At 40.6% G+C, this 128730-nt stretch overlaps 3 protein-coding genes across 6 annotated transcripts in view; 1 reads left to right on the forward strand and 2 right to left on the reverse strand.

Annotated features, from left to right (window-relative positions):
• SORT1 (sortilin 1) overlaps positions 1-40220 on the reverse strand; it is a 76024-nt gene extending 35804 nt beyond the window's left edge. The window contains exons 1-3 of one of the 3 annotated variants that reach the window (XM_042462756.1): positions 40017-40220; positions 5883-5942; positions 369-442 (exon numbers count right to left, since the gene is read on the reverse strand). In XM_042462756.1, the coding sequence (XP_042318690.1) occupies positions 369-442; positions 5883-5942; positions 40017-40202 (320 nt within the window). In that variant the 5' untranslated portion in view covers positions 40203-40220. Of the gene's footprint in view, positions 1-368; positions 443-1788; positions 1830-5882; positions 5943-40016 lie in introns of those variants that run through there. The other 2 variants (XM_042462754.1, XM_042462755.1) reach the window with 2 other exon arrangements.
• A 7854-nt stretch (positions 40221-48074) lies between these two features.
• PSMA5 (proteasome 20S subunit alpha 5) lies at positions 48075-71025 on the reverse strand. Of its 2 annotated transcripts, XM_042462773.1 has the most exons (9): positions 70858-71025; positions 63511-63577; positions 58417-58543; positions 57003-57070; positions 55368-55475; positions 55207-55265; positions 51871-51973; positions 50798-50884; positions 48075-48352 (listed from the first exon to the last, which is right to left on the reverse strand). In XM_042462773.1, exons 1-9 carry the CDS (start codon positions 70884-70886, stop codon positions 48275-48277), a joined length of 726 nt encoding a protein of 241 aa, XP_042318707.1. In that variant the 5' UTR covers positions 70887-71025; the 3' UTR covers positions 48075-48274. The 2 variants fall into 2 exon arrangements, with proteins under 2 accessions (XP_042318707.1, XP_042318708.1); XM_042462774.1 differs by lacking the exon at positions 55368-55475.
• Positions 71026-93785: 22760 nt separating this feature from the next.
• On the forward strand, positions 93786-112536 carry SYPL2 (synaptophysin like 2). Its single transcript, XM_042462772.1, has 6 exons — positions 93786-94063; positions 94990-95061; positions 100761-100885; positions 107935-108139; positions 108913-109104; positions 110654-112536. Exons 1-6 carry the CDS (start codon positions 94004-94006, stop codon positions 110780-110782), a joined length of 783 nt encoding a protein of 260 aa, XP_042318706.1. The 5' UTR covers positions 93786-94003; the 3' UTR covers positions 110783-112536.
• The last annotated feature ends 16194 nt before the right edge of the window (positions 112537-128730 follow it).

The following is a 128730-nucleotide window of genomic DNA, read 5'->3' on the forward strand; positions in this document are numbered from 1 at the left end:
ACACATAAAAGGTCATCTGGCATGTCACCATATTCAGTTAGTATGGCTTTTCTCAGCAGTTGCTGCAGAAACACACTACTGACTTTTTAAAGTCAACTTGTAAGAACCCAATACATACTGTATCAGATGGATGCCCTAAGAGTTTCAAATACACACAGGATACATGCTGGTCTTGAGGAATGAGCCCAATGCGGCTCATCACTGACATTTTAAATAGGATTTTTCTTACTAGAACATAAGTCCATTCCTAACTGCTCTATCTAGGCAATCTAAGGCTGCTCCATATGTGGGATTTGGCAGCAAACTCTTGACTTCAAGAAGGGAGGACTGCAATGTGTGCACTAAGTTCACAGTAATAATATCCATACCTTCGGTAGAGTTTAGACTGCCCAACAGTCACAATCAGCAGTGGTACCTGAAATGTTGTCAATACAAGAATAACCTGGAGAGAGGGAGAACAGTTTGTTAGCTCTGATAGACTTGAGAGAACAGCTGGCACTTGCACTATTTTAAGGATAAGAAACTCCCATTTCAATAAGGATAAAATTACATTTGGTAATTCAAGCAAGGGATGTAGTAGCTTAGTGGTTAAGACACCAGTTCTGATAATCAGAAGATTGGAATGTTGGCAGTTCAGGGCCCAGGTGCTGCATGATGGGGTGAGCTCCTGTCACTAGTCCTAGCTTTTGCCAACCTAGCAGTTCAAAAGCATGCAAATGCAAGTAGATAGATAGGTACCACTTTGGTGGGAAGGTAACAGCGTTCAGTGCAATCATGCTGGCCACATGACCACCAGAGCAGTCCTCAGACAACACTGGCTCTTCAGCTTAGAAATGGAGATGAGCACCACCCCCTACAGTCGGTTATGACTAGACATTCATGTCAAGGGGCTATCTTTACCTTTAATACAAGCACAATCAGCACAAAACTGCTTTTTATATTTGCTTCTTGAAAGACAAACAGAATACAGAAAATAAACTGGAAATCATTTTGACTTTGTTTCAAAAATGTTTTATCAAACATTACAGGTTTGTAATGTTTGCTTGATAATCTTTGGAAAATCCTTCTTAGGGCAGTCACATAACATTTAAAATACCTTGATCTGAAGTGTCAAAATGTCCCTGAACCACCAGAGAGAGGATAATTCATTTCCTCCCTGATAGATGTGACTGATCTGATTCAGGTTTCTTAGACAATAACTAAGCTATGTCATGAGATAGAATTCTACTGACTGGTATCATTATTGCAGCCTACAACTGTGCCACAAACTTTTTATATATTAACAATGTGATAAATTTATATATATATATATCGTTACTAGACAACATAAATCTATGTTACTCTTCTCTTGAATTGTTTTACTTGACCACCAGCTAAGAAGCAGGGCCAGCAAGCTTTTAATCAGCAGACATTACTTTAAAGGGTTGAGGCACTGAAGCATTTGTTTAGTTGGTACAAATATTGGATTACAGGAAGTGCATGACAATTCAAGATGTTAGTACTGTACAGAAGATCCTGAACTTGTAATTCAGTCCTTCTTTGAACTCTGTTTGAACTCTGAATTCTGAGACTAAAATGCCCAAGACTGCCCCTTGGTTTTAGAAACTATATGAACAGCTAATTTGCCAGTCAACCCAATGAGGATTGCAACTAAAATTATAATCTGTGATTAAGTAGACATTACCATCAGAAAAGAATCTATATAGGTGATCTAGTAATAAATCTCTGTCCTAACCCATTCTGTATTGGCTGCAATGGTTATGTGCACAAATAATTTAATTATGGTACCTTCATCCTAGAGAGGAGTCTCAGGACAGTGTAAGTAAAATCTACATAAAATAACACAATTTAGAATAAACAAATATTGTTATTTAAACAAATGAAGTAACACTGAGAGGCTTCAAACTGACAGCCAGCATTACACTGAAATAATTTTTTAAAAAATAAAATATTTTTTAAACATTTGTACAAATAGTAGGATTTTGACATAGTGCCCCCACTCACCAAAAATGCTCATTGTGGTGCCAGGGAAACCTCCCATGAGAACACATTCCAAAGCTGAGCTGCCACTACAGATCATTCTATGAATTTTAAAATGGTATATTTTTATTAATATGTCTGGATGATTTTAATGTGTAATGGTTATCTTAATGCTATGTTTATGAGTTTTAGCCTATACGTTTAAACGGTTTCATATGTTTTGTTATATATTGTATTTTAATCTATGTTGTACCCAACTTCGAGCCTTAGGAAGGAGGAGGGTAAGGAATAATAATAATAATAATGAAGGCTTGGAAATCGAAAAATGTCCCATCAATGGAACAATGGATGTTTAAAGTCTTTGAAGTAGCAGAAATGGATAAGCTGACAAGTTGGATGAAGGACAAAAGCGAAGATTGTATCAGGAAAGAATGGGAATTATTTTATGAATTCCTGAAGAAAAAATGGAATTTTGATTTAATAAAGAACATAATATGAAAAGGGAATAGAATAAGGACAGAAATTACAAACAGACAAGGAGGAAAACTAGATAAGAAAAAAATTCTGAAAGATTACTTAAATTTGGTAAGTTTTTGATTGTATTAACGGAGGTCATAACCTGAAGAAATAAGAATTAACCCAATACATTTAATATGGAGGTTAAGCAAAACAAGAAATAATTTTTATGTTGTATTTTGTAAAGTAAAGGAAAAAGTTGGTATATTCTGTGGAGAAAAACAGTTAGATGAAATTTAAGATAGAACAAAGTAGAAAATAAGCAACATTTTGAAGAAACCATAATGAGCAGGAAGTAAAGTATTTGTTTTTTGTTTTTTAAGAAATAGTGTTAGAGGGACTATTTATGTTGTGTTTCGTCAATGGGGGTGGTTAAATGTTGTTGAAGGTTAATGTAATGTTGATGTTGTATGTAGATGTAATGTAATGTTATTAATGTTAGTAATATGGCAATGTTGTATTACGTGGAAATTGATAAAAAGTAATAAAAATTATATTATTATTATTATTATTATTATTATTATTATTATTATTAAAGGCACACAGAAAAGGGCCTCTTCTGATGATATTGTAACAATGCTTATCCTACTGCTTATCAAGGTCGCTAAAATGAGTACCCAGATTGTTGGGGGCAATTAGCTTACACTTTGTAAACTGCTTAGGGAGTGCTTAAGTGCACCGATAAGCGGTATAGAAATGTACTTGCTATTGTTATTGGTCCTGCAGGCCAGAACGCTTCCTGAGACAACTCTGGAGAGCCAAAGGATGTCTCACTGGCATTCCATCCCCTATTATCATTGGTCCCCGGCCCTTTTTGTCTTTATCTACACAGGAGAAAGGCACATGATGGGTTCACTCTTCCCTTACTGGGACTGGTGAACAGTGAATGAAGCAGCCTGAGATGTAATATTGAGAAGTGTTTCTCCAATCCACAGCTGAATCTTAAGGTGCCTTCACTTCCCTTTCCCACCTCAAGTAGCTCTTTTCTCAACTCTGAGCTTCAGATGAACTGAGCTTCTGGGTGGAGAACAATGGTGGATGGATGTCTTTGCTGGAAGCTTCACAGACAGGGAAAGCTAAAATGACTGAAATACTGTCTAGGAGACAAGCTTCAGCCAGCAAATAAGGAGAGTAGTGTGAAATTGCCCATGCGTGCTCCAAAAACGTACTCATCATTAAGAGACCAATAAATTTATATCAGTCAGAAAGCAAGTTTAAGCGGCAGGGAGTCTCAGAAATACCAACAAGCTTAGGTCGTTTGCAGCAAGCCTTTTAAAGGACATGGGACCTGTGAAAAGCAGCACTTTCTTAATCACGTAGGGGCTGAATAGATGGCCCGAAAAGGGTGGATTGGGGCCTCCCCAGAGCTGCTCACTCCAGAGCCATAGCAAGCACATGCCACGGCCCCAATCTGCCCTGTGGAAAAGATCTGCTCCTATTTGAGCCAGCAAAAAGCTGCCTTAGGTGGCCCCGTTGCAACCCCAGGGCAGCTTCAAGCCGCACCTGGGGTGTGAATCATCAAAACGCCATGCCCCTGGAGCAGCTTGAAGCTACCCCCATCTGAATGTGGGTGGCTTCTAGACAACTTGGGGGCATGCGGCTTCAGAACGTCATGACCCCAAGTTGCCCAGAAGTCAGCTTTTACAGCCGGTCTGTTTCAAACTATTTAATCTACGTACATTTAAATTAACTATTTAATCTACATTTGAAGAGATGTCTTCCATTTTGGTGGTGAGAGTCATACCTTGGTGAGCTGCCTTCCTTCTTGGATCAAGAAGTGAGAAAATAAATATTTACAAGCTCTTGATTTAAAAGCAAAAAACACACTATGTCTTGGACCCCAGAATCAAGGCTTAAGTTAACATATCAGTGAAGAAATGAGCACAGACTGTTCAGATCAGGGCAGCACATCACCACCATACTTATCTCAGTCTTTTTATTTATTTGAGAAAATTGAGTTTTGCAACTGAGAAGGAAGCTATATATTTGAGCATTGCTATGATGAATATGAATTTTATGTTGTTTCAAAATTACTGTACAATGATAAGATACAGAATGATATTGAGAAGGACATGCTAAGAGGGGAGAGATTAAATTTTCATTGTTGGAAGGAAATTTCTGTGCTGTAAATTATTGCTTTGCTTAGTATGATATTCCTGTTTCAGATGAAACTGGTTTTGGTAACTGGTATACCATATAAGCAATGGCAGGGAGATTAACTTAAATTTGCATGGCAGGAAAAGAAACCTAAATGTTAAATATAAAGTGAAGAAAAAGTAAAGAAAGCTAGGGTTAAAGAGGTTAAGAATTCTGGCTACAATACACAGATGGGTTAATGGAAAATACGGTTAAAGGAAATGAAATTTATAGTAGGTTATTTTGTTTTGCCTGATGGAGAAACCAGTGAGGTTCCAAAAACTTTTAAGATGTATTTTGTGCATTTTGGTTGGCCAATAAAGGTACAAAACTTTTGTGGATTTCACTTACCCCTGTCCAAAAAATAAGTTCTCCCTAGGCATTTTCTAGGTTCTCCGTGTGATTCTATGGTATGCTTCTGCCAGGGGTGCACCACAGACTCATACTGGAGGATCTCTAGAGATTCTTAGAGAGGTGCTTTCTTTAAGCATTTCTAAGTCCTCCAGCACAACTCTATTGTAGGCTTCTGCCAAAAGTCATTCATTTCAATAGAGTTTGCTACTATTTGGACTTTGTGTTTCCATGGAAAGTCCACAAACATATCCCATGTGGATATGGGGGACATACAGTACTGCATGGCATACATTCTGAAGCAGTTTTAGTAGTTTTGTGGTATTTGCTTCCAGGAAGTAGATGTCTATACTGATATTTGTCCTAAACTAGAAATGGACAAGCAATGCTGCAATCTTGATTTTATCTCAGAGTCTAAAATGACTTTCTACCAACTCTTTTGCTGCTCATAAACACTTGATTAAATCCTAAAACATTCTGAGCATCTTGCTTCTGAGGAACAGGCATCTCTGTGCAGGATATGAAGAAAGGGGTGGTGAATATTTCTTCCTCTTTGGCACAACCTCAAGTCTGAGGTAATTTTCTCACTTCAAGTCTAGATGAGCAACTGGATGCTTTTTACCAAACTCAGAGGGAGTTACACAACATGTCAACACCTACATGGCTTCACATCATCATCTCTGGCCATGGGATGGATAGTAATAAGTAAAGGAAAAACTTGTATGACTTGCAGTACCTATATCTGGGAAAGTCACTCTTCATTACCAATCAGGCAGCATTGCTATGTGGGAAGATTAAAGTTAAAGTGTCCAGTACTTGAAGGTACTGAGTCAGGCACTGGACAGAACTATTACTTCACACATTGTACTTCTATTCTCTTTAGATATTTTATTACTTACCCCAGTGCTGTCTCCAATCCAGGAGAGGGATACTGAGCCACTGAGGTCATTGAAGACACGCTGTAAAGAGAATTATAAATACAATTCAGATCTTGCTATTGAAACCCATGTAAGAAAGCAAATAATCCCTTCCTTTTGCTTTTAGAGTGATAGAAAATATTACTTGTGAACAAATTCAATATTAGGCACTGTCAGTCGAAACACCATTTGAAAATTATAGCTGTTGAGTTTAAGTGACCAGATAAGACAAACTACAAAGAACTGATCCACTGATTTCTCAATGCCATTTACTTAGATTTCTCTCTCCATGCAGATTTGAATTAAAATACCTCTCATAAAATAAAGGTTTGAATGAAGCTTTTCTAGATCCATAATTGCCCTAGCATTTAATATACTGCCACATGTTTATTCTTTCTTTTTACCGAGTGACTGCAGGAATTTGTTGGATCTGTAGGCTTGGGAAAACTGGGAAAGATTTCAGACACAGTCTGAAACCAGGCAAACAACACACAAGTGGAGTGCTCATTCTATGTCACAAGCATGCACAGGAAACTGCATGGGCTGCAGGCAGGTTGTAATTACCACTGACTGGCCTCATAGCTTTGCATATGCTGTCTCAAATTATTCCTTGCATTTGGAAATATCCAACAGTGTGTTAATAGCACCATTTTAACTTTTTTGTCAATGTACAAGCTTATGTGTTAATCCATTCTCTACTATGTGTATATTCCTGCTAAACCAGAAGCCTAACCAAATTCAAAAACCACACTATAGCATCTAGGTATGCCACCTAGGAACCCAGGAAGGGCAGCTATGAAAGAATTAGATAAGATCTTAAAGAGCACTAAAGTCAGAATCGTCCAAGTCATAGTATTCCCTATAACCATGTATGGATGCAAGAGCTGGACAGTGAAAAAAGTAGGTACGAAGAAAATTAATCCATTTGAGATGTGGTGCTGGAGAAGAATACTGAGGATATCATGGATGGCCAAAAAGACAAACAAATGGGCCCTTGAACACATCACACCAGAATTCCCCCTGAAAGCCAAGATGACAAAACCAAGGCTTTCATACTTTGCCACATCATGAGAAGGCATGCCTCACTTGAAAAGACATTAATGCTAGGAAACATGGAGGGCAGTAGAAAGAAAGGAAGACTGCACGCCAGATGAGCATACTCAATTAGGAAGGTCATGGGCCTACATCCACAGGACTTAAGCAGAGCAATGGAGGATAAGGGGCTTGGAGATGTCTAATCGACAGGGTTGCCATGAGTCGGGGCAGACTCAAGGGCAGCTAACAACAACAAAGCCACCTTGAGTGCCAGGCAAAGGAAAAGGTAGATATAGATGACAATATTACTAGGGTCTTTTTAAATCTTAGAAATTATGACATCAAATCACACTTTGTACTCTTGAACTGATATTGATCAGCAGTATATACTACATATTATTGGTGGCTATGCAAAACTTTTGTGTAAGCTGCCCTGAGCTTTTTGATATAGGGCAGAGTATAAATATTTTAATTAATTAATAAATAAATTTGCACAAATATATCACCAAAAGTAAAGATGCCTATAAAAATAAATTAAGAAAGATCATCTTGAAGCCTGACAAAACAACTACCTGGACAGTATATTAGGAACACAGAAAAAAAAACTAAGATGGGAAACACCTGGAAATGGTTACAGAACGGTGAAAAAAGAAACTGAAAGACTTCTGTCTGTGGCTTACAGGCACTTCAGACAAATAGCACTCAGGCAAATATTTTAAAAATAACTAATAGGAAATGTCATTTCTTCTTTATCAGAAACTGATTAACTGACAAACACCTTTGCACAGGTGTTACTGACATTGCAGCAAAGGAAGACATTTTAGATTCTTTTGGACATACCATATACTGTATACTCGACTATAAGTCAATCTCACGTATAGGGCAAGGGCAGGTTTTGGGGACAAAATGTATGGATTGTGATACGACCCATGGATAAGTTGAGAGTAAAACTTAGCAACATGTAACAAAGGATGTAAAGGATAAAGCAAAGGAAAACAATGTTAAAGATCTTTAAAATTTTTGATAGGTGTAACTGTTTGTGCTCACCCTAAAGACTGGATGGATGAGATATTAGAGGGGACTGATGCTTCTTTTAGGTGCTCTGACAAGAGATTAAGCTCTCACCTTTCACCAGGGCATGGTTGCCTTTTTGATAAGGGTACTTACATTGACCCATGGATAAGTCAGCCTAAGTTTTTTTTAGTCAATTTTTGGACTACAATTTCCAGACTTATACATGAGTATATACAGTAATCATGGTAATAGGTACTGAGCAAGAAAGTATTGTTGAATAACCTGGATGTTGTCTGTGATGTCAGTACTAGATTAATGTGTATTATAAACATATTCTGGTATTATAATTAATGTTCTTACTTTTTAGCTTCTTTCCTCAGTTTGTTATGCTCCTATACACTTTCCTCAAATTTGTCTCTGCTTCTGTTACCTAATTTTAACTGAGTGGTTTAACATTTCTTAGGAAAGCTAAACATATCTCTGAATGAAGTGCAGTTTCAAACAATTCAGGAATACTGCTGTGGCCCTTCCATTCCTTTATTGAGGGAGTGGTCTATACAGAAATAGTTCTTAGCAACCTCACCATTCTGCAAACTAGTTACTAATTACAGCCATGTTTTCATAGCCAAGAAGGGTAATTTAACCCCGTAGCATCTAGCAATCTGTTTCTCAAAACTGCTTTTGACAGTTTTTCTATTTTAGCTCTTTCTTAAATCACTTTTCAAATGAGACGTGTTACAGAATGCAGTTTTTGGTAGTCCTTCCTTGTCCTCTGAGATTAAAATAATATCAGAAAGCCACAGGGAAGTATGATGCATATTTGGACCAGTACAAATGTTATGCTCTAGATATCATTCAACCTAGTTCAAGTTTTGTTTCTGTGTCCTTCCCTGCCACCGCACAGAGAAAATTACATATAGGAATACTGCCTTGAGATAAATAAAAATAAGGAAGAGCTCATCTGTCCCCCAGGCCTGAAATGGAAATGGTGTTGGGAACAAGGAAAAGTTTGAAAATATCATTTGGAGAAGCTTATTGCACACATTATTTTCCCTGACATAGGAGTGGGCTGCTCGGGGCCACGCAAAACTGAGAAAAAACGGATTTTATCGCACAGCAAATCATCCTCAAAATGGCTCTATTCCATCCCCTGGTGCCAAGCCGTCCCCATTCAATGCCGAGGCACGACAAATTTTCAGGTCGGAAGGCTTCCGGCCGACCAAAATGATGCTCCTCAACACTGAATGGGGATGGCTTGGCGCTAGGGGACAGAACGGGGCCATTTTGGGGATGGTTTATTGTGTGATAAAATCCGTTTTTTCTCGGTCGGGCGCATCCCCGAGCGTCCCCTTCCCGTTCGCATAATGGAGAAAATAATGTGTGCGATAAGCTTCGGAAAGAGAAACTGTTTGTAAGAATTGGACAACTGCAGATCTCTACACTAATGGTTTTTTCAATGTTCAGTATCTTTCAGCCATCCTGATAAAATATTTATGTGGTTGAAAGGCAAGCTATAACCTTACTCCCACCTATATGTCTAGGACTTGAGCTATGGCCATAGAGAAATCATTTTTTGAAAACCTACTGTGGTCTGCAGTAGTTAGCACCCTTGTCCTTTCCACTGGGAATTAGCAGTCACATCTTGATTCTTAAGAATGGAACGCTTTATCTTGCTTTGCTGTTATCCAGTTTAGTTCAGCAAACATAGCATTTTAGTACACTGCTTCTTTTCCTTTTTGTGTTGTGTGTTTTGGATACTTTTCTAGTGCTGTACAGATATGCGTGTGTGTGTGCATGTGTTGTATTTTGTGCCTTCAAGTCTTTTCCAACTTATGGTGACCCTAAGACAAACATATCATGGGGTTTTCTTAGCAAGATTTGTTCAGGGGAGGTTTGCTATTGCTTTTTCCTGAGGCTGAGCGAGTATGACTTGCCCAAGGTCACCCAGTGGATTTTATGGCCAATCTGGGAATTGAATCCTGGTCTTCAGAGTCACAATCCAATCTATCTTTCACTTACCCCCGTCCAAAAAAATTGGTTGTCTCTAGACTTTTTTATGGTCATCTGGCAGAGGTTGACGATAGAGCTGCACTGGAAAACCTAGACATGCCTAGAATGGTGTTCTCTGTAGAAATCTCTAGGACCTCCTGCATGACTCCATGGTCAATTTCTGCTGGAAATCATTCCTTCCAATAGGGTTTGCTATTACCTGTGGTTTTCATTTCCATGATAACTCTGGGAATGTACCCCCTGCAGATGTGGGAGCCATACAGTACTACTACATAAAGAATGATGGTACTCATGCCGGCATTTCCTATCTCAGAGAAGCAAGGCCAGTTCTCTGTTTTCTAGTTTATGGCAGTGTCTGAGCTATGATCAGAGCCCAGCTTGCTGACCTATGAAAAGCCTCACCATAGCTTTTGCAGTTGTGTAAGCAGGTTGAAACATAATTTGGGGTCACCTTTAAAATTCTAAGGTGTGGGGGAGCTGTATTTAATGTCTTTGTTTTTGCATTTGTAATTGTTTTCCTTCCTTTGCAATGACACACGTCTCTAAGCAAGAAACAGTGATGCTGGTTTATATCTTGGAATGATAGAACAACAGCTTCTGTTTTGCATTACACAGGTTTCAAGGAGTAAAAACTGTCAGGGAACTCAAACTCATGGAACATACTATGTGAATTTTAATGATTCATTTATCTGTATATGCATACTGTTATCATTTTTTAATTCCAGGCTGCAGATTTGAGTTGAAGAGGAACGGCAGCTTAATTAGATTTCCATTCAAAATTGCCCTCTTCAAACTGCTTTCTCTTTTCTTTCGCTACCTTGGATACAAAAAGCATTAGAAAAGGTGATTTTAAGCTAAAAAGGTATAAGAATGGAAAGGATTATGTACCCTCTTAGCACATCTGTCTACTGCTCAGACTCACAGGCTGCTTCAGTTTTAAAATAAGCAGGGAGAAAAGAATCATGAATGTATCATGTGATTTAAGCCTCATTCGTGTTATGACAGAAGGCTGCTGTTTACTCTAGTAAACAGTAGTCTAGTATCATGTTGGTGAACCTATGGCACGTGTACCGTTTATGGCACACGAAGCCATCTGAGCTGGCATGTGGCAGCCACAGGGGGGAAAGGTGGGGAGGCATGGCTGGCCCATCCCTGATGCATCCTCAAAGGCTGAGAGAGTATTTTTGCATGGGGGGCTGTCGTGTGGCTTTTAAGTCTTTTCCTGGGGTTTTCTTTGCAAGGTTTGCTAGAGGGAGTTTGCTATTGGCATCCTCTGAGTGTTTTTGCAGTGGGGTGGTGGTGGTGGTGGTGTGAACCTTCAAGTAGATTCTGCACCCTATCACTGGGTTTTCTTTCCCCCCGATATATTTTATTAATTTTAATACACTATAAACAACAATCATAACATTTTTTACAATAATCACAGCTTTATTCTTTATAAAATACATTCCCAAATTCCTCCCTTCTTATTTAACATTTCTTACTTTGATTTAGTCTATTATTTGGATACCACTCCCTATATCCCCCAAAGAAACCTAGAACGATTTTCAACATTATTAATACACATACCGTCATGTGACACTTACAATGAATGCAGATAGCACACTCGCTTATCTCCCACGCCACATTCCCACAATTCTTAATAAATTTTAGTTGTAATGCAAAAAAAGAACCAGTTGAGTAACATATGTAGGCTTTACCTCAGTTTCTATTGAAAATCTAATTAATTATTTAGATTCTTCTACTTAAGAGGAAATCCCCTTTTCACCTCAATTTCAACTCTTGTGTTTCATTTCTCACATACTCTGGCTTACTGATCTCTATCTACTCCAATTTGCAGAGGAACACACACTGAAAAAATTAAAAATTACATTGACATATAATATGTCCCTTGTTTTCCTTACAAATTCTAATGACTTATCATAATTTTTATACAATTTCATCCATATTTGAGGTCCAATTAGCCCTTTCCCCCCCATTTTTTCCAATAAATTGTATGACAGATTCCCAGCTTGACCTGCATTTGGAGCTATCTTGATTTTCCATTTTATGTGAAATTAAATCTAGTTCCATCATATGAAATAGCTTTAGTCTCCATTCTTCAATTTCTATTGCTTTATCTGACTTCTAACCTCTCGCAAAAACAAGTCTCACAGGTGTTAACATATAAAATGTGATTTTCCCAAACCTTGTTTCCACATCTCCATCGAACATACATAATATTATTGTCACTGTGTTAAACTTTAGTTTAACTCCCAAGATTTCATTAATTTCCTTCTGCACTTTTTTCCAAAAAGTTTTTGCTTTGTCGCATAGCCACCATAAATGGTAGAAGGTGCCAATGTTTTTTTTACAGTCCCAGCAGATCTTATTGGCCCGTCTTATTTTTTTTTTTTTTTTTTTCGGGTGTTAAATATCACCTGTATAAGATTTTGTAATAACTTTCTCTGACATATTGCTAATTAGAGTATTTCATTCTCATATTCCAGGATTTCTCCCACTGTTCTAATTCAATTTCCCTCCCACAGTCCTGGGCCCATTTGGTCATTGCATCCATCCTTAATTAGTACAGAGGATGAACTAATCACTGGGTTTTCTTGGCAAGTTTCCTCAGAGGGGCTTTGCCACTGGGAGAGTAGGACTGGCCCAAGGTCACCCAGTGGGTTTCCTGTAGCCACGAGGGAATTGAACCCTGGTCTCCAGAGTCATAGGGCAACACACAAACCACTACGCCACCAGGTAGCTTGTCCTCCTTTGTAAGGTGACCAGGAATCCTCCTTTTGCAGGACACATCCTACATTTCAAACTTCTGCCCAAGAGAAATTTCAGAATGTCCTCCATTTTGAGCATTATTGGCCCCATACAGACAGGCCAAAATAAAGCTGCTTCAGGTCACTTTGGAGACATGCTGTTTAAATGATGCATGCATCCTAGGAGTCCAGGAGCCGTGCCAAAGCCACAATCCAGTCCTAAGGACTAGAGTGCAGCTTTGGCGCAGCTTCCGGACTATTAGGACACATGCATCATGTAAACAGCATACCTTCAAAGTGACCCGAAGCAGCTTTATTTTGGCCTGTCTGTATGGGGCCATTAAGAAGGATGAGTTTAAAACTATATTAAAGCTTAAGTTTTATACAAAGTGGTTTGTTTTTTGGTCCTTCATCTTCCATTTTGTGGTGCTTTGTCTTCCCTTTCCATATGTCCTCCTTTTCCAGAATGTCCTCTATTTTGAGCACGACTAAAAAGCCTGAATTTATATTTATATTAAGTATTTTTAACTTAAATTTTATATTATCTGTGTTTTATTTATAGTCCAACATTGTTCTTAGCATCACACATTTTGTGGTGCAGTCCCTTGTCTTTCTTTGTTGTTAGGCAAGCAGATGTCCTCCTTTTCCAGGACACAGCCTACATTTCCTCCTTTTGTCCAGGAGCATAACGAAAATATTAATTTCTATGTATAATAAGTGTTTTAGATTAAGTTTCATATTAAGTTTTTTTTAGTCCTACATGTTCTTGAATGGTGTCTTATCCTTCCTTCTCTGTGGTTAGGACAATATCTGGTCACCCTTTCTTGCCATTGCAAGAAACAGCATGAATAACATGGGAATGTCTACATTTGTTTGTTGTGTGAGACAGTGAATGCAAGAAGCCAGACACTTCATGCCTCATGGCTCTCCAAAGAGGAAGCCCCACAGATAGAAACTGTTGCCTCTAAAAAGCAGTTGTGCTCTTGTGCCAGTTCTCCACTCTCTTTCAAGAGGCATGTGGAGGAATTGTGTGTCTGTGTGTTTTGTGTTGTCTGGCAATGAGGAGTGCAAACCGTGCACAGCACAAAGCTGGAGACATGTGGTGGCCTGGAGCTGAGAGAGTGATCCTTAATTGCCTCTCCCTTGGCTAAATTTAGCTAACTAAGGCCCTGTACAGACTGGCCAAAATAAAGCTGCTTCGTGTCACTTTGGAGGTATGTTGTTTAAATGATGCATGCAACCTAAGAGTCTTGAATCCGTGCCAAAGCCACGATCCAGTCCTAAGGACTGGAGCGCAGCATTGGCGCAACTTCCGGACCCTTAGTACGCATGCATCATTTAAATAGCATACCTCCAAAGTGACTCAAAGCAGCTTTATTTTGGGCTGTCTATATGAGGCCTAAGCTGGGAGCCCAAATGAGCATCATGGCTTCCTCTTGTTGCTAATTCTGACCAATCTAATTTTTTAAAACCTTGATTTTAATGTCTTGCTGGACAAGGCGATTAGTTGTTGTCCTAGCTGCGAAGGAGAACAAGGCACCCCAAAACTTTGGACATTCAAGAAATAGTGTAGGACATGACCAAAGAAGAGCTAGGAACACTTAATATAAATATAAATTCATGCTTCTTAGAGATGCTCCAAATGGAGGACATTCTGAAATTCCTTCTGGGCAGAAGGTTAAAATGTAGTATGTGTCCTGAAAAAGGAGGACATCTGGTCATCTAACCACAAAGAAGGAGAAGGCCCTGCAAAATGTCAGACATGCAGAAAAACATCTAGGTCATGAGAAAAGGAGGATAAGGCATCACAAAATGTTGGATATTCAAGAAAAATGTTGGACTAAAAACACTTACCGTATATATTCATGTACAAGTTGACCTCATGTATAAGTTGAAGGAAGGTTTCAGGGTCAAAATCCTGGATTTTGATATAACCCGTGGATAAGTTGAGGGTAAAACGTAGAGGGCTATAAGGAAGGATGGAAAGGGGGAAATACCACTTCCGTCCCTTCTTCTCTGGACCTCTCCCAACTGATTCCCAGGTGCTGAAGGAGAAGTTTTAACATTGGATTGAGAAAGGAAGCAAGTGGATTTGAATGGAGAGTTGTTTCCATAGGAAGCAAGGTCTTGCAAAAGGGACTGGAGAGATGGATTTAAATAAAGAGTTTTATTTCCATAGGAAGCTAGGTCTTGCAAAAGGGACCAGAAAGAGAAGCAAGTGGATTTAAATGGGGAGTTTTTTCCATGGGAAGCCAGGGCTTGCAAAATGGACCAGAGAAGCAAGTGGGTTTAAATGGGGAGATTTTTCCATAGGAAGCCAGGGTTTGCAAAACGGAGCAGAGAGAGAGGCTTGAAAAACGGACTGGAGGAGGAAGGAACTGGTGTTCAGTGGAGAATGGGGCATTAGGTTTGCTTGCTTTAGGAGCTTTCTTATATAAGTCTACCCAAAATTTTAGGGTCAATTTTGGGGCATAAATTTCTCAACTTATAGTCGAATATATATGGTAATATAAAGCTTAAGCTAGAGACACTTAATATGAATATAAATTCATGCTTCTTAGTCATGTCCAAAAGGGAGCACATTTTGAGATTCCTCCTAGACAGAAAGTAGGATGTACAAATGTAGATTTGAGGCTGAGAGAGTGTGATTTGCTCAAGGTTGCTGGGTGGATTTCTGTGGCTTCATGAGGGATTGAACCCTGATCTTCCAGATAACTAACCCAACACTCAAACCACTACACCACACTTGTGTCTCAAACACAACAAACCTGTCATAGGAGTTTCCATTGACATCCCCTGAAGCTGAGAGAGTGTGACTTGCCCAAAGTCAGCAAGTGAGTTTCTTGCCGGAGCAGGGAATCAAACCCTGTCTCCCTAGTCCAACATTCAAAACAATACACTACACTGACTCTTATTCTGGCCATATAGCAAAGTACAGTAACATCCAAAATCCACAAAATAATACTATTCAGCCACTGGTGTTAGGGCTGCATCTGCACTGCAGAAATAATCCAGTTTGGCACCACTTTAACTGCCAGAACTGAATGCTGTGGGATCCTGAGATTTGTAGGTTGGTGAGATATTAAGCCAGAGAGCTCTCGTGCCACAATAAACTACAATTCCCAAGATCCCCTAGCACTGAGCAACGGCAGTTAAAGCAGTCTTAGACTGGATTATTTCTGCAGGGTGTTTTGGACCTCTGGCTTTAGCTGTGGTCCCACCCCTTGAAGTCCTGCCCCTGGCACCCGGTAACATCTGGTGCGGGAATGCCACTAAGTTTGGGTACTCGGTCTTGAAAAGTGCTTCATAAGTAAGTTTGATGAATAAATGGAAGACGGAGTAATTTTTCATTTGCTTGTGGATTACACCTGAATTTAAATTTGCTCCAGCAGCATCTTATAAACTCCGTGAAGTAAAACAATACAGTAATAAATGTGTAAGAGAAGCAGGTAACCTCCTCTTCTATGGTACTCTTCACTTAATGGACATCTTTTCCTCCCACTGCCTAGATATTTTTGAATAACTTGATCACATCTAATTTTCAGGCACATGTTGTACTAGATAAGACATAGGTATGATCTTTTATATGTGTATTTTTAAAAAAGTATTTACAGGTGCACAAACAAAATGTTACTGTTCTTAGTTTTACATTCCACCAGATGTTACTAGTTGCAATTTTGGGCCATTATTTATTTGGATTCTTAGGAATCAATGAGGTATCACTGGATAATGTGAAATGTTCCATAGTGGTTTCATTCAGATAGTTTGGAAAGTTTTTGGAATTGCTCCCAGAGCTCCTATTAATACTGGAACTATAGTTGTTTTCTTTTTCATTTGGAGACACTAAATCTCAATTTGTAAGACTTGATATTTCATAATCATTTCCTTCTATTTTTTTTATTCTGCTATCCCCAGGGAGTGCCACATCTATAACCTAAACATACTTTTTCTCAATTACTGTTATGTTTTACAGATTATATTGTAATTGTTTATCAATTTGAATCTTAAAATCCCAGAAGATTTTAACTTCATCATTGGTTGCATCTGCACAGCAGAAATAATCCAGGTTGACGTGACTTTAACTGCCATGGCTAAATGCTGTGGAATCCTGGGATTTCAAATTTTGTGAGATATTTAGTCTTTACTGTCAGAGAGCTCAGGTGCCACAACTATAAATCCCAGGAGCCCATAGCATTGCGCCATGGCAGTTACAGTGGTGGTAAACTGCATTATTTCTACAGTGCACATGCAGCCATTGTCAGCCATTTTAAAGATTTATGTTTCCACCAGTTTCATGCAGATGTCTATACTTTTTATACAGATTCAGTGTACCATTGCAACCACGTGTCATGGCGTTTATGTTCAGTCTGTATAAATTTGCTACATGAATAAATAAAGTGATCAACAGTTTGATTTTTTTCTTTACATATTTGCATGTTTATTTAAAAGTTTAAGTTAAATATCTTGAACTACTACTGATTCTCCTTGATATCTTAGCAGTGTTTAACATCACCAGCTACAGCAGCGGTTCTCAACCTGTGGGCCACGACTTCTTTGGGGGTCGAACAACCCTTTCACAGGGGTCACCTAAAATAATCAGAAAACACATACAGTCATCCCTCCATATTTGCAAGGGTTAAGGACAAAGCACCCCTGCGAATATGGAAAAATAGCAAATAACCCCTCCCCCATGAGAGGGCCCTTGTGGGTCCCCTCTGGACCCCTGCCATGCATGGATTGGGTGATCCAGGCATAGCAGGGGGGAGAAAGACCTCCGCAGGTCCCCTTGGACCCCTGCCATGTTTGATTGGCTGATCTAGGCATGTCAGGGGGGAGAAAGACCCCCAAGTCCCCACCGGACCCCTACCATGCTTGGATCACTCGATTCAGGCATGGCAGGGGTCTGGAGGTGCCTATTTAATTAATGATCCATTGTCTGCCAGGAAATCCCCCTCACCTTCAGCCTTGTCATTTAAGGACAGACCAACACAGAGATTAACATGTAAATCACTTTCTCCCAACCAAGGGTCATACAGTATATATACCTCACTCACTTCCATGACAGCATTATGTGAAGATGCCAGCCACAGATGCTGGCGAAACGACAGGAATAAACTTTTCAGTAACTGCACTCTGTTTTGAGTGACAAGAAAGGCAGCATTAAGAGATTTTATGGAGCAGTGGTATCCAGGCTAGAATGTGCCATATACAAGATACACAGACTGATACACTCTCTAAACGTGCAGCATTTGAGATCTCTATTTCCCCATATAGATGACTTGCAACATACCTGAAAATAATTGCACAGAGGCAGTTACAGATAGAAAGGAGTGATGCAATCATATCTTTAGAAAGAAGAATCACATGAAGGATACTTCCTTAAGAAACTCTTCCACCTGCCCAAAAATATAGACTAGATAAAACTGAAACTACTCAATCCAAATTATAAAGGTCATGGAAAAGATGTTATAAACCTTTTCATAGTAAAAGCAACATACACAGCTGACACCACATGTCTCAAGAAGCTTTTTGTTTGCTAGAGTTTCAACTCTATCAAGTACAGTGGGCCCTTGGTATCTGCTGTGGTTTGGTTCCAGGTTTCCCTGTGGATACCATAATTGGTGGATGATCAGGTCCCAATATATACAGTGGTATAGAAAAGGGTATCCCGTATATAAAATGGTGAAATCAACGTTTATTTTGGGGGGGGGGGATTGGGGGAGCTTATTTTCAAGCTGTGAATAGCTGAATCTGTGGGTGCAGAATCTTTGGATATAGAGGGCCAACTGTAATTAACAAGGGTCTAGTGCTTACAGAAACTGGAGTAGATATTTGCCAGGAGGGTGTTATGTTCAAGAAACCAAAGACCATGTAGTTACTAATCATAAAGTCCATAAGCATGCATGTCCAATACTGTATATCAAAGCCATATGCTGGTATATTTGATCTGTGTAGTCCAATAAAGATTTTCAAATAGGTAACCTATTACCTATACCCAACAGTGATGGCATTCCACCACTAATCTGGAAAAACATGTTCCTTCCAGACTTAATTATAGAGGGACAGCAGCAAATCAAACACATCTTGTAGCAATTGCTGAATTTCATAACATATATTATCTTGTTTTTCATCTAGCTTACCAGGTGACTGTATCAACATGTACAATTCTAACAGTGAAAAGAGATTGTTCAATCAATGCCTATTGGCAAAAAGCAAAAGCACCCGAGAAAGCTTCTTCCCTCAGTTTGACAGGCAAGCATTGGTAGCAAAAGATGTGACATTTCTTTAATTATCTTTACAACTGCTGACAGTTCCACTATTACCTACATAAGATATGTGTCAGATGAGATGCACAGTGTCACAAATGTTATTCCAAATAGCTTGTAGACTAATAATATTTCCAATTCCAGACACTTAAATGATCTAGGACACTGGTGTCTCTGGTCTCTCTGTGGATATGCCACATGCTGTGAAGGATCCTGAAACTCAGATCAGAGGTAGAGAAGTATGATCTGCAGGTTACATGGGACTCCCAAACATATTTTTGTGGTCCTTGGTGACTCCAAGTCCTGTTTAAAAAAAAACCACACAATTCAGGACATTTTAATGCCCCAAAACAACCAAAATGGAGATAAAACCACTGCTTGCCCTGGCTTTCCCCTCAATGACTGGGAAATGACAGAAAATGAAACAGGAAGTGACATCAGTGTGATGCAGGTTGACGAGGTAGTAAGAAGAAGGGAAAATGGCCCTGTTTTGGTGCAGTTGCCCATCTTTAAGAACAAGGCATCAGTGGCTGGTTAGATCTCTGCAAAATCAAGCCAGTCACTTTGTGGCCATCACAGCTCTCTAGAGGCCGCCAGAGTGAGCCATCCAATGACTATTGGCAGTGAAGACTGGAAGGCTAGAAGACTGGACATTATCCACTGCCACTAGGGAACAGAAATAATTATTACAGCCTCTCTCGTGGTCAAGGATCATTCTGCTACAGTGCAGCTAAGCATAGTTTCGGAGGAAGCCAGTCTTCAAGTCTCAGAGGGGAAACAAAATGTATTTATCCTCACATGGTGATCCTTTCTAGCAACATATTACATGTACATGATCTAGAAAAAGGGTGAGCAAACTGCAGCCCTCCAAATCCCACCATTCCTCACTATTGGCTAGGGCTAGTGGGAATTGCAAGTCAACAGTATCAGGAAGGCTACACATCCTTCCATTCTTGATATAGGACATTCTGAATGCTGACCATGACAGTCCATAAATTCATATACAGTAGAGTTCTGATTATCTAACATAAACGGGCCAACTTATCTTCGGATATCTGGAGGGGCCAAGAAGTTCTTCCCAATGATGACACGCACCACCATTGATGACAAAACTCCGTCCCCTCCCTCCTTCTTTCTCTCCCCGTCTCCTTCCCTCCCTCCTTCCCTGCTTACCTGCTGACTCCTGCTTCCTCCGTGGCGGCTTCTGCCCTGGCTGGGCTGCAGGGGGCGGAGTCTGCCGAGGTTAGGAGAGGGCCACGGTTCCAAGCCACAAAGGAGAGGACTGGGCCGAGTGCCCAGTCCTCTCATTTGAGGCTTGGATTTCTTCAGCCTGAAGGGAGTCCGCAGACTGCCTTCGGGCTGAAGAAATCCAAGCCGTGCGGAGGGGAAGTCTGGGTGTTCGGTCCAGGCCTCTTCTCGGTGGCTTGGATTTCCTCAGCCCGAAGGGAGTCTGCGGACTCCCTTTGGGCTGAAGGAATCCAAGCCACACCAAGAAGAGGCGTGGGCACTCGGTCCAGGCTTCTCCTCAACAAGGCTTGGATTTCCTCAGCCCAAAAGGAGTCCGCGGACTCCCTTCGGGCTGAAGGAATCCAAGCCGTGTGGAGAAGAGGTCTGGGCACTCAGTCCAGGCCTCTTCTCGGCGGCTTGGATTTCCTCAGCTCGCAAGGAGTCCATGGACTCCCTGCAGGCTTAAGAAATTCAAGCGTCTGAGAAGAGGCTTGAGCCGAGTGCCCAGACCTCTCCTCTGCTCAGCCCAGGCCTCTTCTGAGAGGCTTGATTTTCCTCAGCCCAAAGCGAGTCCATGGATTCCCTTCGGGCTGAGGAAAACCAAGTTGCCATGCCATCATCCGACGTCCCATGCTTTTTCATGAGTGTGCACACATGCTCACGAAGAACCATGAGATGTAAGATAATCTGGAACGTTGGATAACCAAAGGACCGATAATCAAGACTCTACTGTATCCACTTTTCTTGCATCCTTCTACCCACATCTTGGCAAGAAGCTTGTTGGAATCTAAATTATTGACATCTAACATCTAGCCACAAAATGTTAACCTATAGCTGAGTCTGCCACTTTAAATAAACTGAATTATCACAAAGGCATCTGTTAGTATTAACACTTCATCCCTATAAATGGATATTTACATCATCCCAGGTCAACATCGCCCTACCTTTTATTTTTCTGGCATATCCCTGAAATGTCATTTCACAACAATTCCCCAGCCGCAACTGCAATCTCATCAGTATCTTTTTACCTGAACTAGGTGTTTGAATATTTGACAGCTGGGATTTCTATTGATAAATCTGATCAGAGCTTCTTGCCTTTTATTTCTGAGGTGAGAGAACCTCACTTTCAGTGGCCTTCTGAATAAGGACATGCTTCTTAGCATCTTGTCAGTAATAAGAATGAACCAGAAGAAATTCAGTCAAAGGAAACACGGCATTTGGATGTCATTATTCAAATTTAGATACCAATTCCTCACTCTGGAACTGCCACTCCCAATCAAAAGTTATCAAACAATGAGGGATCACTATGTATTCAATTATGTCTTATGCAATAAGGGAGTATTACATCGACTGCAGAGAGGACTATACAAATGACAAATAAAGGAGGCCAACCCAGTTTTTCTCTGATGCAAGAGAAGAGGACGATTAAACACTACTACTGCTAAAAAGTGCCCTGAATGCTTTCCACCAGCAGCACCAAATGCAGCATGCTGCATATCAGCAGTTATCTCAGTAGTGCTCTACCAGACTCTCTTTCCCACACTGGCTTGGGGCTGGGGTGGAAAGGAGGCCTGCAACTACAATTTTTGTCTTCGCCACTGTGGTTCACCACAGGAAAGGCCTTTGAGGGTTGCATGCAACCTGTGGAGTGCCAACATGTTATTTAAAGAGAGAATGGTACATGTCAGCTTGACCTGACTTATGCTATATTGTATGTAACAAAGCTAGTGGCTTGTTCCAGGATCTGGAGATATTAATGATCATACAACAACGTCATTTCAGATTATTTGAAATTACTTCAACTGAAAATTTTCATGATTTAAGTTTTGAGCCCTGTTTTTTTTACACCCAAGTCCACCAAGAAAAACATCTGTCTAAGCAATACTTTAGTTTTCTATTTCTACACCATTACATATTGTTGTTAACTACATATTGTTGTGAACTGCTGTCATGTTGACTTCAACTTATGGCAACCCTATGAATGAGAGACCTTCAAATAACCCTGTCACCAACAACTCAGCTCAGATCTTGCAGACTCAAGGCCATGGCTTCCTTGTGAGTATATCCATCTGTTATGCAGTTTTCTTCTTTTCCTACTGCCTTCTCCCTTACCAAGCATTATTGTCTTATCTAGTAAGTCATGCCTACCCATGATTTGGCCAAAGTAAGACAGTTTCATGGTCTATGCCACAATCTCCTCCTGCTTTTGTTTAGGCAGAAAGAAAGAAGCTTCTCTATCCATCTGCTTCCAATTACGTAGATTTCTATATTGGCCATCAGGTAAAGTCCAGCTGCCTCTTAGATTGCTTTAAGAATATGTTTGTAGTGAACCAATTGTTGGTCTCACAAAATTAAACAGTCACTCTCCCACTTCATTTCTTGACCCTAGGTCAATTTTTTCTACAATTTTTTATTCTGCTCCGTTTCCTACTTTTGATCTCCAATCACCTCTGATTAATAAGAAGTCCTGTGATCATTTCCCCCTAAACTCCAGACAGAATCTTTCAATTCCTTCTGTCTCTCTGTTTAGCTGAAGCATAAACATTGATTATGGTTATATAAATGGCTTTTCCCTGAAGTATTATTGATATTATTTGGTGAGAGTTTGCATTATATCCTTTTACTGCTTTTGCTATCCTCACTATTAATGCCACCCTATCTCTTCTTAGATTGTCACTTCATTTACTGAGTAAAACAGTGTAATTATCTCACTCAAAATGTTTTATTCCTGTCAACTTTACATCACCCATGCATTGCAATTTTATACATTCCATTTCTTGTTTTACTACGTTTAGCTTCCCCTGTTTCTCACATTTCATGTTCCTAAAATATGTGTCGTGCAGCTTTGGACTTTCCTTTCACTTCTGAGCAAATCAACAGTTGAATGAACTTTCAGATTGAGTCCAGCTGTCATAGCACTACTTATAATGTCCTTTGCTGTATTCCAGTAGCTTATTGAGTGTTATCCAGCCTTGAAGTTTCACCTTCTGGCACTATTGCTTGTTTCATTTGGATAGTCTCATAACAGTGTTTTCATGGTAAAAGACATTCAAAAGTGGGCTAACAGCACCTGTTTCTGAGGAATACTAACAAGTTTTACCTATGGTGCTACTGCTGTTGTCTAAGAGATGCCTTACCAGTGCTACCCACTACTGCTGCTACCCAGTGGCTGCTTAACACATTTAGCCTGGCTCCTCAGCAAAAGTTGACATGGGAAATCCTACTAGCAGCACTGCTACTGCCAGCATAGCCTCTTGCCTTGCAGGTGCAGGCAATCCCACTACTGTATAAACATAGCACCATATGTAATAGGAGAACTGGTCATCTGAATCAACACTCTGTAACCCAATTTTCTAATCTAGTTATAAAACAAAGGCCCAAAACACACAGGCCAAAAGATGCAGCTTCTGGCTGCTTTGAAGGTGTGGCATGCAGATGACACATGGCCCCATATCATCCAGAAGCCACTCTGAGGTCATCTAAGGCGTTCCAAAGCTGCCAACAAAAGGAGTGGTAAAAAACTGCTCCTGCCAGTGGCTCATTTGGGAATGTAGCAGCGACCTGCTTTTAGAGCAGGTCGTCTGGTCACCATGGTCCCTGGCCAATCAGGGGTTGATCAGGACTGGAGCTGCCAGGAGCCGCTCCAAGTTGCCAGTCTGCTTCGCCCCATAATTACCTCTTTGCTACTGAGAAACTCAGCAATGCTGGCTTTCATGGAGCTTTTTATGGAGACCTAATGGTATAGTGATTAAATGCCGGCACTGCAGCCACTCACAGCCACAAGGTTTTGAGTTCAACCTGCAGGACTCCAAGGTCCACTCAGCCTTCCATCCTTTCCTAGGTCAGTAAAATGAGTATTCAGCTTGTTGGGGGCAATTGGCTTACACATTGTAAACCGCTTAGGGGATGCTAGTTCACTGATAAGCAGTACAGAAATGTACTTGCTATTGCTATTTCATTCATTATATGTATAGTCATCAACCTATACCCTGATTTAAATTATGTATAGTGTTTGGGAAAGCCGCTGGAACATGGAGATACTGAAAAGTAAAAGGTTCCTGTTGGCACTATTAGCAACCATCTATGAGCTATGGGCACTTCGTTCACAAAATCTCAAGAAGGGTGCTTATAACAGCCAGCTGTTCACCCTCTTTTCCTTTCCCAGTTCCTATCTTTATTCTCCGTGTTAGGTTCCTTAGTTAGATATCAGGAAAAAGCACTACTCCATTGGATTCCACTTTAACTTATACTGTTGTAAAACATACACAAGGCTTATGCACTATTTAAAATGACCTGTACTGTGATTGGTCTCTCATCATCACCTTTGATAGCTACTTTCTGCATGAGAAAAAAGGACACTATGGCCATTGAGCATGTCAGTGTGGTGTAGTGGTTTGAGCTTTGGACTCTGGAGACCAGGGTTCGAAACCCCACTCAGCCATGAAAACCCAATGGGTGACGTTGGGCAAGTCACACTATCTCAAGCTCAGAGGAACACAAAGGCAAACCCTCTCTGCACAAACTTAGCCAAGAAACCCCCATCACAGGGTCATCTTAGGATCACCATAAGTCAGAAAGAACTTGAAGCATGCAAAAATAACAATGCACATTAAGATTCTTAAATTTGAGTGATATTCCATTTCAAATTTGTAGCCAGAAGCTTGTAAGAACTGGTTTATTTTATGTCCTATATGAATATCCTAAGTGAATGTGAATCTTTTGGAAATACAGTGGTACCCCGGGTTACGAATTTAATTCGTTCCGCGGCGCCGTTCATAACCCGAAAGATTTCGCAACCCGAAAAAGCCACAGCCGCTAGCGCTGGAAAGCCACGATTTCGTGCGAAAAAGCGCCGAAAAGCACCAAAAAATTTTTCGTAAGCCGGAAAAAAAAACGTAACCCGGAACAGTTTTTTCCTATCTAATTTTTTCGTATCCCGGAAATTTCGTAACGCGGTCATTTCGTATCCCGGGGTACCACTGTAAAACCCCTTGCTATCTGCCTCTTCCTGAAACATATAAAACCTGCTTTGACATATTCATGTGCAAACTCTCTCCTTCTTGATACTGCCTGGGAATTGTCTGTTCTCAAATGGTCAACTCCATGCTGTTTGATCTGGTATTTTCTTAACTGAGCCTACACCTATACCTACTGCCCTACCATTACCTTAGTATCATCTCTGTTACTTCTTTGGAAACCATAATTTCGCCTCTCTTGTCTTCTCTTGCTCTATCACTGATATTATGAATTATGATTGTTTATTACGTTTATTTATTATTATTATATAAGAGAACAATATTCCAGTAGTGTACAAACCAATTTTTTTCTTTCTATAAATACTTGCAATGTAATAATATTTATTTTAATACATTTTTTATTTATTTTAAATATTTTTAAACACAAGCTCTGTTTGTGTTCTTGAGTGAATTCTTCTCTCTGTCTGTTTCTAACACAGTATACAGTCCACTGTGTTCACAATGAAGAAATCGCCGAAAAACAGCCCAAGATCCTGGTGCTTCTCTGTCACTTGAATATATTCACATAGTTGTATATTTGTGGGCATCTGTGATCAAAGATACAAGCAGCAGTTTTAGCAATATCTTGCTTAAGCAAATTTGATTTATGAGATTCATATATTCTGGGAATTACATTGTATTTTAATCACATCACCCATCAGGCTGCTAGCTGCAAAAACAGATCATCTACTCAGCAGCCAAGTGACAGGAATAATCCTGCTGTATTCCACAACTATGAAAGCTTCACTTTCCTGCACAGTCAAGATTAATGTCCCACTTCCTCACTTCCATGTGAAGAGCAAGGATTAATCAAACGATAACTCCCTAACAAGAATAATGGAACCAATATCCAATTACAACAGAAGTATTGCAATATTAAAGAGCTCAAGTACTAACTGCAATGGAACTGGCACCAGTCTCTGTAATAGAGATGTTGAGTTACATAAACACTGCAACCATAGACATTTTACTATGGATTATCTATGCAAGACAGTCTAGCAAACCCAAAGACAATAGTAATGGCATGTTGTTAGGACAATACCATACTACATTGTTATAACACCATAATTCCAATTTTACTGCTATAGCTGCCTCCTGTAGAATTGTGGGGTTTGTAGCTTAGTGAAGCCTGAGAACTTTTCAGCTGAAAATTCTAAATGCCCCTCCTTAAACTGCAAATTCCAGGATTCTGCAGGAGGCAGCTATAGCAGTAAAAGTGGCATAATAGTACTATAATAGTGTAGTGCACTATAAGTAAGGAGAATAGAGGTCTGCAATACAATTTAAAGCCCAAACTTATTTCCCTTCTTCGGTGAGAGGAGGGAAAAACATAGCTTAACACTTTATTTTGCCAGTAACCACCAAGTTCAAAAAGCAAAGTCATTAGGGGCTGACTTTCCCAACTTCTCAGAGAAGCTAGAGTAAACAGGATCACAGCATTTCCATAGAATAAAGTTACTTCTGAACTATGCAGAGGGCCCTGCCCTTGAAAAGCATTCTTCCACAGGGGGACTGCTTTTCAGCAGCACTCACATCAACATCCTGCATAAACAGTGGGAATCATCTGGCCCTCATGTTGTTGAATTGTAACTCCTAGTATTCTTTACCACTGGCTATGTTTGCTGATGGGAACTGCAGTCCAAAACTTTAGTGGCAATATAATTATCACTCCATGCTACACAATTCCTAACTTTGACACTATCCTCAACACTGAAAACTGTTGGAAGAGGGCATGATTGCTTCAAGGATGGTTCTTAAGTACTTGTCACCTATTGGATGGTGCTTATAAGATCACTGTGGTCGCACCTTCTTCCACATAATTTTAAATATCCTGCAAGTTAAAAATTAGGGGGGGAAATGTTCTCTTTGGAATGCACAACACACGCTTCTCTTTGGATGAGAGCCGAGAGAAAGAAGTGGCAGGATAAACTTTCGTAGACTCTGGTGCGTTACAGACTGTCGTTTGGGAGGCCTGTAACCAGCCCTTTCCCCACCGCATCGGGGCCTCAGCTGCCACAACGGCAGCCTCCGAGGCCCCAATCCGCCGCTTTCCAGGCCACGGGGATGCTGCAAAAGGCAGCAGGCCGGCAGGGAGGAGAGAAGTGGCCGCTTGGCCCCTTTTCCTTTGCGTCGCTGGCGCAGCCATGTAAAGGCTGCGCCCAGAGATGCAAAGCTGGAAGGAGCTCGAAATGGAGCTCTTCCGGGGCCGCAGAAAGGGCACCCTAAGCACCCTTGCACGGCCCCACTACGTCACAACCACACCGCCCATTTAGGCGCGCAGTCGTGACGTAGTCATGGCGGCGCCCGTGTGCATAGGGCGCCGCCATTTTGTACGGACTTGGTCCGTACTAGGGTTAGGGGCGTTGAGAGTGACGCCCCTTCTAACCCTAGTACGGACCCAGTCCGTACTTTTATGCCCATTTGTAACGGGCCAAGTCTACTCATCAGATACATCTTCTTAATGTATATACTCATGTACTGTATAAGTCTAGAATTTAGGTAAAAAATTGCAGAAAAAACCTCAGTCAACTTATCCATGGGTCAACATAAATACTGTTCTTAATTCTTATTTAAAAGAAGGAACTATCCCCTGGTGAAGACAAGAGTGTTCTTTCCTGGAAACACCAATCCCCCTCTCTCTCTCATCCATCTAGCCTAAAAGTGAGCACAAAAGAGTTATGTCTGCCTGGAATTTTGTAAGTTCTTTGACACTGTTTGCTCTGCTTCATCCTTCAGATCCTTTGCTATATGCCTTGTTTTACTCTCGACTTACCATGGGTCATACAAAATACATATTTCAGCCCCAAAGCTTGCCCTCGACTTAACATGAGGTCAACTTATAGTCGAGATATACGGTACTTTCCAACCGCTTTCTCTCAGTTAGTCTCAAAAGTGCTACAGATCCGTTGCTATTGTTCTGGGCAGCACAATTCAAAAAGGAGTTGATAAGCTGAAGTGTATCCAGAGGGGGCAATCACTGAGTAGTAAAGATGGGATGCTAACCCTTGGGAATTGATATGCTGTATCTGCACTGCAGATCAATGTAGTTGACACTGCTGTAAATGCTTGCCCAATCTTTGCATTCTGGTTTGTTTGTGAGATATTTGCCTTCTCTGTCTGCGAGATCTAGGCTAACAAATCCCAGAATTCATGCATTGAGCCATGGCAGGTTAAAGTGAGTCAAATTGCATTATTTCTACAGCATGGATGCACCCTATGTTGTCCTGTGTGGCAAGCGCTCATTAGTTCCCAGAATGAAAATGGCACTCATAGGACAAAGAGAGGCCTGACCTAAGATTCACCAACATTTTTTAAAAACTGCATTGGCGATTCTCCCAAGAAGGGAAACAAAAGGGAGAGAACAACCAACTGCTAATGCTCAAGGCAGGGGAGACATCAGTCACAAGCCGGACAGGATCGTAGCAGGCAACAGTGGGCTCTGGGTAGTGGACCAAGGCGTGGTGCCAGAAGACAGACAATGGTAAGAGAGGTGCCTACCCGTCCCCCGATCTACCCACTTTTCCTACCTACAGAAATCGCCTAGCTTGGATGGGGATCAGCAAGTATAATAAAGAATAGATATTTCTCTCACACCCATCAGTATTTTACACAAAAGGTTCTCTTATGTAGGTCTAGTCAGCACACAGTTTTTTAAGAAAGATAATTTTGCGTGAGTATAATGTAATTCTGCACAGCACAGTGAAAAAAGTATTCAGCCATTCAAATGCTTATTAAGGGCAAGGAAGTTTTAGCCTCACCAGAAGCTTGCTCAGATGCAGAAAAACCAGTCTGACCAGTTACTCAGCCAGGATTTATGGACCCTGCCCATCTTATGGAAGGTGAAAGTATCATGGGTTATTATGATTGCATTTAAGTTTGGTTTGGCTGGATACAATAGGTTGTGATTTTTCCCTCCAAAAGTGAAGGTTGTTTCACCTTTCTAAACATACAGAATGCTCAAATGTAATTAACACATTGTATTCCTTCTCCAAGGAATTCAGGATAGCATACATGAAGGGTTAACTTATTTTAAAGACACTGTTATGGCTACCTGCAATGAAAATCCCTTTGTTCTGTATGTTGATACATGATGATAGTGTATGTTTTTTAAAAATATAAGTAAATGCAATAGGTAATGCCGTGCTATTCAAAGTAGTAGTCCCTGATTGTGCATCCAAGTCATGGACGCTAGTCCTTGCCAAGTTTCCAAGAAATGGGAACAAATATAGCGCTGATCTCTGGCACTCTGGGAAAAAAAACTGCCAGTGCCCTCAACATCAGACCAGCCTGTAATGCACTGTGCATCTGTATATATGCTGTATTACGCTGTTCAGCTCTCCTTGATCTGCAGGGTGTGTGTTCAAAGAATGAAGCAAGAAATTTTGTGAATGTGTCCCTTACACAACAGAAGAAAGGAAAGCCCTTTTCCATCCAAGAAAAATAATGGTTTTCCATTTTTCTAACAACTCTTTAATACTGAATTGTAGTTACAGACTAGAATGTCTTTTCCACAAGTCTTAACAAAAATGCTAATCACTTGACAGTAAAAAGTCACATCAGCATTGGGATCATCATGATGCAACTTTAAACCAGATTAAACATTGTCCAGAACAAATTTTAAAATTGCAGAGGGAATTAATTTAGCAAGTTTTTTTTGAGAATGATAAAGAGTGTGGATGCAATACCTCTATTTTGGGGTGGGTAAATAGTTTATTTTTAGCAATTTTAGATAGATACGTTACATTTTAAAAAGTCTACAAAGTCTGTGCCTCCATGCCTTGCACATTTGCCTTGGTGTACTTGCCAAATCTGAAAAGGCCTTAAAAGATGTTTGTTTATATATGTGTGGTGGTGTGTGGTGTTTTTTTTTTGTGTTTATATATATATATATAACACACACACACACACACACACACACACACTTGTATAATACATTGGAAACCTAACCCAGTCAGGTTTTCAAGGCAAATTTCACAAATATTGCTTGCCCCCATGATACATAAAACAAAATATTATGCATGCTTCCAGACAATATGTACTGTACTTGCTGTGGGAAATATCAGTGTATAACTTTAAAGCAACTATTACATGTAGCACTGCATTGCTCTGAACAGTTTCCATATCTCTGTGAGTAACAAGGTAGTTGTTTTAAGCTTGCATATTTTAGCATTGGAAGGCGTGCATTCCCAAAAGCAAAATACTGATACAGTATCAGCATTTTTTTATTCTCTAATCTGTGTATCTATAGCACCTTGGAGAAAATTCATACCCCTTTGACTTTCCTACATTTGCAACCTGGAACAGAAATAGTTGGCATTATTAACCCCTGACATCCATAACCTAACACTGCGTAAGTGCCATATATAGCTGCACTATGGCATAAAAGTAAACAACTTATCTAATCCTTCAGATTGCATCCTTAGCTGTCTCTGAGCCAGATATGTGGTTGTGCTGCTACCAGCTCAAAGTGCTTGACTTGTCTAATTATACAGCAAGATGCCAGCTGTGCCTATGAAAGGCACTAGTGAGTCAGGGGACACCAGCACAGGTCTACCCAACTCCCCCAATAACATGATCTCAGTCAATAATAAAAGTGCTAACTAGGGTCCCATATGCCAGACAATCTGTTGGTTGTCACATGAGACAACCAGAGCTGCTATGAAAACACAGGTTAATAAAGTCATGGGGACACTTGCCACGCAGTTGGTGATATTTTAAAGGAACTGCCTTTCCTTTACAAGCAAATAACACTTGTTGTTCCTTTTTTATAAGTGCACTTCATATCTACACACTATGGGCTCTAAATGGTTAAAAGGGTGTTTTCTCTCTCTACCTTCTCAAACACTCACACAAGCCACATCAGTCTTTTTTTCTATCCCATTCCATTGGCACAAACATTATGCCGTGTTTTCATCCCAACTCTGTTTTTCATTTTGTCAGTTTATGAAGCAGTAAAACTCACACAAAAAAGGTCCACTCCACAGGGCACAATTAGGAGCCCTGGTGGCGCAGTGGTTATGCCTGTACTGCAGCCATTCACTCAAAACACAAGGTGCGAGTTCAAGACCAGCAAAAGGGCCCAAGCTCGACTCGGTGCATCCTTCGAGGTCGCTAAAATGAGTACCCAGACTGTTGGGGGCAAATTAGCTTACTTGCTAATTAGCTTACTTGCTGTTCACCGCTATGATCTTTGGAATAGCGGTATATAAATAAAACATATATTATTATTATTATTATTATTATTATTATTATTACAGTATTATTATATAACAAAAAAGCCACCATGAAGCTTGTGGAGGACAAAGTGACTACATATCCCCAGCACCTTCTGAAGAAAAAATACAGCATACATACAGAAAGACAAGAGGGACACAATGACAGACCAACTTGGCTGACAAATAGGTGGCAAACATGGATTTGTTCTGGACACCCTACATATTTACTAAAATGCAGGTCTACAGTGAAACAACTAAAGCTATTCACACAAACCTTTTGGCAGAACCTATACTCTGGAATATTCCAAGTCTGCTATTAGATCACCTTCAGCCTCCTGGGATTGCCACATTTTCCATGGGCCCAGGAAAAATACAGACAGTAGCTCAAGCTGAATATTAAGACAACTCCAGTATCAAGTATAGTTAGCAAAACAGTAAATAGTCTTGTGGCACTGGGACTAACAACTTTATTATGGCATAAGCTTTTGTGGACAAGAGCCCACTTCATTTGTTGCATCTGATGAAGTGGGTTTAGGACATAATAAATTTCTTAATATTTAAATGACCCAAGACTGATGTTTTCGAAGCACATTACTGCCCAGAAAATGCAGCAAAGATATGTATTTCCTTGGAGACCTTTATGTCTACCTTACCCTTTAACAAAGATAGAAAATATTATATTGATTCACTGTCAATTTTGTCAGACTGACATCAAGACTGAGAGTGCTTTAGCATATTCATTCTGGATATCCCATCCAGATCCAGTCCAGCACCCTGCCATTCACAGAAGCCCTGGTATAAACCAGGCTACCAAGCCTGGTTTTCCTAAGACACAGTTAAAATAAAGCAATGGATCTGCAGATGGAGGAAACAGATCCCCACCACAGATGTTTGTCAATTTCTCAGTCTGCTTCTGCATGTTCCCACACAATGCTCACGTAATGCTGGTACAATCTTGGCACATAAGGTAGCTTCAAATATAGAACCCACAACCAAGTAATACTGTTTGGAACAAAGACTTGTGAGTACATTTCAAGAAGCAAAGCACGTTGAAAAACTAAATGAGTTTCTTGAAGCTAAAGTGTTGGCAGAACTTCTAGCTTACTGACAAATATGGCAAAAAGATCGCTCTGTCCAGGTTATACCACTGACAGCTCTGCTAAGGTTATTGTGGTAAACACTTGTCCATATCATATGTCATTCTATAAATGTGATAAGCAGCTTTTTCATGTTCTCTTTCATAAAACTTGTGCAGACTATTAAAAAATATGGGAAAGGCCTGTTATTAAAGCCTAGCAATTCTCTTTATTGAATTTTCACCAAATCATATATATCAGCTTTAGTAATTTTGGTTACTAGAAGAGCTTTTGAGATATTTATAGATCATGTAACACTGTATGTTTATTTTTGTTATATGGCATAAAACATATTAAAAATGGATCCTGATTAATTTAGGAATTCTGTAAAAATACAAAATAAAAAAACCCAAACACCAATGTCATTACTCCACATGCACTGCAAGAAGAACATATTAATATCTCTCCCTCACAAAGATGTTGTTCAGATGGGAGAAACGAAACCAATACATCTGAAGGAGGGAAAGTTCCCTGTGATACAAAGAGAACACTAGCTGATTGACTGTATCTGCAATCAAAGCTCTGCATATACTACATTAATTTTGAATTTTATTCCATTAAATGTGCAAAAGCCCCTAAGTACAGTCACAGTGCTGGCTCTCTAGTCTCTAACAGGAACCATCTATTCTGTCACAGACAGAAATGACAAAACAGACATCACAGGCAAACAATTACACATTCTTCCTTCTGAGACACCGCGTTCCTATAAAACGTGTTTATTTTAAAACTGAGCAACACAGAAGCTTTGTACTAAAGAAATGAGGGAAAGTCTTGTGGGCTGGAGGCAAAGGACTGTTAAATAAGGTACTGTATTCTATACTTTCTACCTCTATGACTGATGGATTTCATCAAGCAGTTTGTAGACTCAGCAAAGATTCTTTTAAAGGATAATATTTGCAACAATTTCAATCCGTTTGTTTTTGGCATATTAGCTGACAAATGCTGACTTCGTTTTGCCTTGTTCTAAAGAAGGCACAATAGCTTTAGAACATTCAGCTCACTCTGTTCACCTAACTTTAAGGCAAAAAGAGATTTGGAGCACAGGTGGCAAAACAGAGATTTCCTCTGGGGAAGGGAGGGCTGAAAGAAGTATGAGTAGGTGAAATCACAATAGGTCAGGACATATTCGCTAACAAATGCTAACTTCATTTTGCACTGTTCTAAAGAAGGCACAATATTTTAAGAACATTCAGCTCACATTGGATTTCACAATGTTTTAAATTACCTACATGTTAAAAATGTACAGTTGGCTTCCTGTATCCACAGAATCTGCATCCATGAATTCTGCCATCCACAATTTGAAAAGATTTTTTTTTTTAAAAATCTAATAACCAAACCTTGATTTTTTCCATTCTATATAAGGGACATCATGCCAAATGATATGTCAGAAAAGCACTCATTTCAGAATCCAGATCCAGATAATTTAATCAATAATAACCTAGCTTTTCAAACCTACTTTTTTACAGAACCAATTAGGACTATTTCAAGAATTGTACAGTAACAGATTTCCTCCTGCCCATGTAGAGACATCTCTGGGGAAAAGTTAGTGCCTTTTTCAAGGAGTCAGCCCACATAGTGCTAATGCACAGCAGTGCCTAAAACACACATATGCAGGCAGTTGCTATATGCTGTATAACCATGTGGTATCATCTTGTTCTTTTTATTTTACTTCAGATATATAGTATTTGTACAGTACATAGATATTAAAACTGAAATTTTAAAAATGACATAATAACAAAACATGAATGGGAGTAAAAATTTATCTGAAATATTTCTGAACAGGCTTACATGTGCAAAAGGAAACTTAATTTTGGAGGAGGAAAGGCAACTAGCAGTGCAGTGAAGTGAAGCAAAGGTTAAAAAGAGTGTTTCATGTATGGTTTTATCCGGGGGGGGGGGGGGGTAAAGAAAACATACCTGCAGGTAATATATAACAACTGTTATTTCTCTTTGGAATGCACAAAACACGTTCTCTTTGGAATGAGAGACCGAGAGAAGAAGTTGGCAGGATAAACTGAGAGTTACAGGGGCATTTTGTATTTTTAAAAAGTACAAACATCCCACTTTCCACTTAGGACAAAACAGGTACAGGAAGACGAAAGAAAAGTAGCTCTACCAGGGAGAGCAGATTCATCTTTCCTAATCAGAAGAAGCTAACAGAAAAAGCTAAACAGACATCAGGCTGAAAAGAGAAATTCAATGATAAGGGCAGCAAAGAGGAACAGGTAGAATTAGGAAATGTATGATGGGGTTACTATATCTTAATGAAAGCATTAAAAGAAGCCTACATAAATGTGAAATCCTGTGCCAGGAAGAACAATAGTGTGATCATAATCAGTGGAACAGTGGTTAATTTTGAAATCATGTCCTCACCACAGAAGTCTGTATAACCATGATCCCAAGAAGAGTTCAAAAACTAGAGGCAGTGGTGTTGATCCATATATTTTTAAAACTCTGGTCGTTTGCATCTCCAACAGGAGTACAATTTGTTTTAAAAAAACAAACCCAAAAACCCAATAAGTATTAAATGCCCATTCAAGACCAAACCACCCTAAAATATTCTGCTTTACAACTGAGAGAGCTAACAATATATTTTCAACTGAGCACATCCATCCTTGCCCCTACTACTGTAAAGGCTGCAGCCAAACTCAGAGAAACAGAAAGATGAGAGGTTCTTACAGATTCTTACAACATCCCTGTTTAACAAAAAGCCTCAGTGCTTCATTCCCGTGTGCCATGGTTTTACTACACCACTGGTCATAACAGCAAAGAACATGAGAACTTGAAGAATTCAAGAGCAAGCCAACCCCAAATAGTTTTACAACTGTGACAGCTAACAACATATTCTCACTGAATGCATCCCTCTTTTCCCTTTACTACTGTGAAGACTGCAGCTAAATCCAAAGACACAGCACTCTGAGAAGTTCTGTGAAGGCTTGAGGGTGAGGCAAAAAAAAAGGGGGGGGGTGTTTTCTCTGAAATAACTGGAAAAATATTTTTCTATATTTTCCCCCATAAAAAAAGAGCAAAGATTTTTTTTCCTTTCTTTTCCAGTCCTTCACATCTTTATTCAAGACAAAGAATAGGAAGTTGTAGGGGAAAGAGGTTTGAGAGAAAAGACAGGAAGCCTGAAGCAGAAGGATACTGCAAGAGATAATGAAAATGTGGACAAGAATCTTGGTTGCCTGTAAGGAAAGAAAAGGGTAAATTTTATGAATATCAAAGATGAAAGGTACAAGATTAGGCAGGCAAAATCTTAAGGAAAAAAAATGAGAACTCCAGTAGGGTACCCAGTCCATCAGCTTGACAAGTCAAGGGATAGTAGACCAAAGGAGAGAAAGTGAAGGAGAAAAATAGGAAGCAAAAGTTCAATTTAATCAGAATTAAAATTTAAGAAATGAGAGATTAACAAGAAGTTTTTAAAAACAGGAAGCAGATTAAAGTAAGGAGCAAGATTAGGTTTAAACTGCACAGAACTTCTTCCAGAATGAAAGGGCTGCAAGCATTTATCTCAAGAATGCTTGCAAAAGGCAATGATAGGTAAGAAGAATGAAGAAATAATTTGACTCAAAAATACAAAGCCACCGTTGGCTTCCTCTTGAGAAAACTCGCTGGCAGGTCACAGTGCTAGAATGGAGCAATGCCAACAGATTCTGATGATGGCATGGTGATGTATATAGGAAATAAATAGCTCGTGCCATATTGCTTATAGTTAGGAGAACAGAAGTAAAACCCTGTTTTGTTTCCTATACCAGCTCCACCTAAAGTAAATTGACACAGCTAATTGCTGTATTCATTTAAATCTATTATACATGAATGAATTTATGCAGCTCTCATCATTCATGAAGAAGCTGTAAGTCTGCTGCATTGTGAACTCAGCTTGCAATTCAAGTGAACTCCCCTGTTCCCAGTCACTAAAGGCTGACTATCAAATTAAACTGGCTTTTCTGAAGGGATCTCAGATAGGATGGATTTCACAATTAATGCTCCCTGGACAAGGCACATTTTGCCAACATATCCAGCAAACACTGGCTGTAGAATCCACTGGTCACTGAACCATTTTGGAAAAGCTTACTAACCTGAATATGCCAATGTAAGGTTTATACATATCTAACCATAAGACCGTGTGAGAGGCAATGTGATGTAGTTTGGTGTGATGTACTGATTTGAGCGGTGGACTACAATTCTGGTGATCAGGGTTTGATTCCCTGCTCAGCCATGGAAACTCCCTGGGTGATCTTGGGTGAGTCATGCACTCTCAGCCCCAGAAAGTGCCATCTTGTTATTGTTGTTGCATGCCTCCAAGACATTTTTGACATATGGAGACCCTAAGATGAACCTATCATAGGGTTTTCTTGGCATGTCTGATGGGGTTTCCCATTGCCATCCTCTGAGGATGAGTGTGTGTGACTTGCCCAAGGTCACCCGGTGGGTTTTTATGTTCAACTGGGGAATCAAACCCTGCTCTCCAGACTCATAGAGATTCATCTTAGTACTGTCATTAGTCAGAAACAACTTGAAGGCACACAACAACAATAACAACAACCCATAACAGCTGGTCCCCTCATTTGCCAATCCCACCCATCCAACTCTAGAGACTCCACACTAGTTCAGGACATGCCATGCACATGAAACCCAATAGTGTCCATCAGCTTTTAAGACAAAACACAAGCTAATGCTCAAAACCAGGCCTTAGCCTTGCAAGTGTCAGTTTGCTGCTGTTGCTGTTCTCTGCTTTCAAGACATTTCTGACTCTTGGCAATCCTCAGGCAAACCTATCATGGGGTTTTCTTGGCAGGTTTTGTCAACGGAGGCTTGCCGTTGCCATCCTCTGAGAGACTGTGACTTTGCCCAAGGTCACCCAATAGGTTTCCATGGCCAAGCAGAGATTCAAACCCTGGTCTCCCAGTGTCCTAGCCCAATGTTCAAACCACTATACAACGCTGGCCCATAATACAGCAAGGGCCTTACGCGGGGGATCCATTCCGGGACCCCCCCCCCCCCCCCCCCGTGTAAGGTGAATTCTGCCTATGCTCAAGCTCGTGTGTGGCGGCATGGGAGCATGCGGGGCACCACGGGTGCACACTCCATTCATTTGAATGGGGTGTGCTGCCCCTTGCACCCCATGCACTCCGTGCAGCTTGAGCGCATATGCCCAAGTCTGCATACAGCACGCCCGCGGGTGCACTGTACTTATAACGCAGGTGCACTGTACTTAGCTACACAGACTCAAAATGAATGAAGAAACTCTACTTGAGGCAAACTACGTGTGACACAGATCTTCCACATTTTTTAAAAGTTTCAAATCAGCTCTGCAAAACTGACTTAAGAGAGATTTCAAACTCACTGTAGAAATAATCCAGTTTGAGACCGCTTTAACTGCCCTGGCTCAGTGCTAGGGGATCCTGGGAATTATAGTTCCTTGTGGCACCAGAGCTCTCTCTGACAGAGAAGGCTAAATGTCTCAGACAACTACAGTTCCCTGAATTCTCTAGCATTGAGCCAGGGCAGTTAAAGCGGTCTCAAACTGGATTACTTTTGTTCTGAACCTAAGAAGTGCATGGAGAAAATAGCCCTTTCCTCTTGCACCGTTTCTTCAATCTTCTTACTGCTCCACAGAAGAAAGCACAATGGGACCAAGGTGTCAGTCCCTCTTGACGTAGTAGCTCCGAAGTCATTTTTTCCTCTCTTGCTCTAAAGGTGTGGCTCGTCTCCATTCTTTCTCCACACTAACGTCAGGCTGTCCACGCAAAAACATGAGAGCCAATTAGTGTCGCATTACAGTGCCAAGTGCTTAATTCCCCCAAAGGGAGCCGCCTGGTTTCAAACCTCCCCTGAGCCACACAACAGGTCACCTGGCCTAGGAAGCCCTGATTCCAAAGAAATGAATATAGCTCAGAAATATAACTGCATTTCTGCATATGTTCAGAGGCCGCTGCATTTGTGGTCACTGGAGGGGCTCAAAAGTTTTAACATTTAAAGATTAGCACCAATGTGAGGTAACAGTTTGAGCATTGGACTGTGACTCTGCAGGCCAGGTTCAAATCCTAGCCCAGCCATGGACACCCACTGGGTGACCTCGGGTGAGTCACACTCTCTCAGCCTCAGAGGGACACGAAGACAAAATAATAATACTAATAACAATAATACCCTTGCCAAGAAAACCCTTTTATGAGTCAGAAACAACTTGAAGGCACGCAACAACAAGCCTGACACCATCTGAAATTTCTCCCTCTTTCCGTGTACCTGCTTCTCTTCATGTTTGCATGGCTGCCCAAACACATATATTTATACGCATAACGTATGCTTTCAATTGTACGGCTTTTAATATTGTGAGCCGCCCTGAGTCCCAGTTTTGGGGAAAGGGCTGGATATAAATAAATATAATTACAATAATAATTTATTTTAATGTATTTCTCCCAAAGGAGGAACCCAAGGCGGCTGGCAGATAAAACCTTTAAAATTATTACAAAATTCAAACGATTAAAATGCCTATATACAAAACCCCATAAAATATACACAGTATAAAATTGTGGTTGAGGGGGAGGGAAGTTGCAGAATGCATTTTATTATATGTTGTATTTTATATTGTATTTCATTTGATATTGTAAGCCGCCTCGATCCTGCGGGAGAGGCAGCATATAAACAAAATAATACTATTATTATTATTATTATTATTATTACAAAATAAAATCCCATAAAATATACTCGTGTAATAATGTTATAACAATGTAATAATAATAATAAAAACTCATGTTATAATGTTAAAATAATGTAATAATAATAATAATAATAATAATAATAATAAAACTCATGTTATGTTATAATAATAATAATGTTGTAATGTTATATTAATGTAATAATAATGACCATGTTATAATGTTATAATAATAATGTAATAACAATAAAACTCATGTTGTAATGTTATAATAATGAAATAATAATGTAATAATAATAATAACTCGTGTTATGATGTTATAATAACATAAAAATAAAACTCATGTTATAATAATGTAGTAATAATAATAAACTCGTGTTATGATGTTATAACAATAACGATGTGATAACAATAATAATAATAATGAAACAGGGGTAGTTATGTCAGCCATTTAACCAATAACAGTCTAGCGATTGGAGTGTCAGACTAAGACACCAGGAGACCTGCTTCAAATCCCTCTGTTCCCTGGGGCGAGTCACACTCTCTCAGCCTCAGAGGATCACGGCCATGGAAAACATATATATATATATGACTCCTTCTGAAGAAACTTCCCAAGGAAACCCCGTAAGTGGAAATCGCAGGCACTGCGCAACACAGACACAGGGCTATCCACCTCAGGTCTGTTCACACGTACTGGCCCAGACACGTGTCTGTATTGACACGCGTGTGTAATGCAGAGCTTGACTCCCCCTGCGAGAGGACTCCAGTCCCCATCTATTGCCCTGATTACCTTGTGGGTGTTGTTGTCCAGCGCCTCCCGGTCGAAGCCGCCCTCCCTGGGGCCGCATCCCGCCTCCTCCGCCGCCCCCCTCCGGGACCTCAGCCTCCTCTCTCCTCCCAAACCCAGCTCCCGGCCCCAAAACGGGGCCGCGAAGAGCAGAAGGACACCGAAGCGCAGCCACCCTCCGCTCTCCATCACCGCCGACAACAGTAATAACAATAATAACCCGATAAAACGCTCTCCGCCTCGCCGCCCCGCCCACTGGCCCTCTCATTGGCCCGCTGGGACAGGTATGCCGCAGCCATTGGCTGGCCAGGACGCCAATCTCTCCCACCTTCGAACAACAACCTGCCTCTCCTTGTCTTCTCCTCTCCTATTCGCCAGAACTGCCAGGACTGTTTTATAATTGGTCCACGCAGCTGCCAGTTTAAGGACTCCGGCGCCGCTATTGGCTCCCCTCCCAGAGCCCCGCCTCCACCCAGGTTCTCTAGCTGGGCAGCATCACCCCATTTTGAAGAGCACCTTGGCCATTGGCTGCTGGGACGAGAGCGGAGGGAGGCCGGCATCCTCGAGGCTGGGCTCTGATTGGCTGAGACGCGCCGCCGGGGCTCTCGAGCAGCCCTTTTAATTAACTTGGTTGCTGCCGCTGCTGGCCTTCAAGTCCTTTCTCGCTTAAGGCTGAGAGACAGTGACTCGCCCAAGGTTCTAATGCTCTCCAGAGTCCAGCGTTGGCGGTCTCCCATCCAAATGCTATCCGAGGCTGGCCCTACTTAGCTTCCAAGATTTGGTGCTTTTGGGGTATTTTGTTATTGTTGTGGGCCTTCAAGTCGTTTCTGGCTTCTGGAGACTGTATCAATGGGGCTTTCTTAAGCAAAGAGTAGTCAGAGGTGGTTTTGCCCGTTCCTTCCTCTGGAATATAGCTCACAGCAGCATCTGATAGTCACTAGTGGTCTCCCATCCAAGCGCTAACCAAGGCTGACCCTGCATAGCTTCCCAAATCTGGTGGTGCCTTTAGGGTAGATGGGCCCTTTCATTCATTTGTATGGTCACTGTAAGTTGTGCTTGCTGGGAAAAACAGGTTGAATTCTGTGACTTCAAGTCATTTCCAACTTACGACAAACTTAAGGTGAACCTGTCCTGGGGTTTTCTTGGCAAGATTTGTTCAGAGGGGGTTTGCCATTGCCTTCTCCTGAGGCTGAGAGAGTGTGACTCACCCAAGGTCACCCAGTGTGCTTCACACACCTAGCATTAAGTTCCAGCACTGAACACAACAGGCTTTACTTTTGCAGTGTAATATAAGGCTGAACTGTTGAGAGTACTGAACTTTTGGCTGGACTGTGCATACCTAAATCTGGAGCTGAGAGCCAGTATGGTGCAGTGGTTCAAGTGCTGGATCCTTGGAGACGAGGGTTCAAATCCCTGTTCCACCATGGGAAACCATGGGATGAACTTGGGCAAGTCACACTCTCTCACCCTCAAAGGAAGGAAAACTCTCTCTCCTGAACAAATATTGCCAAGAAAACCCCATGGTAGGTTTACCTTAGCGTCACAAGTCAGAAATGGCTTGAAGATGCACAACAAACAAAGCAAAAGGAATGCAAAAGAACGCTCTACAGTTATATACAAATGTTAGCAATAGCAGCACTTTCAGCATGGATGATAAAACCTCATTTTAAAGAGTAGCTGTGGATAATTTGCTGAACAGCAAGATATCATCAAAGTTAGATAGGATGATAAGGAACGAAAGGTCTTTCTAGAACCAACCAACCATAAGTTTAGCTTTACATCTTAATTTTTACAGAGGAAACAGTAGTCTGTCAATAATTAAATGTACTGAAGAATGTTTTGTTTGATCCTCTTCTGCTCCAAAGCTTCTGTTTTAAGGCAAGAACATGCTGCTATACCTGAATAATGTCATGTGTCAGAAATTGTATAGGCTGTCTTGGGAGGATTTTTGAATTGAAAACTGAATAGGAAAAGTGGAAGAGCCATAAATTTGAGCTGGCTTTAAAAAAAAATAATGCACACAAACAAACATATGGACAATGCAACCAATTGAGGAAGCTTGCAGTGGTTTTATGGTGTCACAATGTCAAGTGGAATGGTAATACAAGCATCACAGTGAGAACAGGAAACTGAACCAAAATGTTGCAGCATGAAACTGTTGGGGTTGGGGAAAAGGAGACACAGTGGCATGCAACACAAACTAGGTGCTAAAATAATATTGAGATAATGCATAAAATATTAACTATTGAAGATAGAGCATTATTAGAATTGTATTAGTGTCATAGTGGAACCTTCCCCAACCCAGTGCCTCTGTGGAAGTGATGAATTACAACTTCTTATTATTCAAGAAGCATCAGTGTCCCACAGCAAAGCCCCGTTCAAGAGATAGAAAAAACCGCACCATTAGTATCACAGAATCATAGTTGGAAGAGGCCGCAAGGGCCATCCAGTCCAACCCCCTATTTCTCTTATTTTTTAAAACCATATTGCAGATTCTTTTAGATAGAAAATTAGATTAGAAATCAATGGTAGGCTAAGACTACTATGGAATAACAATGTTCTTCCAAAGGACAAAATTTTAGGAAGCTGCCATTTTGCAAAACAACTCTGAAACAGTAGCATTGTTTGATAGCCTATTCAGTACAGCCAAGATATTTTGGTAGCTTCTGGCTGCAGCTAATGTAAAATCCTGACATTGCTCTGAAAATGTTCTGTTGTTGTTGTTGTTGTTAACTGTCCTCAAGTTGATCCCGACTCATGGCAAACCTGTGCATGAGACATCTTCAAGACTCCCTGTCCTCCACTGCTCTGCTTAGATCCAGCAGATTCAGGCCCCCATCTTCTGGTGTGTGGTCCTCCTCTCTTTTACAGTGGACCCTTGTTATACGCTGAGGTTTGGTTCCAGGAACCCCCGTGTATAACAAAATCTATGTATGCTGAAGCCCCATTAAATATAATGACATAGCAAAATGATGTCCCTTATAAAAATGGAAAATCAAGGTTTGAGATTTGAAATCTATACTTTTTTTGAACATTTTCAAACTGTGTATGCTTGAATCCGCGTATAAAAAATCTGTGTATAAGAAGGGTCAACTGTACTACCTTCTCTCTTTCCTAGCCTTATTGCTTTTTCTAATGAGTCATGCCTTCTCATAATGTGGCCAAAGTACAACAGCTTCATTTTGTCATCCTGGCTTCCAGGGAGAGTTCAGGCTTGATCTTTTCAAGGATTCATTTATGTCTTTCAATGGTATCCTCAGCACTCTTCTCCAGCACATCTCAAATGAGCTGATTTTCTTCTAGTCTGCTTTCTTCACTGTCCAGTTCTTGCATCTGTACACGGTGATGAGGAATATGATGGTTTTGGACAATTCTAACTTTAGTATGTAGTTGTGTGTCTTCACATTTTAGAACCTTGCCTAGTTCTTTCATAGTTGCTCTTCCCATTCCTAATTTTCTGATTTCCTAACTGCAGTCTCCATTCTGTTAAATATTGGATCCAAGGTACAGGAAATCTTGAACTACTTGTATTTTGATTTCCTCAACATGTAGGTTAAATTTATGAAAATCCTCCATGGTCATTATTTTTTATTTTCTTATGTTCAGCAGTAAGCCTGCTTTTTCACTTCTTTAACTTGCCATGGTAGTTTTTCCAAGTCTCTCATATGTTCTGATAGTAGCATGGCATCATCTGCAACTCTTAGGCTCTTTATGATCTTTTCTCCTATCTTTATGCCTCCTTATTCTGAATTTAAACCTGCTCTTTGTATATTTTCTGCTTACAAGTGGAATAAATAGAGTGATTGAATGCAGCCTTGCCTGGCCCCCTTGCCAATCCAGAACCATTCTGTTTCTCCGTATTCTGCTCTAACAATAGCCTCTTGTCCTAAGTACAGCTTCTTCATCAGGACTATAAAATGTAGTGGTACTCCCATTTCTTTTAAGACCATCCCATAGCTTTTCATGAGCTATGCAGTCAAAGGCTTTGCTATAGTTTATACAGCACATGCCGATTTTCTTCTGGAATTCTGTGGTGCATTTCATTAATCATTGTATGTTCACAATGTAGTCCCTGTTGCCTCTTCTTTTACTGAACGCAACTTGCACCTCTGGGATTTCTCTCTCCATATAAGATTGGAGTGTGTGCTGCAGTATTTTGAGTAGGATTTTGTTTGCATGAAAAATTAGTGCTACAGCTACAGTTTTGCAGTCTTTTGTGTCTCCTTCTTTGTGGATGGGGATGTATATTGATTGTTTCTAATATGTTGGACATTGTTTTGTTACTGTATTTGTTGGCATATTGTCATTAACATTAGAGTTGATTCTTCCTGTGTGGATTGTAGCAGTTCCATTGGGATATAATTTGTTCCTGGTGATCTCCAGTGCATCTTACACCTCACTTTCTAGAACCTGGGGTTCCTCTTTGTATGGTTCTTCATTCTCTGTCACTCATTTTATCATCTCCTTGATATATTCTGACTTTTTATGTCTTCTTTTTTGTTCTTCTAATTGTAGACCATTCCCGCCCTCAATCCAAATTTCCCTTTGAGTTCCTGGATCTTGTGGAAGAGCTCTCTTATTTTCTTCTACTTTGTTGCATTATTATAGTAGTTCTCTTTATTCTTGCATACTAGTGATTGGACAATTGCATACATAGTTCTGATTTTATTCCTATCTCCCTTTACTTTTGCTTGTCTTTCCTGTAGAGCTTGAAGCATTCTGTCATCTGTTGCTCATTCTTTTATCTTTCTGGCCATGGGTAGTGTTTGCCTCCACTGTTCCTTAATTATGTCCCTGGCTTCTGACCATAGTTCATGTTCCCAGTCGATTATATTTAATCATAGTATCGTAGAGTTGGAAGAGACCACTAGGGCCTCCAGTCCAACCCCCTGCCATGCAGGAAATCCAAATCAAAGCATCCCCGACAGATGGCCATCCAGCCTCTGTTTAAAGACCTCCAAGGAAGGAGACTCTATCACCCTTTGAGGGAGTTTGTTCCACTGTCGAACAGCCCTTACTGTCAGGAAGTTCCTCCTAATGTTGAGGTGGAATCTCTTTTCCTGTAGCTTGCATCCATTGTTCCGGGTTCTGTTCTCTGGAGCAGCAGAAAATAATGCAAATCTTTTTCTTACATTTTCTGTCTATTCTGTTGAGATGTTCTTCCGATCATATTTTGGTATGATTGGTTTCATTTCCCCCCCCCCCAACTTTACTCTCATTTTTAATATAAGTAGCTCATGATCTATGCCACAAGAATTGAGCTTCTCTGTCTTTTACTTTTTTTGATGTTGTGTGCCTTCCTTTCTGACTTATGGCAACCCTAAGACAAACCTATCATTTGGTTTCCTTAGCAAGATTTTTTTCAGAGGTTTGCCATTGCCTTTGCCTGACACTGAGAGCATGTGACTTGCCCAGGATTGCCCATGGGTTTCATGGCCAAATAGGGAACTGAACCTTGAGTCTCCAAAGTTGTAGCACAATCTATCATATGTATATGAAGTTGTACTAACAGGTACAAAAACTTTCAAGAATATTTGTGGTCTGTTTATATTGGTGCACATACTGAAGCAGATCCCATATATAAGGATCCTATATATAAGTGAGGCAGCACAATAGTTCACATGTAATCATTTATAGACTGAGGTACCCAATCACTGACTCAGAAAATTTGGAAAGGAAAGCATCAAAGAAAAATACACCACCATATGGAGTAGAATAGGAATCATGTAGTCTTCCAGTATGTGCTGTTGGACTGCAGCTCCTATCATTAGATCCATCACAGTCAATCACATGGAATGATGAGAGGTGCAGTCCAACATCTAGAAACCCCCCCCCTTGATGTAGACACATTTCATCATCATAAAAGATATTCAGTATAATCTATGCTTCAGAGTTTGTAGAAGTAGGAAACCTGTAATCTGCTATCTTCTTCCCATCCTATTTAGTCATTTAAAATGTCTGTATATGAACTGTAGGCTAAATAGATAAGTCTCACATACTTGTTCTGCAGACAGCTATGGCAGACATAAGATTTGTACATTTTTCTAGTAAATTGTAATTTTTTCTAGTTTTCATAGATCAAGATGAGTACAGCTTTTAAAATTTGATGTTGGCTGGTCTGTTGCAGTCAGGACTGATTTGCTTTTACTGCTCAGATAAGAATAGAACAAAGTGTTGTTTTTTAGTTTAAGAAAAATCATGGCAGGCTCACATGGTAGCTGGTACTACCAACTGTATTTAAAACAGAACATAACAAGCCTTTGTCTTAATTGTTAGGGAAGGTCTTCTTTTTTGCACAAACCCAATAATATCCAGATAAAATGAAACCATTCTACTGTATACACTAAAAGGACTCTTCATATCCTTTACCACAGATTTTAAACAACCCCATTCTCATTGCAGAATGCACTACATCAGCTTTATGTTCAATCACTTTTGGTTTACCGTAGTTTACTTCCTCTGCATTTTTCTTTCAAAGGAATGTTATACATCTAATGCAAGTTTACACTGCAGTGGATCCATTCTTATAGGTCATAGAAGGCACTAATGAACGTCGGGCATTACCTAGCCTAACATAGGGAATGTTTCTTCATACTGCTCATTACTCCCAATAACTTTTGCTTAACAAACGTACAGCCCATTAGGCATACTCTATCATTTCTTTTATCGTTTCTAACACCTCTAAATATGTCTTTCTCCACCTGATTACAACACACACTTCAGAACATTTCTTGAGCACTAATCGATGTCTAGATGCCAACCATTTGAACGAGACAGACAATTCTTCACTTTCTTGAACATGTTCATCCTACATGATTTTCCAAAACCAGTCTTTAAGCAAAATGAAAAATCCAGCATCTGTCTGGGTTCATCCACAGCTTTTTTCAGAGTAAATGGAATTGTTTGCTTCCAAGTTTTAGAGACTGCTCCAAGCTTTTATTCCTTTGATTAAAAACATCTGGTCTCTATCCTAAATGTTAATAACCTATTGATATGATTAAATGAAATGGGTATGACACAGCATTAGGCTGATGGACTTTTCTCCTAAAATGAAAGTAAAGCTAATAAAAACTAATATGACAGTTGGCCACAATATCAAATAAAAAATTCAGACCAGATGGATTACTAACTGAAAACCTGAAACAGAAATATGAAATCAGTTGGCTGCTTGAGTAGGAGCTTGGTCTCTATGTAGGATTGATATATATATATTTTTCCACAGGAAGACATAAGTGAAAATAAGTAATGAGTTTGAAAACTGTAATAATCTTCTACCTATAAAAGAATTTTTAACATTTGATGTGTTGGCAAGTTGCATAAATTAAACCAATTCTTTAGTTGCAGTGTCTTGTTGAGATTCTGTGTTCCACTTGAGGGAGCTGTGTCTCTTGAAAAGCTACAAACAGGAGCTCCAGAAGTGGCTTTCAAGACCACAACATATCTGGGTATCCAGTTACTAACAATGTTGTCTAGAAAAGGCCAAAAGTACAGCACAGTAATAAGATTAGAAAGATATTAAGATACTGGCAACTAAGCTACATAATGGAAAAATTAATACACTAACTTTAACTATGGTCTCTGAGCAGGAATTTTCAAAATTTTAACTGTCTTGCAATGGATTTTTTTGAGTGTGAGCTTTCAGTGTTAAAAGGAGGACTGAGGACACTAAATTGTTTCCCCAAAGTATTTTTGGTACAATATTCTATTATGCAATCACTTCATGCTACTAATTTCAGACTGCCCTTCCTAGCAACAGTGATCACTGTTCTAGAGTAAAGACCATACTGTTTTTAAAAATGAAGCTGATGCAACAGCTAAATGGAGTCACTACAAGGACCATCACTGCACATCAGGTACCAAGTAGAGAGATGAAAATGGTGGTTAAAGAGGAGTGACTGTACTACAGTCTATTTTGTGATCTCTTGTAAAAACCATTTCAAAAAGGACAATGGTTTTCAGCGGGATAGGGAAAGAAAACATTTGCAAAATGTGCCAGTATCAGCTCAGCACACATTTTAACTATTTCCCCCACCCCAGAACTTTTCTGTAGAAGTAATAACATAAGAATAACAAAATGGTTTATTCTAGCTTCATCTTATTGAAGATCTTTTTATGTACAGAAACTGTAAAAAAATCTTTGAGACTTTGTTTAAGAGCAGGCATACGTGCTGCTGAAATAAAGTTACGGGCACTGGAAAGAAACTGAAAATTCAGTTTGCTGTGATCAGGGAATGAGGCAGTTGGAGAGGTTCTCTCCCTCATCAAATATCTTTGATGACATCTTCAAGCTCCTCTTTCGTGTACATGTGGAACTTCATTCCAGGTTGCACTGTTGCAAGCTGCAAGGACAGAGGGAAAAGAATTGCAAATGTCTATACAAGTAACAAGTGACTGCATTAAACATAGAAGATAAAGCTTACTGCACATGGAACAGATGTTACCATTAGACTGTCTGGAGTGTTCTGCCTTGTGGATCATTCCAGCCAGACACATATCAGCTCCCTAAAATAGCTTCCTGAAACTAAAATGACTACCAATATGCTCTTACTTTTGTACAGCAGAAACTGAACTAAGATTCTTTTACTAAACATGCTTGGGTTCTGTTTTCTTTTGACAGTATTAATATGATAACTTTTTATTCTGCAATGCATTCCTTTAAGCTTATTTGAATCCAGTTCACAACATTTCTTCACCCTCTACCCCCTCTCCAAAAACAGTGAGAGAAGATTATGGAGTGCCTAGTTGGCTGTGCTTAAATCACCACAGTTAAAGAGAGGCCTCCTGCACACAGAAATGGTAATGATCCCTTTCCAAATGTACAAACAATGCACATTTAAGAGATGGACTCAAGAACTACTTAAGATGGGTTTTTTTCAAAAGCAAGTCAAGACTTTTTGTCTGGTTTTGTATATTATCAGTTTCAAAATACTGAGGTAACTTGGATGGCAAAGAAAGCAGATAAAATATTTCCATGTTTTCTAGAAAACTACCAATGCTACGTACTGAAATACTTTTTTCAATACTTTATACACAGTATCTCAGTAATTCTTGGGGAAAGTGTGTTAAGTAAAGGGCACTATTATACTCGTATCACAGACTGGATTACTAAATGAGAAATTCCAAGTATTATGTGTCTTCTTTACTTCTGTAAAAGAGCTCAGTGTAATTATGCATCTGTTTCCAATAACCTTTTGGGAAGCAAAATAATTCAGGAGGTAACAATACTGCAACTTTCAAAAACACCTGGTGGACCAAAGATTAGGAATTAATTTGCCAATGTGACAGGTATTATCCACCCCCATTCCACTTTATCCTGTTCTTTATTCTGCTCAGTCATTAATTCTGAACATCCACTGCACCATCAGATGAAAAGGAAAAATGAAGCAGGGTCAAGAAGGTAGCGGGTAAAGTGATCAAAGCAGTGATAAAAGATGAATCCAGGAATACTCCTAAAATACATATATACTCCTTCATGAGTGCAACCCCATTTAAAGCAGGCAGTTTTCCAGTTGCTAGACTTGGAAATTGCTAATCCAACTCTTACCAGGATTCAGATACAGTTTATTGGCCCTTATCCAACTTATTACAGTATCCAGGCATTGATCCAGGGTCAATGGATGCAGTAGAGTTGAATATCATCATCATACTGATAGTATATAATGCCCTAACTAGTCCTGCAGACAGAACTGGAACGATCATTCTACAGTGTCCTCTACTGCTACCAAGCAGAACTGGTCCAGTAGAATACCATGGTCAATGCTACAGAAGACCACAGAGATGCAGGAGGGACAACAGGACAGCACTCCCCTATCTTTCACCCAGAATCATTCATCAGAGCAACCAAAGATGCTCCAGTACTGTGCCCTGGGCCTGAAGCCAGATTAAGATGGGTCCAGTGGTGTGTTCTCTCCATGGGCATCTGAAATTGGCCAGCCACCACACACCCAAGCACCTTGCCAAAAAGAAGATATTAGTGACGGAAAAGTAGTTCTCATATATATGTGGGCCCAATGAAGTCCTCTATAGAAGCAGGCAGGCTACAACCTATTTCAAAGCACTAGGCACCTTCTCCTGACAATGAAATATTTGGTACACCCTGATCACACCTAATCAATCCATGTCTATCTTATATCTTATCAGAGAAAATTGGCAAGGGTCAAGCCTACATGGGATGGGATGAACTGATTCAACCCCATCATCAGGACACAATAACCTAAACTGATCCCACAAAATTCACCAGATGGGACACTTACTCCTTGAAAGTGCCTAGCAAAATTATCCCAGCACGTAACTAAGGGTTCCACTCTCATCTCTCTAAGCCAGGTCTGATCTTCTCTGCACAGAATGACATGGCTAGGTAACATGTCGAGGATGAAATAGTAGAGGCAAAGTAATACTTTTCAGTCAGTCCCACTGCTGTATAACATGCACAACAAAGTCTTGCCACTAATTTTAACTGTACTCTGTGGTCTGCCAAATTTGCAAACCATCAGGAAATGCATTTCCCAGAGCCTAGACAAATCAAGTTTTTACCACAGCATCCATTCACTGTCTGTAGAGAGCCTTCCTTAACTTTTTAAGAAGTTAACACATGTAATAAAAAGTGAAGCTGTTGTCATCTGTGTGAGATGACAGAACTCTCACTTCAAAGCTAAGGAACATCAAGTTGTTAAGAGACCAGCAACAGCAGATAGGAGATCTTCAACTATGGCAGCAGCTTAAATGTATTTACTCAGGACACAGAAGGAAAGCACTTCTCTTTATCAGCACAGTAAAATACATACCTCAATGTTAGTTGCATTCAGTTTTTCTTCCATAACTTGTTTCAGAATGACAAGGGATGACTTGATTGCTTCTTTCAGTGTCATTGACTGTTCAGAGAAATCAAAGAGATTAAGAAGTTAACAGAAGTTAAGAGAAATCACAGAAGTACACATGACAACTGCCATATGAAAGCTGCTTTTGTTCTCCATGTGGAGGAGCTCTCTTGGAATAAACTATTTTCTCTAGGATGATACATACTAAAAAGGATGGCAGTGGCATACAAAAAACTGCATATTCTGTATGGTGAGGGACCACATATGAAATGAATCCCTAGATCTTTTGCCATGGTGGCTTGGAATGATATGAAGTAATTAAATAATTATTCATCCTGTGTTTCAGTATTTTTGGAAATCCTAGTACACATGAAGACACAATTCCCTGCAATGAAAATAACTGTACAGTGAGAGATTCAATCCTGAATTTCAGAAGAAAATTTAAGTAAATACTGATAACTTGATAAAGCAAGATAACATTGGGTTTTTTTCATGTCTCTGACAAAATTCATCTTTAATTTTAGAAGAACAGAGGTAAGCATTGCAGCCATCAAGTCAAATATTACTGCACTTATTATTATTGAAATATGAAAATTTGCTTCCCTCATGACAAATATTTCTAGAAAATTGGCTCAAGTGAAATTTTGAGATCCAATTTAAATAAATCATACAAATGTGAAAGATTGTGAAATGCCAACAACAGGCCAATCATGTCACAAGTAGTTTGCCAATTATATTGATCTATAGTGATACCTTCTCAACACCTTACAGCTGATTTATACATAGACTTCTGGTATGTATTCTGTAATCAGGCGACATAGCTGTCCTTTGAATACTTCTTTTTAATCAGGAGGCAACGGTTTTGCAACAGTTTTTAGAAATTACATTTCACACAACAGTTCTTGTTGTGAGTAAAACTAGCATGAATGTCAAACTTGTTCTTTTCACCCCTTGTTCTCTCACCAGGGAAAACCAGTAAACAGTGTTTTATGGGACCAACAAGCAAGCCAAGATATGTCTTTTAGACCTCATTCTGTTACCTTGTGATAAACCTCTTGCAGAGAGCTTTGTGCACCTTCTGAAGCTGATCCAATTGCTCTCGCATCACACTGTACAAATGTTCCAGAAGGGTCCATGTGAAACCTACAAAAGAAAAGATAACAACAGAATGAACAGGGGATTTATACACCAAGAAATTTCCCTACCAGTGATACAGTACTGCAATATAACATGGCTTACAGGAAGTAAGTTCAGTAAGAGGTTTAGAAGGATTCTGCAAGCATTATCTGTTCTGATAAGAAATACAGTGCATGTATGGCAGCAAAGTATTACATTTGACGAAGTGGAAAGAGTAATAATTGGCCAAAGATATTATGTACTTTGGACCTAGAAAATATGGTGGTCTGTATACGAAACATTCAAAAGAAATTACAGGAGAACCAACAGAATATTCAAATGATTAAGAAATTCCTAGAAGAGATACTGTATTATCTTGGTAGTGTTCCCTAGAATGCTATCCTGACATGTGGCAGACGTCAAAGAACTACCTCAGCATCAGAAAACACTCCAGAACAGTGTATCAATCACTATCAGGTAGGTGAAAATACCTTTTGCTCACACATGAAGTACTTTGGATCTGAAGTGGTATCTTTGGGGAAAATGCTAAGTAACTTAAAGGCAGGTGGAACATATGTGGGCTGCATACAGCCCTTTTGTATCCTCAAGATTCCACTAAGTTGACTGACTTTTGAGACAGGGAAATCTTCACCATAAAATGATACACCAGTCTTAGCTCCAATAGATGTCATAATGAGAAAGAAATATGTAGCCCTTGTTGAGATATTGATTCAATGCAGTGTAACAGAGGTGGAGAAGGTGTGGCTCACAATTGGCTCCCAGAGCCATTTTTGAAGCCTGTGGTGTCTCCTAGGATCCCCATGCAAGCCTCCAAACTCCCCAAAAATTGTTTTAATTTTTTTCAACCATGTTTAGCTCCCAAATTAATGTAAATATGCAAAATAACAAGAAAACATGGCAGCTTCGCTCCTCTTGGCCTTCTGTAAAACAAAAATTTGGTTGAGAGCAACACTGGAAGAGCCATCACATTGTGTCCAGCTTCATGTTTGCAGAGGTTTCAGGTAGCAAGTAGTACATAGCAGAGATTGCAAACCTGGGTCCTGTTAAATGTCGCTGGACTCCAGCTACCATCAGCTACAACCAAGGGTGGCCATTAACAGAGCTAATGTCTACAACATATGGACTACTAAAGATAATGTCTATAACATATGGATGGCTACATGTTTCCCACTCCTGGCATATATTATCTTGCCTATGTAGATGATCAGATACCCATCAAAGAATGTGATTTTCAAAAATTCAGATAAGTACATTTATTTTCTTGCAATCATTTTGTCCATAACTGTTCTTACTTTTAATGAGATTACTCATTTGTTTCCACTCATTCTAAGCATTAACTGTAGTGCTAACAATGTTAAATAAGAGGAGGCTTGGAGGACAAGAAAGACACAAAAAAGATAACAATTGAACATGTAACCATTCTGAATAGCCTGCTCTTTCAACTACATTTTATTTTAATGAATTATCATTTTCATTTATTTATACAGTGCTATCAATGTACTGTACATGGCACTTTACAAGGAGGAGGAGGAGGAAGAAGAAGAATCAGCAAACTGATTGGTGACAGAAAGTGCAGTTAATACTTGGACATCCATGTAAATGACAATTATCTATAAATTATCTTTACTACTAGCAATAGCATATTGTACATGTATATGTAAATGTCAAATTTAATTTTTAAGAAAACTGTTTAACCAATTTCTATAATGGACACCTCCCCCCCCCCAAACCTCACTCACATCATTTGAAATGATCTACTCTCCTATGAAATTCAGGAAGGCATGTTTCTTTAAAGACTGCTTGGAACTTTGAAGTGCACACCGCATTTGGTTACAAGTGCTCTCCTAACCCCACCCAAAGAATGCCGTAGCAGACGACAGGTATTATGTTACCAGTGGCTCTGCTGCTCTTTTCAAAAAGACTAAAGAATATTTGGACCTTCTTTATTCCTTCTTTATGTTTACTCTGAAATTCTGCTTATTCAAGTATACAAATGTATTTAAGTGTAACTCTGCTGTATGTACAGCATTGTGTTAACTCAAGCAGTTCCTCTGCATTTTTCCATGAAAAGAACTGACTTTCCTGAATTACAATAATTTGATCAGTATAATTGGAAAATACAAAGCATTTCATACTGACACAGCTACAGAGGCATCTATTAGTCAAATCCATCACAATATGCTGCCTATCAACTGCATTTCCATCCTAGGTTATTCCAATATATCAAGAGCATTAGGCTGTGGCACTATACCATTACCAAAATGAAGTTCAAAACATCTGGAGGGTCAGAGGTTTCCCACACTACTTTAGTGGGAAGTAGTTGTTAGCTTGTATATTTCCTATACTCTATTTTAGTGATGGTTACAGGGGCTTCCACAGGATCTTGGGAGGGCTACACATATAGAAGATTTTCACACTTGCCTGCATCGCTGGGAAGTTGCCCGCTAAAAGATTTCTTCTTTTTCTTCTAGATGCAGTTTGTGTCAAGAAGAATCTCCCTGCTTCCCTGTTTTCTTTGCAACAATGGAAGGACGCTACAGAGGGAGCTCCGTTTCCTTGAGGATTAATGAGCACTTCCAGCGTTCAGACAGAGAGGCTCATTTCCCCTTGTAGCAACTTTTGGAGGGCAATTTCCCAGCGATGCAGGCAAGTGTGATCGTCAACTTGCCCTGCACCACCAACAAGCTTTCAGTGCCTCCAAAATTATCTTTGCTCTCAAACGGCCAGTTGCAGCTGCCCAAACCTCACTGGAGGGTGCTGCTCACCATTTGCAATTGCCTCCCCCATAAGGCCTGCACAAGCCTTCATTTCTTATTTTAGAAAAGTCCTATGGAGGCCAAAACACTGTAGAGTCATTGTTAGACATCTGTTTGATATTTAGAGAAATACATTTTTATACATTTAGGGAAATACTATGTTATTGCCCCCCACCACCAAAAAAATGTTTTGAGGTGAAAGAACCCGTGCAGGGTTGCCAAAATGACTCTGGGGCCACCTTTCATCCATGGAGCACATTTTGCCCACCCTTGCACTAGCCCAATAGGGTATTGATGCTGCTTGCAGAACCAATGCAGTACACACCTACAAATATAATAGTTCCAAGTCAGTAACCTTAACTTGTAGTTAACTTTTAATAGAATTCTAGGGAGTTCAATTTCCTAACCAAGATATAAAACTGTAACAAACACCCTGGCTTGAAAACACACAAAACAGAGTGAAGAAAGAAAGACTAAACTTACAACTGAGGTCCCTTTTCATCGACTCCTCCAAAGAGCAATGCCACACCAAACGGCCTTGACTGGAAAAAAATGGCAGAATGATCAACAGTTTAATGACCAAGTAACTGGATACTGACAAAAAACATACATTCAGAATATAATTGATACAATCACCTACTCACCATAGCACCTGGATCAGCATCTTCCTCCCCAAACTGTAATGCTAAGTTGGACACTGCCTGTGTCACACTCTCTACAGTCATGATTTCATTGTATGTAAACCAGTGATTCTGAGAAGAAGGGGGGAAAACAGTCTGATCTACATTTTTACACAATGGCTTTTTGATTACTGCATGTGCAGACACACTTCCTATTAGTGTATATGAGCAAAACCTCTAACAGAAATAATAAAGAAGCTTATTTTAGTCTTAGGATAAGAAATTTCAAATGTCTTCAGTTTGGATGCTTGCATCTTCATCAGATATGACATTACACCCTCACTGTCTAAGTGCTCTACAGTTGACAAGCTTGACAGGTGTCCTACCATAATATAAATTAAAAAGACATAGCAGGATGGTGCACACTATTTTCTTATTGTGCCCTACTAGAAGACAGTGCTTCACAAATTAGATTTTGGCCTATGTAGCCCTTTGCTTCAAACAACATTTGGAAACTCAAAATATATCAAAAATATATTTAACTTTTCTTAAGACCCTCCCAGAGTAAAATGTCATTATCTCTATTCTTCTAGGTAGCAGGAACCAAGCAAGAGATTCACATGTCATTGCAATGCTGTGCCAAGTGAGATGCAGAAGGAATTGGGGCAGGTCATCCATTAGGTATACTTAAAAGTCATGTATCATAAAACAAGATATTCAGCAGCCTTCCCCAACCTGCTGCCACCAATGGCTATCCAGAGGGCACTAGGTTGAAGGAGGCTTCTCTAAAGCATTTTGAATCCAGACTTGGGAGTGAAGCACATGGATCTGTAGGAGCAGCCACTGGCCGCTCCAGCCACAATCACACTAATACCACAGTGACTGCACAGCCTGCTCCTGAAGGAGGCCACCATCGCAAGTCCCAAGCTGTGCAGCCAGGAGCCAGTTTTTTCCCATTCTTTTTAGCCCCAGTCCATTGGACCAGAGCACGGCAACAGAGTGGCTTCTGGCTGCTTTGAAGGTGTGTCATTTGAACACCACATCCCCAAAGCAGTCAAAAGCCACCTTATTTAGCCCATGTGTTCTGGACCTTAGTTAGGGTCCATTTACATTTCTCTAACCATACAAAAATCACATCTTCTAAGAGCAGTTCCAACACAGGCTGAAGTTTGAGATATCTGAACATGAAAACTGACTGCCTAGATCCCAACTACAGAAATCAGCATCCTATGATAGGGTCATTTAAATGTCAGCCCATCTGCAAAGAATAAATAGTACAGAAAAGTGGCTCATTTGTAGTGAGGGTGACATTAAACGTCTCTTCAGTCTCTCCTGAAAACTCCCAAAGAAAGCACTTACACAGCCAACCAGAAAGATTACTGGGCTCACTGGCTGGGACAGACTATTCTATTTAAACATACTACCTTCAGAAGCAGAGATCTCAAAGTTATTCTGATTATGTAAATAAAAAACTATGCCTGCACTGAAAGATTTATGCTCACTTTTTGTTAATTTGAGGTGACTTGAGTAGCAACTTTTACTACTTCAGAAAACACTGTTTGCTACTCATTTAATACTACTTCCCTTTGCCCAACAGAGTATTTCAAAATGGAAATAATGCTTTCATATATATGTTCAGTGGTGAAAGATAAATGTTACCTGTGTTTCAACTCTTGCTTTGTCAATTAATGTCTTTGCATCAGCTATTAAACCACTCATTGCACAGCCTGAAGAAAAATGAAAATATATAAGCATCACACAATTTTAAACTTTCAGCACACTACCCAGTGAGGAAGTTTCCAATTAAGCATACAGCCCCTACATCATTCAGGTTATGTCCCAACAACTGGAAGACAAAAGAGAAAAGAGTTCAAGGCACAAATTGCATCTTACAAAAACTTGTAAACTGACTGCTTTGGACACCTAGGATTATCACACAAAGCAAAGTAGCATCTTGAGTCAAACTTGAGTCAAGAAGCACCAACTAATTCATTTCTTGGAGCTTCTGAGATTTGGGTATGAGACTAAAACCCCTAGATCTGCTGAGTAAAACACATCTGTTTTACAGGTGTGCTGAGTAAAACACATGTATATTCCTCTACATGGACATTGCCTATACATGGACATGGATATTTTTCTAGATTAGCTGGCAAAAATACAATGAAACTAAAATGGTAAATTGTAGGTTTATAGTGTTTTATTTGTTTAATGTTTTATATGTTCAATGTCTTATATGTTTATTGTTTATATGTATATTATATAATTATTCAATAAAAATAAAAATAAATAAAATGGCATGGAGAGATCTTTCAACTTCCCAACAACACACACTATATGAAAACTCACTAGCATTTCAGGAGCATGGAGCAAACCTAAAGGTTTGTACCACAAGGTAAAACATGCTATCAGTCCAATGGCCACAGCTACAGATCCTATACAAATAAGTTTAATTCCCAGTCATCTTCATGTATTAAAGAAATACTAAAACATCTGTGATAGATTCTTAGATTTTTTTCACAAAATGAAAATAACCTCACTAATGTCTATAACCTACGTCCCATGAAAAGTTAATATTGTCCTTGAGTAGTGAAGAGATCAGGATAACAGTCAGTACAGAGAAAGAAAGATACATAGAAAAAAATTCCTGAGGAGCAAGCTCCAGTTTTCAAGGAGGGTGTGTGCGTGCCTGTGCAAGAAAGTGTCTTGAGCACAGAGGACATGCTAACATTAGTGGTCCAATCAGTGAGCTTCCAGCACAGAACCTGGCTGGGGATCAAGCGTTTACATTGCAATTCCCTGCCCTCCAAGTTCTAAATTTGGGGACAAGCTTTCATTAGTGAGGTCAAACAGAAGCAAGTTACAGCTGCTGCTTCCTACTCCTGCAACTATGTCCTGCTGGCCCAGAGCCTGGAAAACCAGTGACCAGTACCATTAAATATTAATTCCCTCCCTACCAAATAAAGTCTGCACACAGCTCTGTGGGCTGTACTATAGGAGGTCTGCAGAGGAAGGTTTTATGTATGCACATGCTATATTAATATTTAATAAATAAATAAGCTTTTGTTACTCTTACCTATGTGAGAATCTATTTCAACAATTTTCTCAATACTGCTGGGTTCCATAAGTGGGGACGTGATCCTCTTCTCCACAGCCAGGCACACCCCTTCTGATGTCTGAATTCCAATTGCTGTGGAGCCAAGCTATTTTTTAAAAAAAGAAAGAAAAGATAATCACTATCAAACTATTTCTGATATTTTATAGAACTGTTTATCTCATCAACATAACTTTAAATGCATCCTAACTAGTATTTCTGATTACCAGAGCCAAATTACAGTTACCTCAGTTAACAAAGCCTCTGAAAAAGCACCTCCTTTTGACAAATACTTTTTTCTGCCCATCCAGCCTCTTTTCTTTTCCTCATCCTTGGCTTATCGGGAGGTTTTGTTTTTGTTTTTTAACAGAACTGGAATTGGGTGACTGATGACCAGTACCATTAAATGGAGAAACCTAGACTTTCAGTTGCCAGGTTGCAACAGAGTGTCTGCAGTAAACAATGCAGCAAAACATGAGTGGGAAAGAATGGGACACCCCCAGCCAATCTTATTCTAGTTGTGTGTGCCTGCTTGTAACAGGCAAAGTAACAGCAGCTGTCTCTAGGATCCCTTACTGAGCATGCATGAACAGCAAAACAGAGAAAAAGCAGGAAAATTAATTAGCCAGCCTCATCAATTACCACTAGTATGTTAAAAAAAAGTACACAACTATAGGTGTGGTTACCAAAATGAAAATCATAACCTAAGCAGAGGCTGGTGAAAGTGTGTGTGTGGGGGGAATCTCCGGATGCATTTTGGGAGATTCTTTAAAGTACCTGAAGAGGGTTCAAAATGTTTTTGTTTACTTACTGTATACCAGGCTTACCTGACCTGGTTGCTTCATTTCACATGTGCATATTGTTAGTTTTGAATAAAAAATCTGATGAAACATGCAGAACTGCTCTTTTTGCAGTACAGGAACCTATTCTCATTCTTTGAATGTTATTTCTACCTCTGGTTCCAAATTTTATGTCAATCAAATACTGTAATAGCCAGGAACATATCTATTTAATTAACTGGGGTATACATGAACTCTACACACATGCTGCCAACTGAACAATTACAGGTCAAAAATACATTCACATAAAAGGTAATCTAAGAGTTAAAGTCATATCCCCTGTATTGTTTCAGTGTTCAGCAATATCCACTGTTCCAAGAACAAGTACTTCAAATTATGAAAATATAGTTTCTAGATCAAGGGAAGTAATAGTGCCACTCTATTCTGCTTTGGTGAGGCTTCACCTGGAATACTTTGTCCAGTTCTGGGCACCACAATTCAAAAAGGATGCTGACAAGCTGGAGTGTATCCAAAGGAGGACGACTAAAATGGTGAAGGGTCTGGAAACCATGCCCTATGAGGAATGATTTAGGGAGCTGGGTATGTTTAGCCTGGAGAATAGATGGTTAAGAGGTGATACGATAGCCCTGTTTAAATATTTGAAGGGATATCATATTGAAGATGGAGCAAGCTTGTTTTCTGTTGCTCCAGAGTATAGGGCCCAGAACAATGGATACAAAACTACAGGAAAAGAGATTCCATTTCAACATTAGGAGGAACTTTTTGACAGTAAGAGCTGTTCAACAGTGGAACACAATCCCTCAGAGAGTGGTGGAGTCTCCTTCTTTGGAGGTTTTTAAACAGAGGCTGGATGACCAACTGTTGGGGATGCTTTGACTGAGAGTTCCTGCATGGCAGGGAGTTGGACTGGATGGCTCTTGTGGTGTCTTCTAACTCTATGATTCTATTAATTTATAATTCCAAATTCAGAAGAACTTTAAATCTACCAGCTTACCAGTTTGGTTCACAAGGTACCTGCAAAGTGGAGCTCTGAATATAAAAAATTGACATAAAAGACACATTTCACATTAGCCTGCACTGCTATATCTACAATTGAGCTATTCCCATTGCACAGGTATACCTCTGTTAACAATGTAGATATGTTCCTGAGCATTACCTCTTCACCAGAAACTTTGGTACTGGGGCAGGAATAACAAGAATAGGGATAGGTTTCTATACCAGAAAAAGAGCATTAGCTTAGACATGTTTCAGCAAACTTTTTACCCAAAACAAACAAGATGCACATGTGAAATGAAACAGCCAAGTCAGGTTAGCCTTGCGTGAAAAAACAAAAACATCTGGATCTTCTAGAGGTCACTTCAAGGTTTCTTCCAAAATGCCTTGAGGGATGGGTTTTTTTCTTTTACCACTCACTGGTGATCAAACTTACAACAGATCTATGCATTTGTAGCATGCTAGGCAGATATGGTTTGGATTATCTTCTCTCCCCTTTTTTCTGTTTTGCTCTTGACACATGTTCAATAAGGGACTCTAAAGGCAGCTTCTGTTTACCTTGCCTGTTGTGAGCAGCTATATTGTGAATTCACACAAACCTGCCCATCTCCCCTCAGGTCGTGTCCTGCACATGTTCCCTCATTATGCTGCTATGCAGCATCCAATTGGAACCTTAGGGGAAAGAGCAGGAATGCTAATGGAAATTGACAATCTTTACAGGATAACACCCTCTGATTTGATTTGCCTCTTTGAGCACCTGAACTCAGTCATCATGGAAACCTCCCAACTTAAGCCAACTTCCAAGACATCCTCGACACTGATGGATTAGAAAAGGAAAAGAGGGCCAGACAGGCATTAAAAAGACTATAAAAAGAAGTTCTTAGAAGCTTTATTAACTAAGATATGTCAGTGTTTGTTGGTCATGTTCAACCCAGAGAGTTTTCAGTTCAAGGATGATTTATAAGAGATCAACCATCAAAGGATATGGAGCTTGGGTTGAGCAAAGCTGCACCTTTCACCAGTTTACATTATGAAGATAGCCATATACTAATTTTTTAAAAAAGTTTTTTTTTTTTAAAAAAAAAGAGGTTTTATTATGGTGAAACAATACACCAGCTGAGATGAAGTGATACACTATCTGCCCTTATTCTTTCATATGTATCTTGCCATAAGTCAGCAACGACTTGAAGGCACACACAAATTATGACTACTGAGTCTACTAATTAATTTGCATTGCCAATAAAGTCATATCACAGAGAAGCATTGTCATGCCTAGAAGCTACCCATTCTTATTACTATAAAGTTTTAGGCATGTTAGTCTGCACATTAGTTTCCAAATTATTGTACTTAGTGTTCTCACATGTGTCAATTAAATGCCAGTTCTTTCTTCACAAATATCTATGCCTTGATAGGCCTTGGTAGTCAAACTGAAAAAAATGAACTCCAGGTTCTTTCCTGTCATCCAACAAGGAGTCATCTGCCCAGTGTTCCAGCAAGGAAGTAGCACACTATCTTGGTCACTATTGTGGGAGAAGCGCACCATATATATCTAAGGCAATATTCTGATTTGGTCACCTGGAAATGGGTGAAATGGTGGGGAGCTTAAAGTGATGCCCATTCTAAGGTTAGCTAAGAGAGGTCAAGGACTACTTCAGAAATGTAAAATAAACACCATCTACCTCTGCAGCTTCACAGCTATGAGGAAGGCTGGGCATCTATCACATTAGCTATATAGTGGTTACACAATCACTATGGCAAGTACAGTGTCTGAAAACATCAAAGCCTAAACAATAAGCATCTACTCATACAACCAGCAAAACAGGTGAACCAAGATTTCAACTGCACCAGCTGTTCCTATGCAATAGACATTTCTTCTACATAATGGAAATTAAGAGATCTGGTTCTCACAGTTGCACTTACCTATTCTCTTATCTCACAGGAGGAAAAGTATGTATTGGACTAAGCTTATGGCAGGATGAAAAAAACAGTTCTGCTGGCTGCTAAACCAAATTACGCAATGAAAACTGAAAAACTATTATAATTGCCTACACAATGTAAATATTTGATACAGTCATTTTTATTTAGAAAATTCTAGTTTGTCTGTGAAACTTTCTATTGATGGGATGAGGTAATTCCCTCTCCCCCCCCCCCCCCCAACTGTAAAATAGCATACCAAGAAACATTCATTGAATACTGCTGCACAGTATACAGAGCTGAACAGGGAATAGTGCTTGTAGGGAAGATTGCAAGAACTAAAGTATGACTGAGCCCAGGAAAGTCTCTGAGGTAGCCATAAAGCAGAGTGGGCAAAGACCAACCCTCCATATGTTGATGGATTGTATCTCTCAGTATTGCTAGTTGAGACTGATGGGAGCTACAGTCCAACATCACTTGGGGGGCTGCACCTATGTCCCTTGCTTTTAAATCTTTTCCCCTTGATCATGCAGGTGTTACGACTTAAGACAAAGAAGTGTATGTAAAAACTAAGCAAACACAAAACTAAGGTGTTCCTACATGTTCTCACAAAGAACAAGGTGTACTAGCTCCACAACCCAAGAACAAAATTTACAGTCCTCTGAAAGACAGTACTAGTTGCTGTCTTCTATGAAATTACTATGCCAAGTTCATTAAAAAAAAGTATTCTAAATGGGTTTACTCTTCAGTTCACAGAAGAGACAGTAATTAATATTTTGACAGGGATGAATCCACAGCGTTCTCTAGACAAAAATGCCAAATACCCATTTAACACAGGTGTACTGTGAACAGGAATAGTCATAGCCCACAATGTATTTTTCTCTGGCAAGGAAGGGAGGGAAGAGAGAGTGAAAGAGAGCTCCACATTTCTTGCCGTATGCAGAAAGGCAAAATGGGATGGTATTGGATTCTGTTGGGTGTAGTACTTTACAAGAAAAGTATTATTTTACATTCCTGATTGGTCCTAGACCTCCTGTGACGAATATGGCTCCCTCTCACCTATTACAGAGTCATTCTTGAATAATTACTCCAATTAATGTGATACAGAAATTTCAGCTATATTTCAGCTGTATGCAGCTGGATACAGTTAAAGAACACAAGGCCAGTCCTTGACAGAAAAACAATACAATTATAAGGGGTGCTATCTCAATTTGTATGCTCCAAAAAGTACACTTTTGGGGTAACAGTGCTAAAATTCTGCAACTCAGTCTTAGTTATTTCTTTGACATTTCCCATTCTAATCCAGCCACCTTTGTGGAACATCATGTATTTTGTATTTAAAATAATCATTTTGAAACGCTTATTGTACCTTGATAGCTTCAATAGCATATTCCACCTGGAATAATCTTCCTTCTGGAGAAAAAGTGTTCACACCCCTACAATTGAAAGACAGAAGTCAAACTCACAACCTAGAAGATCAGAATCTTCAAAAACACGTGTCAGACAATTTATTCAATGGAAACAATGGTATCTACTCAAAAAAGCAAAGGCATTTATTTAATAATTCCATTTTTGACCAACAGAACAACCACACTTTTTCACATGATATAGAACAGTGGTTCCCAAAGTGGGTGGTACACCCTCCCCTGGGGTGAAAGGTTCCAGGGGGACAGTGAGGTAGAAAGGGAGCACTAGAGTGGCAGTGAGATAAAAAAGGGACGGGGTACCTTCAGTTAAAGTATTGGTTTGCAGAAAAGACAAAGGAAACCAGCAGTCTTTAGGATGGGGATTACATTAAACTGCTTTCCAGCATCCCCAGAAAACCACCACATAGCTTCGCTGATCATTTTCTTTCGTGGTACCTCCTGCTCCTTGCCTACCTATGTGAGTTCACTCCCTTACCGGGTGTCTTTTGCTACTAGTAGCAATTGGGAAGCAGGGCATTGTTTCTGTGGCTCAGCGGCACCATTTTGGAACAGACTGGAGTTAGAGCACATGGTGGCAGGGGAAAAGTGGCGGCAAAAAGGAGCTTTCACATTTGAGACCCTGCCTGAGCTTTGTGAGCTTTGCTGGGACTTGGCTAGCAGGTTAGAGTTGAGCTGCTGCTCCTGCTTTCTTCCATCAGACAGGGTGAAGGAAGAAGTAGCAGAGGAAACAAATTTTGGGGGGAGGGGGAGTGGACATTTGAAGTTGTGTGAGGAAGACATGTCTCTGGGGAAGGAGTATCTGTGCTCGATTCTCGGAAAGAGCGCTTTGTCTCCTGTCCAGAGCATGTAGCCTCTGTCAACCCCTTACAACACACTGGCTCCGCCTTTCTCTGCCTCATGAAGCATTGAGAGTCCCTCCTCTCTAGAAAGAAGCTTCTCCTTTGCACCTGATCACCTTGGGAGCAGCCTGGAGCCCTCTTGTCTGCACTGGCCTTTGCTTCAAGGCTGGCATAAATAAGAGGCTTCTCGGTTACTGCTTAGCCAGCTGCTTGGTTATTGCACCCAAGTTGGCTGGGTGCAAGGGAAGCAGCAACCAAGACTGGTTGTTTTGAATTTGCAGTAGAACAGGTAAAGGTAAATGTTTTCCCATGTCAAGATTGTTATGTTGTGTCTGATTGTAGGGGGTGGTACTCATCTCTGTTGCTAAGCCAAGGGAGCCAGTATTTTCAGAGACTATTCTGTGGTTTGTGGCCAGCACAACTACACAGAGAACAGTAGAATAGTACACCTAATATCAAAAAATATGTGCTGGGGAGGCGCTATGGTTGGCACCCAAAAGGAAGGAGGTGGTTGCACCAAAACATTTGGGGACCACTGATAGACCCTGTTAAAACACAAAAAACACCAATAAAATAATAAAACAGTGTAGGATAAGGCCTAAGTAAAATAGATTATGCATTATCATGTAATAAAGATCATCAAATGGGCAGAGGTCCAGATACATGCATACCGGTACATAGTCTGTATGTTCTTCAGCACATCTGTCACCATTAGTCAAAATATATGTTTGGTGAAATTAAATTGTTTTGTTCATGTAACACTGCATTCCAACAAACTGGCTAGTGTTTGCACCTTTGTTTATAGATCTACCATAGCTGTTACTTAGTTTTCACTGAGAAATTCACTTGTCAACTCCCTACTTTTAAAATAAATAATGACAGGTTAAAAAGGGAAACATTTAATTTACTCAAGAATTCAAATATGAATGACACAAGAAGGCTCACTGTGGCCAGAAGTAGACGGGTCAAAAGGACGGTGCCAACCCCAATTGCGCCAGGACTGTGACAACCACATGGGCCTGGGCCTGATCCAGGCCACCGGAAGGAGCAGATCATACCTGCTCCTTTTTGGCACAGTTCCTCTTGTTTGGTGTGGTGTCATCACAGCTTCTGGCTACATTCAGGACATGCATCATCTAAATGCCACATCCCCAACATGGCTGGAAGCTGAGGCTTTCTGCCTGTGTGTTTTGGTCCTAATATGACACTACAAACAGTTGTCATTGGCCAATATTCTATTCATTAAAAAAAAATTATATATGTACTTTGTTGTGAATAAGCATCTACAACACAACCCCCATGCAGCTGAAATTAAATCTACCAAGGACTTTGAACAATGAGGTATCATGGCACCTTACGTTCCACAAAACAAACTGCTCTATAAACACAAAACATCTGGGTGCAGAACTGTTCCAACAGCTTGCAAGAGAAACATGCCTTAGTTTTACTTATGAATATCATGATTTGCTGAAGTGGCTCACCTAACGTTCTCTGGGAAATTTGTCAGTTCCCCCAAATTTCCCAGAAGAAACACAAAAACAAACTAGCATAGACTGGCTTTTGCCAACAGAGAGCCCTGAAGTATGGGAAAATATGAATCACAACTAAATTTATGAAGGAAGTTTGTAATCTGTGCTTCCCAATAATTTTTGATACTATCGTCCTCCTAAATTGCCAGTGTGCTTGCCAATATATTTTAAACCTATACCTGACCTTTCTGCCCTCTCAAATGCTTGTAGCTTTTAATAAATGTTACCCAAGACTCTACAAATGTATTTGATAGTTTCTGCATAATTTATTTAATTTTTGATTTAATTTTTCTAATGTTCATTTTAAATTTTTTATAATACACCTCCAAGTTGACATTGAAGTGTTATTTAGCTTCAGCAGATAGAGAGGAACAAATGATACATAAGTTCTGCCCAGCTCAGTGTAACTGAAAACAAAAGCAAAAGCTTAAAGACTCGTCATTATGACTAAGGAAATTGGCTGAGGCCTACTATTTCACAAGGCAATATATTAAATCAGTGCTACCTTCAACCTTATTTATACATTTCTGAACAACAGATAACTTGAGAAAGGGGCATAAAGCCCTCCACCAGCAACTCACATGCCAACTACTATGCTTTATGATGGTGCTTTGGAAACACAAAACAAGGAAGAGGAGGGCGATTAGGATTAATTAATATGAGGAAAAATAATTTGACAACTTTGCGGGTTCATTTTTAAAGAAGAACTCAGTCCTCCTCGAGTAACCTTTGCATTACTGCTGGACATTTTATGTCTGTGGTTTAGCCAGCATAAAACTTTGTAAAACTCACTTGTTCAGCAGAAAAAGGAAGCAAAGCCTGCAAAGGGGTTCACTCAACCTATACCTACTGCTAAAACAGAACTCTTCTAAATAAGAGATGATGTGTGTCCCAATTGTAGATTTGGATAAATAGAAATTAGATTTTCACCCATTTTAAGAGACTTCCCTCCAAGAGTGCATGACTTACACACAAGCCCTTACAAATAAGATCACTCATCAGTTTATGACAGATATACACCATTTCTCAGGTATGCTAGACATGAGATCCCATCTGATCTTGGAAACTAAGCGGGGTCAGCCTTGGTTAGTACTTGGATGGTAGATCACCTGTGACTATCAGATGCTGGGAGCTATATTCTAGAGAAGGGAACTGGCAAAACCATCTCTGACTATTCCTTGCCTAAGAAAACCCTAAGAAACTCATGGAATCACCATAAGTCTACAGGTGAATTGAAGGGACACACAATCCTGCACAGAAAGCACTGCAGTAATTCATTCTGGTTTTCTCAGTAAGCAAAACTTATGGTGACCACATGAATGAATGGGAGAGCCTAAATTCCCTAAAGGCACCAAATCTTGGATGCTAAACAGGGTCAGCCCTGGTTATTACTTGAGTGGAAGGCTGCCAATGAATACCAGGAGCTGTAGGCTACATTTTAGAGGAAAGAACTGGCAAAACTACTTCCTAGAATTCCTTGCCTAAAAAACCTGGGAAAATCATGGGGCCACTATAAGTCGACAGGTGACTTGAAGGCACAAGCACACAATCCTGCATAGAAAGTACTGCAGTACCGTAATTCAGCCTAGTTTTCCCAGTAAGCATGACTTACGACCATATGAATAAATGAGAGCTCTTGGGCAAGTCACATGCTCTCAGCCCAGAGGTAAACAATGACAAACGTCCTCTGAACAAATCTGACCAAGAAAAACCCATGGTAGGATGGCTGTAGGATTGACCTAAATTGTAAATGACTTCAAAGCACACAACAACAACAAAATACCCTAAAGGTGTCAGATCTTGGAAGCTAAGCAGGATCAGCCTTACTTAGTACTAGGATGGGAGGCTTCCAGCAAAGACTAAGTGTGGATGGGTGGATGGCTATGTATTTTAGAGGATAAAACAGGCAAAACCACCTCTGGCTATTCTTTGTCTAAGAAAACCCTGGGAAATGCATGGGGCCACCACAAGTGGACAGGTGACTTGAAGGCACAATCCTGCATAGAAGCAAACACACAATCCTGCATAGAAAGCACTACAGTAATTCAGTCTGGTTTTCCCAGTGAGCATGACTTACGGTGAGCACATGAATGAGTGAGAGGACCTAAATACCCTAAACGCACCATATCTTGGAAGCTAAGCAGCACCCACCTCAGTTAGCACTTGGATGGGAGCCCGCCAATGAAGACCAAGTGTGGCAGGCTATATTTCAGAGGAAGGAACTGACTACTCCTTGCCTAGGAAAACCCTTTGAAATTCATGGGGCTGCTATGAATTGACTTGAAGGTACAAGCACACCCACCCATATGCATGCAAGATGTTGTTGTGTGTTGTACGGCTTCAGGTCAGAGCTGTTCAACAGTGGAGCACACTCCCTCTGAGAGTGATGGAGTCTCCTCCTTTGGAGGTTTTTAAACCGAGGCTGGATGGCTATCTGTCAAGGGTGCTTTGATTGTGTGTTTCTGCATGGCAGAATAGGGTTGGACTGGATGGCCACAGGGTTTCTTCCAACTCTATGATTCTGTGAAAAGTAGCCCTATCAATGGTTTTTTTTCTTGGAAAGATTTGTTCAGAGGAGGTTTGCCATTGCCTTACTCTGGAGGTTGCAAGAGTGAGCTGGGAGAGGATAATGACGTTTTGAAATAGTAGGCCTCAGCCAATTTCCTTAGTCATAATGACGAATCTTCAAGCTTTTGCTTTTGTTTTCAGTTACACTGAGCTGGGCAGAACTTATGTATCATTCATTCCTCTCCATCCACTGAAGCTAAATAACACTTCAAGTTGAAAATATCAACTTGGAGGTGTATTTTAAAAAAAATAACAATGCTAGCAAAATTAAATCAGTTATGCAGAAATTATCAAATACATTTGTAGAGTCTTGGGTAACTAACATTAATTGTAAACAAATGCAGTAAGAAGGGTCTTCTCACTACCCTATCATCTTCAGAAAAAGAGGGTGTGATGTGAGCAAGGGCTTTTTGGTGGCTGCTTCTAGCCTCTCATATTCTGCCAAGGCAGACTAGCCTGACCTCTTGTTCTCCTGCTAACAGGCAGACATCTTTAGATTCATTTAAGCTTTGTCACTTTTGAGAAGGGACCAAAATGTTACTACTTTCATTCTTCTGTTTTTTAATCTATTTTATATTTTAATCTTTAAAGCATTTTATACTTAAATTAATTTTACAAGTTAAATTATTTAAAGTTACAAGCTTTGTATTAAAAGCTACAAGCATTTGAGAGGGCAGAAAGGTCAGATATAAATTACTGTATATATACACTTGTCCCTCCATATTCGCTAGGGTTAGGGTTAGGGACTGCAAATAACAAAAACGCCATGTTTTTACCTGAGAGGACACCTCTCTAGGAACCTCTAGGTCCTCCAGGGCAACTCTGTGGTCAACGTCCGACAGACACTGACCATAGAGCTGCACTGGAGGAGCTACAAAGGCCTAGTAGAGCATTCTCTCTAGGAATCTTTATGTCTTTCAGTGCAACCTTTAGTTAAAGTTGACCATAGAGTTGCAATGGAGGACCTAGATATTCCTAGAGAGAACACATTAATCAAATCTGTGAACAATCAAATCTGCAAAAGTCAAAGCCACAAATATGGAAGGATGAGTGTATATTTCCAAGTGTACTGGGAATTTAGGAGGAAGACAATAAGGCCACCCAGTGGGTTTTGTGACTTCAGTTGGGAATCAAACCCCAGTCCCCAGAGTCTCAGTCCAACGTTCAAACTACAACAAATGAGTAGCTTTCCCTCTTAAGCAAGTCTGCAGTTATGACACTTCGTTGCGAGTTCAATCCCAACCAGGGGCTCAGGCTTGACTCAGGCTTGCATCCTTCTGAGGCGGCTAAAATGAGAAACCAGCTTGATAGGGGCAATTAGCTTATACACTGTAAACCATTTAGAGTGGTATGAAGCGGTATATAAATGAAGCTGCTACTGCTATTGCTATGACATCTGTGACTACATGCCCTGAGGTGACCCTATCATGGGGGTGATTTCCTTGGCAAGACTTGTTCAGAGAAGGTTCGCCATTGCCTTCCTCTGGAGGCCGAGAGAGTGTGACTTGCCCAATGCCACCCAGTGGGTTTTGTGACCAAGTTGGGAATCAAACCCCGGTCTCTTAGAGTTGCAATGCAACACTCAAACCACAACAAACAAGTAGCTTCCTCTCTTAAGCCAGTTTGCAGTCATAACATTTGGTTGCGAGTTCAATCCCAGGCAGGGGCTCAGGCGCGACTCAGGCTTGCTCCTTCCGAGGCAGCTAAAATGAGTACCCAGCTTGATGGGGGCAATTAGCTTACAGTTCTAAACCGCTTAGAGCTGTGGTTCTCAACCTTTGGCTCTCCTAATGTTTTGGACTTCAACTCTCAGAAGTCTCAGGCACAAAAGTTGAGAACCACTGCCCTGGAGGCTGAGAGAGTGTGACTACCATGTGGGACCAAGGGGTCTGAGCAGGGATTCGAACCCTGCTCCCCAGAGTCTCAGGTCTAAAACTGTTCCTTGGGGCACCAGAGTTCCCTGACAGAGGAGGCTAAATGCCTCACAAACACTACAATTCCCAGAATCCCCTAGCATGGAACCAGGGCGGTTAAAGCAGTCTCAAACTGGGCTGTTTCTGCAGTGTGTGTTTTGGACGCAGTCCCCAATAGGCTGAAACCACTAGGCCACGCTGTCTCTATGCATCATGGAGGGTAGCAGGGCGAAAATCTCCCTGTATCCCGGAAGGAGTGAGGGAGAGGACCCCCAAGGAAGGAAGCAGTGGGCTCCAGCCAGTGGGGTGGAGGGCAGGGGCCGGAAGTAGCTCCCCACTTCCGGTGGCGTGTGAATGAAGGCAGAGAGGGAGCCACCGTGACTCAGCCCCGGCTGGGCCCAGGCCGCGCTGCCTCTGCTCCTCCTCGGGCCTAAACCCACCTGTCGTACTCGGAGCGAGTGAGGAACATGTTGTCCTGGCAACGGGACAGGAAACGCTGCGAATCGGACTTCCGGGAAGCCGCTACTGGATCTCGGGGTCGATGGCGGCCCTGTCAGCAGCGCAGCACCCGGTTCCTCTCTCTCTCTTTCCACAGCGTCCCGCGCATGCGTACAGCGACCCGCCCACCAATAGGACTCCGAAGCGGGCTCTTACAAAAGGTGCGCCGCGATTGGTTTGGAGCGCGCACGCGTACCCGGCGCTGATTGGTTCAGCGGTTGCCATGGGCTGTGGAGAAGCCATTAGTCCCGCCCTCTCGCTTTGGCTGCTAAAAGGAAAGAGCTTCTATGGCAGTAAATGGAGGCTGGGAGGGGGCGGGGCTTGCACGCAGTGACGTCACCAGGTTTGACGTCACCTGGTGAGGCAACTCATGGCGTCACCTCAGCCGCCATTTTGTTCCTCTCCACATTGCACAGTAATAATGTCCCTCATAAATCATAATTCAAATACATAATTGCATGTAATTGGGAATAATATGCAGAAATAATCCAGTTTGACACCACTTTAACTGCTCTGGCTCAATGCTGTGGAATCCTGGGAACTGCAGTACACTCATCCCTCCATATTTGCAGATTCAATTAATATATTCTCTCTAGGCATATCTAGGTCCTCCAGTGCAACTCTATGGTCAACTTTAACTAAAGGTTGCACTGAAAGCCCTAGAGATTCCTAGAGAGAATGCTCTACTAGGCCTTTGTGGCTCCTCCAGTGCAGTTCTGTGGTCAGTGTCTGTCGGACTTTGACCACAGTTTCTCTGGAGGACCTAGAGGTTCCTAGAGAGGTGTCCTCTCAGGGAAAAACACATTTTTGTTATTTGCAGTTTTCCCATATTCATGGGGTCCTTGTGCCCCTAACCCTAGCGAATATGGAAGGACAAGTGTATTGCAACTACATTCAGTGGGAATTACAATTTATGAGTAACAGTACATACAAAAAACAAAAACATTACCTAGTGTTTTGTATGGTGTGGTACAGGAGAAGATTGATGGTGGCCTGACACTGTTCCCTGGCAGTTCTAGTTCTGTGAGGCATTTGGCCTTCTCTGTCAGAGAGCTCTGGTGCCCCAAAAAACTACCATTCCCAGGATTCCATAGCATCAAGCCAGGACAGTTAAAGTGGTATCATGCTGGACTATTTGTTTGTCGTGGTGCCAGAGCGCTCTGACAGAGAAGGCTAAATGTCGCACAGAACTAGAATTCCCAAGGAACAGTGTCAGCCCACCACTGAACTCTTCCCATACCACTCCATGGTAATGTTTTTTGTACTAATGTTACTCATAAATTGTAATTCCCACTGAATGTAATGGCAATACTTGTGGCATAAACAACTAGCAAAATTAAAGTTATACCTTTAAATTACAATATCGTATGCACAGCCTAAATGTATTTACATGTACACAGTTCCTGCTGGTTAAAGAGAAAGTTTGGTGAGATGTGATGCTTTCCAAGAAAATTTTAAAAGAATTTTTTAAATGACTTTTTTTTACATTTTTAATTCACTTTTTTGAAAAGCATGGGGCCTCCCCTTTCTCCTTCCACTGAGCCTCACCCCACTCACTCCATCTCTAAAGTGTTTTAAGCAGACACAGGTAAATGCCACAGCCAGTTTCTGCCAAAAAGCAGGTGTTTGGGGAGCATTGCTGTCACACACACACAAACCCTGGCCTTAGGATGTCAACTGGTGCAGCCTGAATCCCCCACACTCCCCTAGTGATGCTTATGCTACAGCTTCTTTCTTTCAGTTAGTCTCAAAGCTGCTACAAGGTCCCTTTGTATACTGATATTACATCGAGGCTAGCACGGCTGTCTCTGAATTCCACCTCAATAGGAATTATCATCATGATCACCGTCATCATTTCTATGCCGCCTTTCTCCCAGAAAGGGGCCCAAGTTGGCTCCCTTTATAAAATAGATATTGGGGGCGGGGGCATTTAAAATAAAATTTAAAAAACAAACTCATCTAATTAGAAACAGTATAGAATGACATAAAACATAATAAATGTAGATAAAATTATAATGTAAAAATGTATAAAACATGATAAATGTATGGGGAATGTATGGTTGATCAAAGGATTTCCTCTATTCCACCCCTATTCTACTGACTAGAATGTCTCTTTTGATGGGAAGAAGCCCCTCAAAACATGTAACCAGCCAGTGGCATTTAAAGAGAGCTGCCTGGGGTAAATAAATAAACTCTTAAAATAAACTGTCCATTTGGATTGGGAAAGGCTCCCTAATTTCGCAGCCAGGAGTCCAACCCCTGCTATGAAGCTCTGGGACCGAATCCATTTAGTCTCCTTAATTAGCCATTCCCTTAATGAACTGTGAGAATTCACTGGTCCTAGGATACCTCTCTTCATTCATTCGAATGCACACACACCAGCCATTCTGCCCAGTTTTACTTGCATACTCACATGTGCAATCATCCTGCTTTGAGGTTCACAGTCCAAGAACTGTGCAGCTGAAGGATCCCCAGAGTTCTATGGTTATGGGTAAAAGTCCATGGCAGGTGGGAACGAAGGCTGTGTATAATAAACAGACAACCAGTGGTTGACAGTCAGTTCAGAGTGGACAACAACTAAGATGAAATGCAAGCCAAGCACATGGGAGTAAAAAGAAGAAGAGTAAGGGAGCTGAACTAAAGAGATACTTGGGAGTGTACCCTCTAGGCCAGGGGTAACAGTTTTCACAGGGAACACCGATTACAACTTGTTGAAAATCATTAGGTTTGATGGTTTGAGAGAACACAATAATAAAACAAGTGGCGGACATACAAATTTGCCTTACCATACCATTGAAATGTGTTGTTCTTCCACTTGTTACTTCCTTTCACCTATAGAACCATTTCACCCACACTTCAGCTTCTGTACTTAAGCAGAGAGGGACAGCTCTCAGTTTCCAGGAAGCAGTATCAGTAAGTCCGCTACTGCTCACCTTCCAAAATCCTCACACATGCTAAGCAGGTTCCCTCCCAGCCCCTGCTGAATCAGGGATGTGAAAGGTGTAACTTGCTGGCTGTTGCTGGTCTTTAGCTTCCAGAATCCCTCACCTTGGGTATGCTGGCTATAGCTGTTGAGAGAGTTGCAGTTCAATAGCATCAGGAGTGCACAACAGGATTTCTGACAGAAACATTCCTGTAATTCAGTTTCCTTTACATACTGACTACTTGTAAATTCCACATACCTTGACATCTGTGTTACATGTTTAAATGAGAAAGTGCTAGAGAGGGAGCTTGTAATGAAGAATATAATAGCTGTAAATTCTAACCCTGCTGTAATTGTTAATCCTGCTTTTGTTCTTAACTTCAGTGATGGTTCAGTCTGTCTGGAGAGAAGTATGATGGGGTGGTGTGGGCTCATGCTTTAAATCTCACAGCAGCATGTGCTAGGGTGTTCCTAGGCAATTGCCAGCACTGCCAGTCAAAAGGCACTGACCAGCTATTCCATCTCTCCCTCTTTAATGGAGTTTGTGGTTTGCAGTTAGGTGGAAGAAGCAGTGGGGAGACTCACCTGGATACTGCCCCACCAGGCCATTCTGTGAATGAGGGAGGGCCATAGCACAAGGAAAGAGTCATCTGGATGCACCCTATGGCTCAGCAGAGTGACACTAAATATTCACTGCAGCTTGATCAAAAAGGAAAGCTGGAGAGGTCCAGAGAGTTATATATGGGGGAGAGCAATGTCATTTGAACCTGTAAGTGATCTGATTCAGCAAATCCACTTCTCAGTCTTTAGATGCAGCTTCTTGTCAAACTAAACTACCTACATTTCCCTTCTGTGATGCCAGTTGCCATGATGGTGCAGCAATGCCAGTGATCCTCGTTTTGAAATATCTTCTGCCTTACAGCTACCAATTCCCACTCCTTGTCCTATTGGTACATTACTTCCTAGACTACTCCTTTTCTCTTAAACAGATTATACCCTTATCATAATAATAACTACATACATTATAGCCATGGCTGTTTATGTATTGTTATTAAAATGTTTTTACCCTGACCATTTAACATGAGATCTCAGGGTAGCAAACAGATCAAACAAAATAAACAATTTAAACATATCTAGGAGAAGGTTCTGAAGAACTCTTCTACAGCAGTTGGATCTACATCTTAGGAGCAAGGAAAGTCCCATTTCATCAAGCTAACAGTCCATCCAGTATCCTACTGTATAACTGATGCTCCTAACTTTAGGATTGTGCTGATCCTACATTTGCACTCTACTATGTGTATTTGTACTGCACATTGTCATGCTCATGAGAACCCACAAATGGCATATTGCCCTTGCTGGTATCCATCTATTCAGTCTCATCATAACATGAACTGCAGCTCCCCCAGTCTCTTGTAACACATTTTTCTAATGCCTGCTGCTCAGACAACTGACTTGGCTATTGATATGCCACTAACCCATTATGGAGATCTGAAGCTCCCATTTAGAAATTACTATTTAGTGGCCTGAAATCAGAGCCTTAATGTAGTGCTAACATATCAATGTCAACACATTTAATAAAAATATTTAGTTTGCATTAGCCATTAATATAAATGTAGAATATTTATTTGTTTTACTAATTCATAAAAAATAGATTTTAAGCATGATTTAGAATGACAAAAGGGCCAGACTATTCCGCATTATTTCCCTAAAGAAGCAGATTAAAATAACATGAACTCATTGGCATTTAGTTATATTTTTTAAAAAGAAGGTGATTGATAAGGTTAACCAATTAGAAGTGATGTAATAATTGTTTAGCCTGAGCCTTGTAGTATGCATGGTTGGTAGTAAGAGCCAGTAACTTCAGTGTAGCTTATTGCTAGAAAAGTGTCCATAGAATTCTTTCTTGCCATGCATGGTGTTGAATATCCAAAGAACAAATCCTTTTCTGCTCTGCCACTCCTGTCCTTTTCACTGAAAACACTGTCCTAAAAACCAGTGTCTTCAAGCTCAGGCATACAACTCCTGCTGCTGCTTTTGTAATACAGCAGAGATAGAAATTACATGGCCCTCAATATGCTGTTCAACTGCAACTCCCAACATTCTCTATCATTAGGTGTATTGCCTAGCTCTGCTGGTAGACATAGTCCAACAACATCTGGAAGGCTATACATTTTCCATCCTTGTTAATACAAGAACCCCTGGTAAGCTAAACATGCATCCCAGAACAAGGCGCATGACACAATTTCACATCAGCAAACCAAGTCATTTTTTTCATTTTTCTTTGTCTTAGTCTTTTTTCTTTTTTTTTGCATTTGCCATCTTCCTAAACGGACTACATTTCAAAAAGCCTAGATCATTTTTAAAAAGATAAAATATACTATTTTTATGCCAAGCATTCATTTCATGGCCCAGGTTCCCTAAATATAGGAAGAATGCTGAGCTAGCCATAAGTGGAGCAGGGAAGGAGTACTCTGTTCTATCACATAAGGAAATATGCTGGAGGTGTAAAGTCCAAGGCTTAAATAGCAATTCAAGAGAAGGAGGCTCACATGTGGGTTTCAGGTTGCATTACACACAAGCCTATAATAAAACCCTACGCTGACCATTTGATCTGCCAAACATTTAATTTACTGTATATAGAAGATGCCAAAAACTATTGCCGCTTTTACAGAAGGAGGTGAACTCCTGGGAAAATATGAGAGTAATGAATGTTGTGGAGATGACTTTCAGTATCCTGTAGTAATTTTTCTTGGGTAAAATCGCATTAGTTACTAGACCTCCTGGAAATTAATTGGAATGCAAGCATGCAACCGAGTTCTGAATCAGTGCAGCAGGTGTCCTGGAAATATCTATAGACTTACGCTTCTTAACACAGACTCTTTGGGAACAGAAGAGTGCAAGTTTAAATCACACATCTTCACTATTATTATTATTACTGCTTTTTTTTTTTTACAGATAGGTAAATACTGTCTGCCATTCTGCTAAACATGGTAGCCAGAGCTTCCTAGAAAGCATCAGCTTAAAATGTTCAATAATAGTGACAAAAAGCACATCATCATTCATTTTATCCTTGAGTTGTTCTTGGCAAGCAATTGTCTTTAGTGTCCCAGATTCTTCAAAGAGGGGGAAACGTTTTTAGGCTCTGAGCAACTTGTAAGATTAAAATGGATTGCTTCTGATTGATGCTATGCCTATCATGTTTAAAAAAACCAAAACAGCCAAACTACACCTTATCCCATAGTAAATTAGTTCACTGTCTTAAAAGTAACACAGGGCATTGATCTTCTGCTGCAACAAATCTGACTTAGCTACCCTTCTACAAAGCTTCCTCATATATATATATACACACACACACACACACACACACACACACACACACACACACACTGGTATGTATATATATATATATATATATATATAGAGAGAGAGAGAGAGAGAGAGCACTGTCAAGCCTGAAACATTTATTTTCATGAAGATTACTTAACACACTGTACTCTAGAATATTTATTCAACTGAAAGAGACTCTAGTTGACATCTGTGGGTTCACTGTTTCTAACCTTTTGGTATGCATTAAATTGCATATGAGAATTTACACCCAGAATGCAAAGTTACAGTTTGCTTTGTGCCTTTGCACTGACTATCCAGATTGGCTGATCCTTAGCATATCATTCAAGAAGACAGATTCAAGTTCCTCAGCTTAAGGGCTCAAGGTTCACAGTCATGCTAACAAAATGCTAGTCTGAATCACTGCTGTTTCACTCACACATGTGCTGATTTTTGTAAGAAAAAAAACCCTGTATGAAACAGGCTAGCTATTGTATTTTGTCTGTTCTGAGCACAATTTTGCTTAAGAAAATTTGTCAGAAACACCCCCACTTTCCTAAGCAGTGAGCAATTCCAGAGGCAGTGCTTCAGACTTTAGTTTTCTTTTGGTGAAGTGATCAGCAACACAGCATTGTGATATCTTGCCAAAGCTGATGTCAGAGGTCAGCATAATCAGGCCCATGTCAAGGTCTAAACCCAGCAGGAAGCTCACTGGCCCAGTTTCTTGACATATTTGCCTAGTTACCCGCCCTTTCAGATTACTGTATAATCACCCCTCCTAACTCACGGATCTCGGATCCACACTCTTGAAAATCTGTGGAGGGGCGACCTCTGTTATTTTAAATGGGGCCCGTGCCCAGTACACGCACCCCCCCCCCCCCCGCACATACATAGGGTATGTGCCCCATTCAAGCCTATGGGGCTTGAATATGCACAAACCTCCATTTTCACAGGGGGGTCCGGGACAGATCCCCCACGAAAACAGAGGGCCAACTGTATTGTGAGTAATGATGAGAGCAAGGGAAGGTAGCAGCAGCATCCGTGCCTTCTCCTTCTGGCCAATGATGCATCTAGACTCAGAGGAAGAGGCCAAAAGTGACAGTGACAAAGGGCAAGGCACTGAGAGCATTTTTCCTAAGGCTGTTGCAAACCCTGGATCTGGTACACTGTATCCAGTTGTTTGTAAATAGGGAGCAAAGAAAAATAAATGTGAAACCAGGCAGCATTACTCTTTCATTTTTGTTGTACAGTAATAATTTGTGTTCCACTGTTCTCCATCACAGATGGATCAAAAGCAGCTTATAAATGGGAGATCAAATAAAGACTAGAATCCTGTTGGATCAATAGGTGCACAAGCAGTTGAACTTTCCTGGAGGTTGCATAAGTGTGGGGTCCCTAGTACAGACCCTCAGTTTGCAAACACACACACACACACACACACACACACAGCCCTCTCCCTCTTGACTTGGTGACTATAAGTGAAATGAATATCGCATAGCAGGTGAGCTCGAGGCTATGGCGCCTGTTGTGTCTTTGCTTGTGCAACTGTGGGAATCAAGTATAAGCATGTTAATGTATGTTAATATTATGCTAAAAGGGCAAAGGATCTTGTTTATAGGCAACAGAGAAGTATGTACTAAGAGCCCTTAAGGATCCCACTTGCAACTGTACTCAGGCCTGTTTGTCCCTGGCTCTCTATGCTGCATTTACCCAAACAGCAATCTCTTCACACAGACCATTCATAGCTCTAATCTGACTCACCCCAATCAAGCATGGACAAGGGGTGTGTAAGTATGGTGTGGGTCATGGGCCTCTGCCCAGGGATTCTCGGGGTGCTGCTTGGATTTGCCAAAAAGAACTCCAGAACAAATAACCAGGAATGGCTAGATAGCTGGTTTTGAAAAATGTGTAAATTTTGATGTCAAGCAGTTTAGGGGTCTTTTAAACCATTTAAAAGGCACATAGCCTCTTCTGGAGCCTTCCAGGGGCTTGTATGCACTAGTGGGAAATGCCACACTCATTGCATAATGGTTGTGACCTGAACACCTAATATTTCTCAGGATTCACAGACAATGTGGAGCCTTCCTCTGGAAAGCGGGGGGGGGGGGGGGGGTTTCAATTTAACGTGCATTTGTGCATTTGCCTGGAAAATCCAAATTAACAGCTAGGACATGACCATGTGGCCCAAAATATTCCACACTGTAGGAAATGTGATCATTGCAGGAAAGTCTCTTTCTTCCAAGTTGCTCTGATTTTGCCATAGTGTGTGTGGAGCTATCAGAATCGCTACTGACCAGGAAACTGTCATGTGGCTACTGGGTAAGTATGCAGTTTCTTGCTGGTATAGACAACTCCCAAGAGAGGCAGCTTATCCAAGAGGCCTGAGGGGGTTGAAGGCTACACAAATTTATTTATTAATTTATATTTTGACCTTTTCCTGATATGGAAGCCAAGGTAGCTCATAATATTGGTTAGAGGAAAACACAGTTAAAGCCATAGATAATACAAAAGTAAAAAAAAAGTTTTAAAAAGTAATCATATTAAAACATTAATTTAAAACAGTTGTTAAATACCATTAAAATGAAATGATCATGATAAAAACACAATATGTTCCACTGCCTTGCCCAGATCCTGCAAGCCCTTGCCCATACCCCCCCCCCCCCCCGATCAAGTCTATCATCTGGTTTGTGGTCAACCCTCTATCTTTCCTAGCCTTATTATTTTTTCTCACTGTGTGGTCAAAGTACAATAGTCTCAACTTTATCATCTTGTCCACGGTATCCTAAGTAAGTTGGCCCTCCATTTTCACGGGGGATCCATTCCACCACCACCACCCCACAAAAATGGAGGCTCACACATATCCAAGTCATGGGCTTGAATAGGGCACATGCCTGCGAGCGAGCGTGGGGTGCATGCCATGGAGGCACAGCCCACTGGAAATAACAGAGGTCGCCCCTCCATGAGTATTCAAGGTCGCAAATCCCAGATCTGTGAGTTAAAAGGGATGACTGTACTCTTCTCTAGCACCACATTTCAAATGAGTTGATTTTCTTTATGTCTGCTTCCTTCACTGTCCAGCTCTTGTGTCTGTACATGGTAATTGGGAATATATTGGCCTGAATGATTCCGACTTTAGTGCTCAGTTGTATGTCTTTGCTCTTCAGGATCTTTTCCAGTTCTTTCATAGTTGCTCTTCCGTCTTCTTATTTCTTGACTACAGTCTCTTTTCTGGTCAATGTTTGATCCTAGATATGGAAATTCTTTAACTATTTCAATTTCCTCATTGTCTAGACTGAAATTGTGAATTTTTTCTGTGGTCATTATTTTTGTTTCCTTTATGGGGTTTATCATATGGGATGGATCCTGTGCAGAAACTGAATTTAAACTGCAAAAAACCCCTGCAAAAGTGGGTAGATTTTCAAACAATGTCAGGGGTTAACCCAAACAGAAAGTGGACAAAACCTGCATAAGCAGGTTGGTTTTCACACGATGTAAGAGTTAATGAGCATTAACGTGACATTATCCTGAAAGGAAAGTCAACAAAACCCACTCCTTTTTACTTTTGGAAAACTCATTTGAGTTAATGTCATGTTATTGCTTATTAATCCCGACATGTCTGAAAATCAACCCGCTTTTGCAGTTTTTTTCTGGATTTTTAAATCCCATTTCTGCACAGGATCCATCCTGTGTGATAAACTCCTATGTTCAGCATCAGACCTGCCTTTGCGCTTTCATCTTTGACCTTTCTTATTAACTGTTCCAATTCCTGAATATCTTCCGCTAATATTATGGTCTATGAAACACATGCTGATTCTTTTTTGGAATTCTTATTGGAAAACCTATTGGAAAAGCACCAGGGCATCATCACTGGCTATTAAGTGATCACAGGTCCAGAATAGGCTATATCATAGTTCTTACACCATAAATCATATTACTAACTATAGTGATTTGCTTTGTTACCAGTTACTAAAATTTATAGAAAAATACAACTATAACTGCATATCTAGAAAGACTTTGGATTCCCTGATGTTTGCAATGTACTTTGGAGACTGCTCTTCAAAATGAAAGAAATCAAAGCTTCTGCTTAGTGTGGTTAGATCTTTTTGACTTGTGCCCAATGATCTGTCTAGGCAGTAGCCGTTGTTTTCTACTAAACAGAGTTCACGGGGCAGATGAAAACAGGGGCAAATACAGTAACCATTCAGTTAAAACTTCTTTTTTCAATTCCATTACCTGTACTTTCCCCCGTTTCATGCTAGAGCCCTGCTACATTCTGGTTTAAGCAGCAATTTTATAATCTTGGAGCATGCATTTTCTTCTGAATAGGCACATATAGGATTTTCAATTTTCTTATTGATCATTGAAAGCAGTAGTAACAGATGACAAAGGGGCAAGTGAGTGCCAAATGATTTTCAAGAATCCTCCCATACATATTTGATTAAATAAATAGTGTTTCCATTTCTTCATTCATTCCAAATTCTCAGTCAACTTTTCCATAGACTAAGTAGAAACGTAATAATACTGAGTTCGTCATGATGTGACAAACCAAAAATCAGCTTTGAAAACAAGAGGCCCATAAGAATGTCCAGCTAGTAGTCCAATTGTGTAAGCATATGCTTACTGAGCACTTTTAGATTAACATCAGCTAATATGTATTTTTAACTTTTTAAAATCTTCTTACAAAATAAACCAGGTGGTGCAACATGTTGGTTTCCTCTTTTTTGCTGTTGTACAGCTGTTTTGCTAGAATGTATATCCTCTGTATGGGTAGACTTGGCAAGATACTGCAGTTAATATCAACTATGGAAATCAGTGGCTTTTTTTCTGCATTTTCACCTTAACCAAAGATAAGAAGAAGAGGAAAGGATGAAGTCTTCTAGTTTCAATGTCAGTTGGGTGATGAAACTGCTCCAGTTTTTTTGTTTGAATTACAAAGGAGCTATCCAAAGTGCTGAACTCATTTTGGGGGTGGGATTTGGCCTTTTGCAAAATTCATTTAAAGTTTCCACTGACACTGGAGGGGAGACAAATATACTCTGGTCAGGGGGTAAGAACAGTAAACATGGTGTGTTGTGCTTTGTCTTAGTGTTTATTACTGTGTTTTAAGTGTGTGGTTTAAATGGTTTTAACTGTGTGCTTTTAATGAAATTGTTTGGTTGTTGTTTTTAAAATCTTTGAAAAAGCTGTGTCAGGAGAAGGGCAGGATATAAATTAGATAAATACAGCAAAGAGATGGATATTTTTGGTTGGAGTATTTTTGTTTGTTTGTTTGTTTCTTGCCTTTCTAAAGTGTAGTAAAATTATAGGAGGTGGCAATTCTGTTTTCCACCACATTCTACTATGGTTGCTGGCAGGACTTTCCACAAAATTGTATCTATAAAGGCATTGTCCACACACACATACACACCGGGCAGGGGGCTCTATACCAGTAGCAGATAAAAATGCACCAAAGTAGACTATCATTGTACATCAGTATGGTGATGAAGTAACTGGAAGGTAGAGCCTCTTGGTTTCTGCACATCATGACACTGTTATAGGCACAGATCATCTCCCTTGGGAAACAAAAAGTGACAATTCATTGTGTTTACATTCTACAAGGATTAGGTAATCTAGGAAAGTGTACAGTCAGTTTTCATTTTGATATAGCAAGAGAGGCATCTTTATATCTAATTGGACTGTGGGGAAAAGTCATTTGCTTCTTATTGTTAATTACCTGAGCTGCCTCTGAAACCTGGAGCCCATTCACACTACCTAATTATAGAGCTATCATTCCTTTTCAGTTGTCATGACTCCATCCTATGGAATTCTGAAATTTGTAGTCTGTTGAGGCACTGGAGCTCTCTGGCTAGAATTTGCATAGGATGGAAATATGACAGTTAAAGTGGAATAATAGCACTATAATCTGTAGTAGAAATAGACCCTGGGAAATTATAGTAATATCACCACATCATATATGGCAAGAAGCCATCACCAAAGGAAGCTCCTTCCAGTAAGGAAGCCCTGGTTCAGGCTTAGCGCATGCATGGTAGGGGAAGATAGTGTGGAGTCAATTCATTCAGAGATTATGGGGCCTTAGTGTGGGCCTAAACTTCAGGTAGGCCTGGCCTCCAGAATGGTCCTAACTCTGAACAGCCTGTGTAGTTGGAGGATGCCCTTCCTCATCTATGAAGATGTATTATCCTGCTGAACTAAGGAAAACAGTGCAAGCCTGCAGGAATCTGCAAGGGGATGGCCAGGCTTTCATATTGGAAAGGGCAGATCTGAACCCTTTGACCTCCCAGAATGAATAGCCTAGCACAGAGGGGAGAAAATGTAAGTTTCTAAGAACTGGCAAGAGAATAAAGGGAATAAAGCAAGCAGGGGGTTGAATTTGTAGGGAAAATAAAAAGTGTATATACAGTATTTAGTGTTGCTCAGAGGCATGTACAGAGCAACTTGGAAGTGGCTTCAGGTAATCAAATTGATGTATATCTTAGCCACTCAAAATTTTGCCATGGAGTAGTTCTTCCTATTCATAAGCTGGCTATTTGCATAAATAAGTATACGTATTGTGATATAATAATTAGCTTGCTCATATTACCACTCAGATTCATCGCTGAAGATGGTAATGATAATATTAGTCCTGTGGGTGGAAGGACCTGTAGCAGTTCATATATGGATTGCAGTTCCCATCGTCCTGTACTACAGGTTGGTAGTTGGTATCTGACAACATTTGCAGAAGTGTGATTTACCTCTGTACCCTGTCCTGTCTACAGGACAGAGACCACAGATGAACTACATTCTGTTGTACCACTGTATATGCTCATGTATAAGTCTACAAATTTTAGTCAAAAATTTGACCCCAGAAAACCGGGTCAACATATCCACAAGTCTACAGATTGTAATTTCAAATTTAGCTTAAGTTTGGAAAGCAACAAGTCAAATTATTTTGATGTGGAAGGGAAAAGGGAAGGTAAAGGTTTTATTAAAGTTGAACCAAAAGTACTGGAAAAGAAATTAGAATTGATGGAAGAGGGCACCAAGGGTGAATAAAAGGAGACCATACACTGTGGTTAATTCTCAGCAGTTTGCCTTAGCCATTTTAGCATTTTTCTCTTCTATAGCTGTTTGTGTTTGTGCTAGTCTTTCACATGACTGACTACCCTTCCAAATAGAATTTGCACTATATCTTCTTGTGCAAATCCTTCTGTACAGGAGCAAGGCAATATTTACCCTTCTTTAGAGAAATACTGCAAGGAGTTATGTCTATTGATCTTTCTCACTTTGTATTACATTTTTATCTTGTTTTACTTCTAAGTGCACACACTAAATGTCTATGAGGTCTTCTTCCATTTTATTCCCACAAGAACCAAGTGAAAGGTTAGGCTATGAGGTAGTGTCTAGCCATCGGTCACCCACTGAATTTCATGGATGAGTAGAAACCTAAAGGTTGTAGCATTTTATGTGCTGTACTACATAGACATTTGGAAGCATTTTTGCAAGGAAGTTTAGTGTACAGTATCCTCCCTCTGGAAAACAGAAGCTTCCCCAGCCCTGTGTGAATGTGCCATCACTGTATTACCCCTATACTCTTGTTTGATAAGGATATGTACGAATTCCAGAACATGTGATGTAAACCATAAAACGAGTGGTTTAAGCTACACTGTCAGTTATATCAGGGAATGAAGAGCTTTATACAGTTGTATTGTGTGAAGAAGATCTAGGAAAGACTGTGCTGAAAAGCCTGCTCTGTTCATTGGCAGCATGAATCCTTTGTCTTCGGACATACTGTATACTGAGAAACTGACATTAACTGGCTGTTTTCTGACTTTGTTTCAGGTAGCTACCTTTTCTCTGTCTGTTCTACCTTTTCCACTGCTGGACATTCTGGCTAAGAATGGTGGGAGTTGTAGTCCAGCACAGCTGCCATACAATTGGGTTGGGGAAGTCTGCACTAACATTACTTATCTTAGTACAGTGCTGCAGTTCTCTGATAAATATCAGTGAAAGCAATTTGGGTCCTTTGTGTTTTTTTTTTTAAATAAGGACATTAAAAACTGCAGATTGGGAGAATGCAATTATATGTGCAAAATATGAGAAGTGGGATTTCCTTCTATAGAGAGTGAGGGACAATCCATTGTTACTATTAGAATCAATTTAGTACCTTAGGGAAAAAAGCTCCAGATAAACAGACCAATCAAATCCTGGCTTGAAGTTCTTATTTTATTAATAGAATGACATGAGCTGATACCAGGGAGAAAATAATTAACTCTACTTGGAGACAGACCAGATTGGCAGCCTGGCTGGCTCCTGCTAAATGACAAGACAGGCCTGGTAGCTTCATTCTTCTGTATTATAATCTGAACATGCTGTCGTACTGTATGGTTTGGCAAATTTACCGGGTTCTGTAAGCATGAAGAATGTTGCTATATATTTCAATTTTGGATTTTCTTTGATAAAAGCCTCAGTTATTTTTTTTAAGGTCTCCTAGAAAACCTTCTAATGTCAGGAGGGGAAAATAGGTTTCTTTGTGGTAGTTTTCAGAGGTAGCAGTGTTAGTGGCTTGAGGCATAAAAAGGAGGAAAGAAGGAGGCAGAGGAAAAAAAACAGAAAAAGAAATGTGTGGCAGCACCTAGAGACTAACTGGTCTTTATTTTTGCATGAGCTTTGTGAATATAAACCCATTTCTTTGGATGCAGTACAAAGAAGTAGGTTTATATCCACAAAATCTCATGCAAAATAAACACCAATTAGATGTGAAGGTGCTGTCCCATTTCTTTTTCTTTCTTTCTTTTTTTCCTCTTCCACCTTTCTTTCTCCTTTTAAGGTATTTTTGGTTTTTAAATATACAGGGATTCATAGTCCTGTTGTGAATCTGCTGATGTGCTCTGCAGAAATATTGTAAGCAGCTGTATGTTAATATGCTTGGAAGTTGTCCTTTCACATTAGATGCCACAAAGTGGGCATTTTAATTGTGAAACCTCTGACTCCCCAACTATATTCAGAATTTCATATCATTAGCAAAATAGTAACCCGCAGTTCTCATGCAAAAGGAGCTCAAGTGCAGGACACCTGTCAAAACGAGGGTAGACTTCATGTTAGCCAAAGGGCAATGTACACAAATTTACTTCACATCAGAAACCTGAGCATCTAGGAATTCTGTTTTAATTTAGTTTCCCCTATGTAGTATCTCACCCTAACATTCTTATCCTATAACTGTGACAAAGGACAATTGCAGCATTTGACAGCTCCTGTCCAGTTATGTGGGGCTGCTAGTCAAAAGGGAAGGAACTATGATTATAACACAGTCATCCTCTCTATCATGAAAAGGAGATCTACACATGAAAGTTGTCTTTCTTCACGGTGCTCTCTTTCCTGGCTTAGAACCCATATAAGAAACAGGCTCTATACCCTTGGGTTGTCTGACTGAATACCTACATCTAAACAACTGGGGCTGTTTGTGTGACTCCTGATGCTGGATTCAAACCCAGATGTGCAGTGTGGAGCATATAGATGGTAGAAAAGTGTATCCAGATGTGTATTCAGTGTACAAGATCTTCACCAGTAGAAATAGGTGGAACATATCCCCATCTGTCATAACATATTTTAAATTCATACTGCTCATAGCTTAATCTCAGTGATAAATATGTGTTAGCTTCCCATCTGTTGTGCAAAGTCTGCCTTCCAAGCTATTTTGTTTATTTTTATTTATTCAGAATACGTTAACCCCACTCTACAGTTGAAACACCTTCCAAAACAGCTAGCAGTAACTTTAAAACCAAATATACAATAAATACAATAAAGCATTTGCAGCTGTAAAAGTAGGGGCAGAAAGAAATAAAATAATTAAAACATTATTGAATTCAGGATATAGACATATGTCAGTTAACAAAATAGATATGATCGTGCACATTACATTTTAAACAAAAATTGGAACTCGAAGTAGAAAGAATAGTACAGAAGAGGATCAATTTCTAAAACACAAAAAAAGAAGGGCATTTCAACATGTTTCAGCAAACTTTTTATTCTAAAGGGGTTTGGTTCCAAGACCTCCCATCGATAACCAAGACCCATGGATGCTCAAGTCCCATTTTATGCAGTGACATAGTAAAATGGTATCCCTTTTATAAAATGGTAAAATCAAGGTTTGCTTTTTTGATTTTCTTGGTTTTTGCTGGTTTTAAACTTTAACATTCTGAATAGTTTAAAATTCCATAGATCTAACACAAAACACCTTTCCCTGTCCATGTGCTCCTTCTTATTGCGACCATGAAAGAAGGCTATGCTTTGGATGTAGGGTTGCCATCCTGGGGGACCTCAAAACTGGGAAAAAATGTAGGACAAGGCTTAAAATGTAGGACATTTTTTTAAAAATTCCCTGGCCAGGAAATTAACCAAAAAAAAAGGTCCTACATTTTTAAACCTTCTCCAAGGCCTCACTGGGCCTGGGAGACAGCCTCTCCCAAGCCCCAGCGAGGCCTTGGAGGACTCTAGGGCCCCGCTGGGGCCTGGGAGACTCTGTAGGCAAGAGGTGCACCATGTTAAGAACTGCATTAAGCAAACTTAGGCTGCTGCACACTGCTTTCACTCTCATCACTCCATCCTATGGAATCCTGGGATTTGTGGTTTGTTGTTGTGGCTGGGCTTTGAAATCTCAGACATAAGAGAGGCAAAAGGCTTGGGCTGCATCTACACTGGAGAAATCATCTAGTTTGAGACCACTTTAACTGCCTTGGCTGAATGCTATGGAATTCTGGGAATGGTGGTCTGTTCCAGCACCACAGCAGAATGGCAGTTAAACCCCTGGAAAGCTATCTGACCAAGGTGACCAATGCCCTCACCCCAAAATGTAGGGCACCCAAGCAAAAAAATGTAGGACATGGCCAAAAATAAAAGCTAAAAACACCCATGTAATTATAAATCCATGCTTCTTAGCCATGATCCAAATGGAGGACATGTCCTGGAAAAGGAGGAGGATGCCTGGTCACCTTGTCTCTGGTCCAAAATACACTGTAGAAATAAAACAATGCTGGACTGAAATGCCCAGAGTTCCTCACCAAAGCTGCATCCACACTCAGGAAATAATCCAGTTTGAGAGTGACTTAACTGTCCTGGGTTAGTGCTGGGGAATGCTGGGAATTGTAGTACACTGTGGCCCCAGAGCTATCTCTGACAGGGAGTCCCATAACTCTCCAAACTTAGTTGAACTGCAGTGCCCAGAATTCCTCCCCAGGTGCATCCACACTGAGGAAATGGTCCAGTTTGAGACTGCTCAGTGCTGGGGAATCCTGGGAATTGTAGTCTATTGTGGCACCAGAGCTCTCTGACAGAGAAGGCCAAATGCCTCAGACACTAGAATTCCAGAGCATTGAGCTTTGGCAGTTAAAGGGGTCTCAAAGTGCAGGGGGGGGGGAAGAGAAAAGCCTTGGAGTGTGAATGAGCTTGGCTGTGGGCTGCTCCGAGAGGAGGAGGAGAAGGAGGCGGAGGGAGGGAGGGAGGGAGCCAAGGGAAGTGCCAGGACCATTCGGAGCAGCCTCCTCTCTTCCACCGCTCTGCCCTCAGGCAACGCCTCCTCTGTGGACTATTCAGCCTCCTTTTGTCAAAAGAGCTCTGGTGCCTCAAGAAACTACACTTCCCAGAATCCTATAGCACTGAGCCATGGATGTTTAAGGGGGGAGTCAAACTATTTCTGCAGCCTTTGCTACCCCAAAGCCCTTCCTATTTACAAGCAAGGCAAAAGCTCTTCCTTTACCAAGCCATTGAAAACCAACCCAAGCGGAGGGCTGATTGCTGCTTTCCCATTGGTCAGCTTCGGGATAAATTTGCATATTACAATTAAAGGTGTTTAGGGCCTCAAAAACGATCCTGTGATAAAGAATTACAAGAATACTGACGCAGTTTACATTTAAAAGATGAGGCAATTAAACTCCCAGACAACATGAACGATTGATGGCCTTTTTTTCTTTTCTCACTGTAACCTGGAAAGTAAGGCTTCCTGAGGGTATATATACCAAGTGGGCTCACTTGGTATATAATAGCTCTGAGTGGCAGATGTTTTAAAGAGCTGCTCTCTAGGCTACGCCAGTGCGCCAGGTGGGGAGAGTGGCGCACAGCCGTGCGCAGGACGACGGGGAGGAGGCAGGGGAAGCCCGAACCGGGGGCTAGGGGCCAAACTGTACCAGGACCGGGAGGGGGCCCCCCAAAAGCGGGTTGGTCACGGGGGCCACCGGGTTATGGCATCCCTATTTGGATGCCAACCTCCTATGAAGCTACATCAGTAAAAGTGAAGAACAGGACCTTTACAGAGATTGCTTTATCTCTTTGGAAACTTATTTGCTAAGAAGTGCCTAATTTCTGGTCACCAGGACCATCACTAGGGGTTGTGTCACCCGGTGCAGATGGTGTCAGTTATCCACTCTTTGGTGTTTATCAGACGAGCTCTTAAAGAGGTACTATTCCAGTGTGACTCCTCTAGCTGCCTCCTGTTGCATGCTGGGATTGGCAGTTTTAAGGAGGGGTATTTAGAATTCTCAGGCAGAGAAGTTCAGCTCCTTAAAACTGCCAATCCCAGCATGCAACAGGAGGCTGCTAGAGGAGTCACACTGGAATAGTACCTCTTTAAGAGCATAGTGTGATAAACATCATTGACTTCTTGCCATATCACACCATGTAGAATCCTTAGTAGTATTTTTGTACTACTATTACTCATTAATTGTAATTCCCATATATTACTGAATGTCATAGCAATATTTGTGACATAAACAGTTAGCAAAATTAAACCTAGCATATATACTCACCTATAAGTTGACCTCATGTATAAATTGAGGGCAGATATAACTGTTTGTGTTCACACTAAAGGCTGAATAGATGAGAGAGTAGAATGGTGTCGGTGCTTCCAGGATAGATTATACTCTTGCCTTGCACCAGAGGATGGTTCTTTTTTAAATAGGAGTTAAAAGTAATTTATTGAATACTGTGTTAAATGTAATTGCCTCTCATGTAATTCTTCATAAGATTACAGTTAATCTGAGAGAATGATGTGGATTCAAGCATTTTGTGAATGGTTTAGTTTTTAGTGTGATGGCAGACTGGGTGTTTTATTTATGATAAATACATTTCTACTTTATTTGTTATGTCAGATTTCAAGATGATATATGGCCTAAACAAATATAAAATATATACAGAGAAAAGGGGAGCCAGTGTGGTGTAGTAGTTTGAGTGTTCGACTAGGACTCTGGGAGACAAAGGTTTAAAACTCGATTCAGCCATGGAAATGTATTGGTTGGCCTTGAGCTATCTCAGAAGAATGCAATGGCAAACCTCTGAATAAATCTTGCCATGAGCACCCTATCATAGGGTCATTACAAGTTCAGTCTCCCTTATCCAGAATTCCAAAATCTGAAATACTCCATAATCCAGTATTGTCCACATGAGCGGCTGAGGTAGTGACACCTTTGATTTCTGATGGTTTAATGTACACAAACTTTGCTTCATGCACAAAATTATTAAACAATATTATGTATAAAATTACCTTCAGGCTATGTGTATAAGGTATATACAAAACATAAATGAATTTCACTTGGGTCCCATTGCCAAGGTTATCACATTATGTATATACAGATATTCCAAAATCCAAAGAACCTCTGATATCCAAAACACTTTCTGTCCTAAGCATTTCAGATAACGGAGACTCAACCTGTATAAGTTGAAGTTGACCTGAAAGCACATAACAATAATCGCAGAACAAGAAAGAAAAGAATTAAAAAGCTAAAAATGCACAAATGGCTTGCTGAACTTGTCTTGCTAGTTTCTGTTGGGAACATGTACTGAATTATTCACAAGACAATATCTCCCTGCTGTGTGGAATATGAACAAATTAATTGTGGAATAGAGGTGGAGGAGAGGGGAAACGTTCGTTTGTAAACTCCTCCAGGAGGAACCATTTTCTTGTTTTGTAATGTGTCATGCACACATAATATGATAAAGGCCACTAAGGATGTGAAATCAGCTGGCAACTGAGAAAAATAGTAGCGTGGTTCTATTCTGGTAAAGAAGTAGGCAATAATGTAAAACAGATGCAGTCCCAAAATTCTTCCGGTTGGATCACATGGGTTCTGAAAGTCATATGAGTACATTACAATGAGGGTTACATTCCTGTACCATTCCTGTACCATAGCTTGGGATCTTGATACCTGAAAGAGCACCTCTCCCTATATGTGCTTTTTCTGTGTCCCACCAGTGAGGTCAATACATTGTATGATAGCTATATTAGTCTGCATCAGCATGTTAAGGGATCTTGTAGCATCTTTGAGATTAACTGGGAGAAGGAAATCAGAGATACAGTCATGTTAGTCTGGAATATCAGTATGCAAAGATATTTTGTATCACCTTTTGAGACTAAATGAGCAAAAGATGTTGTAGCATGAACTTTCACAGACTTGGGGTGCATCTACACCGAAGAAATACTGCAGTTTGACACCACTTTAACTGCCATGGTTCCTTCCCATGGAATCCTGGGATTTGTAGTTTTGTAAGGCACCAACACTCTATGACAGAGAAGGGTAAAGATCCTGTAAAACTATAAATCTCAGGATTCCAAAGGCTGGTGCTACAAGTGCTTAAAGTGGTGTCAAACTGCATTATTTCTACAGTGGAGGTGCACCCTTGGTCAGATTCCTCAGATGCGTTGGACTAGCAATAGCAAGTACATTTCTATACTGCTCATCACTGCACTGAAGCACTCCCTTACCAGTTTACAATATGTAAAGCTAATTGCCCCCAACAAGATCGGTACTCATTTTAGCAACCTATGGAAGGATGCCAGGCTGAGTTGACCTTGAATCCCTGGCTGGGGATTGGACTCCAAATCATGTGGTTTGTGAGTGAGTGGCTGCCGTACAGGCATTTAACCACTTGGGTCCAAATCCTGGCCATGGAAACTCATTGGGTGACCTTGGGCAAAGTCATAGTCTCTCAGCCTCAGAGGATGGCTAAGCTGGGCCTGCCCAACATATGGCCCGGGGGCCGCATGTGGCCCGCCAAAGGATTTTGAGTGGCCTGCTAGAACGTGGAATGATTAAAAGGCTCCGTCACTGTTTAGCCTCCTTCTGAGGAAAGGGCCATACGGAGGAGGAAGGGTTCCTGCAAGACTCCTCCTTTGTCCAGCTTTCTCCAGAGAAGGCCAGGAAGAAGAGGAAGAAGAGGGGCAAATGCTTGCCCCTCAAGGCTCTTCTGTCACTTGGCCTTCTCCTGGGCAGAGGAGGAGGAATACAGGATATTAATAATATGAATAATAATCAATGAATTAATTAATTTTTACCATATATACTCGACTATAAGTCAACCTCATATATAACTTGGGGGCAGGTTTGGGGGCCAAAATTATGGATTTTGATATGCCCGATGGATAAGTTGAGGGTAATACTTAGAGGCATGTAATAAAGGATCTAAAGTGGATAAAGCAAAGGAAGACAATGGGCCGAGACAGATTGCTCAAAAATGGCGGTCTGCAGGCACCTGTTTTAACTCTGGAGGGGTGTCGCAGCCGCCAAACTACGTGACGTCCCTCCATAGTAAATAGAACCCAGTTCTTCTGGGTTCTTTTTGTGTTGCCCAAGTTATGTCACGAGTGTGCCACTGGTGCACTCGTGACGTAAGTGATGCAGTGACATGCGGGCACTGCATGTTGCTTACGTAAAAATGGTGGCTGCCATGTGGATGGGAGGCCGCCATTAGGCCGCCACCCGCACGTACTAGGGTTCTGGAGTGTGCAGTTGCCATTCACTCTAGAACCCTAGTTTTGGCAGCAAGATGGCGCTTTTGGCCTATCTGTCTTGGGCCAATGCCAAAGAACTTACAAAACTCCAGCTGGCATAACGATTTGTGCTCATACTAAAGGTTGGGTGGATGAGACAGTAGAGAGGGGTCAGTGCTTCCAAGGCAACTTAAACTCTTGCCTTTCACTGTGTCTGTGTGTGTATAAAAATATGAGTTACAACACAGTACACTTGTCTCTCCATATCCGCTAGGGTTAGGGGCACAAGACCCCCGTGAATATGGGGAAACTGCAAATAACAAAAGCAACGTGTTTTTCCCTGAGAGGACACCTCTCTAGGAACCTCTGGGTCTTCCAGGGAAACTCTGTGGTCAACGTCCGACAGACACTGACTATAGAACTGCCCTGGAGGAGCCACAAAGGCCTAGTATTCTCTCTAGGAATCTCTAGGGCTTTCAGTGCAACTTTTAAAGTTGACCAAAGAGTTGCCCTGGAGGACCTGGCTATTCCCAGAGAGAACCTATGAAGCAAATATGGCGGGGCCAGGGCCCTTGCTTTGACCCGTGGATCAGGTGACGGGGGTTATTTGGGGCCCCCTTTCCCTCGAAATGCCTATCCAGGGACCTCTTTGCCCTCGGGCCCCTCCCTGCCGCTAAGTCCTGCAGGTGGAGGGTCAGGCTCTGGGTCCAAAGGGCGTCCCACCAAGTGGCCTCTCTCTCCAAGAGGAAGAAGAGGGGGGGGGCTTGGGGGGGGTTGGGGGGGGGTCTGCTGGCCCTCCCCTTGGAAAAGTGGGCGGGGCCTGGGCCCAGAGGCCCCGCCCAGGCCAGCCCTTGAGCTGCTCCCTCCATGTGCGCCTCCTCCTCCTCCTTCTCCCGGGACTTTCTCTGCTGCTGAGTTTCTTGGACAGGAGTCCCGAGGAGGGGGCTTCTTCCCGCGGAGGAGGAGGGAGCAGGAGCAGAGCCCGGACCTCGCACCACCCTTCCTCCTCCTCCTCCTCCTCCTCCTCCTCCTCCTGCTGCTCTTTCCCCGGAGCAGCCGAGCCGCCAAGCCCTCCACCCCGACGGCCACAGCCAGCCTCCTTGCAGACATGTCGGAACCCGGCACCCGGAGCACAGCGGCAGCGGACAAGGAGCCCCGCAACCTGGTGGTAGGGCCCCAGCTCTGCCCTGCCTCCCCCAGACCTCTCCTCCAAGGGGCTTCCAGGAGCCCTCCTTCCCCTGCATGCCCTCCCTTGGGAGCAGCACCCGCAAGCATGGCATTGCTGCCAGCCTTTGGGGCTTCTCCTTTGGCCATCATCCTGTCCTCCCCAGAGTGACCCCAGGGCCTCCTGCTCCTGCTCCTGTCCTCTCTCTCCGGGAGGAAGCCCCAATGTCCTCCGATGGGAGCAGGACTCCCAAGCCTTGCATTTCGGTTAGTGGGTCCTCCCTTCCCAGGACCTGTCCTCCATTTCTCTCCAGGAGGTCTTTTGGGGCAGGACTCCCAGGCATGCATTCGCAGGCATGGCTTTTAGGGTCGGTTTTAAAAATAAATGTATTAACATTAGACAGTAAAGAAAAGAATCAAAATGGCCAAAGTCATGAGGAATTCGTAACTGTTAGCAATGTTGGCTCTTCTTTGGCCGTGTCCTAAACAGAGTGACCAGAGGTCCTCCTTTTTCAGGACCTGTCCCTACATTTCCACCTTCTTCTGTCCAGGAGGAAGTCCCCAGGGTCCCCCTTTGGAGGAGGACTCACAAGCAGGCACTCCCAGGCATTTCTCTTGGCATGTGGGGCTTTTCTTTGGTCAGTGTCCTACGCAGGGGACCAGACATGTCCTCCTTTCCCAGGACACATCCTCCATTGCAACCTTTTCTCTAGGAGGAATTCCAACATATCCTCCATTTGAAGCTTGACCAAGAAATGTGGATTTATATCTCTAGAAGTCTTTTGAACTTTTCTTTGGTCAGGGCCTCCAGTTTTCTGGAATGTCTTGCCCTCCTTTGCATTGAGGGCCTCTGGTCCCCCCTGGCCTTGCCCTCTTGGCTGACCTGAATCCCCTTGTTTTCTCTCCTTCCCCCTTTGCTTTCCTCACTAGGCCCAGCTGCTTTCGGGGCTGCGTTGGGGCCGCCTGGAGGAGCCCCTGGGATTCATTAAAGTCCTGGAATGGGTAAGTTCAGAATTTCCTCATGCCACCTTTTGGGCCACTTCTCTATTGCTGAACCCAAAGCACATGGGACGAAGGAAGGTTGGCATTGAGAGATGAAGCTTCAGGCTAGCAATGCCCCGACAGGGTGACCAGAGGCCCTCCTTTTCCAGCACATGTCCTACATTTCCGCCTTCTGTCCAGGAGGAATCCCACAATGCCCTCCATTAAGAGCAGGACTAACAAGCATGCATTTACATTTTTACACAGGGTGACCAGTCATGGTCCTACTTTTCCAGGACATGTCCTCCATTTCAGCCTTCTGTCCAAGAGGAATTCCAAAATGTCATCCACTTGCAGCCTGACTGAGAAGCATGCATGTACATTTCTAGGAGTGTTTCAAGCTGTGATTTGATCCTGTCCTCCATTTTTCTTGAAGGTCCTACACTTTGCGGTGCCTTATCCTCCTTTGCTGTGAGGACATCTGGTCACCCTGGGCCCGAGGGGGCTGCCCTGGGAGCTGAGGAGGAGGAGGAGGAGGAGGAGGAGGAAGGGGCGATTGACTTTCTAGCTGTGGTATTGGGGCAGCATGCAGGAACAGTCAGTGGGGAGGGAGGGAAGGGGGCAGGGAGTGCCCTCTAAGGCAGCCTTCTATGTCCAAGGCGTCTGGATTTATGGACTCGGGTATGTATGGGAGCTGGCGTTAGCAGTGCTCACATTTCACGCTGACGGGTTTAACCTTTCTGAGCTCTGATCCTGCACATACCGCGCCTTCACATGTCTCTCAGCTCACGAAGTCACTCTCTTCTCGCAGGCTTCCCGAGGGGAGATTGAAAACCCTGGACTTATTTAGTGCTCTCCAGCCCAACTGGGCAGAGGCTAAGCTTTCTATGTAGCTTTCTTCTCCAAAGGATCTGCATCCAAATAGTTAGTTTCCACACAAATCACTCACTTTTCTGCCTGTCACTGAAGTTGGGAACACACAGGGTGACCTGAGGTCCTCCTTTTCCAGGATATGCCCTATATTTCAACCTTCTGTTCAGGAGGGATTTCAAAATGTCATCAACTTTGAACATGGTTAATAAGCAGGAATTTACAATTATATGAGTGTGGTTAGGTTTTATTTGGTCATAGCCAACATTTTTCTTCAATGTCCTACATTTTGCAGTGCCTTGTCCTGCTTTGCAGTTATGATATCTGGTCACCCTGGGAACACAGTTCAGAGAAGTTATTCCCTCCATAATCCCCTAACCAGCATGTCCTATGATTCTGATATCTTTTCCAAGCTCCGATTAAGAAGCACTGGTATCTCAAGAAAGGGAAATTAATGAGCCTTATTGGACCTAGATGTTTGCTATTAACCATACAGTATTCTGGTGGCACATTGTCCAGCAGTCATTTATTTTGTTTTTAGCTGATTTAGGCACAATGTGCCAGCTCTTTAGTGAGGAAGATGTTTTGCCAAAATCAGATGGCATCTCTCAGGGGACATGCCATTGGTAACTTGGATTGTGCAACTTGTGCAAGTAGTTACAGTACTTCCTAAAACTTTGAAGAGAGTCAGGAAGTGATTAACGAGAGATAAGAGAACTAAGCTGACTTCCGTATCTTGTAATGTGCAGCAGTCATTGATGGCTTCCACGTGAGCAGTCACAAACACTAGGTAGCATAAGTTAATGCAAGTAGGATACCTGAGTATTTTGTTGGATTTGATTCTGCATGTTGCATTGCTTTAAGGTAGTACTCTGAACAGATGCATGAAGACCCACTAGTAGCTCATTGGGGCTTTGTACAGGATTGGTCAGTTAAAGCAGTGGGATATGGAAATAGACAACAGATGAATGACAGGTGAACAGTGCAATAGCATTGGTAGCTTTTTTCTTTCCTGCCTCAAATTTTATGCATTTGCTTCTTTAAGTACCACTAAGTAGTAGTACTTCTATGTAATACAGTACTACTCTTTCTTTTCTTTTTCTTTTTTGAGATTTGGATTGTCGTTGTCATTATGTGCCTTCCAGTCAATCTACTGATTTCTAGTGACCCTATCAAGACCCTTGGCAAGATTTATTTAGAGGAGGTTTACTATTGTTTTTCTCTAAGGCTGAGAGAGTGTGATTTGTCCAAGGCCACCTAGTGGGCTTCCATAGTTGTGTGGGTATTTGAATCTTGGTATTCCAGAGTCCCAGTTAAGCCACTACACCACTTTGGTTCTGTTGGGATTTGTGTGTGTGTGTATACACACAACTCACCTGTTGACTTATGACAACCCCATGAATTTCATAGGGTTTTCTTAAGCAAGGAACACTGTGAGGTGGTTTTGCCAGTTTCTTCCTCTGAAATATAGCCTGCACACAGCATCTAGTGTTTGTTGGTAGTTCCTATCCAAGTACTAACCAGAGCTAATTCTGCTTAGCTTCCAAGATCAGATGGGATCTGGTACCTTCGAGGTATTTAGGCCCTTTTGGTTTTTTTGCCTAGACAAAATGTTTGAATGAATCTCCTAAAAAGACTTCATTCTGGAGACTATTTCAAAATTTATGTGTGTTTCAAGCAAAGAAATTTCCTTTAGTATTTTTTTTACTTTTTAGAAAATGTATTGAAAACGTTAATTTCATAGGTTTTGGGTTTTGAAATGAGTTTCAGCTCTTTGAATAGCACATACACTTGGCCCTTCTTATACACTGATTTTTTATACACATATTCAAGCATCCACAGTTTGAAAATGTTAAAAAAAGTATAAATTTCAAATATCAATCCTTGATTTTCCATTTTTTATAAGGGGCACTATTTTGCTATGTCATTATATTTAATGAGACTTGAGCAGCCATGGATTTTGTTATCCATGGGGGATCTTGGAACCAAACCCCAGTGGATAACAAGGGTCCACTGTATAGCTTTGGTGAAACCAACTATAATATTCAAATAGTAGTAAAACAACTCCTGAAAATTCATGGTAAAAACTGGTAGTCCTTTCCATTCTCTGGTGCAACTCCCATAATTTCTCACCATTAGCTGTGTTGGAATGGGCTACTGGGAATCATAGTCTAACAGCACATGACGAGTCATACATTTTTCAGTCCTGTAATATGCCGTGTTAGTCCTTCCTCTTTGCATGTTTTCTTTTTGTGAGTGTAGTGAAGCATTTGCCATGGTGCATGGTTTGCCCAAGCCATCTGTGGTGGTGATGGTACTGTGCTGGTGATATGTTGTTCTAACACATATTTTTCCTTCCTGCATAAAAGATTTTTATGGGATTTTATAGACTTTTTTTTTAAAGTCCAAGGATCTCTGTGTTATTATTGCTTTCCATTCAGATTCCCTTTTATTTTCACGTTTCTTCCACAGTTTTGGTCCTAAATTTGCATTGTTCAGTTGCCTATCCACAGCAGACTTTTGCTCCTCCCTTTCTGGAAGCTGTTAGTGACACTTTCAGTTTGATCTTGCAAACCCCCTTCCCTTGAGAAAGTGAATACTTTGAGAGTAATGGTGATATCATTGGCAACTAAATGAATGCAGCCCACACAAACCTAGACATGATAATACATTCCATGTGGGAGAACCTAGGTGCAGTGTCTGACTAAGGAAAACACTGGAGGAAGAGGCTGTTGGCTTGATTTTTACTTCTTATGGGCATGGCAAATTGAAGTGTTGTGGGCTTGTCAACATCTCTGATCAAGCTTCACTAAATCATGGCTTTTACCTTGTCTGTAGATCAGAGGAAGTGAGATCTCCCTAGAAGTCAAGATTATGATCCTAAAAATAGTGTTTTCTTTGTAGACTAGTTGCATGTACAGACATCTTGTCTGAATTTCTATTTTCATTTCATTTTAGGCCTAACTATTATGAGCAGCTGCAGCAATGGGCCCTATCTCATTTGTTGGCATTACACACACACACACACACTTTGGTACCTGTATTTCTATTATTGGAGTTCTTCAACCATAGTTCTGCAAACAATATTTTTGTTTTAAGGCTACAGGCCTTTTCCACAAAGGGCAGCTTTTACAACTGAGCATTTAATTAATGTGCTACCTTTGATCATAATAACTGAGCTGCAGTGGGGCTGTTGTCTTGTTGTCCGCTGTTGTCACTCAGGAGGACTATATCACACGGGGGAAATTGGGGATTTAAAAAGGCATTTTCCTGGGACATTCGCACAATCGTGGGAAAGATTTTCCCACAACATAGCGATTAAAGAGGACTTATCCTAGGAAGAACCAGGAATGCTACAGCAACAAATAATTCATGGGAAAATCTTGTGAATGATTTGTTGCTGGAGCATTCCTGATTCTTCCTGGGATAAGTCCTCTTTAATCGCAATGTGTGGGAAAATCTTTCCCGCGATCACACAAATGTCCTGGAAAATGCCTTTTAAACTCCCGATTTCCCCCCATGTGATAAAGTCCCTTAATATTATGATGTAGCTCTCATAGATCAATGTGCCTGGTATAGGGCTGGCTATTCCTACTTTTGCTTTGTTAAATATAATGGAGAACCAGTTTAGGAGGCCTGTTCTTCATTCTGTATTGCCCCTGTGTTGATATGTGTACAAACCTGAGTTGGGCCAATCGTTAGCATGGGAAACTGCTGCCTTTTGTGTATTTGTTTTTTTAAAGGTATCTGTTGACCCCATCATGGTGCTGAGGATAATTGTCTTGCTAAAGCTTGTAGAAAGCTCTTGATAAAGCTTATGAGATACTCTTGTTGTTTGATGGCTTGTTTTGTTGGTGTATTGTTTGAGGTGGAACAATTTCAAGGCCAAAAATTTCTTGTTCCATTCTCTTATTTTGTCATTAGCTGTCTAATTCATGAACTCAGTCTTGTGTTCTTTTGTTTCAGATAACCTAAGCAATTTTTATTTGGCAGTAATAAAACATATTTGGGTCCCTATGATTTTTGCTGTGTCTTTTTGATTACAAGCGCATTCACAGCAATTGGCTCAAATGGTGTTCTGAATTTAATTGACCCAAAGTTAGGGAGATTATAAGTTTCAGGTATATTTGTGATACATTGGCTTTAACTTTTTGATCAACTGAATTTAATTTTGGAATAATTGAGTCCAAGTCTAAAAACTTGCGAGATGGATAAAACAGCTATGTTTGACCTATTGATAGAGGTGATTTTAGGCCAAATCCCCTTTTATGTTGAATTCTGTGACCACCTTCAGTTGTCTGAAATGGCAGCATTGAATAAACTTCTAAGAAGCATGTGGTTTCACCCAGAAATTGTTATACTGCATCTAAGGGTCTTGGTTTTCTTCAGCTTGCTTCTTTTAGTTGATGTTTTTCTCACATAATAGTAAGAGGTTGCTTGGAGTTTCCTCCCAGACTGTTGTCTTATCTATCTAGAAAAAAACTAGATGGCAAGGTTTCTCTTTTTATTTTTTCATTCTTTTGGAAATGTTCTGATAAAATAGAGGTTATAAACAAATTGTTTGTTGCTTATTCTTTTTTCTTGACTTAATCTGCCAGGTCTTTACATCACTTGGCATGGATGTGCATTGTGACAATGGTATTATGGCTGCATGCAAGCTGACTTTACTAAGGCGATGCTGGGCCATTATGAGTTCCAAGATAAACCTGAGTGGTTGTGTTTAATTTCTGAGGCCTTTAGATCGTAGTGGTTGGCAAAGTTAGATGTGTTACCTTGCATGGAGTGTCTGTGCCATTGCTTGCTATCCTCTGGAACACATTTGGTTCTAAACTCCTTTGTTTTTTCTCCAGCTCTTTGCCATTTTTGCCTTTGGAGCCTGTGGTTCTTTCAGTGCAGAAACAGGGGCTACTGTGAAATGCACTGCAGATCCTAAAGAGACGACTGCTATCACTGTGCAGTTTGGATATCCCTTCAGGTAAAGGGGAATCATGCTGAGAGTTAATTTAGGAAAAATATGAGAAACTGGGCATTATACCTAGTAGCTCTTGATAGGGTGGGTGGGAAATGCTGGAATTTTACTTCTAACTACTTATTCTACCTTTTCTTGAGAAGGTTTCCTTAACATTTGGTCAAATGTTCATTTTCCCTTGCATATAGAGTGCAAGCCAGAGAACTGCTTTAGTTATGTCAGGGAGCTTGGATATGCTTAACCAGAATATTTACCTCCTTTTTTAAAACAGCAGGTCCCTGGATCTGTATCTCATACTACATGTGAGAATCTTTTTGGTTTCAGAACTGGAATACCATGCAGCATGGAGGGTTGTTGATCAAGAAACAGGATCTCAAGGGCCTTTGGGTGCATGGAACTACTTGCATGGTTCTTTGGATCATTCACCTATTCAGTAGCACAAACTGATTTTAGGAATGTTATCACAGAGGAATAAAATCAATTAAGAGGCAAGTAGGGTATATTTGCTTTAATATGAATTATAACTTAGCTGGTTCTTTTGGTGTCATTCAAAAGCAGAAGCAGCTGCTTCACCCGTTGCTCACAGACACACAAATGGCCAGTGGTTCCCTGTTGGACAAAAAAGCAATCTTTTGACAAATATATACAGGATGTACAGTTGTAGTACACATCAGATCACTTCCTACAAGTTCAATGAAGGGTGGATTTTTAAAAATATATATCATTGTGATAACTAGACTGAAAAGCTGTTTGCTGTTCTGTCATACTGACTGTTCAAGGCTGTGTAAGCGTCATAAACCAAACAGTCTGCTGTCAAGAAGGTATGAATGGACACATTGCTTACAATGTGAGGGAAAGGCATTACCATAGATACATAGGATTCAGTTATATCTCCTGTAAACATTTTAGCTGATACTACCCATATACTTGTGTGGTGACATTCCTTTTTTCTGGATATATTCTTTTTATGAAATCTGTTCTCAACTGTGTTAGTAGTGTTTCAAAGACAAGTGAGTGAGAAGGGACTTAGCATGAGAGAATTCCTGTGATACTGCATGGTGAGTTAGTGTGCTGACCAGTAGTTTTCTGTGATCTAAAGAGAGTTTGTGGGTGAACAGTGCTTACCCAAATCTTTTAGCTTCTGAGTGATGCATTGTGGGAAAATGTAATCTGTTTAAGCTTCTCATGATTCCTTTTGGGCAGATTTTTTCCTGTTTTGTTTGGGTATTTGGTAACCATTCTTCCCAGCTCCCTAGGGCACCAAAAACCTCCTGAAGAGTCCATCTGCCCTAAGTATATTCTCCATTGTCCAGGAACTTTTCAAAGAAAGCACCTCCCTTTCCAGCTGGCCCAGGTTTGGCTATTTAATATGGACAGGAGTCTGCAACTCCTTGCTTGGAGGTATCATCCTCTCCAAAGACAATCTGAGGAAATGAGATCTGTTGCCAGCTAAAGTACCCCCCCTCCCAATGCCACAACACCTCTTTGGGGTTTCCATGTGACTTGGAATTCTATGTTGCCAGCAACCTGTTTGTGGATGGTTCAACTGAATTTGATCTCCCTCCTCCCACTTCTTTTTGGTTCAAATGCACTATGACATAGTTATGCCAAATGATGACTGCATCAGGAGACATATGTGTATCTTGTAGCTACATCTTCATAGGACATCTCCTCCCCCCCAAAAAAGCCTACCCTCCAAAAAAAACCCCACCTTGTAAGCACTGCAACTTGGTCGTATCCTTATTGTCAAAGAGCTGGGAGATTGGCAGGGACACATCCAGCTGTTTTCTTGTAACAGGATGCACTGTGACAGATATCTACAGGGGTTGTCTGCTGACCTCAGGAGGTCCCTGTGTGGATGCCTGTCATAGTGCATTCAGCTACAGGAAAATAGTTTGATGTATCTCTATTGATTCCTTTTCCTCTCCAGTTACAGAAATGGCTGTGTTGGTGGCTGCACTGTTTATAGGTTGCTGCATGGTCAGAACAGTATTTGTAGTGCCACAACCCAAAACAGTAATTTGCAAAGGCATAAGTCTGACTTACACTGTCATAATTCATCTACAGGATGCCAGCTCATATCTGGGGGTGGAGTGATTCATTTAGGACTGAAAGGCAGGATGCATACAATATACAGTTACAGGTGCAGAATCCCATCAAAAGTAAAAAACAAACAAGCCCACAAATATAGGATACTTTTTTAAAAAACTTGAAGCAACACTTCTTTAGGCATTTCTAGGTCCTCCAGTGTGAAAGCTGACTATAGAATTATGCTGGAGGACCTAGAAATGCCTAGAGAGAACGTATTTTTTCAGTCATGCACAGCACAGCAGTGGACACCACAGCAAATACAGTAATCTGTGAATAATCAAATCTGCAAATAGTTAACATGCAAATATGAAGGGACGGCTGTAAATATGATGTTGTAAAAACAAACAGTAGAACTTTCTAATGGCATCTCCAATGGATACTTCGTTAGATGCCACCAACAGACAGGCAATTCCTCGTCTAATGTCTGCCAGTTAGAGTAGAAGACCCGAGGCTCACAGGAAAGTAACATCAAAACTGATCTAATGCAGTGATTAAAGCACAAAACCCATGTATTAGCTGTCATCTCCATTATCCCTCCCCATACACTTCCAAAGGGGAAGTTAGCGTCTGGGCAGCAGTGCACCTGCTAATTCTGATTGCTGCTAGACTTGCAGGGGGGATGTCCTTCTCTGCAAACTTAAAAGTAGCATCTGACCTGACATATCTGTCATCTGTTGAGAGGCATATAAACAGGTCTAAAATGTTAGATACTCTTTTTGCTAGTGTACTCTGTCTCTCTTTAAGTCATAGTGATCAGATTGTGGTGGGGCTAACTGACCCATGTGTTACAAACAAATGTTTGAGGCTTGCAGAATTTGCCTCTGCAAAAAATGAGAGGGTGGATTAGATTGTGGGTGGCATTCCTAGGCCCTTGTGAGATGCCAGATTAGGTGATTAGCTTTATTGGGATAAAGAAAAAATCAACAGTGAAGCTTTTATGTTAGAGATTTACCACAAGTCTTGCTGGATGAGTAGAAATGAGACCAAAGTTAGAGTGAAATCAATCCTGTGCTTGCTGTGTGAAAGATGTGAACATGGTTATAGCATCTTTGCTTCCCTGCCAACATCTGATAGCTATAAATAGAGACATGTCTGTGAGGTCTATTGAAATGCATTTGATGAGAAGGAGAACAACCTGAAATTGGTAGTTATGGTGCTGGCACTGGCAGTATAGAACAAAATATCTGGTTAACTTTTCTTTTGAAATAATGAATTGTTCATGGGTTGAGAAGTGCCTAAGATGGTTGAGGTCTTTGCTTGCATTCTTTGAGACCCCCCCCCACTTCCCCCACTGCTGCTTGGCGTCTAGATTAAGTAACAGCAGGGACATAATATATGTGTCTGGCAAATCACTAAGCCCTGCAACCTTTCCATTGTGGGGAGGTAGACCTCTTCCCTTCTGGTCATGCCTTTGCTACAGGGCCCCCTGCACAGTCTGGCTGTTAAATTTCTCTCTGGACAAGTCCTTCAATTTCTGCCTTCCTTATACCTGAGTCCAGCACACAGCTCATAAAATGATAGCATGGGAACAGAAAAAGAAATATTTTAACTATTTTCAGGCAGATTTACATTTTGCAGTGAAAGCTTAACTAACTTTTTAAAAAAAATCTCATGGCATCCTTAGCTGATTTCTGTGGATTCAGTTGTATTACAGTTGGTGGTACAGATTCATATAGCCTTCAAAAGGATTTGAACTGGCAGAGCTTTGTAGGTTGGCTTTGTAGTTCTTGGGAAAGGTTGGAAGGAAACTGTCTGATTATTATTATTCTTTATATTACTAAATGCTTGGTTTGATGTTGGGAGCCTTTGCTGCAGGCTCAAACTACAAGACCTCAGACTGTAATAACAGGCCTGGTTCAAATGGCACTGGTGGGAAGAGGCTGAATGAAGGTTATTTATATGTAGATAACCACTGATGTTATACAACCTGATAGCAGCTGAGTGGAGAGCTCTTCTTAAACTATATGCATAGCATTTCTCCAGTTTCTATAATCTACTTGATATATTTGGTCTGCTTGCAAATGGATATATAGATATATGCTACACTTTTATTTAGCCCTAGTCCAACTTAGCAATTTCCCCCCACAATATAAAAACTGCAGTTCTGTACAACAGCATAGTCATTGTCTGGGGAACTGTCTGTATAAGGTGAAAAACAGATTCTGCTGGATATAAGAACAACCATACTGGATCTGACCAAAGGCATATTGATTTTGACATTTTACAAACACAGTAGCCAGCCAGATGCCTGTGGGAAGCCCACCGGTGGGATATGAGTGCAACTGTACCCTTCAAAATTCACCAACCTACATAACTGATATACAGAGGTGTACTGCATCTGATACTGAAGGTGATATATATTCTTCCTTCTCTAAACAAAGGAATACATGTTGATAGTAGCCAATGGTTACTACGTAGCATAGGCTGTGTATGATAAAAGAAGAACATCTTTCCATACACTTTTTTTTTAGTAAAATACTTATTTGCTGCACAGTGTCTTTTCTCTCTCAGTAACAAAAGTCTCTGCATGTCTTTCCTCTCTCACTAACTTGAGAACAGTATCTCTGACTCCCTTAGTAATTAACAGTGCTCAGCTTGGTTGCTCCTTCTTCTAGTAACCCCTTTTCCTGGTGAAAATAACCTGTATAGTGCATGTGTACACAGACACATGTATGTTTTATGTTAGAATATGAAACTGAAATTAGAAAGTTCATGTATGGGTGGAAATAGGCCAAGAGACACACAAGAGAAAATGGTGCAAGATAATGCTTAATATAACAGAAGGAGATCATGAAAGTAAGAGGCTGTAGCTGTACATTTAGATACTTTACATATACCTATGAAACATGCATACGATGGAACTTACAAGCAAAGGTGGTGAGCAGACCCAGTGGCCATGATTAGCTAAGATTATGGTAAAATCGGGTTTCCTGTGAATGAGCTGTGTGCTAGTGCACACTTACATTGGTAGACTAACTAGAAAACAAAAACTGACCATGACATCCAAATCCAGGATCATGGGTTGGGGTGCACTTTCCAAGCAAAAATTGTAAAACTGTATTTGTTTGGGTGTAATAAACCTGGTAGAGATGTTTGGGTGAAATCTGTGTTCTGGTTCGCTTAGTTGGATGTGTTAGTGCAAGTAGCCAACTGGGAGTGAATTGACTCTGTATTCATGGTGAGCCAGGATTCACTAGATATCTGTAGGGCCGTATTCTCATTCATTCATTCATTCATTCAATTTATGTTGTTGTTGTTGTTATTGTTATGTGCCTTCAAGTTGCTTTTGACGTACGGCATTTTCTTACAAGATTTATCCAGACGAGATTTGCTATTGCCTTTCCCTGAGGCTGAGAAAGTGTGTCTTGCTCAAGATCATCCAGTGGGTTTCACAGGCAAGCTGGGAATTAAACCCTGGTCTTGAGAGTCCAACACTGAGTCCAACACTCAAACCACTTTGTCATACTTGCCCTCAGTTTATACCCTGCCCTTTTTCAAAGAGATCAGAATGGCTAACAATAATATACAAAAACACATAATTAAAACCACAGACCTAAAATTACAAGTTAAAGCCACCAGTTACACTTGTATAAAATTACAAATATCTTATATTATTAATTATAAATATCTGCTAAAGTACATTAATAGCAGTGCAAACAAGCAGCAGTCAGTTCTGCTTGATCATTGACTTTTGGAAGGCTAATCAAATTCAAGTTGGATATAAGTTTCTTTCTTTGATTTACAGAAATAATGCAGTAGAAAGAGACTCCTTTGTAAATATTCTCAGTTGAATGTGGTGTTCCCTTCATGTTTGCTCTGTAATGCTCACTATAAATTTAAAAAATTAAAAAGCCAAATTAAACACTTCCTTTTTCCTGGATGCTTCCACAAATCTGTTATTGTCTGAAACTTAAAAGATGAAAGTGTGAGGAACAAGTTGTTATCTGACAGAAGGGAGTTCTAAAACTAGGGTGCTACTACAGAGGAAGCCCTGTATGTGTCCATGTGTGCTAGCCCTACAGGTTACACTGTCTTGGGACCACCAGCAGAACTTCCCTAGCTGGTCATAATTCCCAAATTTATCAGTACTGATTGAGGTGGTCTTTTAAGGACCTGGGTCCTGAGCCATTTATAAACTAAAATTAGCATCTTGACTTGGGCCTAGTGGCTCACTGGCATCCAATGCAAAGATATTAAAACAAGTGTCATATGCCCAGGCCCTGCTCTTATCACCACCTAGGTACAAACTTTTGTGTCAGTTGTAAAATCTATATTATTTCCTACCAATCTTGGTAGAAAGCTAGCCAAATACTGGGGCAACATGTTCTTACAGAAAACCAGCTGTCTGTACTCTAGAACTGACGAATACCCTAGAAGAAGAGAAGAGTGGCATCTCACTCTTATAAGGAATGGGTTTGTGCAGGTCACATAAAAGCATTTGTCCCACACATGCATGTGTTGAAAGCAATATCAGTGCCAAAGAGGGTTGATAAGGAGTCACTATGTACTATCATAATAGGTTGGATAGGGAACACTCAGTCTGTCACCATAGCCGGATTGCTAAGGATAAGCAGAGACCCAGATACACTATTTTCGGTGGGAAGAATGGCATGAGTTCATTGAATAAAGCAACCAGACTTACTGTTTAGAATCTGATGCCTTCACTCCACAAGAACTAAGGCAGTTTGAAAGTGGATCTTCTGTTCTGTGTATATACACACATACCACTTTCCTCTGATAAACAGGTTTAAGGCCTGCAAAATCTGTTTGCCCTGAAGGACAAAAAAAGTAAGTTCACCAAGAGAGGATGAACTTTTTAACATTTGCTGAAAGCCTATCGTCTCCATCCTGACCTCATTGATCAGATGTGTTTTGTGATCCAACTCCTCTATGCCTTATTATTTAAACTATATTAAATATTTTATTTCTTTTCTTTTCTTTCCTCTCCTTTTCATTTTGACCAGGTTGTACAAAGTTCCATTTGAAATGCCAGACTGTCTTGCAGGATCTACTGCTAAAAGGGTGCTGCATCTCATGGGAGACTTTTCAGCACCTGCAGAGTTCTTTGTGACCTTGGGCGTTTTTTCCTTCCTGTACACCATGGCAGCTCTTGCAGTCTATCTACGATTTCACTCCCTCTACAAAGAGAATAAAAAGCTACCTTTTGCAGTAAGATCTTAATTTGGTTTTCTTTTGTTTGGTAGTTAAGTCCTGCCACAAATAACCAGTGTCTGAGCAGCTATGTACACAATCCTGTGTACACTTACGTTGGGAGTAAGCACCATTGAAAACAGACTGATTTTAAAAATGAGACTGTCCTGTAAGTGCCTCTGGGATTACAAGCAATTCTTTATCCAAATGGGAAATGCTCCCCCTTAATACTATCCATTCTTTTTGTCCTTGGATTACTTTCACATCAGGGACTAGTTCACACAACCAAAATGTGTATTGATTGGATGTGGACTGGATCTGACACGTTTTGCATGGCACCACTGTGTCATGACAAGCTGTGCCTGTTGAAAATTCTGCTGCTGCCAAACTGGTAAATGTCCAGGGTTCTCCTTTTGGTCCTCCCTCATTTAGAGTTAAATCACTAGGCTTCATTTTCATGAGGAGCAGCACTTTGAATGAAGCAGAAAAGGCTAGTTGAAGCTTTTAAACTTTTTCATGCTAAAAACTATGAATCATTAAACATTTCTCCTTTAAGATTGTGCATTCTTTTGAATTGTGAGGGCTTCATATCACTTGCAGATCCCTTCAGGGTATATTGACTAGTTTTGGAAAATTGGACATGGGCATTTTGGAGTATATAATTCACCATATAAAGAGCCTGAGAGGTGAAATAGAAGGAGCCCCCAGTGCTCCCCACTTTGGATGGACCACGGAGGATAGTTGTGCTTGGAGATGGTGCTATTGTGGTGTTTGTTTTTTTTCCTCTGCAGGATTTCTGTGTCACCGTCTCATTTACCTTTTTCTGGCTAGTGGCATTTTCAGCTTGGGGCAAGGGCCTATCAGATGTGAAAGGAGCCACGAGGCCTTCCAGTCTCATTGCTGCCATGTCAGTGTGTCAACTCAAAACTGCTGTGTGCAATGCTGGGGCTACTCCTTCTATGGGCCTGGCCAACATTTCTGTGGTAAGAATTGTTTGGGAAGCAGGATTATGTAGCCTTTGATGGGCAGATGGCAGGGTTTCCCTAGCATTGGGCCAGATATAATATAGCTCCAGTGATTTTAATAGTGCTTAGTCAGTTTGATACCTGACTTCTAAGCTTCCAGAATTCTTCAGTCAGAGTGAAGAGGTCTTAAACAGAGCTTGGAAAAACTTATTTTTCATACTACAACTCCCAGAATTCTTCCAGTTATCATGGCTGCTTTTCTAAGCTCTGATTTAACATAGCTGCTAAACTAAAGATAGTGAATGCAGGGACTATCATCTATGTTCCATTTTTTAAAGGATTGGTTGCAGTATGTCCACCCAAAGCAATGAATATCAATGTAGAATTTATAATGTGATAATGTGCTATTATAATGTTATAGTTTAAACATTACAATTAACTGACTGATTTTCAGTATTTAAAAAGAAAAACAACAATATAGCTTAGCCAGTACTAAACAATTTCCAAAGCCACAGCTATAAAATTGTAGTATCCAGTTAAAAAAACCCAACAACTTCTGTTCAAAAAGCTGAAGACTTTTGAATACTAAGCCCACTGTCCATCCTTTGGGAGGGTGTTCAGGATGACCTGCTACCAGTTTGAAGCAGGGTGGGCAAATGTGTCAAGTCTGCAAGGCAATTTGCTATTCCTGGTACCTTCCAGGGGCTACATGAACTGTCCAAAAAGGGCTTTTTTTCTTTTAATGAAGTATCTGGAAGTCTACTTCTGGTTTTGAAAAATTGTTTTCCTCCCCATATTATAGAGTGCAGAGGGGGCATCATTCAATTTAACAGATCAATTGTTGCACATGGGGGCTCACAGTACAGGCAGTATACCCTTTTCTGCCCCCAAAATGGTAATACATGGGACCCTGGGTGGACTGGAACAACAAAAAACAACTTTGGGGGCTGCATTCAGATTCAAGACCATACTTTGGTCACTCCTGCCTCAAAGAGAGGCCAACAAGCTGAACTTCCAGTGTTGACCTAAAGCCATCGTTGGATCCATACAGGCTTAGGCAGTCCTTTAAAAAAACCTGACCATTTAGAAATGGGCAACATATGGCCCACAGTGGGGTCAAAGTGGCACCTGGTGGGATTCAGGGGATAAAATTACTCCACTGAACCAGCTAAAGTTTCCTGAGCTTAGTACTTAGTAGAGCATGTTGATTTAGACTGCATACAGAAAGGAAGTATAACCTAACTACATATTTCAGCAGCTGGACAGCAGGTAAGTGGACAGCACACTTTAAGGAATATTATTTTAGATTGTAGAGATCCATTGATTTGAAAATAACTTTTAACCTCAGTTTGGTCTTTATGCTCACAAGTGTGGCAGGAAATCACTACTCCATATAAACATGCGTTGAAAATTAATAGAAATTTGCCAGAATACTGCTCTTTAATCACAGTTGGGTCTTGAACAAGACATTAAGGAAAATGATTTTGTGTGAGCTCTCATGCTATTGAGATACCTTGGCTTATAAATATTTTTGTGTTAACTGTGCACTTCTCTCTTTCTTTCTTAGCTGTTTGGTTTTGTCAACTTTATACTGTGGGCTGGAAACTGCTGGTTTGTTTTTAAAGAAACCCCTTGGCACACACAGACCACCAACAAGGAAAGTTCTGCTGAACAAGGAGCTGTTGATAAGCAATAAGGAACCTTCCCCTCACTCCTGAAGCCTCCTCTTTCCCTACCAAAGAAAAAACAGACAGTGCCTTGTCTCGCCTATATCTTCATTCATTTCACAGCAGGGCAGGAAATAATGCCTTGTCTGCCATCTTCACTGCTGTCCAACAGTCATACTGACTTCCCTCTGTGACTGTTACGGGATGCCTTGCTCCAGCTGAAACCAGAGGTGCTCTTGTGGTCCTAAACTGCACACAGTTTCAACAAAATATTTCTTTATTTGAATTTTATATATATATACATATACATATATGGTATTGTACATAAAAATATTGGCCGCCAGTCCTAGGATATGTGGCATTGGTTTCCTCACAGCTGTTTCTGACCAGGTTATAAAGGGGTGGGGGGAAGCTGGTAGCACAGAAAGAACTACAGTACTGGTGCCATAGAAGTGGGGCATCTAGGTATCTTTGAGACAACATATATGTTATGCATTGCAGCCATAATAAAAGCAGAAACAGAAATATGCCATCTAGGTTTATGCAGCAAAATAAAGAAGAAAAGAGTATTTTTATTTTTATTACATAGGAAGGAGAGTATGTTGCATTCCCCCCCCCCCCCCCGTTCCATTATAGGCAGAATGTGCTAAACATTTCAGCTTCCCTTGAATTCAATTGGATTAAAGCTTAAGGCATTGTTTGCCTGCAGGTGGCTAGTTCACTGTTGCATGGCAAAGATCTGTTGTTTCTTTTCTTTTATCTTTGGTCATACATGAATGTATATTATGTCCATGCTGAACTAGAAGTGCTCCTGCCAGTGTGCAGTACTTATCAGATGCTGGCCTCTGTGTCTGATGCGTATAACAAAGAGGTAGTATCAGGGAATATTTTTAACACTCAATAGATGAAAACCCTAGGCATTTGTATCAGTGTTTTCCTGAGTTTTTGTTTTCTTTAAATACAACTAGTCAGCTTCTATGAATATAAAAACCTAAAGAAATTTTGTTTAGCTTCTAGGATGGCAGGTTATAAAACTTGGGCCCAAGAGGCTTAGGGCATTCATTTCCAGGCTAAAAAACATGCAGAGATAAGATGGAATTCTGCACATATTACACTAGGCAGAATCTTTGTGGTTTGTAACCTTTGTATTGGCTCTAACCCTAGAGTTAACAACACCTGTTGATCCCTAAATGTTGTGGCATTGATGGTTTGTCATGGAACTCTCATATTCTTGGCCACATGCCCTTTAGCTCCACTGTGGCAGGAGACAGCTGGCAGTAGAATTTAAGGAACATTGATAGAGACTTGAGGTATCTCAAGGCTCTCAAGTGAACACAGGAGTTTTAAATAAAGTTCCTAAGCTACTTGGATGCCCCTCAATAAGAAGATGGGACCACCAGAATGTGGTTAGGGCAGTATTAGTTCTATCTTCTTTCCCTGCATCTTTTAAATTGTAAGTACAACTTGCTTTGTCGCATATGTGAAGCAGGTAATTCAGTAGAGATGAGCTGTCTCACTGTGACTTTCTTCCTTTTATTGATCCTGCCATTGATGCAAGCAGAAGGCTGGAACCTAACACTAGGTTTTCTCTGAACAATGCTTGGTACCCATTTTCTCAAGCATGTGTGAGTAAATAAAGAAGGCGGCCCCCCAAACCCTTAGATTCCAGTGCCTCCAATGTGTTTAATACTGGATGGGGGAAAATAGGTTTTGGGAGTGGGGGAATACAAAAAGAAGGGAAGTGTGAGTTCTTTCTCTGCTGAATTAAACCTTTCACATCAGACCTTGTTTGGTCATGGTTTTTCTCTTATTCTTTTCTCTTCCTCCTTTCCATGATGGAAGAGAGGAAATCTCTCTTGCAGAAGGAAAAATGTTCATGGTGCTTTATTAGGTATGGGACCTCAATAGTAAGCAAAACTGCCATTGTATTTTTTGTAAACTTCCTTTTTCTTCCCTAATTTTGATTATTGCTTCTACATCATAGGAAAAGTGCCATTTGTGGAATTCTGTTTGCATCTCTGCAATGAAATGCAAAGAAGAATACAAACAAAAATTTTGTACTTCTGCAGTCTAAATTTCCTGCTGCATAGGGACTATGTAAACTGATAAGAACACTCCTAGTAAGTCTTAATAGAATTATTTTTCATAGTATATATATATTTTTTCAAAAATCCTTTCTGGCCATAAGCAGCTTCATAACTGTGGAGGCCTAGTGATGCAGCTTCTTCTAGAGTAATGTGTTCGCTGCTTGCCCATTATAGGGCACCATCCCTACAATCTTACTTTGAACCAATTGATACTACTGTACATTAGGGAAACCTGAGAAAGTGGATCAGTCCTCCATATCTTCCCTAGGTGGATAAAAGACTCTTTGATCTTACATACATATCTGATTCTTTCTGTATGTTGTAAAGATATGTTTTTTACTTAAAGATATGTGGAAGATACTTAGTTAACATAAATTAATGTCACACTACTGAAATGCTGCTACGTCATACCAGCTGAGGATCTGACCTTTACATATAAGCCATGGAGAAAGACTAAATACTACTTCAAACATTGGAAATGCACTGTGCAAATGGATGCTAGAAGCAGGAATAAATGGTCAGGAGGAGAGGCATCCAAATTGGTAGTAATGGTTCCTGAAATACGAATTGTGTATCATTGATCATGCAAATCACTTCTCAAATGACCCAAGTTCATGTGAATTGGCATCTGTCTGTATTTATTTGAAAAAAGAGGTAATGTATAGTGTGGCACAGCAGTGTTAAATGTGGCATAACTTTTGTGCCCAGAATAAGAGAAAGATGTTGGGAGCAGCTGAACAGGCAGCAGGTGTATGATGCTTCACACACTTGTGGGTTTTCTACTTTTTTGGGATATACCCATTACAATGAAACTTAAGGCATGACACAACCCTCTGCTTTGATGGAGCCCACAAGACAGACTTCAAACAGTTGTCCGCAGGGAGAGGCGGGAAATATAAATAAAAATTATTATTATTATGTCTAGGGGCAAGCAGAATTTATAACAGAAAGAAGGGGGAAGGGCCAGCCTTGGCTTATAGTAGTGTTATGTTTTGTGGCCTAAGTTCTTTTTAATGTTTTTATTTTAAAAGCTAGGGAAAGAGGAGGGGGTCCAGGTGTGGCATCTATACAAATGCTCAAGGTGGGAAACATTGTGATTAAAGATGCATAAACAGAGTGAATTCTCAGAAAATCCACCTGCTCCATGATGTTTGGAAAAAAACACCATTTCTAATGGATGTGGTCCTGAAACTGGCACCTGTACTGTATGCTCCTGGGCCTGGACTGTCAGTTCTTGTTTAGCTTCTCCTGCAGGAGGTCAGAATGTTGCATGTTTTCCCCTCTTCCAATGATTGTTAGTATGGCTCTAACAAAGTGCCTTGAAAATGTGCAGTAAGGGATTGCTAGCTTTGGGCAAGTTTTCGTTGTGCTTACCCATGGTTTCCATTTTGAGCTCTGACCAACCCATTTTAATAAAATAGAGTTGTCTTTTTAAGGATCACACTGTTAAAGTGTCTATCCTGATCATACCATCAGGTGGCATGAAGATTTTCTGGAGCCTTTGTGCCATCCACAGTTGGTGTACATTTGATTTTTGAAATTACAAACATGTGTTTACATTTGACATTGTGATAAAGACTGATTTCTGCCTTCTGGCTGCATAAAGACAAAGGGGAACAGATAATATTGCCAAAGATTTGCAGTTGATACTATAGATCTGTCTCTTCTAGGTTAAACACATTCACATTTTTACCTTTTCATGATCCCTGGACAAACTAGTAGGCTGAGGTAGTATATCAAATCTATACGGTAAAAGGGATGATAAAACAGATATGATAGAGGGCCAACTGATAAGAAATCTCCAGAAATGTATTCCAGCAACAGATGCAGTGGTACAGATATCACATGTTAGATTATTGCAGGGAAAGTACTGCCCTCAGCCCCAGTTTTAAAAATGAGGGATATTAGGGTGATTCTTTCAACAAACTGCTGTAAAAATAAAGTGCAGTGTTTGTCAACCTTCCCATTATGAAAACACTGGCCAAAATTGGGACTTCTGATTTTACCTTAGCTTTACTGGTGTCAGTGGAGTGTACTTAGGGGAGGGGCAAAATTCTGGACAACAGTGGAGTTCCCCATCCCTGTATTAGACTTTGGTCTTAGTGGTCTTGCATGGAGATGGAGAGATCAACCTGGAAGGCCATGTATGTTACTTAAGCTGTAACGTGTATATCTAAGATCTCTGTCCCTTACCTTTCCCCCATTCTCTTCTCTGCAATCTTATGCCTTTCATCTGTTTCTACTCTGATGACATATTGAAGGGGAGAGGTAGGCAGTTGTGGCCACCACTTTGTTTTTTACTGAGTCCTGCAAGTTCCACGATTTGGAGGCAGATGAAATAAAGGCTCCAACCGACTGATACAGAACTGAGACATAAGGTAGTTTTGGTCACCTCTTTGGCCCAGAAATTCATTTTCAGTACCAAAGCTGGGACTCACATACTAGTCCTTTTACCCACACAAATCTATTCTTGTTTTCCATCAAGTTTTCTTGATTTTAGCAGCTTAATTTGGAGCCCTGGTGGCGCAGTGGTTAAATGCCTGTACTGCAGCCATTCACTCAAAACCACAAGGTTGCGAGTTCAAGACCAGCAAAAGGGCCCAAGCTCGACTCAGGCTTGCATCCTTCCGAGGTCGCTAAAATGAGTACCCAGACTGTTGGGGGCAAATTAGCTTACTTGCTAATTAGCTTACTTGCTGTTCACCGCTATGACCTTTGGAATAGCGGTATATAAATAAAACAAATTATTAATTATTATTAATTTACAAGATGTAAATGGCTTTTTGTTTTTGTGGCTTTTCCACCACTGGGAATCGGAAATCCTTACTGATCTAGCACAAATCACTGGGACATCTACCAGTAGATCCCAGTCTCCCTTTTGCCCATGTTAGAGCAAAACAGTTTGGTGAAAAATACTCTGCGTATACATAGTGCTACATTTTATCTACAGGAATAAAATTGAATTTGGTCCTGCTGCACTGTGATATAGCCACATTATACTGTTACAGTAGTTTGATACCACTTTAACTGCCATAGCTCTCTCCTGTGGAATCCTCCAATTTGTAGTTTTCGCTGCAAGGGAACTCTTAGTTCTGTAGTTCAGGAGAATGGGCTAGAGAAGTCCTTATATTACAAATGTTATGATTCTGGGGGATGGAGCCATGATAATTAAAGTAGTATCCGAGTGATGTAGCTGTGCATTATGAATATTCCTATATGATACACTCATTTTTTTAAAAAATGCTTTGAATAAGCACTATGCTTCTTAAAAAGGGTTGCTATTGTTGTGTGCCTTCAAATAATTTCTGACATATGACAGCTCTTAAGACTTAAGGTTTTCTTGGCAAGATTTGTTCAGAGGGGGTTTGCCTTTGCCTTCCCCCTGAGGCTGAGAGTTTGTGACTTGCCCATGGTCACCCTGTGGGTTTCTTTGCTGAGTGAGGAATCTAATCCTGGTCTCTCCAGTGGTTAAACCACTGGACCATGCTGGCTCTCTACCAGGAATCCATTCATACTACAGCCTAAACAACACCCTAAATCCAATTGCACGTCTCAGCTACGGTGGACCCAGTGCATCATTTTCCTATGTAAATCACACAGATTAATTGGGTCTATTCTAGCTGGGACAAGTAGTTAGATTTAAACCAATATATTTTACAAGTAGAAAAATAATAAAATGAACACCAGTAATAATGTCCATACACCTTCCCATTCTGACTACAAGTTTTCTTTAAAATATGAAAGCAAAGCTGCTGTGCTCAGTAGCATCAAACCCTGCTGAGTGTCCATGTCAGCATACATACCATTCCTAGAAGTGTTTGCTGTAGCCCCATCACCTATTGTTCTCTAGTTACTTTTGGGGTCTCATAGGTTGCTGAGGCCTGGATGTCGGCCCCACCTGCTGCAATCACTAAAAAGATATGTGTATTTTGGTGGATAGGGCATGGTTGCTAACTGAACAATGCCAATCATAGTTAGCATAGTGTTGAGTCTTGTAGACCACCTAGTCTACTCACAACCTGCAAGAGAGCTAGACAGCATCCCCAATAGACTGCTGTCCAGACTCTTCTCAAAAACCAGAAACGGAAGAAGAGTCTGTCATGCCAGTTAATTGGTTCCACTGGAGAATTGTTCTTACTGTTGAGAGGTTTTCTTGGTGTTCTGCTGCAATCAATACATATGTACCTTAAGCCAGTTAGAACTTGTCCTCCTCTGGGGCAGCAGAGAACAGACTTCTGTCTTGTAGGCAACAGCTCTTCAAGTATTTAAAGATAAATGTTGCCCACTACCCACCCCTCTGTTAACGGCTAAAAATACCCCCATCTCTTCAGAGAGCTGCAGTATTTGAAGAAAAGATTTATAGGTTTCGTATTGTGTGTGTGAGTGAGTGAGGCTATGTCCACTTTGGGAAGACTGAAAGTGTGGATAACGTCATCACATAGTTTAAGCACTAGATGGCACTGGCCTTAATTGTATTTGTGTGGAGTTGTGATGTGGTCTGTTCTTGGTTCTAGAAAGATAAAGCTTTCACTTGGTGTGCTCTCTCAGCTTTTCATATCAGATACTAATGCTGGACTAGTATTAGTACTGTAGTAGTGGTGAAGGGGAATGTTTCCTACTGTGACTTATAAATACAGTGGGCCCTTGGTATCCACTGGTGTTTGGTTCCAGGACCATCCATGGATACCAAAATCTGTAAATGCTCAAGTCCCATTAAATACAATGGCATAGTAAAATGGTATCATTTATATAAAATGGCAAAATCAAGGTTTACTTTTAAGAACTTATATATTTTTTAATATTTTCAAACCTTGAATACTTGAATCCATGGATAAAAAAAATCTGTGGATACGAAGGGCTGAGTGTAATTGCACAGGGCCTCAGGCTCACTGTTTCCTCCTTTTTTTGGCACTGGTAGTTACATTAGAATTATTATGCCATGAATCCATGTATTTCCTACAGAAATCACTAGCGCTTCAGCTATGGTATGATGGGGGATCCATTACTTATAGTTCCTTGATAAGAAGCTATGCATTGGTCAGGGGTGCGAAGGTGGGAGGCAGCTATCCTGTTTTCTGTTATGAAGTGGGAGGGAGGGGGCAGAGACAAGACCAAGCCAGGACCTAGTAAACTGGTCCTGAGTAGGGTGGGTAGGAAATTTTAACCCAGGACCTTAACCTCTACTGTACACCCCACTTGTTCTTCCACAAAAGAAAATCAGTCTGAATAAAAATGAATTGAATAAATTATACTAGTTTTTCATTTGAAGGGGGGGGGAAGCAACTTTCTCCCTTCTTGTGAACAGGCTATAGAAAGGAGTAGCAGGAATTCAGACGTATTGCAGATTAATTCATGGGTCCACCAAAGCAGGCGAGAAAATGTGCATTCTGCATAATGAAGACTAGAAGCTTGTTCATGTTTAAAAATTAGACATTCACAATACTGTAGTGCTATGGAAGCCAGGTCCTGCTATTCGTGGCATAAATATGTTTCATAGCATTATCAGCCTCTCTGCAATATGCTTCGAAACTGCTATTCCCTATAGCATTCTCTACCTCCTGCTGTTTTCCAGATATATCTGGAAGTCTTCGCTACCCAGGCTAATTCTGATTTGGTGGTGCCAGAAACATCAAGAGAAACAGCTGCTGCTGAATCATGAAGACCCATAGACAAGACAAACATCCTAATACTGATCATTATTAGGTCAGTCCTGTTCACATTTCGGGGACAAGGTTGAGGTGGTGATCATGTCACTGTCTATTCCAGGGGTAGGCAACCTTTTTGAGCCGGGGGCCGGCCCTCAGACAACTGGGGGGCCGAAGCCAAAAAATAAATAATTAAATTTTATATATATATATATAAAAACCAGGACAAATGTAGGACAAAATTTTCAAATGGAAGTCACTTTTTTTAAAAAAATGGAGGACACGCGAAAAAATTTGCTGATTTTTAAAAAAATGCTTGTTTCTGAGGCTTCTATAGACAATTGCCCCCCCAAAGGCCCCGGCGGCAATCGGCGGCAGGACCAGGCTGGGGCCGGTCCCAAGGCCTCGCCGGGCCACATCCGGCCCGCGGGCCGCAGGTTGCCTACCCCTGGTCTATTCAGTAGCATTCACAGCTGAACTGGGCCTTATGTACATGTTCCCATGCTTAAATTCCCACACTCATTTTAACAACCTGCCCTGCTTCAATGGAGCATTGCTGTTTGAAGGAAGGACATAAAATAAACTCACAAAAGTATCAACTGATAATTGACACAAATCACCTAGTCATTTTTTAATTTAAAAGCCATATGCAAAGGTCCACTGCTTATCAGAGCAAATCAATGAAAAATAGTTAAATAAAATTATTGATTATACTTTTTAATGGTTTTTTCGGGCTATGTAGCCATGTTCTGGAAGAGTTTATTCCTGACGTCTCACCAGCTTCTTGCCAGCCACAGGTGCTGGCAAAAAAAAAAACAAAACAAAAAACAAAAACCACCAAAAATATGGATACTGGCTGTGAAAACCTTCAACTTCACAGAATTATTGACTAATAAATTCACAAATCAAACAATCCCAAATTCAATCCCAAGTCAGCTTGGTCAAATAAGACCAGCACAACATATTTCAAGTTGTGTCCTCATCAGTGGCTATTATATTGTATACTGCATATAGGACTTCATCAATTTCAATGTACAGTGCGCCCGCGCCATATGTGGGTGCACTATACAAGGCTTCAAGCTTACGCTGAAGCCATGAGACAATAAAGTGTGTGGCACGTGTTTTCAATGAGGTGTGAGCATATGTGGAAATCCCTTATGGGGGGCACTGTATAGTCATGAAAGATCCTTTCTTCACCTGCAATAGTTTTTTCCCCCCTGTTCCAATTATGTTTGACTAAATATCCCATTACTGAATACTGGGATCCTCAAAGTAAAGTATAAAATCTTTTGAACAAATTGAGAGAACCTCTTTGTATTTGGATTTTTTCATTGATGTGACAGAGATATCCAGTTTCACATCTAAGAAGATATATGGGTTTTATATGAAGAATAGGTGATTAGACTAAACATGTTTATAATCAGATCAGTATTTTTCAAACTCAGTGCAGAGTTTGGAGGTTATATCTTGTATGTTTATTAGGGCCTGCTCTTTTTCTCAGAACTTGGCCACATAACCCAAAAGCCCCACAAAAAACTATGGATTCTGGCTGTGAAAGCCTCTGACTTCATATTAAAGGAGTTGATAGTACTTAGTGTCATAATAGTTTTTACCGATACATCCCAGAATCAAGCCTTGGGCAGGGGTGCTGTTCTTCAAGGTGTAATTCTTGCTTAAGGAGTTAATATGTTATGTCCTTATTGCTTCAGAATATTTGGATCATATTGCCAATTTGAGCTCTGCAAAGGGTTAATGCAGGGATAGAAAATGCATGGCCCTCCAGGTTTCATTGAGCTACAACTCCCAGCAGCCCAATCAGCTTATCCAATGATGAGGAAAACATCTAGAAGGCCAGATGATTCCCACATCTGGATTAATATGTACAAAAACTGAGTCATGAACATGAACGCATGTAACATCTTGATTCTATAATGCTATTACAGTCATCCCTCCATATTTGTGGCTTTGATATTTGCGGATTTGATTATTCACGGATTTCATTAATATGTTCTCTCTAGGACTGTCTAGGTCCTCCAGTGCAACTCTTTGGTCAACTTTAACTAAAAGTTGCACTGAAAGACCATTTGTAGCTACTCCAGTGCCATTCTATGGTCAGTGTATGTTGGACATTGACCGCAGAGTTGCACTGGAGGACCTAGAGATTCCTAGAGAGGTGTCCTCAGGTAAAAACAATGTTTTTGTTATTTACAGTTTTTCCATATTCACGTGGGTCTTGTTCCCCTAACCCTAGCGAATATGGAAGGACAACTGTAATTGTGAAAGGCATTCTGTTTTTATTTGTTCTTCATTCTAGTTTGTAGTGATGTGGAAGGCAAAAAGGAAGAAGGGAGTCAAATAAAGGAAAAGTTAATGTATCTATGTATGTATTACATACTTGAGGGTTTTTCATTTTCTAAAGAAAGGTATGTTCACTTTCCTTAATTGCTTTTTACCACTACCATGTCTGCCAGAGGTGGGCAAATTCCACAGGTCCAGGGGCCAGATGCCACCCCTCCAGGACCTTTTGAGAGAGGCACAGATTGTCAATTTAAAAAAAAAAAGTTTTACTTTTGCTTTTGGAAAATTGTCCCATGTTTTTAGGTAAACAGCGCTAGGGAGTTGCAGTCTATTTAAAAAGTGAATCACTTTTCCTGAAGGAGACTGAATTTACCCTTTTTTGGCTTGCAAAAGTATGGTCCAGGGTGCAAGAATATACCTTATCCACTCCAAAGTATAATGAAAATCACCTTGCTCACTGTCTCCTTAAACCTGGAAGAAAACATTGCAAAATGCAAATATTTCTGAACAGTATACACCAGTCCTTTTAAAGCAGATGAGGTGCATAGAATTTTCCTGTTTGTTTAATGAGCTTCTGTGTCAGTTATAGTAAGATGCAAAGTGAAAAAGAATGAAATGACAACAACAGGAAATCGGAAACTAGAGCAATGACACAATGGGGTGTTTTTCTATTGTTTTCATGCATCTGAGAAACCTCAGGCCAATGCCTACATGTGACAGTTGTGAATATGTCAGCTTTATATCCAAAATGTACAGGTTCCCCAGTCCATTTAGTTTAAGGCCACAGAGAATGGTAGAAAATATTCTGATCAAATATCAGTAAAATCTGGCAACAAGATAAAGACTTCTACAATTTTGATGTGTAACAAAGCTTGAACCAATCGGCAGATGAACTGCAGAAAAGTCCTGTAGATTTGGATGCAATGTGTTGGAAATGTGGAGAAACTACTGGCCCTTTTTACCACATGTGATGGACATATCCCAAAGCTAAAACATTTTGGTTGTCTATTTACAAGGTCATCTTAAAAATTTTGAATATAAAAATTCTACTTTGTCCAGAACTGTTTCTGTTGAATATGATACATATGATTGAAACTAAATCAGAAAAAAGGACTTAAAAATATTATTATATAGGTTACTGCAGCGAGACTAGTACATGCCTCTAAATGGAAAAACAAAACAAAAATATACCTAAGGTAGAGGACTGGTTGTTAAAATTATATGATATGATTGTCCTAGATAATTTAACAATGTTGATTAAAGAAGGGAAAATATCCAAGTGAGAGGAGGAGTGGACAGAAATAAGCTTTTGTAAAGAAAATCTGTGGTTATATAGTTTGAAAATTTAGAGAAAGAATATAAATATAGGTATAGAAATAGATATTGATGTTATATAGAATTGAGAGAAATATCCAAGTATAGGAGAAAAGAAATTGAGCCTATTTAAAATAAAATGAAAAAGAAAGAAAGTTTTGAGGTTAAGATACACCAGTTCAGACAAGATTAGGAAGTCATGCGGATGTTTTTATGTTCAATTTATGGATAATGTATATATGTGCATACATGTCTGTTTTGCTTACAATATATATGTGGTATAGGTAGTTACGTTTTTGTTATTATATGGACACATTTTATGTTTCAAGGTTTAGGGTGTTTGAAAATAAAATAAATATTTAAAAAGAAAGAAAAGTCCAGCAGCATCAGACCAACAACCCCCTGAGCTAGGGCACCCTACTTTCTACAGTTGCCAAGCAGATGCCTCTGGAAGTGCTTGAGCAAAGACTGAAGGAAGGTTTAACCCTTTTATCTTGTTGTCTCTAGCAACTGGTTTTCAGTAGCATACTCACTCTGAACTGGAGCATGGAAATAACTTCTAAGCAGGTTTTCCATCATCAAAATCATAACATTAAATTATAAACACACCTTAACAACAAGTAACATTATTTTTAAGGTGTGACTATAATGTTTTACAGTGGTTCCTCCACATTCGCTGTGGTTAGGGGTTTAGGAGCCCCATGAATGTGGGAAAACCACAACTAAAAAAGTGCTATCCTTTTTACCTAAGAGAACACCTCTGCAAATTTCCAGGTCTTCCAGTGCAGCTCTATGGTCAATGTCTCCCAGAAGTTGATCGTGCTGGAGATGACAAATGCCTAAGGAAGTGTTTTCTCTAGGAACCTCTAGGTTCTCCAGCACAACTCTATATGGTCAACTTCTGGCAGAGCTGTGCTGGAGGACCTAGAGATTCCTAAACAGAACATACTAATCTAAACTGCAAATAATCAAATCCACAAAAGTCAAAGGCACAAATGTAGAGGACCAGCTGTAGTTTCTTTTACAATTATTTTTACAGTTATAGTGGTTTGCCCTCACTAAGGGTAGAGGGAGATTATTACATGTTCAAATGATGTTGAAGTGGATGTTCTGTCTGGGCTCAGGAGTGCTGCTGAAGTTTCTTTCTGCTGGGTGATGCTGCTGGAGGGCCACCTCCTTCATAAACTAATCCCCTCCAGCCATCAGCAAGAAAAAGTTAGGCTGCCACTGCAGGTCACGTTTTTTTCTCCTATACAGAACTCCAGACATTTTAGCATTTGTCTTGTGCCAAATTATGTGCACCCTCACCCCACCTGTGAGGCTTGCAGCTAACAACAAATAACACCAGCTGTAAAATACAACAATAAAAAACTGCACAATAATTTTGCTTGCCATCTTCTGCTCTACACCAAGTCTGTATGGAGGTAGTGGTTACTTTTAAGGAGGAATGACCAGAATCCCTTCACAAATGCTTTCAGAAACAAACATAATTGGATTTCAGTGGCCTCTCAGTGCATTCTAGAAAAAAGAAAGAAAGAAACTTAATATTTCAAATGTCACTCCAACTTAGATTTTTATAAAGACATTATAACATTGCAGTTTTGTTTAGTATCATTCTCTTTCTTAATAGCTCATAGCAATTTCCCCAAGTTAAGAACCTTCCTGGTTAACCTGAATTTCTTGCTACCATATTTATTTCATGTATTTATTTCCTGTACCCTTACCAAAAAATAGTGTACAATCAAGGCAACGAAAAACAGAATGTGCATAATCCATGAAAACATGAATTAAATATGAATTTTATATGACCAATAAATACAAATCAGAAGATCAAAAACAGCAGCACTCAGTAGCTAGTAAGTCTCACTGAAATTAGTCTTTTCTGCTTGCAAAGAAATAAAAGAAATAAGCAGGGATGAGGGCAGGTAGACCCCTACTTTGAGGCTGTACCAAATTTCTGGGCACCAGCATCCAAAATGTCCTGTCCCTTGTACCTATCCATTATGCATCACCAGTGAGGATGGAGGCTGAGGAAAGTACTGCAAAAGATTACAGTTCCTGTGCAGCTTCACATAGAGATGTAAGAGTTAATACTTAAGGAGAGCTTGGAAAGTTACTTTTTGTACTTTGTTCCCTTTACACATTACTGTGTTTGGGAAGTAACCTGTTTTTGTTACTGTTAACCATGATGGATGGCTAACTTGTCACATTACAGGCTACTTTTAAAAAAAATTTAATGGAATAAAGGTATAGGATTCATAAGAGAATTGCATAAAACTTGAAAAATCCCTGTCTTAAAATGCCCTAAAAATGCTGAAATGCACTATACCAGTAAAGTACAGTTAGCTTTTTCCTGTTCACTGCTTCTTAAATGTAAATTTTCCATACTTTTATTCCAAATAACTAGTTAGTACATTATTTGTTACTTCCAAGCTCTGTTCTTCAGATACAAATCCCAGGTTATTAGCTGGTGAGCTACATTCTGATCTAGATCACCAACTTGAACTGAGCCCTATAACAAATTGGTAAACAACATAGATGGCATAACACTGAATAGTATGTGCTGCCCTACATAGTCCAGTTAAGCCCTGGCAGCTGCATTTGTACCAAGTGAAATTTCTACCATGTCTTCAAAGAAAGGACATGCAGAATGCACAACTTTCCTATTGTTTATTAGGAAGTGCAGCTGATCTGTCTGTCACAACCTGCTAAACATAAGAAACAGAAGAGGAGCCCTGCCGGATCAGATCAAATGTCTGCCTACTCTGGTCTCCTATTTTCACCAATGATGTTTCCTTGAAGCCCTTAAGAGAGTAAAAAGGCAATAATCCTCTTCTTGGTGTGCAGAGGTATACTGCTTTGGAATATGGAGGCTCTGTTTAATGGTGTTGACTTATACCGTTTGTAAAGTTATATTTTAAAGCCACAATACATCATCTCACCACGTGGTGGCAAATCCCACAAGTTTCTTTTGTACTGTGTAAAGAGCAGTGTTCCCTATTGTCTTTTATGAACCATTTGCCAGACAATTTCAATTGGTAACAATGAGTCAAATTCTACCCACTTCTTTTATGCTAGGCATAAAAGTATAAACTACATTACCATAGCCCTGCTTTTAGTGATCTTAAGTGAGAGAAAACCACCCAAGCTTCTAAATTCACACTTTAAATATCAAGGGCTGTAGGCAGGGCTTTGGATGCCACTGCTTATACTGTAGATATGGTTTAGGATTAGTTTTCACCCGTTCTTGGTGTGAGGTTGGCAGGTGGCATGTGTCCTAATACAACTTGGGTTACCTTCCCTCCCACTGCTGCTTCCAAGGTTTCTGCATAACAGTTGCTGGGGAACAGGAGTGGGAAGGCACTCTTGGACTCATATCCTGTTTGCTGAGGACTTTCCTTATACAAGTCAGAACAATATGCTGGACTAGGTAGGCAGCTGGGACCTTCTTATGGTAACTACAGATATCGCCTCTGCAAATAAATGAAACGAGAAATCTATACTGCCCCATGTCATCTGTTGAATTCCATGCTGTAGCACAAGATACAGAATGGCACATTCTTAATGAGACAAGCTGGTGAGAATCCAGAGCAGCACCTGGAGTGAAGAGCCTAACCAAGAGATGTAAGCAAAAAAGCTGGAAAGCTGCACAGCCGCATGCTCGAGTTTCACCTCATTTTGAAAACCACCTTGATTCAGTATCATCCTAGCAGAAAATATCATAAGGTTGTATCGTTATTGTTGTTGCTCCCCTTATTATTATTAATCAATCTTGTTTGCAAGGGCAGCAAAGATGGTACAGGAGACTAGGAAGATTTCTCTAAGCAGAGACAGAAATGAACCCTGTTATTAAACTCCACCACAGCCTGCTAAACAGAGTGACATCTTGAAGGAGAAATATTGCCGTTCAGAGACTTTAGCAACAGCTCTTACAAGGGAGAAAATATTCATTAGGAAAAGAGCAAAGTGATGGATGAATTCATTGTGCAAGCTGGATGGGAGGATGCTGGCTGGCACACAAGATATTGATCTTCGCATGGAGGAGGGGGATTGGCGGAGCAGCAGAAAACCTTTCAGGGATGCAGAGGGCTCCCTGGCTTGCAATTCTTCTCAAACCCAAGGGAGTCTTCTGTCACCATGGCAGAAGATCCAGACCCAGCTGTGTTGGCCTAGCGTTACCTCAAACATAATGTCTGGCCTGTTTCCCTACAGAGCTTCTTTCTCCTCCACTAGCCATAGGGTAAGGAGGAGCAGTGGATCTAGGACCCATGTGCCTTGCTTGGCAGACACTCAGGCTGCAATCGCACATAAGTGATGCTGAAGTAAGCTGTATTTAAATGCACAAGGCTTTCCTTGAAGGAAGTGTACATACAGCTGGGATTTTAATAAGTGCCTTGATCTGGGGTCATTATTATTTCTCTGTTTTCCACTCTCTCTGCTCCCACCACCACAGTTGCCTATTAAACGTTATCTTGCCATGTGCAGTGACTTTTGCACAAGTATGCATCAAAGCAGCAGAACGTGCCTTCAGAGTGTATTGTTTGTGTTGTAGAATTCAAAAACACAGTCTTGTTAGTCCGGAAAATCAGTATGCAATGGGAGCTTGTAGCACTTTTGAGGCTAACTGAAAGATAGAAGTTGGTAGCACGAGCGTTCGTAGACTTGGGCCTACTTTCTCAGATGCATGTGGTGGAGTGGAAAGCCCAGGGACAGACCTATATAGCAGCCTGTGTGTGAGAACATCCATAGGAATGAAGAACTTTGTTGGTCTGGAGATGAGGTGACAATTTCATTTTTGGGGGGGCTAGGCAAAACTGAAATTGTCACCAAAGCCACAAAGTTTTGCATTTCTGTAGATCTTCTCATACAGAGACTGCAATACAGGTCTGTTCCTGGGTGGCTTTCCACTCCACCAAATGCATCTGAGAAAGTAGGCTCAAGTCTATGAAAGCTCCTGCTTTTTCTCTTTTAGTTAGTCTGAAAGGCGTTGAGAGATAATAATAAATAAATAAATAAATAATAAAAGCTTTATTTATATACCGCCCTTCTTGTAATCAGGGCGGTGTACAACATAATAATAAACACAGAATACAGAACAATAAAAAAAAATTAAAATTTACATTAAAAATATATTCTAGCCTGCTCACCATTGGCCATCAAGGGGGGGGGGGACTAACTAGGACATATATCGGGGAACGCTAGCTTAAACAGGAAGGTTTTTAGTTCCTTCCTGAACTGTGCTAGGGAGGTAGCCGAGCGGAGCTCTATGGGCAGCGTGTTCCAGAGGTTCGGGGCTGAGATGGTGAATGTCCTCCTCGTTGTGGAGGCTAGTCTTGCCCCCGGGACCCTCAGTAGCTGCTGCCCAGAAGTTCTGAGTGTGCGGGGCGAGTTCTGAGTGTGTATACTGATTTTCCAGACTAATACGGCTAGGTCTTTGAATTCTACCATTTTTTATATTTGGTCTGCTTCCTCAGGGGTCATTCAGGTGTTGTTGTTTTTAGTAGAACAATGTCAGTTACTTCCCTCAGGCATTCCAGGTTTGTTATTCACATTATGGAACTGCATCTCTGGGAGTTCGGTTGTTCACATGTGCAAGCACTTGAATAAACATGGAATCAGTGATATGAATGTATTCAAAATGCATTCAAGGCATGCACAGTTTAATCCCAATTCTATTCACATCAGTTATTCACACTGCCAACAATGCAAATCTTTTTTTAAAACTCGGGAGGGGTGGAATTGTTATTATCCTGGATTAAGTGGAGTTTTGGTAGCGCCCCCTGCCCCCCAAATTTAATTGAGTGCATTCAGGATGCATGTGAACAATGGAGATTCAACCCAGAGTCATCCTGGATTATTTTCACCATTTTAGTAACCCCTCAGATGCACGGAGTCATAACCTATCAGTGGGTTTCATGGCAAAGTGGGGATTTGAACCCACACCTTCCAACTCCTACTCCAGCCACTACTAGCAATCTTGCTAGAACCTGAGGTCATGCAACAAGGCAATGGCAAACCTCCTCTGAACAAATCTTGCCAAGAAAATGATAGGTTTGCCTTAGGGTCAACAATTTGAAGTGGGAAATGACACACAACCTATGGTTAGAAATGGCCATATACTCTATTCAAGCCAAACAAAAGCAACCCAGTGTGGAATTTATAGCTGTAAGATGTAAAGATGCTGGTTAGTTTAGATGGCTTACTCTCAAAAGTCTACCGGTCATGATTTCTATGTGGAACATCCATATTCAGAGTCAGTATATCTTTGAATACCTGCTGTGGGAATAACAGTGGGACCAAAGCTTGTTCCTTCATATCTTATGACAAGAGACTTAGGGAGTTGGGTATGTCTAGCCTGGAGAAGAGATGATGATATGATAGCCCTGTTTAAGTATTTGAAGGTATGTCATATTGAGGATGGAGAAAACCTGTGTTCTGCCGCTCCAGAGAATAGGGCATGGAGCAATCGATTCAAACTACAGGAAAGAGATTCCATATCAATATTTGGAAGAACTTCCTGACAGTAAGAGCACTTAGAAAGTGGAACACGCTCCCACAGAGAGTGGTGGTCTCCTTCTTTGGAGGTCTTTAAACGGAGGCTGGATGGCCATTTATCGGGGGGTGCTTTGATTG

This window comes from Sceloporus undulatus, chromosome 4 (assembly GCF_019175285.1).
Source record: "Sceloporus undulatus isolate JIND9_A2432 ecotype Alabama chromosome 4, SceUnd_v1.1, whole genome shotgun sequence".
Classification (NCBI taxonomy): domain Eukaryota; kingdom Metazoa; phylum Chordata; class Lepidosauria; order Squamata; family Phrynosomatidae; genus Sceloporus; species Sceloporus undulatus.

Excerpts from the sequence above, each read along its gene's own strand:
- PSMA5 (XM_042462773.1), bottom strand. The coding sequence starts at position 70,886 with ATGTTCCTCACTCGCTCCGAGTACGACAG. Across the intron at positions 55,266-55,367 it reads ATGCTGATCCAGGTGCTATG|TCAAGGCCGTTTGGTGTGGC; the intron begins GTGAGTAGGTGA and ends ATTTTTTTCCAG. Across the intron at positions 48,353-50,797 it reads TGAATGCAACTAACATTGAG|CTTGCAACAGTGCAACCTGG; the intron begins GTATGTATTTTA and ends CTGTCCTTGCAG.
- SYPL2 (XM_042462772.1), top strand. The coding sequence starts at position 94,004 with ATGTCGGAACCCGGCACCCGGAGCACAGCGGCAGCGGACAAGGAGCCC. Across the intron at positions 100,886-107,934 it reads CAGTTTGGATATCCCTTCAG|GTTGTACAAAGTTCCATTTG; the intron begins GTAAAGGGGAAT and ends CATTTTGACCAG. Across the intron at positions 108,140-108,912 it reads ATAAAAAGCTACCTTTTGCA|GATTTCTGTGTCACCGTCTC; the intron begins GTAAGATCTTAA and ends TTTCCTCTGCAG.